Here is a 144179-nt window from a genome sequence, read left to right on the forward strand (position 1 = left end):
TTTTTGTCAATCAACTGTAAGCATTCTGGGGACCATAGATCTGAATATATTTGCAATGGACACACTGCAAAGCCTTTCATGCTTGTGCTCCGCTTAGCTCTTTCATGCAAAGCAGCCAAAGTCAAACCACAGTTGATGCTCTTTACCTCCAGTGCCTCGAACCTTCCTTTAGACAGAACAATAGTTGTTAAGAAAGTCAATAGTGGGGCTGGAGAGATGGCTCAGAGCACTGGGGTCCTTCCTAAGGTCCTGAGTTCAATTCCCAGAAACCATACGGTGAGTCACAACCATCTATAATGAGATCTGCTAGCCTCTTGCAGCATGCAGGTAGAATACTATATGCATAATAAATAACTATATATATTTAAAATATCAACAGCTGTCCAAGTGCCTAAGCAAAAGTTTAAATAGAAATTGAATTGCTTAACAGGAGAAGGAGGTACTTAAATGCCCAAATTCTAGCACACCAACAAATATTTACTGAGTGCTTACACATGCCCAGACAGGTGTGGGTTATGTGACAAACCCTTCCACCTGTGAAGTGACAGAGTGGATTGTAAAGTCATATCAGTTAATGTGATAAATGAAGAAACCCCACGTTCTGGGGGCTTAACAGACTAAAAGCTTCCATCTCACATGGACTCCAAAATGAATGTTCCTAACTCAAGAAGACAGTGAACCTTCGCCAAACACATCTGTTGTCAGTAGCAACTAACAGGAGTTTATGACAATGATTGGGTTTATTTGCACAGCTTGGTTATGCCATTGAGGATCAAAGGTCATTCTCCGTGTGCCTCCCAAACCTGTCTAATCATCCTTTTCCCCAAACATTGAAGCATTCCTATTTATTACGGAAGGATGGGTGAAGAAATGCAGCAGCCATTCTACTGAGTGTTACCCTGCTCCTAAGCTCCACTAAAGGACAGGCATCAGACTCCTCAGAGTAATGGTTGTCTTAAACAAAAGCACACAGGTGACGTCATAGAGGACCCAGACATTTGGGAATGCATAATGCCCTTGGACGGAGAATCGGAGATTGGTTCCTGAGAGAGTCAAGGGTGCAGTTCACTGAAAGAGCCACTTCCAATACAGGAAGCCTTGAACTTGTTCAGACTAATCAGGAAGAAGAGATAAGAAGACACACCTTGGGCAGATACTGTTTTGATCTCTGGCACTAAATTAGCTACAAAATCAGCCTAATTTATCTGAGGGCCTGGCAATGGACGAATTAGATACAGTTCAACAGGCCTCTCCTCTGTTGGCATTTTTTTAAAAATCTATTTTATTGGGCTCTTATTTCTACCACCCTTATCCACCCCAAACCCTTCCAACACTCCAACATCAGAAGATTAGTGGGGAGAGGAGATGTTGAGATCAGAATTCCTACTGATTAGGGGTATTGAGTTCTTTGGGGCTAGTCCAAACTTTGCCCCATCAGAATATCTCCAATTCCTTATCATCTCTTTTCTCTTGATAACCACCAAAACCAGCAGTAATAGCAACAGGAGAAACAGCTGTGCCTCCTCTTGGGGCTCTGGTCTTTTCATACCCTCTCTAGAGTCCCCATAATTTAAAAAAAAAAACAGATATTTATTTTTATTTTATATGGATTGGTGTTTGTCTGCATGAATGTTTGGGTGAAGATGTCAGACCCCCTGGAACTGGAACTACACACAGTTGTGAGCTGCCCTGTGGGTGCTGGGAATTGAACCAGGGTCCTCTGGAAGAGCAGACAGTGCTCTTAACCACTAAGCCATCTCTCCTGACCTACAGTCCCCCAGAATTAAACTACATTCATCTGGCACCATCACACCCCGGCCAGAGCACATATTAGGCAAACAGTCAGCTGCTATGAACAATCTGAAGCAGCCTCATATCCCACAGCTGGGATTAAAAGAACATGTTTACATAACATAACTGGGTTTTTATAGGACACCAAACTTCTCACCATACTCCTCAGTCTTCCCCTTGGGTGTCACAGACTCTGAGGATCCATGTGAATTTCAGGTCTGTGCAACAACTGTAGTGAGTGGAGCCTCTGGCCCTAGTACAGCAGCTGCCTTCAGTTGCCCATTGAGGGTTACTTTTCTGCCTTGGAGCACAGCCAGCCCAGGAAACCTGCTGGGGCACAGCTGGGCACTCACAGATGCAGAGAGTCTCCAGTGGACCTCTAGTTATCTTTTCACCCAGACATCTCCATCCCATGTTGGGCCATCAGATGTTAAAGACAGGGCAGGAAATGTCAGCAGATTTCTCATATTACATAGCAATGGAACTTTCCAGAAAGACAAGTTCTTTGAGATTGCCAGCTCTGAGAGACTGCTAGCACAGGCTGGTGTGGCACTTACTGTACCCTGAGTTAGACATTTGTCATTTTCTCTTCTTTTAATCCTGTCGTAGTAGTTTTGATCTGTACTTCCCCAGTTGTTGTTTGTTGAATACTTGTTATTTGCCTATTTCCCATTTGTAGACCTTCTTTGGAGAAACAGATTTCCAAGAACTTGCTTAATTTTTGAATCTGGTAGTTTCGTTGCTAAGTTTAAGAAATTGAAGATATTCTTGCATTACCAGGTAGACAATTCAAAAGTAGTTGTATTTTTGCTGTGTCACATCAGTGCCCTTTGGAATATAAAGTTTTAGAATCTGGGGGCTGTTTCTCAGCCTTGACTGTATGAAAATCACTGGTGGGGATTCAGATTCTACCTGCTCAGGACCCATCCCTGACCAATCACATTCTAATGTCTGTGGTGGAGCCCAAGATGCAGTCCAGGCTTAGGGGAAATTCTCCCTAAGCACTTGCCTAGTGACATTGGGCTCAGGCTTTTTGGGTTAGCTAGAGATATTCAAGTTTAGAGTAACGAATTGCTATGCGTTCTTAGACTAAGACAAAACCAAACTCAGGGGAATGAGTCATATTTTTGTTGATGATGAGTAACATTTAATTTTTTGTCCTTTCTAATTTTATTAATCTTATTTTGGGCATAGAGATCTGTTCCCTCTAAACTTGCACCTCTACTGTTTTGGCCATGTGCTACTTTGGTATGGTGACTGTGCTGGGTTGAATATGCAACATTCATGTCTGCCCAGCTCCTGGGAAGGTGACTTTGAAAACGGTGTGTTTACATGTGGAATGAAATTAAAGTAGAGTCATTATGATTAGGATGGGCCTTATTCCAGTAATTAGACTTCTTATAAGAGGAAAATTTGGGCATGCAGAGAAAAACTCCATTTGAGAATCGAGACAGCACCACAGAATGATGTGTCTAGAAACTCAAACCACCAAAGCCTGTCAGTGTCAAGAAACTGGGAAGGAAATGACACAGGGGTGTAGTGGATGTAAAGATGTTTTTGTTTTGATCTCTAGTGTGGGATGTAAAACAGACTTATGTAAGGGTGTGTGGTTTTTTTTTTTTTTTTTTTTTTTTTCTGCTGTAAACAGACTTGTGAGAGAACAGGTGATGTTTCTCCACTGAAAAAGGAACCGCCTCTTTCAGGGGCATGGTCTTTGCCAACTGATAAACATCCTAGTAGGGACTCTGAGAGGAGATATATATGAGCCCAAAACAAGAGGCAGGGCTTTTTGGTCTTGGCTGTTCATCACTCCACTTCGAGATGTTTCTAGAGGGAACCTCTCTAGTGAACACTTTGGGGTTCTGGGTTCTGGCTGCTGCTCCGGGTTCCAGAAATTGCAGTTGCACTCACTTTCATAGAATTGCTGGGACTGCTGTTTAACGGGTCTGCTGGAATCCTGCTGACTACGCTAGTAACTGAGTCTAAAAAGGTCTACTTCTCCTGTTCCCATTAACCTCTTTTCTCTCCTATCTAGGGTAGGTGGGTTGGAAGAGAGGTATAGGTATTTAAAAACCCCAAAACCAAGTAAGTCTGAAAAAGTTCAAAGCCTACACACGGGTGCTTTGTTGGGTATTCGGGAGGAGCTATCCCTGTGGCACCTGGAGTTTGGACCTCTTGCCTGCAGGGCTGGAAGAGAACACGTTTTGCTGTTTGAAGCCACCTGCTTGTACAGTTCATTAAGGCAAGTTTAAGAAAACAATGCTAGCCGGGCGTGGTGGCGCACGCCTTTAATCCCAGCACTCGGGAGGCAGAGGCAGGCGGATCGCTGTGAGTTCAAGACCAGCCTGGTCTACAAAGTGAGTCCAGGATGGCCAAGGCTACACAGAGAAACCCTGTCTCGAAAAACCAAAAAAAAAAAAAAAAAAAAAAGAAAACAATGCTGTAACTTAATGGATAGCTGTGGCGTTCGGGTAGCACGTGTTCTCCCTGCTTTCCTCCTCTCGCTTCCTGACTTCCTCTCTCCTCCCTTTCTCCCGCATTCTTCTCTCCCTTCCTCCTCCTTTCACCTCTTCCTCCCTTCTTTCTTCCTTCCTCCCTCCACCTTTCACTACCTCCACCGATCCTTCCCTCCTTCCCTTCCTTCCCTGGAACTCCCTATGTAGACCAAGCTGGTTCCCATGTACAGTGAACCTTCTGCCTTTGCCCCCGCCGGCCCCCCGCCCCAGTGCTGAGATTACAGGTGCACATTCGCGTTCCAGACCAAGCTGCCACGCTTCCACATCCATTGCCTTCTGTCCACTGCTCCTTCCAGGGCTTTCTCTAACAAGCCTGTGTTCCTGTGCGACTAAGGGTGACAACACTCCTGCTCAGAAGGCTAACCTGGAAGTCAATCAGCGCCTAAATGTCTAAACTTTCATGGGGGGAGTCCCACTTAGTAAAAGGAAAGCCAAGTCATTCTTGACCTAAGGTGCTGAGTGAGGAAGCAGGGTGCCGGCGCTCTATCAGCTCTCGAATGGTGGGTGCTTTAAGCCTGGAGAGTTGTGGGATAAATGCGTAATAAGAGCTTCATCACGGGTACAGTGCCACACTCGGGCCACACTTTCCAAGCTTGAAATGAATCCGGGCTGCAATCTCAATGGAAGGCCTGCTGTAAAACCACTCCTTCTAACTGCAGGACATGCTCACTTTGACCTGACCAGCTTTTCCTCACTGCTCACTTTTGGAAGCATCACAGCCAACAATATTAACCCACCACAAGTGCAAACTGACTTTACCCTTCCGTGTATTTTAAAGGACCAACCGGCAAAGGCTCCATTCTTCCACACTTTATTTCAAATCTCAGAGTCATGACAGGAGCTCCTCCTGTACATCACTTTAGATTCGCACAGGGAATCAGATGACACTGAACTTAGTGCCCATCCTTACAAATCAGAGGGTGCCACTCACTAAACTGTGAACCAGGACTGGTGTCTGCGGAGATGATTCCACTTCCGGCTGAGCCATGTTTCCTTCTCTCAAAGTCCCTCTTTTCCAAATTTGCTAGTGGCGTCAAGGGGCAGATCTGCAGGAGGCAGGCGGAAGTCCACGGGGAAGGGCATGCCTGCCGCAGGGTTACACATTTTAGTGCATGCCCATTCCTTTCTGCAGCACCACTAAGCCAACCCGACCCCAGCAGCAGCCTCATTTAGAAGAAAAAAAATCTAGAGTACTCATTTGTTTAAAAAACTGACTGTGGTAAAAGGTTATATATACAATTTATATATATACAAAATACATCGTTTCTGTAAACTGGTTTGTGTTTAGCACACTCCACATATGGAAGTAAGTTAGGTACCCAGCTGTGACATCTTAATAGCTGGCTCATAGATAAATGCATCCCAGGGGGAACAAGCTCGCCCATATGTTTTAGTGTCTAAATAGAAATTCAGTGTAAAAAAAAAGTTAAAAACAGAACTGGGGAGAATCACTCTTGAACAGCGATGCACACGTGGATTATAAGCATGAGTGTTCATTCCTGACAAAGCACTACCCCAAGACCACTGGTGCCGTGTCCTCAGTGACCGCCCGAGTCTCCACATTTGCCACCATGGTTCCTTCTGCACTTGGAAATTTCTAGAAGACTCAGAAACTATCCGAGGTCTGGGATGCCTTCCATCGCTTTGACTGTCTAGATGCTGAAATGGAAATCAAACGCAATTTTAGAAACTGGTTTTGAGTTACAAATGAAAGCAAGAATACAGAATCCTAAAAGGTTCTGTCAAGGGCTCAGGAACTACAGAAAATATAAATATATTCAAGAGGCAGGCGGAATGCCTTGTGTGTAGCAATTCATACTTTGGAATTTAGTTTCTAACATAGGTTATTTTTACTACATTAAAAAAAAAAACCCTCTAATTTTAGCTGGATGTAGTATCACCTTTATTTCAAGCATTTGGAAGGCAGAGGCAGGTGTATCTCTGTGAATTCAAGGCTAGCCTGGTCTACAGTGTAAGTTTCAGGACAGCCAGGACTACATACAGAGAAACCTTGTCTTGAAAAAACCAAAAAAAAAAAAAAAAAAAAGAAGAAAAGAAAAAAAATCCCCTAAAACCATCAAATTTTACACCTTATACATCCAGATATAATCATTGTGCATGCATGTGTATCCACATATATCTACACGCACATATTATCTAATCATGTAGTGTAACTGCATCTCATGTAATTCAAAGTATGTTATAAAACCTATATACTTATTTAGATTTTTCACTTAATATGTTAGAATTACCCGTGTTCCGATGTTTTAAAAAACTAAAAACAATAGTCCTATAAACTCATTTATATGAAAGCACCAAACTTACCTCAAGCAGTTTCAAACTCAGTTGTCAGTATCGAGATGGGCTAAAAACAAAAACACAACAGAGAACTGTAGCACTCTGGGTTGGGGCAGCCGACCCATCACCTCTGCTGGATGTGACTATAGTCCCAGATGAACACAGACAAAACCCCAGAAAGTTTACCAAGGAAGAAGAATGCCAATAAAGCAGATTCTTCTAGCATCTATCTGTACTGCATTTGAAAGGAGTGAGACACTAGGAACATGTGTGTGGTAAGGGTCACCACCAACATGCGTGTAGCACATTGGAGTAGCAGAGACCAGATGGTGGCAGGTTGGCCACCGATGGCTTTCTGAAGCTTGACGCTAGGACCAGGAGGCAGAGACCACCCAGATCATCACACAGCAGAAGGGCCTCCAGAAGGGCCTTCTGTACGACCTGCGCAGATGGAGCTGGTGCAGGCTGGGACACGGTAGCTGGACTAGCACTTCCCCCGTATCAAATGTGCTTTTCTTTGGGCAGGAGAAACATGGACAGGTGGGCCCTTCCTGCTTTTCCCAAAGCATCTGCAAGCACACTGCACAAAGGATGCCCTCTTCAGTTCAATGACAAGGCATAAGTTTGAAGACACATTTCACAGAAACAGTACAGTATATTTGTTAGCAATAGAAGGGAAAACACCAAGCAGGGTGTAGTGGCTACTGTCCATAATCCAGACCTTGGGAACCTGACATGGAACAATTGCATGCATCCCAGGCCAGTCTGGGGTACAGAATGTGAGCCTGTTAAGACAGGATACAAACTGCCGATTCCAGCTGAGCACTTCCTGTGACGGTGATTTGATGGGATTTAGAGTTGGTAAAAAAAAATAACCTATGTACACGTGCCTGATGGATTTTCTAGATCAGGTTAATTGAGGTGGGAAGACCCGCCCTAAGTGCAGATGCCACCTTGGCACAGGCTAGGGGTCCCCTGGCTAAATAAAAAAAGGAGAAAGCAGCCAAACGCTAGCATTCGTGTTGTCTGCTTCCTCACTGTGGAAGCAGATCCCACACTACTTTCCACAGTGTGGCCAGAAGTCTCATGTTCCTGCCACCACGGCTTACCACCATCACTGACCAACCATACCTTGGAATTTTGAGACCAAATAAGTCCTCCCGTCTGTAAGTTACTTTTGTCATGTAGTTTGTTAGAACAAATAAACTTCCCCAGAGGAAATGACCTCTTCTTGGTGCCGACTGCTTAGGAGGCAGAATGAACCCTATGAAGAACTCCCACACTCCCTGCACTGCACCCCTATACCCTCTTCTAAGATGGGCCGGTCACCAGCTGTGGGGCTATCTGCAGAAGGCCCTTCCACCAGAGCCCCCACAGCATAGCTTTTTGCCAAGCTACTCCACCTGAGAGGCCTGACCAGATCTCACAACTGAGGGAGGTGAGTTCCCAAGGCTGCATTTGGCTCATGAGGGTGACTTCTAACAGGCCATGCTTGCTCCAGAGCTCCCCACAGCCGAGATGAGGCTATGTCAGGCCCTCCTGGACCTCTTCTTCCTTTCACAACTACAGATTCTCATAGACACCTTGAGCCCCAAATTCCATCTCAGCATCTCTGTCAGAGACCCAACTGGCCAAGCACGCCTCTCTCCAGCACCCTCTAAGCAGCCAGTCCTGCTCAAGAGCGGGCATCCGGAGATGTCCCAACCAGGAGACGAGCACCAGAAGTCAGTTTTACACACCCAGAAAGTCCTGATGTTGGAGTGTCGTTGGTAGTAAAGAGCTCGCCTCTGACCTGGAAAATCTCAGTTGAGAAATGTGAGACCCTCTCCAAGCTTGCCATGACAGGAAGAGGGAGGCTAGCATGGAGTTCCGGGCATACCTAGCACTGCCTGCGTGCTCTGGACCAAACCTGGTAAGCTGATACTTGTCTTAAAGTAACTCACAACACAGCCGAGTTCAGCACATTATCAGAAAAAAAAAAAATGGATTTTTATCCCCTCCCTCTTCAGAACCTTACTGCTCCCCTCCCCCCATCATCACTTCTTTATGGCCTGAACATCTGTGTAACTCCAGTTTCATCAATAGACATTCCAATCGCCCGGAAGATGGTACCAGAAAGTGGGGTCTGGTGGGGAAGAGAAAGGGAGACACTTTGGGGAAGTGATTAGGATGTGAACTCCAAAGAACTCACAGACCATCACAATGTGAAGACATAGTTGAAGAGGCGCCATGTATGAGAACTCTGCTGTAACAGATACAGTATCTAGGGGGCATCTTGACCTCCCATTCCCTAGCCTACAGACCCATGGGAAGGAAATTTCTGCTCTTTATAAGCTGCACTGATCATACTGTCTTGTTATAGCAATGCAGCCATTAAAATGATACCTCTCCCAGTATATGGCAATTGAAAAAAAAGGGAGGTTCTGAAGCTTTTTAGAATGTCCCAAGTGGTAAGCTAGGGACGGGGGACCCTTTTCCCTTCTGAAAGGAGACATTTTACTAACTTCCTTGTTCTGTTCCTCTTGAAATCTGACACGGATGGGACATCTGCTGTTCCCAGGCAACACTGCTTAAGATAAGGATGCCCATGACTAGAAGGTGGAGTCCTGTGTGGAAGCATCCGGTGAGAAGCCCACAATGGGCACTTCCCTGAATGTGGGACCAGTCCTTTTAAGAGGAAATGTCCCCTGTGGAGCATGGGGCGTCTTTGACAAGCAGGTTTCCCCATGCACCCATGTTCCACTCACTGCTTTGCAACTGGGATGGGGACAGCATCCCCTGGGGAGCTGAGCATGGCTTGGAGCCAACTGTGTAGACATGGGGAGGACCACATTTCTCCGCAGAAAAGCTGCCCGTGATGGATGACATATCTGTCGGAAATTTTAGTGCAATGCAACGGAATTCACTTGGCAGGTAATACTCAGACTTATCTGGCGAATCCAGACCCACAGGAAGCCCCTTAACTCCAGGGAATATAAAAGGGCAAGGGTTTGGGAGAAAAAAGTTTGAGTTCATTTTCTGGTTGATTACAGATAATTTGCTAGAGAGAAAGAAGAAAGGAAGGGAAGAATGGAGGAAGGGAGGGAGGGAAGGAGGAGGAAAAGGAGGCAGAGGAAGGCTAAGGTGCACACATGCTTGTAACCCGTTAAGATCTAGAGTCTCTCATAGCATTTTACGATGGCATTCAATCTAGATGCTACTCAGTTCTGTTGCTGAGAAATCCACTGAAATTTTATACACATGGCATCATGGAATGCTATGCAGAGCGTGACTAGAGCTAGCTAGTGACAGCGCAGCTCGTGCAGAGAGAAGAAAGGGGCATCAAGAGCATGCAGAAGACTTGGTGTCAGGTCTAGGAGAGACAGAAAGGCTCACCACAGGCTAGGCATGCACCTCAGGCTTTGTTTTACCTTGTCATAACAGGGTTGTGAACACCATATAAATGATCTTTATGATAACCATTACTACCGTTTTCCAAACTGCAACAAAAATAAATACACCAAAAACACCAAGTTACCCCTAGGATGAGATTATTTACGTTACAGATCACAAAGACAATGCAAAGGCTACAAAACGCACGTGGCAAATTGTTAAGTCTGCAAAGAAGGTTTGAGGGAGTATTCAGTTTACATCTTCCCTCTTTCAAAACCACAGAGGGAAACCATGGCTTTATAGATCAAAGCATGTAATATATAAAACACCCATTCACTCAACAAGCTGGTTATAAGCACCTTCTTTGCACCAACCCTCTTTCTAAGAGGTGTCGTGATTCCTCTCTCCCCAGATTTATCTGTTGCTCTTATGTCACATTAATAATGTGAAAGGTCTACCATGTAATAGAAACCTCCCCCATCCCACCTGTGAAGGTAGTTTTGTAAAAAGGGCTTACTTTTTCATGGGTACAGTCTCAACACTACAAAATATAAAAAGGGGAGATAGGGTTATTTACTTTTTTCGCCACTACTAAGGCCCACGATCTACAGTCCCCTCCCAGTGTTTTCACTGCAGCAGTGAGTGCTGACAGTTCCGACTCCAGAGATAACAAGAGAAGATGACAAGTGAAAAAGAAACATGCACGTTCACCAGACATAGAACAAAAGGCAGTGGCAGAGCCAGCGAAAAGTAGTAAAGGACAGTTGTCACAAAGTGAAATGCCACATCCCCGAGACAGACGAGCTGGAACAAGAAGAAGACTGGTTAAGGAAGCTGAGACTAAAGAAGAAGAAAAAGAACCATAAGATTGGATAAAAACAAACAAAACCAAGTGCACCAGAAAGAAAACCAACAGCCACAACAACAAAATACAGTTGAAAAGGGACAATCCAGTACTTAAGCAGAGGTAAGTTTGTTCTCTCAAGAACTTGACCTTGGTGGCTCTACAAGGACGGTGTCACACAGAAATGCCCAGCCCTCCAGAAGCCCCACACTCACTCATCATATATGTCCTCTGACTCCATCCTGCGATAGTACTTGGCGAGCTTGACAGCAATGATTACAGCAGGAAGTAAGAGCGCCGTGGCTTTTCCGATGCCGAACCAGAACAAATTCTGGGGATTTTGAAACAACAACAACAAGAGGTCAGGAGAATTAAATGCATAAAGTTAGATAATAGGAAATAACATTTGCCCGTGGGGTCATTCTTTGTGCAATTTTTTAAAAGTTTTTATTTTGTTCGCAGAATGAATTGTGAACACAACAGGAAGCAGCCACCACGTAGTGTGCAGTACATTATTGCAACCCAGCGAACCTGTCTCACAGCCGAGCAGATCCTAAGATTGTGTGTATTCTGTAAAAGAGGAACAGAAGCATCTAGCGGTGGCACTAAGGTTTGGTCTAAGACTGCCAAAAAGCCCCCAATCAATCTCACACACCACACCACATGGTGTAACTTTGGTGGACAGGCTGTCTAACCAAGACAACTGTCAGCCCGAAGGCCAAGTGCCTTTCTGCATAGTTCAATGCTAAAATGGCTAGGTGGCTTTTCTGATTTTGTTCTACATCTGATTAGTTAAGGTAATGGTGCATGCCTGTAATCCCAGCACTCGGGGAGCAGAGGCAGGAGGATATCTGTGAGTTTGAGGCCAGCCTGGTCTACAAAGCGAGTCTAGGACAGTCAGGACTACACAGAGGAACCCTGTCTCAAAAACAAACAAACAAACAAAAAAGATAATAATGTCATCCTTATCCTATAACCTGGAGGATCTACTCGTCATATACCAGGGTCTTGAAAAAAATGTACAATCTCTAATCCCTGAAAACAGGCTAAATTTAACCATGTTTTCTCAAAAAGCAAAGTCTACATGCTGTTTTTTTTTTTTTTTAAAGCTTATTGCCAATATTTATAAATGAGGTCTCACACTTAATCCTGGAGTATGCCTTCTTGGAAATGGGGGGTGGGGGGGGAGCTGGGGAGAAGGGCCAATCGAAACCAAAGACGTGTGAAAAAAACCACAAGAAAACCTCATATTTATTTGGTCATTCAAATTCAAAAAAATATTTTTAAGGGTTTGAAGTGGAAGTTCCCTGCATGGGTAGATAAAGCTACTCTCAAAATCCATAAGTTACCAATTACATTTCAGTGCCAGAGCTAGTCTACCTCCCTGTGAGCTGTTAGTCAGAGAGTTCCTGAGACCTCTAAGACAATACTACTGTGTGCAAACCAGACCAATGGTAAGACTCCATGACTGAAGATACCACGTACCCTTCTTATAGGACACAGAGAAATCAGGTTGGAACCAGACTAGAAGCTTCCTCTCTGCTAACTAACTCTCATAGTGCCAGAAGATGCTGTGTAGGCTGCCACGGCTCATGTGCAGCATTATCTGAGGGCCAGGAAAGATGCACCCAATAAGTGCAGTGGAGGCAACTCTGTGGTAGGGGTAACTAACCTATTTCTAACTGGAATTAAAGTTGGCTTTGCAGGAGATTATTCCTATCTGGCACTGTAAATTTAGTCAAAGACTGTGCCTAGGAGATTGTAGGCCCTAATGAGGAAGCAACTGCTGTAGTTGCGGTGAATGAACATGGTGTGCTCATGAAATTACCTTCCAAATAATTACATTTATGCTCATTGTCACTGCTGTCAGTTTTTGTCAGAGAGGCTTCTTTATAAGGGAAGAGTGGTAACTGCAGATCGTCGTAATTGGTCAGAATCACAATGTGACTTTTGAATGTCTGATTACAAATGCTGCATCTACATTGCCCCTGGCAAGGGTCAGGAAATATCACAGAGGAAGGTATATAAAGAATGGAAGAGCTAATGTTTGTGGTGTGCTTTCATGCACGGCATGGCTGTTGCACTCTTGAACATATAGCTGCTGCGTTTCCCTGCACAGGGCATGCACAAGGTTGGGTCTATCAGCATCCTGTCATAGAGAGAGAAGGGCTCATGAAGGTTAGGCCTCCCTGGGAATTTATAGGCAGTTCATGGTTGATGGGAGAAGAAAACAAATTCTTTGGTGGTATACCACTAGGAAGGGTACCCGCACTGCTCTAACTAACCCTTAGCCCATTTTCCAGTAAACAACCCTAATGGAAACCATTAGGTCAAAAAAAAAAAAAAAAAAAACCAAACCAACCAACCAAACAAACAAACAAACAAAAACTGTCTGGGAAGCCGGGCGTGGTGGCACACGCCTTTAATCCCAGCAGAGGCAGGTGGATAGCTGTGAGTTCGAGGCCAGCCTGGTCTACAAAGTGAGTCCAGGATGGCCAAGGCTACAGAGAGAAACCCTGTCTCGAAAAACTAAAAGAAAAAAACTGGCTGGGAAAGGTGATCAGAGTGATGGTGTAGGAAACGGGAGGATAACAGTGGCATCTCTCTGTCCCCTAATATTCAGAAAAGGAATAGTTTTGTTATAAAGCTGTGAAACACTCTGAACAAGATTGAAACTATAGGGAACTACTAATAACAATATCGGGGCGGGGCATTACATTTACTTAATAGGTCTTCTCTTTTTTGTAAGATAAAGTTCTCACCAGAGGGTCAGCAACGTAGCCACACAGAATGCCGTTAACAGCAGAGTCCATTGCGGTGGCCACGGGTTTGCAGGATGTCATCTTCTCTGTGATCTGTGGGATGAGAAACACAGGCAAACGTTCACTGAGCCAGACTCACACTACTTCACGTCATAAGTCATGACCCCTGGCTGGATTCACAAGAGCATCCCCAAATCACGGAAGCCATGGAGCTGATGGCTGCTGAGCACTGAGGAATTGTACAGCTGGTGCAATTGCTTATGTTTATAGCAAGACCCTGATTCCCCTGAGTCACAGTTCTCCTTTGTTGTTAGAATACTAAGCTTCCTCCTACAGAACTGCCGGGAGAACCAGGAAACACACATGTCCAGCCTAGTGCTGCAGTGGACTGTTATCTGATGAAGGAGTGGGCAACAAATGAAAGAAGCTGTCACGGACCGTCTCAGTCAGGTATAGGTCCTTGGGAACGGGGGTTCTCGAAGTGTCATCAGGCAAAAGGTAGGTGAGTGACAAACAGAGACAAACCTAGGGGAGTGTTTTCATCTGAGTGTATTTTGCAGGCAAACGAGTCAGGGTCTTATACACATTTTGAAATGGGGATTTTTTTTGTGGTTATATTTTTTTTCCCCTACAACTCAAACTACAGGATGCAGTAATAATGTTGTCATCCATCTTGAATAATCATTCATAAGTCATAAGATTGGTATCAGTACATATGCCCTCTTTATCAAAGGTCAATGGTCTCTCATTAGGCCAAACATCTGTGAGTCAGGACAGTTTTTTTTCTTAGCTCTTTCATCACTATCTGGAGTTTTAAAAAACACTTTCTTTGTAAGTCATAATATAAACTATTCACTGGTGACTAACTCTTAGCCATGTTTTTATTAACAAGTGGAACGGAACTTGGTGGTAAACTTGACTGAATGACCCTTGACTTAAAACTACAAGAAGCCATACAGCAAAGGTGAGCAAAAGAGTGAGGGGATTGGAGGGTGGGGCATTCTCTGTCATGGGGAGACCGCCCCACAAAGGTCTTGGCTCCCCTTATTTCCAGATCCAGTATAAGAAATGTTGACAATATAGGACTCCACTTGGCTTGAGCTGTACACCCACGTCTTTTCTTTTCTTTGTAAAAACAGAGTTTTTTGGTGTAGCTGTCCTGGCTGGCCGCGGACCCACAGAGATCCACCTGCCTCTGCTTCCCTGAGTGCTGGGAGTAAAGGCGTATGCCATGGTACCCTGCTCTCACCCCTTTCCTAACCATGCATTTAGCCACCTGGGACACCCACCCCCACCACAGCATCAAGCTGAGTAGTAGCACACACACACCCTGCCCTCCCCCAAACCACAATATGTCATTCCACCATTAAAACCTCCATGTAACTCCCTATATTCATTCAAAAATGTCCTAGACCCTGGGACTCGGGGGAGTGTGGAGAAATGGAAATACACCTTGGGCTGATTTGGGGTGTACGCACAGTACAGCAAACTGTGGTCTCTGAGTGAACACTTAGGGAAAACCCTTACTTCCCTTCGTAGGCATACGTATAGTTGGGCACGTATATGATTGAAGTCAGACACCATGTGAAGGACATGTGACGTCAATGAAGTCTTACATAACCCATGCCTTCAATCAACAGAAAACCATGCCCAGCCTACCCCTTGCAACTAACCCTTCCTTCTGAGGACCCCATCCAAGGAAGCCTCAACCAGTCACCAGCTGAGCTGGAACATCCTATCCCAGACAGCCTGCTGCTTCCTTGAAGCAGCTCTCTTTTGTGCTCTCTCTCACCATACCGCTACTTTGCTGTTCGCTCCCGTGTTTCTTTGTAGAAGATGTGGTGGACCTGGAACACCAGGTCTAGACAGACATTTTCATTTCTCTCCAACCAAAATTACTGGGATTTTTAATATGCTTCAGTTTATACTATAACATGACTCTCCTGAAAGGTGGAGCCCTTTATGTTCATAAAAGAAAAAGCTACTCACTGCGTATAAGACCCACTGCAGATAATGTTCAAAGTAGCCTATTATCGTTTTCCCAAATGTCTTCGTTTCCTACAAATAAATCAAAGGTTAAGACTGTTATTAAAACTACTCGAGAAGTGGTTCTCAACCTGTAGGACATGATATCTTTGGGGTGTTCACATATCAGATATACATAAGTTACAAATCACAGCAGTAGCAAAATTTATAATTATGAAGTTGCAATGAAATACAAATTTTTTTTTCGAGACAGGGTCTCTCTGTGTAGCCCTGGCTGTCCTGGACTCACTTTGTAGACCAGGCTGGCCTCGAACTCACAGCAATCCACCTGCCTCTTGCCTCCCAAGTGCTGGGATTAAAGGCATGCACCACCACGCTCAGTCACAATGAAATAATTTTATGGTTGGGAGTTACCACACTTTGAGGAACTGTAGTAAAAGGCAGCAGCATTAGAAAGGCTGAGAACCAATGCACTAGCACATACTTAATGGATGGAGCCGCTTTATCCTGGAATACACACAGGGCACTTTATTTACATACTTGCTTATGAAAAGAAAACTTGCTGGGCAGTGGCGGCGCACATCTTTAATCCCAGTACTTGGGTGGCAGAGGCAGGTGGATCTCTGTGAGTTCAAGGCCAGCCTGGTCTACAAAGTGAGATCAGGATGGCCAAGGCTACACAAAGAAACCCTGTCTTGAAAAAAGAAAACAACAACAACAACAACAACAAAACAAAACAGAAAAGCTGAGTGGTGTGGCACACACCTTTAATCCCAGCACTTGGGAAGCAGAGGCAGGTGGATCACTGAGTTCAAGGCCAGCCTGGGCTACAAAGCAAGTCCAGGATAGCTAAGACTACACAGAGAAACCCTGTTTCGGGGGCACGGGGGAGAAAAGAAAAGAAAACTTACTCCAATCACAATGGAGGAAATGTTACTGTTGACGAAATGCTGAGCAGAATCCAAAGACCCAAGGGTTTTGTTCACTTTCTCCTGGAAAACATGATAATTGGGAGAGGAATGAGAGAGTTAATTAGGCAACCTGCAAATCAGTTAGAGTCCCCAGGGAGGCTGATTCCTGGATCCCCACTTCCATTGCTCAAAATCTGCTGGTCCTGGCTTCCTCTCTATGAAGTGGAGCGACATTGTCATACAATCTGTGTAACCTGCGTGTGCACATTAGTGTCTAGAACAATGTGCCTGCTGTGTCAGGAGCTGACATACAACACTGTATGGTTAATAACAAGACAGGGAAGAGAGATGCTTGCTGAACGTGTAAAGGTTTTTCTGATCAACGTTCCCTAAACAATACAGGACAACAGCTACTTACATCCTATTTCTACCACATTGGGTGTGAGTAACCTAGAGATGGTTTCAGAACATAAAATACACATACTGTGCAATTGATGTAAGGGACTTGAACATTCGTGGGGTGTCTTGGAAGCCACCCCCATCCCCATGCTGAGGCAGAAGGATACTTCTCCATCTCATGATAAGAACAATGGTTGTGGCCAAGTGACTTGTTTCAACTAAAGTAATGCAAGACAGGTGGCTGTATCCTGAGCAGCGGCTTAAAGACAATCCAAGCTTTTGTTCACACCCCAAGCTTATGTCCTCCTGTTATTATTTGTTAACTGAAATGAGCCCTCTCAAAGCTGCAAACAGTAAACCTGTCTGTGGGGGTCATCTTATGGTAGATTGAATGAGAATGCCCCCCCCCCCCCCATAGGCTCATATATTTAAAAAGATGTGGTCTCACGTTGATGGAACTATTTGGGAAGGATTAGGAGGTGTGGCCTTGTTGAAGGAGGTGTGTCACTGGTGGTGGGAGGTTTAAAAAGCCATGTCATTCCCAGTTAGCTTGCTTGCTATCTCTTTCTTGCTCTGTCTTTCCCTCTCAGCCCCCTCTTCTCTGCATCTTGTGGGTCAGATGTAAGCTCTCATCAACTTCTCCAGTGCCATGCCTATCCACCTGACATGCTCCCCACAAGGTGTGACAAGAGGCCACTCTTTCAGGCTGAGTCTTTTAGGAGGTAGGCGAGTAGATATGCCTGTGGCATGCACAGCAGTGATGGTGAACAGGTGCGGTTAACAGTGCCGAGACTGCCACTAATACGCAGCACAATCTTTATAAAAGTAACCATGCTTAAGGTAGCCTCCAACACAGCAAGACCAGACTCCTGAAGCTTGCATTAACAGAAGCACATGAGAAAAGGGAAGCAATGGGAATACCAAGTTTGGTATTTAAAATGGGTACTCAAAATACTCCAAGCACCTCTACTTAACTTAAAAGTATTTATGAAAATCAATGCCACTGAAATTCTAGGTGTGGTATTTGACAACAAAATCTTAAGAAAGAAAATCAAAACCCTTACCAGCAACTTATCGCTCGTGTGTGTAAGTGTTGAGACACTTCGTTTTAAAGTATTCTGGTGGAGAAAGAAAAAAAAAAAAAATCAAAATTCTTATCCAAAGCATCAAGACCACAGGCCTTATGTCAGCCCTCTCCCAAGACAGACATCAAATCTGACTATACAGTGTAACGGCTGCATTCTAGAAAGTACAGCAGACATGAGCAACAACATGGACCTTATGCACTATTCGTGTGTAAGAAAACCCATAGGAATAAAAATCAGGATCACATTCAAAGCCTTTAGGAGCTGCATATTACACACAGAGTGCAATAACTCCTTCAATATGGGTTTACTCATTGGGAACACTGTTATTTAAAACATTTAAAATGGTTTAGGCTAAGGCCACACTTCAAATACTCCAAGGGCCTATTCTATTTTTATGGCCTATAGCAGTCATAGATGGTTTTCTAATCAGTGGCAATGGCTATGCCTCAATAAAACTTTATTTTTAAAAAAAACTAGCAGTAGACTGGATTGGGTCAGGCTGTGGTTGATAAGGGCCAGTTTGCAGCCCCTGGCTTAGATGATAGATCTACAGCCAGGTTGCTCTAGCTCTGAAAAGACCAGTATTGGAAGTAAACACAACCACATGAGCACGCTTACTATGTTAACAAGCTTGTTCTAGTACGCCAAGGATGAGATTGTAACAAGCCCGTACACTGATTATAGGAACCCAATGGGAGAACTCTGTGGAGCTCTAGCCAAGCAGGAAGTAAGAAGGAGAAGACAGAGAGATAACCAGAGTAAAAACTAGATCCACAAGTGTCTAGGTTGGAGAGGATGGACTTGTGTACATCTGCAAATGTGAGCAGCTGACCTAGGGGCCCAGTTTCCACACAGTTCTCCCTTCGTCATCTGCAAACAGGCCCAGGAGCAAGAATGTCATTGATTCCTCTGGTTTCTGAGTTCTGGAGTTTAGAAGTCATCCATGTCCATGAACCAAGTGATGGTAACATAGTAGCCACCCCACAATCCCATCACTCTCCTTGCTTCTGCTATTTGAAACTCCAATGTTTGATGAGGACACCGGGAAACCATTGTGTTTTAGATGGGATACAAGAGTGGTTCGAAACCAGGTCTGTGTTGATTCCAAACTGCAAGCTCCCTCTGTTACATTAGAAGCAAGGGAACAGAAAGTTGGGGGTAGAACAGAGGAGAAAGAGAGACCAGCCATGGAGGAAGCCAACAGAGCAAGGGAAACCCAAATACTTACCCTCACTTTCATGTATTTCTAAGCAGAGTTTGGAGAAAAGAATCGGAGAACATGTCAGCATGAGCCCACAGCACAATCACACAGCCCAGGAGGCCCTACTAGCAGGAGTGCAAGCTAGAGCGAGGTGCTGGGGGCAAGGCGTGGGGGGCGGATCTCACTGCTCACACTCTCGTGGGAGGAAGAGAAGGATGCAGAGCGAAGGAAGGCATGACTTTAGGTTGTGTTTTCTAAAGCCCAGCTCCGTATCTGTCTGATGAGTGGGTGGGCCCTCCCTCAGATGAGGGTGTGGCTTTAGGCTACCTGTAAGCTAACCAGCTAACTAGGTGCTGGACTTTGCTCGGGCCTCCACAAAAGGCCACGGGATGTTGAGTGTTACCAGTGATTGCTGCAGAGGAAGGACTTGCTGCTGGTGAATGGCTTTAATGTTCTTTGCATCCGTTTTCAAGGCCTGTTTCAAATTCCCTTCAGGCTACAAAGAAAACATATAAGGATCAACACCACAAAGCAGGGTTTTTAACCATAAAGGACACTGGAAGACACTACATAACCACAGGATCCCTAGACAATCATGACATGGGCAAACACTGGGCTAGCCAGGAGCCGCAACACCTAGATAAACGGCTTCAGCAACACCTCACATTTGTAAGTATTTCCTAAAGGCAAGATTCTGTGGTTTCTTCTCTGCCGCCACATGGGACAGCCGCTCAACTCCCTGCTTTACAGTTGGGAAAAACTAAGGCTCACTAGAGGATTACTCAAGTTAATTCACATTTAAATGATGGTCAGTATATGAACTACAACAGTCCTGTAAGGCAGGTATAATTTCTGCCTCCATTTCACAGATGGGGAAAGTAAGGCACAGGTGAGTAAAACACCTTGCTCTAGCAACTAGCATTAGAAAGAGACTGAGTCAGGATTTAAACTCGGGCCTTTCTCTGGAGCCCAGCTTCCTTGTCATCACAGTCTGCTACTTGTCAGTGGGGACCAGTTGGACCATGCATGCAGAAGAGCTGATGGTGGGAAAGTCTATCAGCTGTGATGGTGCCTTTACCCAATCTTATATGCTTACTGTTAGTGATGCTAGACGCAATTCAGTTACCACTCATTGCAATGCAAGATAAGTGTGTGTGTGTGTGTGTGTGTGTGCATATGCATATCTGTATGTATAATGTGTGCATGTGTCTATATATCTGTGTGCGTGTATGTATGTATGTATGCATGCATGCTGTGTGTGTATATGTGCATATCTCTCTGTGTTTCCATATGTGCATGTCTGTGTGTGTTTGGGTATGTGTTTATCTGTGTGTATGTATGTATGTGTGTGTGTGTCTATATATATGCATGTTAAGTATGTGAATGTGTTTTTGTGTTTGAAGTGTAGATGATGATCTGTGAAAGCATATGCAAAGGTAAAGCTCTTCAGCCTTCTGGTCCACATAGGGACAGTTGCCAGTGGGGACACTAATCCATTTGTGAAGCGCTGTGAGACACAGTTAAGCCATGGTGACTGGCAAGTTTTTGTGGCTTTCCAAACAATGGTATTGACATTTGCTCTTCCAGCTATGACAGCATTTAACCAGACTACTGGAACTCACCAACTGGTTTGCTTTTGCTTCCAAAGAAGAGGCAAATGTCAGAAGATCCACTTTGGTAGGAGGTTTCTCAGCCTACCAGGGAGGAAATGAAAAAAAAAAAATCTTATAGGCATGAGGTTTTGAAACCTGAACACCATCAAAAGGTCACATTTTGCACCTGGGGCCACAGCCAACAGGAAACAAAACAAAGCTAAGTACTCTTACCTAAGTGTCAACATTTCCACTTCTATGTATATGTGTTATTTTCACTCACCCATAAATAAGAATGTTACTAATATGCACTGTAGCATTCATGGATCTTAAGAGCATGCTCAGTGGAATAATTTAGAAATGTAAGTCACAAAGTGTATGCTCCTACTTACATGGATTCTACACAATAGAGCACAGATGTGTGGCAGCCAGGAATTTGGAGTTGGGGAACAACTGCTTGTCGGAGGAATGTTTTGTGTGGGTGATGAAACTATGTGGGGACCGGAGGTGGTATCTAATATACTAAATGCCACTAAACTGCTGGCCTTAAAGATGCTGACCTTTATACTGTGTTAATCCGCTATTGAGATAAACAAAAATAAAAGAAATACACGCATGCTCTAATTTCTCCCCCAAACCATGCATCTGTATCTGGCTCATACCTCCTTCAAGTACAAGGAATAATCGATTGCATCTATCCCAGAGTGTGCAAAGTCCTCAAGGCTTTTCCTTCCTGCTTTGTCCAACAGTTCAAAGCTACCGATGTTCACATTCAGGTTTTCCAACTCATTGATTATGTTTCCAGTATGCTGTGTGAAGAAAAAAAAAAAAAGCATTCTTTTATCCTCCAAGAAGGTCACATACTCAATGACTTCAAGAGGCCTGAGACCACACTACATCAAAAGGTGCATATATTATGATTGGTATTACTTCTGTCTCTGCCTCCATAAGCACCACCCTCTGGAGGTGGAATTTAAAGTGAAGTGCATCTCCGCCCTGAAAGACCTCAGAAGGAAGGTGCTGAGTCATAAGAAGGGGGACACATGACACATGCGCTCCATCGGAAGGCCAGGCTGAGAAGACTCAGTGGATATAGACCGTAGAGAAGAAAGGACTCCTAAGCATCTTGCCACAACAAATAGAGTGGCTGAAAGGATAGAGTATGCTGGTGGACCAGCAAGGCCCTGGGAAATATCTTCTGGAAGACAAAGATCCTGGCAATGTGGTTGCTGATATGGGGCTGTCCTAGCAGCCAGCCGGTAGTTTGCCTCATCATGCAGTGCCTGGCTACCATTCTCAACTGTTACATGGTGTGGAACAGGGAAAACAGCCCATGGCATGATGGCCAAAGGAGTGCAAGAAACGCTTAGCACTTAATCACAAGATGATGTTTTATTTACGGGGATATTTAGGGGAGATGCTGGATACAAAACACACATAAACCTTTCAAACAAAGGGTCTTCACAATGTTAAGCTGTAACACCATCGTGGTCTTCTAATGGCCTTCCATGATGCCAAAGTGAGCAGGATGCGGGCCAGGATCTTCTCCCTTAGTCTTGATTGGATCCATCTACTCATTATGGAAGCTGAGAAGAGCAAATGAGGCCTCGTAGTGGGGAGGTTTGGACATCTAAACTAATTGCTCTCTAGATGTTGGGCAGAAACTATTGCTCTGTCTTTCATCCAGTGTGCTCTGGGATGGCCTTTCCTTGGCATCTCAAGACATGACAAGGCTGATGCACAGGTAAGAGGGTCATTCTCATCCTTTTGATGTATCTTTTCTGCTTCTGGACACAGATGTGCAGGGCTCACATAACCCACCAGGAGTCCCAGGGTGGCAGTCGTAAGGAATGAAGAGAGTGACAGCCATACTTTTCTATGCCTGGTTCCCAAGTCTAGGCACTGGCAGACTAGAGGAACTGGTTTTCAATGACCAACATCCTTGAGAAGTGAGTAGGCTCATTACTACAGAGCGTGTTCACTCCATGAGACTAATGGTTCCCCCTAGAAGTCTCTCACGGAAGACCTCTTTGGATGGTCTTGCATAGCCTATTAGGAAAACTGTGAAGAAGACAGAAAACTGGTTGAAGGCGAGAAAGTGTTTGGGATTGCAAACAGCTACCAGAAAGAGTAGATCCCACACAGGACCAAAGGAGAAGGCCATGGCCAACATCTTGTTTATTTGGCATCACAGAAGGTTATGAGAGGAACTAAGAGGGCTGTGATGGTTCAACAGCATTCTACTGTGAAGAGTCTATTTGGAAAGGTTTATATGAGTTTGGGACTCACTGTAAACTCTGTGGTCACTTTGGAATGGTGGGTTTTACCTTCCGTGGACTCCAGATCAGCCTTAACCAGGGAAGACGAAGTGCACCTGGGTTTAGTAAAACAAGGTCAAGTTTATGACTGGCTCTAATGACTCACCTTATTGATGTCAAAATTCTCACTGATGTTGTAGACGTTGTCAAGCTGAAAAGTAGCATACACACCTCGACCCCTTTTGCAGTCCCTGTGGGAAGAAAGAGAGAAAGCATGACCAGAGTAGCGGCATGGCAATCCTTAGCAATCAGTAACGATGAGGAGAGAGATTGCCACTCATCAGGCCAGTAGGACCATTTCTCTGGCTGGCAAAGGTGCATGATGGGAAGTGCACAGAGGGTCAGTTACCCCAGGTTTAGATGGAAGGGAACATCACACACTATTTAGAGGCTTTTGTAAAAGCTGAACTAAAAGCAGAGGGAAAAATTTTTTCTTTGAGTGACCTTTAACAATGGAGGTCCCTCGGTTCCTCAGGGCTGAGGGCAGGCCCTTTCTGTATCTTGTCAGGCGATGCAGCAGAAGTGCTGAAGCAAGACCCCCAGAAGTCACCTGGCACTTTCACGTGTGCACCCATGTGGTGATTGAACATCAAAAGACACTTATTAATCAAAGTGGAAAGATGCAAAGGAGACCATGAAAGTGACGTGGTCTTCCACCCAAGAGGGCACATTAGGGAAGAAGATGCTTCCAGGGAAAGGCTGCTGACTGCCTGAACATCTTCTCACCCAACTTGCTAGTGAGCAGAGGGCCAAAGAAAGAAAAGTTTAAAAGTGAAGGATCTGTTACACACAAGGAGAGTCTGTGTTACATCACTGCTGCAGGACTTGGAGATTTAAGGTTATAAAAGGTTAGAGAAATCTGTGTATTGTTAGTTTTTTGTTTGTTTTTGTTTTTTGAGATAGAGTTTCTCTGTGTAGCCCTGGCTGTCCTGGAACTCAGTAGACTAGGCTGGCCTCGAACTCATAGAAATTCACCAGCCTCTGCCTCCCAAGCACTGGGATTAAAAGAGTGTGCCACCACTTCCCAGCTTTCATTAGGTCTAAAGTGTGGCAGTCATTACTGCAAACACATGCATCTCATCCACTCGAAGAACTCCAAAAGGAGATGCCTATTGTGCACCATACTAAATGGTGAGGAATTAAATTGTCCAGAGCCGTGGGAACTAGATTGGATTCCAGGTGCTCTGACTGCACAGTGCACAGGCTAGCCCTAACACTATCTCACTATTATGAGGTCTGTGATATGTGTCACACTCCCAGGTCTTAAAGGGTCCTGCCAATGTATCTTATTGTCACCTTAGCCGTGGAATCTTAGGGAATATCTAGACAAAGGGACTGAGAAACCACCAGGACCAGCTCATAAAGTTCTGAAAAGATGACATTTGAGGGAGGGATTCTTTTCTATGATATTTTGTTAAGACTAGAAATCAGCTTGGTTTTGAAATCCAAACTTCTTAACATTAAGTTTTTTAAAAAAAACATGGAAGGTGAAATTTTCATTCTTAACAATGACAAAAGCACTTTCTGCAGGAGAATGTCTACAGTAAGAATTAATACCTGTAAACTTGCTCAAACGTCAGGTTGATATTTGGGTTATTGAATAACAAGCCAGAGAGATAGAACTGCCATTCTTCCCTGAGCAGGTAGGGAGTGTCCAAAACCTGCAACAAACACAAAGGTTGTTTAAAGACAGTTGTACACTGACTCACAAATAGTATGTAGCATTAGTTAGATATGTTGAGATATTTTATATTGTGATTTCTTTTTCATTTCAAACTCAAAGTCAAAAGACAACAGTACAATTAGAATAGGTAGGATGAACACTAAGTAGTATCAATCAATTAATTGAAATTGCGTTTTTAGAGAAAGTTTGATGTATTAAGAAAGACTAGACTATTTGGTTTAGAAGAATTGATAGAAAGCCAGAAAAAGCAATAGACTCAGACCCTCAGGGCAATGTGAATTAAAACTCATTTTCCAGTTGGGCATGGGGGTACAAGCCTTTAATCCTTGCATTCTGGAAACAGATGCAGGCAGACCCCTCTCTGAGTTGCAGGGCAGCCAGGGCTACCTAAATGTCTTAAAAACAAAACAAAGAAGCCAGGCGTGATGGTGGGTGCCTATAATACCAGCACTCTGGGAGGCAGAGACAGGCAGATCTCTGTGAGTTCGAAGCCAGCCTGGTCTACAAAGTCTAGGACAGCCAAGGCTACACAGAAAACCAAAAAAAGAAAGAAAGAAAGAAAGAAAGAAAGAAAGAAAGAAAGAAAGAAAGAAAGAAAGAAAGAGAAAGGAAGAAAAAGAAGAAGAAGTAGTGGAGGAGGAGGAGGAAATCAAAACAAAAAAACAAAGCAAACCAAAGAAAACAAACCTCACTTTCCGTCTCTGTACCACACATATTTAAGAGAAGTTCAGCTTAGAATCAAGTGTTGCTGATTTTGAATTTTTTTTCTGATGTTAAAATATTCACTCACATAAAGAGACATCTAAGGTATAGGACTCAAGACCAAATGTGAATGAAGTTCATCTATGCTTAATTATTTTCTTATCCACATAACTGGAAGGTAATGTTTTTCTTTCTTCTTTCTTTCTTTCTTTCTTTCTTTCTAAGGAAGCTGAATAGGGATGATGGGGTCGGTTGATGTTCTCAATTAAGTTTCCCATGACTAACAAAAGCCACAGCAAGAAACAGCTGTGCAATCGTTTATAACAGATGTCAGGTGGAAAACATATATACAATAAAAGAGGGGCGTTTAAATGTATTTCAAAAGTCGTAAGGGTGGCTCTGTGGGTAAAGTGCTTGCAGTGCAAGCCTGAGGACCTGAGTTCTGACCCTAGCAGCCGTGTGAAGGATGAGCGCTGGTGTGTAACCTCAGCCTCAGAGGGCAGAGAAGAGGCGATCCTGGAGGCCCCCTGGCCAGGCAGGACAGCCAATCGGCGAGCTCCAGATCCAGAGGGAGACCCTATCTCAAAAAGTAAAGTGGAAAAGTGGAATAGAAAAAGACATGGGACATTGACCTTTGACCTCCATACATGCGTACATAATACTACACACAAACACACACACACACACACACACACACACACAGAGATAATACTACACACACACACACACACACACAGAGAGAGAGAGAGAGAGAGAGAGAGAGAGAGAGAGAGAGAGGGCACAAACAGCACACACACACCCCACAAATCAGAATATATAGAAAAATACTAGGACACCAACCTCTATATTACTGAAAAAAGTGAACGTGTAGACCAAGTCCTAGAGTCTTTGTGAGTTGGCCTTGGGGAACGCAAACCTGAAGTTTAACTCTTCACTGTGCCTCCTCAACATCTACCAGGCTGAGCCCATTACCATGGATGTGTATGTGTTTGCACTAGCTATTCCAAGCAGAATTTTAACTTGTTGAATGAGAGCAAAGCGCCTTTAGTTTTTCAGCTGATGCAACCCACAAGATAATGGTGAGACCCAAGTACCTGCCCAGGCCTCCCCTATAAGGAGAAAACCACATTTACCTGTAATAATTTCTTGTTGGCATAAGGTTCACAGAGCAACTTTTCCACGTTTGTCCCAACAACAAAAGTAAGAACCACAAGGATCATCAGTATCCAGCAAAAAAGGAAGCTGAAGCCAACGCCTCTGGGAAAAACACAAACAACAGGAGAGATAGCTGTTAAGGGCTAAAGCACAGGTGAACACAAGCAATTTCTTCCTGAAGGAAAAAACGTTTGGCATATGAAGGATGAGTTGGGCAGTTGTCAACATGGTGGGACACAACTGTAGAGGCTGTTATGTCTCAGGACAGTGGCCTCATGAGGCTGTTGTTGGTGGAAAGAAGCCAGCGGGTGAGTGAAATACAACATGGGAGGCAATGGGATGAGAGGAAGAGGGAGGTAGCAGGGACAGTGATGCTCTGTGCAAGAAGAGAAGATGGAATGAGCCTTGGTCACGCTATCAGTGAGACACTGCAGTGTGACATGGTGGTGGAGGAGTTCCATGTTTGTGGAGCATGTGAATGGCATTAGAAGAGGCATTAGCAGTGGTAGCTTAGAAATGGTCCTTTTACTCTGGGGATGGATCAAAGAGACAAATAGCCCTGGGCTGACCTGAAGGACTTCAGCCTTGAAGACAGGTATGAAAGGATAGCCAGAGAAGCAGAAAGGAAATTATGTAGGTGTGAAGTTGTGAGCTGGGAGTGAGGGCTTTGCACAAGGAGGAGACATCTGCACGACTCCCTAGTGCTCAGCCTTGCAAACACCGCTGTCCCCACTGTCCTGGAAAGCAGGACTTGAGAAAGGTGGGATGATGGGGGAATAAAATAAGTTGGGGTGGGCCTGGGAGCTGTGGGCGGATGAGGGGCAGGAAGCAGAGCATGCTGCTGAGGAAGCTGCTGTGTGGAGAAGAGTGCTGGAGGGGCAGCACTGGTGGGCATGCCTTCTGTTCAGAGGGGGAAGGAAAGAGTAGTTGCCAGCCTCTGTTTTCCAAGTATGTGGGCACATAGACCAGTGGTGTGGACAGGTGTGAGCACATAGACCAGTGGTGTGGACACTTGTGAGCACATAGATGATGAGTGATGTGGACAGGTGTGGGCACATAGACCAATGGTGTGGACAGGTGTGAGCACATAAATGAGTGATGTGGACAGGTGTGGGCACATAGACCAGTGGTGTGGACAGGTGTGAGCACATAGATGATGAGTGATGTAAACAGGTGTGAGCACATAGACCAGTGGTGTGGACAGGTGTGAGCACATAGATGATGAGTGATGTGGACAGGTGTGGGCACATAGACCAGTGGTGCGAACAGGTGTGAGCACATAGATGATGAGTGATGTGGACAGGTGTGGGCACATAGACCAGGGGTGTGGACAGGTGTGAGCACATAGATGATGAGTGATGTAAACAGGTGTGAGCACATAGACCAGTGGTGTGGACAGGTGTGAGCACGTAGATGATGAGTGATGTGGACAGGTGTGGGCACATAGACCAGTGGTGTGGACAGGTGTGAGCACATAGATGATGAGTGATATGGACAGGTGTGGGCACATAGACCAGTGGTGTGGACAGGTGTGAGCACATAGATGATGAATGATGTGGACAGGTGTGGGCACATAGACCAGTGGTGTGGACAGGTGTGAGCACATAGATGATGAGTGATGTGGACAGGTGTGGGCACATAGACCAGTGGTGTGAACAGGTGTGAGCACATAGATGATGAGTGATATGGACAGGTGTGGGCACATAGACCAGTGGTGTGGACAGCTGTGAGCACATAGATGATGAGTGATGTAGACAGGTGTGGGCACATAGACCAGTGGTGTGGACAGGTGTGAGCACATAAATGAGTGATGTAGACAGGTGTGGGCACATAGACCAGTGGGGTAGACAGGTGTGAGCACATAGATGATGAGTGATGTAGACAGGTGTGGGCACAGAGACCAGTGGTGTGGACAGGTGTGAGCACATAAATGAGTGATGTAGACAGGTGTGGGCACATAGACCAGTGGGGTAGACAGGTGTGAGCACATAGATGATGAGTGATGTAGACAGGTGTGGGCACAGAGACCAGTGGTGTGGACAGGTGTGAGCACAGAGATGAGTGATGTGGACAGGTGTGTACATATACATCAGTGGTATGGACAGGTGTGTGGGAGTCTTGACATTAATCTACCTATATAAATGTTTAATTGGACAAAAAGGCAAAATAAATCCTTATTGGTATAATTTGTTATTTTTTTTCCTGTTGAGAGGTACTTTCATTTCGTGATCCTTCCCCTCCCTCCTTCCCTCTCTCCCTCCAACCCTTTATTTTTCGTCCAGAGCCTTGCACATGCTAGGCCACCTCTCCCTCTAAGCCTCTCCCACAGTCCTGTTGTAGAATGGTTTAAACCTATGTGTGTGAGCAAATGGGCTCCTCTTGTGTAGCACTTCAGCAAGTACCGGAAGTCCCCAGGCCATTTACATTAAGGATGTTGTTAGACATGTCTACATTAATGTTCATAGAAGTTCATGATGCTAGAGCCTGTTCGGGGGAAAGAACTTAGACACACAGAGCTCAAGGAACCTGATTATGATCATGACTCCGTGTTTAAAGATGCAGATCAATGCGTGGCGCCTGCTCTCCAACTTCCTCCTCATACCACTGACAATGAAAGCACATGCCTGATGTTTTTGTTCTCCACCTCCCAAGGGAGAGGTTTCCAATCCTCACTTCCCCTTGAGCCTGCTTACATACCCTAGCACTATTTTCTTTTTATTAGTTACATTTGTTTATTTATTCACTTTACATCCCGAACGCAGCCCCCTCCCTCCTCTCCTCCCGGTATCACCCTCCCTTCCTCTTCCCCCTCTTCCTCTCCCTTTCTCCTCAGAAAGGCAGAGACCTACCCCAACCAACCCACCCTGGCACATCCCTTCACATCAAGACTAAGTGCATCTTCTCCCACTGAGGCCAGACAAGGCAGCCCAGCTCGGGGCAAGTGGTCTACAATCAGGCAACAGAGTATACATATCAGAGATAGCCCATATTCCACTTGCTAGGGGACCAACATGAATACCAAGCTGCCCATTAGTTACATGTGTGTCAGGGGCCTAGGTGCAATCCATGTGTGCTCTTTGGTTGGTGCTTCAGTCTCTGTGCTTCACCCTCCATGGCCTAGCCCAGAAAGAGACACATGGTATGTACTCACTTGTAAGTGGATTTTAGCCATATAGTACAGAATAATCATACTTTAAGCCACAGACCCAAAGAAGCTAAGTTAACAAGGATGGCCCCTCCCACTCAGAAGGAGAAATAGAATAGACATTGAAAGTGGAAGAAGTGCAGGGAGGAGAAGGTGTGGGGAGGGGAATGAGGGTGGGGATCAGATGTGGAGATGGTGGGTGTGAGAGGTGAGGGGGCTGGGTGAGAGAAGGGAAATTGAGGGACAGGGAATCTCTGGGTCAAGCTGGAGACGGGCTACAGGGTATGATCCTGGGAGGATATAGGGGTGGCTCTAGCTGAGACTCCTAACAGCAGGGAACATGAAGCCTGAAGTGTCCACCTCATAGCCAGGCAAAGCTTCCAGTGGAGGGAGGAGCACACCAACCCACCCACAAAACCTTTGACCAAGAATTTATGTGGGAAGGGCTGTAAGCTTTGTCACAGGTGAAAGCAATCTTGGTGGGCTTTACTCTTGGACACACCATGGATACCTTGAGATAGACTGGGTGGAGCCATCCTGGGCCTGGAATTCAGGAAGCAGACCTGGGGACTCCACCTGGTCTATTGTTTTTCTAATCGACCCTCAATGGGAGAAGGAGACCGCCCTTCGCATGTGACACAGGCAGGCGGAGAGGAGAGAGCAGCAGCAGGTTCAGACAAGGCTTGAGCACACATGGATCGGAAGGAGGATCAGCGAACAGGCCGTACCAACACACAAGCCAGAGACACCTAGGGACCCATCCCGGGGAATGGGTACCGGAAGGTTCACTCTTTTTTCCCTTTTGTGTAAGCTAGTTGGGTTGTATAATAAAGTTTAATTGTTAAGAAACAGAGCTTAAAAATTTATCCTGCCTACAAGATGTGCATGGATAAAGATGGAACAGAGATTGAGGGAACGGCCAACCAATGACTAGCCCAACCTGAGACCCATCCCATAGGAGGGAGCCAAACCATGACACTGTTAATGACACTCTGCTATGCCTGCAGACAGGAGCCTAGGATAACTTCTGAGAGGCTCCACCCAGCAGCGGATCAAAACAGATGCTGAGACCCAGGGCCAAACATTAGGCAGAGCTTGAGGAGTATTATGGAAGACTAGGGAAAAGGACAGAAGGACCCAGAGGGGACAAGAACTCCACAATACGACCAACAAAGCCATTAACCTAGCACTATTTTCAATGAAAGAACTTGAAGGATTGAAGGCCACCACCTTCCTCAGTGGCACATTTATTGCCACTACAACTGTATCCTAGTTTAGGGTTCTGGTGCCATCAAGTGCACACTGCTGTTGCCTGCTAGGCTTTGTTTCAATCTCCTAGAGTAAGGATTCTCAAAGATATGAACTTACATATGGATGTCTTTAAAACAGAGATAATCACTCCCATCTGCCAGAGGCTCCCCACTGTCAGGTACCTAAAGACCTACTCATGTCCTGAATTCAGGTTTCATGTCTAAATACCAATGGTGCTGAGTTGGCAAAATCCTGCTTTAAGCCGGGTTCCTGGATTTTTGAGTTAGCTGTACTTCAGTTAGTAGAGAACAGTAGTCTGTTTCTCATGAGTGAGTGAGCAGTGAGGGAGTGAATGAATGAATGAGCGAATGAATGAATAAGCGAATGAATGACTGAATGAATGAGTGAATGGAGATAATGAAGCAACAACGGATATTACGCAGCTTGGAAATGACTTTCAGGAAAGCCACTTTAAAAAGGAGCCCACGATGTGTAAACACTGTGAACTCAGAGGCTCCAATGTGAGACAGAGAGGCTCCACGTTCCACAATACCACAGTAGCACCGACTTCCTCCTATTTTCTACCTCCATGTGACAGAATGGAGCAAACACTCACGCCATGAGGAAGATGCCTCCAGTGTTGGATATGCAGCCTCTTCTGGTTGGGGTGGCATGCTTGTCATAGCCATATACCCCACAGAACAAGCCCAGGTAAAAGAAAGTCACAATGAGGGTCAGCAGGAAGCAGACAATCAAGCCAGCCAGCCACCTGGGGGGGAGAAAAGTACAGTGTTATCAAGCCCCCTTTGGTTGTGAGTGTAGTTCCTAATGGGAGGGCCCTCTCTCCAGCCAATAGCTGTATTGGCTGAGCATGGGCTAAGGCTGGAGCAGACTTGCTCATCTAACACCAGAGGGCAAGACTTCATGGCAAGAGCCCTTTCTGCCTCTGCCTCTTAACCACAGCAGCCAGTACATTAGCCTCTTGGCATTGGAGTGCCCACTCTGCAGTAGGGGTGAGCAAGTCCATGTATCCCACAGGGCTGACACAGGCCTCATCTTGCTCAGGGCTCTGATCAGGACACACCTAAGACATTTAAATCCTGCCAGATGTCTTAGTGTTGGAAGCTGCATCAAGGGTCTGAGTAGGCGACAAATGAAAAAAAGCAATTTCCTCTCCCTTTCTCACAACTCTTTGGGGATTATAGGAGTATTCTTGGCCATCGTGTTCCTTACTGAAATGCACTAGGTGGCTGATGCATGAGGCATTTACAAATTTATGAGCATCCTACATCAAACATTTACAGAATGCAAAGCTTTAATTTTGTAATGGTCCCAGGAGACATTGAGGAACTGTGGAGCCTCAATTAGGTCTTACCTGCATTCCTGGGATGTGCAGCAACTTTCCCTGCACTCAAGGCCAAGAAAGCATCCCAACATTTAAGACACTAAAAAAATTAACAGTATCTGTTCATCTTGGGGCCTCCTGATGGAAACACCCACTAAAGCTTCTCATTCAATTAAAAGCAATGTTGGTAATTACAGGAATAGCTACCAGCAGCCATTCTGGGGGAACGTTCATCCTAAGTATCGGGAAGGCCAAATTAAATGAACACAGAGCCTGGCTTCAGAGAATTTTCTGAGTTAATGAGCCAAATGATTAGTTAAGATATTTTTCAAAAAACAAAAGCTTTGTGGTCTCCAGGCAAGAATGGAAGAAGGGAGGGAGAGTAGCTGCAAGAGGCAGACAGATAAATGGACTACACTGTCTCTATTGAGTTTGTAAGGTCTCTAAGGGACGCTCTGTCTTCCGCCTGTCCCAGTGTCTGCCCAGGTGTTCTAGCCCCACCAGGAAATGTGACAGGAGCCCCTGGAAGCTTATCCATTGCCATCAGCTATGGCACAGCCAGATGGTGTAGCCATAAGGGAGTTTTTTCCCTTTTCTGAGCCCCAAGGTCCTTGCTTACACAAACAGTCATGCGCAGAACGTGACCAGCAGATGTCAGGGGTACTCTCGGAAACATCATGCATAAGAAGCTTGGTGAACAGGCTGCACCTCTTCCTCTAAGGCTACAATCTGGGTGAGAGAGAGCATCTAAAAGCCTCTAAGGGGGCACTGCTTAGATAAGAAGGATGGAACCTTCTGGAACCTCATGGAACAGTCCTTCCTGTTCATGCTCTTTCTGGAATGTTCATACTCACCCTCTAGAGCCAACCCCACAACTTGCATTATTTATGACCTGGGTGCAGCCCCATTCCTCCAGGTCAGACACCAACCTAATGGTCTCACGACACAGCTAAGAAAGCTACCATTCCTTCAGAAAATACCAACCTCTGCATTCGTTTCACAAGTCAAAGAGGACATTTTCCTAAATATCCTTCCTGCTTATTTTTGTGCTTCCAATACACATTTGGCTTACTAACTATAAAGAAGATTCGAGAAACAATTAACATCAAAAATCCTAAACTGTTGAATATGCAGCTCAAGGATCTCCAGTCCCCCAGTGTTTGCTCTTAAGCAAGGAATGTCTTATGAATATGCATGTCACTGCTACTCCGAAGCCATACTAACCATTTCTGTATCGTTCTGATTTTATTCTGTGAGCTGCCTTAGCGAGCACTTAGGCTGTGTGTGTGTGTGTGCAGGGTACATGGCAAATAGATGAGCATGCTTGTGTAGGGCAGAAGTTGATGTCAGGCATCTTCCTCAATCACTCCCCACTTTAGTTTTTGAGTCAGGGGGGGTCTCACTGAAGCCAGAGCTCATCAATTGGCTGGCCCTAGACTGGCTGGCTTGCAGGCCCCAGGGCTCCACCAATACAACCCCCCCACTCCCCCCACCCCGCCCTGCAGTCCCCCACCCTCTTCCCTGAATTTATTTTTAACATGAGTGCTGGGGATCCAAACTCTGGTCCTCACACTTGCACCCATGCAATTCACTGCAATGCCATGTCCCCAACCCTTCTCGACTTTCATGAAGGAACACCACAGGCCACAGCCTCCTCATCCCATTTGGTTTCATAAGGTTACCCTGCAATCACACCATGTTTTTATACCCTTACAAAGCGACCTCTGTGCTCATTTGCCCACCTCCAAGGAGGCACTCACCAGTATGAGTCATATTCTTCTAGTTTGGGCAGCTCCTTGTGGAAGTAACTGTTGCTGTCATTAAGGTAACGGGAGGCCTCAGACAGCACCCCCTCAATAGGAATACTTTGGCTCACATTCTTAATGACAGAGCTGATGGAGTCTAATGTCTTTTTGACATCTGAAAAAAAAAAAAAGGTGGGAGGGGGGGGCAAATCACAGTTACTCACTTTAAACATAGAAGGAAGAGACCTTGTTTGGGGACAAAGAAAAGCCACTTAAGTTTTTCTCATGTTCTGTGTGGGTTTCTAACAAAGTAAGATTCTACAGTAAGAGCCAATAAAGCCAAGGCCATCTACAAGCAACAGACAAAAGAAACAGTGAATCTAAGTGGTACTGAAGTTCATCCAGTCTCCCTCCTAGAATACTTGGAAAAAAAAAAGGTTGGGGGTGACTAAAATGCAAGTGTGCCTACCATGTGCCAAGCACTTCTCTCAATATTAAACTTGCTTCCTCATCAATGCAATCCCTGCCTTAAATCTCACTCTCGTGTGGCCCCAAGGCTCACCTAGGTTGAGTAATTCACCCATGGTTTTCCTTAGTAAAGTACCCAGTATTGTTCTTTGTTTGGTTTAAGGAAGTCCTATTATATGATTTCTGGAATAGAGAGAATAAAAATCCCACAGAAAAAGAAATGGCCTAGAGAGACAGCCTGGCAGGGGCCGTGTATGCTGTAATCCAAGCACTTGGAAGGCAGAAGCGGGAAGCTTGCAGCGAATTTAAGAACAACCTGGTCCACATAGGGAGATCCCTTGTCAAAAAAAAAAAAAGGGGGGGGGTGAGTGGAGAGGGGAGTAGGGAGATGGAAGGAGAGTAAGAGAGAAAGGAGAGGAACAGGAGAAGGTAGTGGAGGGGGAGAGTAGACAACAAATAAAAGATGGCATCCAGGGGCAAACTGCCTTGCATTGATTCTTGAAAAAAAAAATGACCTAGTTGATGTTTACTTAAAAATTACTTGGCTTATCCAATTGGAGACATTGCAGAATCCACCTGTGGCTCCAAGGACAACACAATTCCTGTGACCAGTTTCTACTCAGATCCATAATAGCTTTCCAGAGTGGAGGAAGTTCAAGGGGAACACCACTTTTCTAGAATGTGTCAGTCTGTCCCAACAGGTCCTGGATCACAGCTACCTGCTCACACTGTGTCACCTGGACCAGCACTCCCACAAGTCTAGAGGCTAGGTCCTGACCCAGATGTGCTAAGAACAAACAGTGGTTAAGTCTACTGATCCCAGCTGGCTGAGAGACTACCGTGGTAATGGCAGGGGGAAACGGGGACTTGAAGCTCTCCAAATTGATCTCAGGGCTCTGCTGGACTTGGAGTAAGTGGCGATTATTGATGCTTGGTTCAAAATGTGACTATAAAAAAAATTGGTGGGAATCTTTCCAAACATGATTTTCACATGAATTTGAAATCTAGAAACAGACAGCGGCTGGATTCAAAATGTCTGAAGAACTGTGGCCCTCTCATTGCCTCTCCAAATGACTCTTGTGCAAAAACTTTTGAAGGTTCTTAACTGTGAGATCTCCACGGGCCACAATGATGGAAGTGAGATGAAGACCTGGCCTGCTTTGAGCAGCTCCCTGTAGGTGGGTCTTTCTCTCACCCTCACATGAGACAAGGCACAGCCTTGTCAGCTTTGGTGACTGGCAGGTGGCTGCACCTCTTTGCAGTCAAATACATTCTTTAATCCTCAGTGTGCAAGGCAACTTGTTGAGGAAGGCTCCTGCCCCGTCTCCCCCACTGTAGCTAACTTGCACATACTCGGCTGTGTTATCACAGTGTGATCTGTGTGTACGACTGGCGGAAAGGTAGTAGGCGGGCATGCCTAATGCTTCTCACTGCCCCAAGACTTGTAAGAGCATGGCACAAAGTAGGCACTTTAAAAATATTCAGGCTAGCACTGAAGGCTCAACGAAGCTAAGGGGGACTGACTTTCACACGAACTCTGGTGCCCCATATTTAACTATGTCCCCTGGATGGGGAGGCCTGGTGGCACTCAGAGGAAGGATAGCAGGTTACCAAGAAGAGACTTGATACCCTATGAGCATATACAGGGGGAGGAGATCCCCCTCAGTTACAGTCATAGGGGAGGGGAGTAAGGGGAAAATGAGAGGGAGGGAGGAATGGGAGGATACAAGGGATGGGATAACAATTGAGATGTAATATGAATAAATTAATAAATATATTAAAAAATAAAATAACATCCTGACTGGCAGATGGGCACTTGTCTTGCCCTTGGATAATGCTGACTTGTGCTTAAGCTTGACACCAGAAATGTTGGGCTTTGCTCATGCATGCATCACACTTACAACAGAGGGCTGCTCGTAGGGGTAGAAGAGGTCCAGAGAGGAGAAACAAGAAAGCAAACACAGAGGTTAGTAAGCAGGCCACTTATCAGACATCCAGCATGCAGTAAGTAGCCTTCGGGTGTTACCTAAGGAAAGGATGATCTTGCCTTTAGTATCTTTTTTATAAAGTTTTGTTTGTTTTGTTGTATGTGTATAGGTGTTCTGCCTGGATGTATGTCTGCCTCCACATGTATGCAGTGCCCAAAAGGAGCCAGAAGAAAGGCATCAGATGCCCTGGAATTGGAATTACAGACGGTTGTGAGCTTCTATGTGGGTGCTGAGAACTGAACCGTTGTCCTCTGGAAGAGCAGCCAGTGATCTGAACCGATGAACCATCTCTCCAGGTTCTAATATATAACACAATGTTTTGTTTTGTTTTTGTTTTAAAAATCATGTGGTAAATGAGTAAAAGAAGCACTGGAAAGGCGATCTTTAAAGAGAGGTTACACTCTTGCTCAGTTTCAGGCAGATGAGCCCAAGGTCACTGCTTCTTGGCATGAAAAGCTGCTCATCTCTCGTCACTCTGCACACTCATTCCCAAGCACCCCAGCCTGAACGTAGCACAGTTCGGCAGTTTCAAACTTCAAGATCCCTGCAGTCTCTAAAGCAGTCTTAGAGCTTAAAGGACCATCGCATTAGGACGGTGGACAGAAAGAAAACACTTCCCCAAAGACAAACAAATTCTTCTATACTGTTTTCCTAAAAGTAAGTAAGAGTCATTTAAAGCTCATCTAAAAAAATATAATAATCTGGGGGGGGGGGTTCCCCTCGGAGTGAAGATAATTAGAACATGACCTTCCAAATTGCAACTGGTGTTAAGTCCTAGAAGGCTTAGGATGGTGATACCCTGCCATACAGCAACAAACATTAAACATGAAGTTTGTTTTCTTTCCCTCAGCTACATCCCCACTGACGAAAGATGACATAATCAGCACATCTAACGCTCACTCCATAGGGTTTAGTGATGGACTTTTTTTTTTTTAAACTAGAAAAGAACAAGAAAATGCATAACAAGCTCTTCCTTCATAACGACCGATCATAGCAGAATGACTTTGAACTATGACTCTCACCTGAGATGACAACCTCGGTTTGGTTTCGGACCTTATCCGGTATTTCATCGAGCGACGTATACCCCTGAAAATATTGTAAAACAAACTGAAGATCAGTTGGCCTAAACTCCATTTTATATCAAGTAAAGAAGTAAAATTAAAATGTAACATTATCTTAAGGTTTAAATTATCTTAATATGACTAGCATTGGCCTAAAAATAAATCCCCTTTAGAAAAAGGTGCTGCTTCTTTGTGTTGGGCTTTGCACGCTCAAGGCAAGAGCTCTGTGTCACTGAGCTGTGTATGCTTAAGCTGGATAAATCAGAGATCATCTTAAAGACTTTTCACCCTAGAAGAAAGTCCTTTAGACCATGTGTAGAAAACTCAAAGAGCGATAAAGCCATGCTGGCACTAAGGAAATAAGAGCCACGAGTCATTGGGATAATAAAGATGTCGAGCAAACACATTCAAGGGGGAATATATACAATAAAATTAGTTTGGTGATTTGTTTTTTTTTTTAAAGTAAAAGAGAAAGTGATGTATGAAGGCTAAAAAATACTAAGTCACTAGATAAAGGAGTAGAGAGAAAAAAGTGAGTGCCACCGCTGAGGCAAGGTGTATGAAAAAGCTTAAGATTAGCAAGGAGATAAAAACAAATGGGTGCTGAAGCAGCTCCTGTGTGGGGCGGACAGCACTCTGTGCTCAGAATAAGGTGATGTCTACACTGCAGCCACAAGAAACCGAGGAGGCCGAGGTTAAGGTTGTCATGGGTGACACCTATGTTCTTACAGGGTGTTTCCTATGTTCTTACGCACTAGAGAGCCCTTATACGAAGTCAGCTACTTGAGTTGTTCCAAGGGGCATACCATTTTGACAAGGGGCATACCATTTTGACGAGGCTCTCCAGATCAGTTTTGTCAATGTCATTGACAGTGTTGAGTTCTCTATCCACAGATGGGAGCTGGAAATTTATGAAATAAGTAGTAAGAAAATTTGGCTAAACTTCATACACACACACACACACACACACACACACACACACACACACAGGCACACACACACACAGAGTCATCTTATATGCGGGTCCCAGGGTGTTGACATTGCAAGGCCTAACTTCATTTCCTTTTGAAAACAGAAAAAGGTCTGGGAAAATCACATTCTATTTGGAGTGACATGTATGAGAACTGATTTTCTAAAGTTTGTGGGTTTGCTGTAGTACAAATAAATGAGGGACAAATAAAGTATGTGTGGCCACACAATTGCTAGTGCTAAACATATTTCATGAAGTCATAGACCAACTTGTTAAAAAATCACTTTTAAAAGTAAAAGGAATTTAGACTATAGTCTAAATGAAGTGAAACATGCGTCAGGCCTTGAGTTGGCTCCTCAAGAGTAAACTAAGCAAATACGTAAACAAATAATACTAGAATTAAATAATGCAGCTGGTGCTTGCAGTGGTTAGAAGTTTGGAACCAGTCTTCCAGGTACAGAACTGTATATGGTTTCCAAGTACAATAAATAGCTCTTGGCACCTGGGACCCATGCCCCGGGCCTTTCAACATGACACACATCAAGGGACACAGCACTACTTTGAAATAGGCGCTTGGTGAATGTGGAGAGCTCAAGCGTCATCATGAGAGATCACACAAAAACCTAAATAACAGCCACTCCCCCCCAAAAATGGTGTATTCAAAAATGCCAATGTCACAACAAAAAAGACTAAGCATCAGCTGCACACAAAAGGGGAAAGAAAGACCCAATACTTCTGTCAATGAAAGACCCTGAGCTGCAAAGAGAGAAGACATTTGTAAGTGCATTTTTGTTAAAAACGTGACAACATCCGAAGAGAACGTGGAGAGTGGATGTCAGTAGGGATCCTGTGTTTTGTGTCCTGTGATGTGCACGTGAGGATAATGCATGTTTAGAAACATATTAAACTATTCAGGTATAAAAGGAACAGGTCAGCAACTTAGCACACAGCTTTTAAGAACTCTGTGCAATGAATATAAAAATATGAAGAAACATAAAATAAGTGGGGCAAAATGATGAACGCTGGTGTCCTCGTTAGGTTTAACTGTCAGCTTGACACAAGAATCAGTCATCTGAGAAGGAAACCTCAATTGGGGGTTTCCCAGATCAGAGTGACTGTAGCATGTCTGTGGGGTCACTGTAACAGATGTGGGAGAGAGGGCCCAGCCCACTGCAGGTAGCACCATTCCCCAGGCAGGTGGTCCAGGGAGAAACCTAGATAAGTGTAAACCTTTCAGCAGGCCTGCAAGTAACTTTTTTCCATGGTTTCTGCTTCGAATTCCTGCCTCGACTCTCCCTAAGGATGTAAGCCAAGGAAACCTTTTTCTCCCGAGTTGCTTTTGATCACAGTGTTGAATCCCAACAGCAGATAGCAAAGGAGAACACTTAGAAAAGGTGTCCAAGGGCAGGAAAGGAGTGATTTGTATTTACAACTGTCCCACATATGCAAAACTCACACTAAAAAGCAATAGTTCCAGGTAAGGTGGTGCATGCCTGCCTTCCCAGCATTAGGAAGGTGAAGGCAGGACGGTGAAGTGTGAGGTCTGCCTGGATTGTTTAACAAGTTCTAGGCAAGTGTGGGGCTATTGTGAGACCCTTTCTCAAAAAGGCAAACAGCAAGAACAAAGCATAAAACACCACCCTCTCAAAGGATGCATTTCAAATAGAAAAAATAGAACTGACCTCTAAAAGTCTATTAGATGACTCCAAAAAATAATTCACTAGATATCCAGACAATGATTGCACCTGTGAAGTCTTTAAAAAAGACTGGCTCATAAAATATGAAGCTGAGAAAGGGTGTGTTAAAATATTTTATGTAGAATGTAAGTGGTATATATAACTAAATTAACATATTAATTATAATTAATATATTTTAAAGAAATTTTCTACATCTCAAATGAGAGGGTAAATTTTAGAAAATAATGGTATTGTCTAATATGCTTAGTTTTGGGATGTTTTTAGTATTTTGTTTTACATATGTGTATTGTATGTCTATATCGAAGTATGTACACACGTTAGTGCAGTGCACATGGAGGCCAGGAGAGGGCATTGGAATCAAGTCCTTTGCATGAGCAGCAAGTGCTCTTAAACTGCAGAGCCTCCTCCTGCATCCCAATACTCCTAGCTGTCAAAGTGACCTGAAGATTAGTATGTATTCCTCTCTTCTTTTTCAACCTGCATTTTCTTTGATAAATCTCAGCTTCTCAAAAGCTCCTCCCCTTCATTTTTTTTTTTTTAAACTTTGGTTGCGTTCATTCTAGTACAGTGACTAGATGTCCTATCCAGCCCAAGCCACTGTGAACATCAGCCAGGTACATCCCATCTTAGGCCTTCTCAGTCTCCTTTAGTTCTCCTGACTATGGCATGCTCACATCCACTCACCTGAAGTGGATCGTGGTTGCTCTTCAGATCACTTAGCTCTGGTCTGATGCTATCGCAGATCTTGCTGGCTGGCTCTGAAGCGCAGTCTCCGCTGTTGAGGGAGCTCTCGATGTTCTCTCTCGCAGCGGTCAGGTTGGTATTGAGCTGTGCGCTTCCGTCATGCAGACTCTTGAGACTGCTGCTCATGTTCTGCAGGGCATCCTTGGTCTGTTTGATGACTGCAGGAACACAGACAGAATCAGAGCAGGCCACCAGAGTGCCTCAGAAAGCAAAAACAACCAACCTGGAGATGAGCTCAGACAGCTGCAAAGGGCAGTGGGACAGGACACACAGGAGGAATGAAAGCACCTTGTCAGCCCCTTCACCCAGCTCCTCTCGCCTCCACAGGCCCTTTTTCATTAAGCACAAGTTGAGCGCAAACTCAGGGACTTCACGGGGACACCTCAGGTGACACTATCTGGTCAACAAAGCCGTTTAATCCATGTAAGAATCAATTGCACCCATACACGAGCTGTGAGTAGTAAGAGATTTACCAGCCAGAAATGGACAGGTGGGGAGGGGAGGGGACTGGGGGAGGTCAACTAATGAGAATGGGGTACAGGGACATATACTTAGGAAAAAGCTGTAATGAAGATTAGCAAGATGGCTCATGGAGTAAAAGTGCTTGCTGCCAAGCCTGACAGGTTGAGTTCGGTCCCCAGGATTCACGTGGTAGAAGAGGACCAACTCTCACTCTGTCCTCTGAAGTCTAACATTTGTACCTCCCAACCAGCCACACACAGAATAAACACATACACACAGAAGTAAGTATATACGTGTAAAAATGAACACGTGGCATAAGGAACACCATTGTTTTTATACTAGCTGTCAAGCTTTCAACAAAAAGTTCATAAAGCAGTACATGCTGGTATGGAAATCTCAGGGGTGGGGGTGAAGCTATCCAAGCTCCATGTGATGACGTCCTGGACACAGGACACGGAGATGCAGAATTTGGAGTTGGCCTTGCTGGGTTTCAGTCTTGCTTTGGTCCACTGTTTCCTTGCTATGCCCCCACTCCATCTTTTTGGAATGAGAATAATATTCTGTGCCATTATATATTCAAAGCATGAATTTTTTTTGTTGGAGTTTTTTTTTTTCCCTTAATTGTCCCAGCGGGGACGGGGAGGGGGGCGGGAGGTCACAGTTAAGAATTGCTTTGAGTATCAGAAGACACTTGAGGCTTCCGGACAATGTTCAGACTCAAATGTAGGGGACCTTTTGAAGTTGGACTAAATGCATTTTGCAGTGTGATGTAGCCATGAGCTTGTGGAGGCCAAAGAGTGGAATGTGATGATTTGGGTGAGAAATGGTCCCCATCCATTCCAGGCCTTTGAAAACTTGGTTGGTTGCTGGTTAGTGAAGGGTGCTGTTTGGGAAAGCTTTGGGACTTTAAGGACGCAGCGCCCTGCTGTAGGAAGTACAGCACTGAGGTGGGTGCTGGGAGTCCGTGGCTCATCCCTGATTCTCTGTTTCCTCTGGGTGGTTGAGATGTGACCTCTCTGCCCTCATATGCTCCTCGCAGTTATCTCTGCAACTGAATGCCCAAATGATCTCTTCCTTAAGAGATTTGGTTGCAGTTACCCTGCCTTGCTACCATCCCCCACTCCCCCCACCAAATAATTAAGAGTTGAGCTAAAATTTAGAACCTGAAAGGTCTTTTCTGCTTTCTTCAGATGCATACAGCCTGGGGTCATGGAAGGACTCTGAGTTACAGCTCTGTACAGATTGTCGGGGCATAACATCCTTTCAAGCTTTAAAAAAATATATTGGCTTCTCCCTGGGACATGGCAGAATGCTACCCATAACCTAGAATGTACCTAGGCGATGACTAAGCAAGCCTGTGTTTCCTGGGCCGTCAGCTTACTTCATCACTTGTCTTTCTTCGTTCTTATTGCTTCTTGAACTAAAATAACTGAAATCAAAGGACAGGACAGTGAGTCAAATCTCAGGCACAGAAGCCTGTGTGTGTGGTCTCTCGTGATCCTCTTGCCTTCTGCCCTATCTGTTTCTTCCTATGTTCTTTGTCTTTTTCTTGGGTGAGTGAGTTGACTGAGTGTCTGTATGAAAAGTAACTGATCTGCTATTTCTATATAAGTGAATGAAACAGCAAGACAACACAGCAGAAGCTAGAGCAGCAGCTGAAGGCGCGGTTTTAGATTCAGCCACGTTTAAATGGAGACCCCAGCTTCCCTGTTTCCCGTGTCATTGGAAATAGATACACTGAAAGTCTTTGTGTCAGTTTCTGGTGTTAAAATGCTGGGGCTGCCAGCAAGAGGGGACACGAGGATCAGAGCAAACTGAAACAGCCTTAAAGGCGGATGAGTCTGGGCTTTATTTTTGTGAGCCCCACGGCCCAGAACACAATCTTATTTTTTTGCTATCCTTATTTGTTGAGCGGGTGGAGCCACAGCTGGAGACCAAGGAGGTGATAAAATCTCGTTTCTACACAAACAACTGGCAAGGATTTTAACCTGACGCTGTTGTTGTTTTTCTGGGCAAGGAAATCTTTTCGATTAGGTATTTGTTCTGTGGTGCACAAACAGAGATGAGAGCATCAGGGTGCAAATGAGTGGTGACAGGAAATGGGCGAATTCCCTTTAAAAAATTGGTGGCTCCATCCTTCCTTACCAAGCAGGTAAATGTGAGTGTTAACATTGTATACATGCACACACACACACACAGAAAGACACAGATGCATAGACACACACACCCCACCCCGCCCCACACACTCAGAGGCATTAATGTTCTTTTGTCATGGGGATCTTGTTGAAAGCAGCCTGGGGTCACAGTTTTACCTCAACCTACCAATAGCATCTGTGGCAAATTCTATCTCTTAAGGGCCTCAGTTTACCTAGCTATGAATTAGGGAGGTGGGTCACCCTGATACCAAGAGTTCGTTGTTTTGGGCAGTGTTCTCCCAGGTTGTTAGGTAGGCCTCAGCTCCCAAGAGATTCTAACTAGCCTGACGCGGTGCTACTGCTTAGCTTTGAGAATCTGCTCAGAACGTGGAGGAGGCTTCCAGAGCTGGGCTGTAAACCCCAGGTCTCCAATCCCACCACCTGACCCTGTAGAGACATTTTGAAATCTGCCTTAATCTTTGCTCTTGACTTTGTTCCAATCATACCTCAACAATAATTTCACCTGTCAAAGAGCATCCTGGAAGCCAACTGTCCACTGCTCCCACCTACCCTGAGGCTGTTAGGTCTGGAAAGTACACATATCGAGAAATGAGCCCAAACTGGACTATAGGAGGATTCCTGGCAGCTAGAAAAAAGTCAGCAATCCTCAGGAACTTGTGAAACAGGCTTCCACCCCCCACCCCCAAGAGAGTAGTCACTTCCCTTAGCTCTGGAGGCATATGTGACTCTGCACTGACTTATACCTGTCACCTTATCAATGGCCATGCCTGCCTTCAGGCTCCCTCAGTCCCTACTCACAAGTACTTACTTGTTCATTCCAAAGTCCCTACAAAAAATCCAGGGCCTTCTTTCCTCCTCCTCTACCCTGTAGCTCCCAGGCCTGCCCGGTTCATGGGCTTCCCTCCCCACAGCTACTCACACGCCTTATAACGCACATGATTTTTCCCACACACGCTCCCACTGCCCCCACCCCTGCTCCCCCTCGCTTCCCTTGGAAAGAGCCCTGGTCGTGCCCAGTCTGTTGGCCATGTCCAGTCTACTTTTTCTCTCTGCTCTGGACTCTTCCAGATGCCTCTGGATATTTTCTCTCTCTCTTACCTACAATAAAAATTTTCCTCTAATATGGAGTGGCCATCTTGGCAGTTTCTTTACTGTACCTCCTCACTTACAGACACTCAGTCAACTCACTCACCCAAGAAAAGGACAAAGAACATAGGAAGAAACAGACAGGGCAGAGGCAAGAGGATGACGAGAGACCACACACACAGGCTCCTGTGCCTGAGATTTGACTCACTGTCCTGTCCTTTGATTTCAGTTATTTTAGTTCAAGAAGCAATAAGAATGAAGAAAGGCAAGTGATGAAGTAAGCTGACAGCCCAGGAAACACAGGCTTGCTTAGTCATCGCCTAGGTACATTCTAGGTTATGGGTAGCATTCTGCCATGTCCCAGGGAGAACCCAATTTTTTTTTTTTTTTTTTTTAAGCTTGAAAGGATGTTATGCTGCTAAATTCTGTACAGGGCTGTAACTCAGAGTCCTTCCATGCCCCTAGGCTGTATGCATCTGAAGAAAGCAGAAAAGACCTTTCAGGTTCTAAATTTTAGCTCAACTCTTAATTCTTTATTTGTGTGTGGGGGGGTGGTGGTGGTGGGGGAGATGGCTCTATACAGCGTTTCTCTGTATAGACCTGGCTGTCCTAGAATTGTTCTGCAGACCAGGTGGGCCTGGAACTCACAGAAATCCACCTGCCTCCCACCGCCCCCCTCCCACCACACCCCCTCTTCCTCGCACCCCAACCACTGGGATTAAAGGTGTGCACCACTACGCCTGGCTTAACTCTTAATTCTTTATTTCAGCCGATTAACATTTGCCAGCCTGAAGCTCATTCCCTTTATGCGGCCCACAACACGTAATGCGCTCAGGCGATTGCTATGCTTCTCCTCTCTCCGAAGCCCATTTGCTATAAACTCCCAGGCCTTATTAGGCTCCCAGAGCTTAGCACAACTTCCGCCGTGAGGTGATGGAAGTACCATTCAGGCTTTGGAACCCAGCAGGTAGGCTGCTGAAACAAACACCAAGGCCTAATCCATCAAACTCCATAGTTCTGGGAAAGTCCCTAAATGCCTTTTGGCTTCTGTAGTTTCACTTCTAGCTAACAGTTTTTGCTAACTGAGGCATCAACCCAGGATGTGGTTTTTGCACTTAAATGCTCACCTACCCTGGGAAAGGCTCAGGACCGCACTCAGGTGCCAAACACCCAGTGTGGTTCAGCAGCTGGCTAATAAACACTTTCTATTGGCTTGAACCTGTATCAAGTGGTCTTCGCTGCAGGATATCCCACAATACGGGAATCACATGAAGCTTGTTTTCCACTGTAGCAAAAAAAAAAAATAAAATAAAAATAAAAATAAAAAGCTGGAATGGCTTATTGAGAAAATTCTAAGGCACATCTCTGGCCATGATGGAAGCTTACCAAGCTTACCAAACTGACTTATTCAAGCTAGCAAAAAAAAAAAAAAAAAAAAAAAAAGAACATTCATAATATGTACAGCACAAAGAAAAATACAAGCCACCTTGCCTTTTATCTAGAATGCACTACGTAACTCAAGCACTAAATATTGGGAGCTGGTAAGATGGCTCAGTGGGTAGGAGCTCAGACCTCCCATCCCAACAACTCGGATTGATCTCTAGAGCCCACGTGGTAAAAGGAGAGGACAAACTGCCACCCGCTGTGGTGTGGCATGTGCCGGTGTGCTCACACATACACGACAAGCAAATGTAAATCTAAAAAAAGTTTTTTTAAAACATCATTTTAAAACACTAAAAACCATTAGACCACTGTATGGTGGAATGTGTGCACACCAACCACACTGTCTTGTGATTTTCCTTTGCTTTCGTGCAGCCTTCTCTGTCTTTTAGACTGTGGGGATGGGGTGATCTTGAAAGCCTGTATAGATGTATTGGCCAGGGGTGCAGGATACCTAGAATCCATCTACAGCCATACTGGCTTGGACAAAGATTACCACATCTTCCCAAAGGACTTACTATTTGGCTTTCCTGTGAATGGTATGAAACACCCTACTTCCAAACCCTCCCCAGTGTTCTAGATACCATCCACCAAGGCAGGTCTGGGTACATGCGCTTTTGTCAGACAAGGTCTGAAAGTCAACTCCATCACTTCCCAGCCAGCTGCTGCCTATAGACGGAACAGTGCCTCAAATTAGTACAGGGAACTCTTAACCCACAATACGATCATATGGGGACCAGTAGAGTCAAATGGAGTTAGGGGGCTAGAGAAATGGCTCAGTCGTTAAGAGCACTAGCTGCCATTGCAGACGACTTGGCTTTGGTTCCTAGCACCTACAACGGAGGCTTTATTATAAATCCAGACTCAGTTCATCTAATGTCCTCTTCTAGTCTCTCCACATACCAAATAAACATATGGTGCATTTACATATATGCAGGCAAAAGCATTCATACACATAAAATTTTTAATTAAAAAAAAAAAAAAGAGAAACAAGTCTTAAGGGTAGGTCACTGGTTGGCACTGTTCAGTCTCTGGCCAGCATCTGGCTGGGAAGTGATGGAGTTGGCTTTCAGACCTTATCTGACAAGAGCAGCTGGAGCAATAGCTCCGGAGGAAAGGTGCTGGCTACACAAGCCTCACAAGCTAAGTTCCATTCCTGGGACTCTCTCAAAGGAAAAGAGAGAGAACCAACCCCACAAGGTTGATTTCTGACTGTCACACATGATGAGTGGAGCATATGTACATATCTTTGCATACATGATGACAATAAATAATTTTATAAAGAAAAGGAAGAGAAACTCGAGATGAACTTCCACCACAGGAAATGACGTTGGAACGAGACAAGCAGAAGCAAACAAAAGAGAATGGGAGAAGGGGAGGTGGTGAGAAAGGGAAGAAGAAAGAAGGTTTACATTTCTGGGTTTTCTAGCCTCGAAAGGAAATGGTTGGTTGTGGACAGAATTGGTATCTGAAGACTGCGAAAGGTTACTCCCTTTTAATTAATTAATTAACACTTTTTTTTGAGTCAGGGTTTTACATAATTCTATATATAACCCAGGCTGGCCTCAAAAAATCATGGTTCTCTTACCTTTCTAATGCCAAGATTACAGATGTGCTACCACACTCAATCAACACCTCAACAGATGTTTTTGTTCAAAGAGCTGATAGTATGTGACCTATAAGCTTTGTGGACCTGGTCTCGAAAATCAAGAACTTTGCCACTTCAGCACAAAAACCAACCATAAGCCATAGATTAGCACAGGCACAGAACTGTGTTCCAATAAAACTTTATTTACAAAAACAAGTGGCCAACTCCTATCAAATTGGGTCACTATTACCTCAAATGGCTTTTTTCCAGTACTGTAGGTTTAGCACAAACTATAAAACACACACACACACACACACACACACAAATACATGGTCAGCTTGTGTCTTTGCCAGGCCTGTTTGCAAAGCCAGAGTGTCTTTATCATTGCTACTCACTCTTGAAGAAATACAAGTCAAAGAAAGTGAGCTTGTGAAGCCAGGAATCTGGAATGGGCCACTCCTGCCACCATGCTTACCTGTCGCCATGGTCTTAATCTCCCCGAGAACAGGGACTACTTTGGGTTTTAGTTGGTCTTTTATTTTGCCTCCCAGCAAGGAACCGATACCTAGACTCAAAGGAAAGGAGTAGATGAGGGAAAGTCTTCTTCTCCTCAGCTCTCATGATTCTCCTCACACCCCAGGGGTCTACACCTGGAAACCATCTTCCTTCTCCCAGTCTTCAAGTCCCACCCTCCACTCCTGATGCTGTGGGCCCTAGTGTGAGATATCATCTTCAAGAGTCCTCAAACTCACATTCTCCAGTGAAAAATTATTTCCTGTGGACCTTCAGACTTTGCGTGAAGACCACAGCTCATCTTGAGCTGTGTTATATAACCGGTGTCTCCAGCTCTTTGTCTACCCTGGGGTTTTCCCTGCTGTGTTACCACTGACATTTGGGAGCAGATATTTCTTTATGGAGGTGAACTGTCCTGGGCATTATAGGATACCAAGCAGCATCCTTGGTGTGAACTGTCCTGTGCTCTATAGGATACCGAGCAGCATCCTTGGTGTGAACTGTCCTGTGTGCTATAGGATGATGAGCAGTATCCTTGGCCTTGGCCAACAGCTATCAGTACCACAGCCCCTCCCCAATTGTGCTAACTAAATGATGCCAAATGCCACCTTTTGTTGATAATCATTGAGCCAAGCTTCACGTAAACACTAATGAGACATGGTCCAGCAAGGAACAGGGCAATAAACAAACTAAAACTTTATTTATTCATTATTTGTTTGTTTGCTTCTGAGACAGAGTTTCTTTGCTTGGCCCTGGCTGTCGTGGAAAGATGAGGCTGGCTTCGAACTCACAAAGATCTGCCTGCCTCTGCCTCCCAAGTGCTGGGATTAAAGGTGTGCACCCCACTGCCCGGCCTTGCAAAGTAAAAATTTAAAACAGAAACCCAAGTCCCTCTGCTTGTAGAGCTGGAAATGTTGAGTAGCTTTTTTTTTCCCAAATATATTTATTTTATTTATGTGGATGAGTGTTTTGCCTGTGTCTGTGCACCATGTGTATGCTTGGTGTCCTCGAGGAAGCAAAAGGCATTGGATGTCCTGGAACTGAAGTTCTGGATGGTTGTGAGCCTCCACGCGTTTGCTGGGGAAAGAACCTAGGTCTTCTACAAGAGGAAAAAGTTCTACTAACAACTAAACCATCTCTCCAGGCCCTAAACATTGGATTTTAACCATCCAATGACAAGTGGCAAACACTGGTAGCTCTAGAGCTTTTCCTGCCTTCTTCCTACCTTTGATTACTTCCTATTTTGGTCTGTACTTCATAGGAGGTAGCTAAGACATCTTTAGAAACATAACAAACAAAAATACAAACTAATTTCCAATGCTACTTACCATCCAGGTCTGAGAATGCCTTGTTCTTGGTGTTGGTGTACTGAGCCAATATATAGTCAATTTGCTGGAAAAGAAAATTGCATGGCATCTGCCCTCTGGGGTGCAAAGTAATACAAAGGCAATAGGGAAAAAGATACAAAAACTTAACTCTATCATAGCACTTTGAAAAAATAAATAGCTAGGAGGTAGTATTTGCTCATTTTATCTGGTACTCTGATTATCACACTTCAAGGTTTTCCCGGCCTAACATGAACATATCCATTGTGCTTTTATAAACTGTGGTCATAGCTTACATCTCAGGACTCTGTGGGTTGGCTAGATGGATCATGGTGAGGACTGCAGGGATGAGCAGGGGTAGGTCCCTCTCTCTCTAGATGGTCTTGTATCTCCTTAGTGACCAGCCTGGGTGTTTTTACTAGGTACCCCAGATTCACCATCAGTGAGAGACTAATACATACTTGATGCAAGGATCCTAGAAGCTGAAGTTCCAAACTAGCCCAAGGTCATGCCCACTGTGTCCTCCTGGCCACAAACATGTCACAGAGGCAGCCCAGGCTCAAGGATACAGAGCTACCCCCTGACACAATGGACAAGAGTTTACAGGCATCTGAAGTTTTGACACACGAGTCCATGATATTGATGACTCCCGACTGGTCGTCTAAAGGAGTATTTGTCTTCATTTTCTTGGTGGCTCAGAGGGCCTGCTTCCTCCCTTCTCTGCAAGGCTGGGAGAATATTCTCTAGGGTTGCCAAGCTTCTCAGTTGAAACACAACAGACCTTAAATTTTTCTTTTCTCTGGAGGTGAGACATCTTGCTCTGTTTCGGGACAGCTGTACTCTGTCATCAGTTGCCTGTTCAATTCTTTGTTAGAGATCTTCGTCTCTGCTCAATCAAGTCAGTTTCTCCAAAGTCACAGGAACTTACCGTCCTTATAAGACGATGAAAGCCATCTAGTTTTCATGAGCCACTGTTATTACTTTGGGCATTTGGAGAGTGGAAAGGGGAGTTTTCTGTGGAATCTTCAGGATGTTACATGAAAAATGTGAGTAGGAAAAAGGTAATCCCACCTCTGCTAGGCTGTAACGCTATGCGGGGTTACGTTTGCAGCTCTCCACCTTTCCAAATGCCTTCATATGGTTCTCTTTTCACTCCAGCTCCTTGACACACTTAGTGTGTAGATTTGTTTTGTTTTTTGGTTTTGTTTTGAGGACATAATCAACTTAGAAGACCACATCCTGTTCAAAGATCCATGGGTTCCCTGGAATTCTTCCCCAATGCCGGTACCCATGAGCATCACACACTTAAGTCAGTTTCCTGCTCACTTTGCAAATCACATTCTGCACAGGTGATGCATCAACACATTCCTAGGATATGGACAAAAGAGGCCTTCCCCATCATTGACCTCAGCCATCCCATTCGCCCTCTTCCAAAATGGGGTGTGTGTGTGTGTGTGAGAGAGAGAGAGAGAGAAAGAGAAAGAGACAGAGAGAGAGACAGAGAGAGACAGAGAGAGAGAGAGACAGAGACAGAGACAGAGACAGAGGCAGAGAGACAGAGAGAGAGAGAGAGAAAGAGGGGAAGGGGAGGGAGAGGCGAGGAGAAGGAGGGGGGAGGGAGAGGGAGTCCGTCCATAGGATTCTGACACACCTACACAGATAATAATAAACAAATGTGTGTAAAGCTAAAGAATTTCATCTTAATAATAACTATGCAAAGGTAAGAGGGTAACTATATCACCAAAAAGAAAGGAAATAGCACCCAACAACTTAACAACAACTTCATCAAACATAAAACAAAACAACCCACAGTGAGACTCTTAAAATTCTTAGGTACTTTGACATGTGACTTTGCTATGCCTAAATAAATAAAGCAAAACAAGACACGTATATCTTAAAGCTATGGAAACTATGGTTTCGTGCTTTTGAGAACTCCCTGGTTGTGTTTCTTCATCTACATCATGTAAGGGCTATGCCTTTCCATGTGGATCTGTCAGACATCTTCGAAGGTTTGGCTGAGCTCCCATATATCCACACAGGGACTCAGAGCAGACACAAAGCACCATGGAAAGTGCAGGTTGCAGGTTTTACCTTTGGGGTCTCATTCAGGAATATCTGAAAGTCTCTATAATTGCTCTCTGCCAGTGTCTGGGTCTTTTTGATCCGGGTCCTTATCTGGTGGTTGGCCACAAAGCCATACATGATGCCAAGGCTGCAGGGAAAGAGAAGAAGGAAGAGTGTTGGCTAAGAGCCACTGTGCTCAGCACCACAGGAGCCACAGAACAATGTCCACCTCTGCCACCATCCACTGCAGCCTGCCCACAAAGACTACCATCAGCACACCGCCAAAGTGGTAACACAAGGCAAGACTAAGAAAAACCTATCTGTTTAGGATGAAGTACTGCATTATGACCGTCACTAATGAACAGTGTCCACAACAAATGCTGAAAGGAAAGTGACACAGGAGCAGGCAGTGCCAGGGTCGTGTGTGTATACCTTGTGTGTGTGTGTGTGTCCTCCTACCCACACAGATGATCCCACGCACCTGTGCTATCTCCAAAGAAGAAGGAAATAGCAAAGTGATAACAGGGACTTGGCCTTCCAGTGTCTTTTCATTTCATTGAGATGAAATAATTTTCTTGATTCAAATCATTAAAGCACAACAGGAAGGCTTAGTTTCATTTCCTGTTGCTGTGAGAAAACATGCCCACCATGATTTCCTTCCAACACGATAGATACTAGGTTGTGTCAAGGTGACAGTTATGAAACTAAATGTCACACACACAGGGCAGCACACCCACTGTTTGTTTATAGAAAGAATAAAATGAACCAAAATGATGGTGATAAAAACGTCATAGTTATTGTGGTGAGGGCTAAGTGATCTTTTCATGGTTGTTTTCTTCATGGAAATTCTTGAATATGTGTTTATGAAAAAGATACTCTTTTTCTCCATGAAATACACAGCATAAGAAATTTCAAAATCCTCAAGGAAAGACTAGCTTAGGTGAACATTAAACCCTCTTTCTCACTCATCTCAAAAGGCTAAATTTAATCACACTAAAAGCTTTTATGCTTACTAACCATTACCGATCTCTTGATTTATTTTTTAAAAATATTTTATTTAATTTTAATTTATGTGCGTTGGTGTGAGGGTGTCATATCTTGGAGTTACAGACAGTTGTGAGCTTGATTTAAATTGTACTAATTGGTTCATTTGTTGAGGCAGAGCCTCGGAACATTAAAATTTAGATTGTAGGACGTCCAGCCAGGCTTGGTGGTGCACATCTGTAATCATGACACTTGAAAGAGAAAAGCGAGAAGACCTCAGAGCTCCAGGCCAACCTGAACTTCACAGAGACTTTGTCTCAAGATTAAAACAAAACAAACCCCTCAAAAGGTCAGGGGGAGCTAAAACCCAAAATACTTTTAGATATGACCACTAGATGGCCCACAGACCCCAAAAAAAACGGTTACTTTTTAACTACCCAATATACAATGTGAGTATGTATAAGAACAGGTTTGCAAGTAACAGGCAAGCCTTGAAAAAACAAGATGAAGTTTCCTTCAGGTTGCCAAACAATTTCTTGGGTTTTATGCACACATATATACATACACAATAGGCACCCTGTCCCTTTACATTGAAATAACCCATTTCACAAAACCCCGAGTCCCAGGACAGATAGTCACCCTGCTTAAGAGCACTGCTGCATGGGGCTGGAGAGATAGATGGTTCAGCAGTTAGGAAAGTGTACTTAACTATTGTCCTAGAGAACCCAAGTTCAGTACCTAGAACCCGTGGGGCTACCCACAGTTTTTTGTTTTGTTTTGGGGACATAATCAACATAGAAGACCACATCTTGTTCAAAGATTCGTGGGTTCCCTGGAATTCTTCCCCAATGCTGGGACTCATGAACATCACACACTTAAGTCAGTTTCCTGCGCACTTTGCAAATCACATTCTGCACAGGTGATGCATCAACACATTCCTAGGATACGGACAAAAGAGGCCTTCCCCATCATTGACCTCAGCCATCCCATTCGCCCTCTTCCAAAATGGTGTGTGTGTGTGTGTGTGTGTGTGTGTGAGAGAGAGAGAGAGAGGGGGGGGTGGCAGGGGGAGAGGGAGAGGGGAGGAGGAGTTACCCCAACTGTAACTCCAATTCTGGGGCATCCAATGCCTCTGGCTTTAAAGGGCATCTACACTCATGTACACACACACACACACACACACACACACACACACACACACACACAAAATCACACATGCCTGCACACAGACACACATGACATACAATCACACACACACTCATTCAGACACACAGACAATTAAAAAAAAAATCCTTTAAACAAAGAAAACGTACTGCTGCCGCTATAGGAGTGCTTAGTTCCTTCATCTCTTCTTTCTTAAAACTTGTCTGCCTGGGGCAGTAATGCAGAGGTCCCTTAGGGGTCCCAAAGTTGACCCTAACATGCCTACATGGCACATGACATTGAGCAGCATTCCTTCTGTGGCTTGGTCGCTCCCCACTCCCTCCCCTGCACTAACTCCAGGAAGACCCTTTTCCTTTCTGAGCTTCAGCAGTCATCTCAGGGGTCAGTTTGGATCTGATGATATAAACCAGCTGGAATCCGGCCTAGACTGCATAAGCACCACTGGAGCTGCAAATTGAGGGGCTTGGGGTGCCCACAAATTTCCTGGGACTTGTTTGTTCTTAAGCTTGAGCTCTGTCTTAGGGCACTCTCAGAAAACAGGATGTTTTGTAGCCTTTGGGCTGCCCTTTGATCCACTTACTCTCCATCCTAAATTTACATCTGTATATGAAGCAGACATTGGGCCTCAGTAGTAATAGTCACTGGCAAGCAAGCCACCTTCATCCTAAGCTAGTGATTCAATGATCTTAGAGTTACATGCAGAAGCAAGACACATATGCACAAACACACACAACCAAAAACTGAAACATGGTAATGTGGCAGGGTCTCTCTCTCTCTCTCTCTCTCTCTCTCTCTCTCTCTCTCTCTCTCTCTCTCTCTCTCTCTCTCTCTCTCTCTCTCTCGCAGGCTCTCTCTCTCTCTCTCTCTCTCTCTCTCTCTCTCTCTCTCTCTCTCCTCTTCTCTTCTCTCTTCTTCTTCTCTCTCCTCTCTCTCTCCCTCCCTCTCTCCTCTCCCGGCCCCCCTCTCTCTCAGCTAAGCCAGGTTCAAATATCAGGGCTGTGACAAGTCAGGACCAACTCCTAAGCAGACCTGATAGCCACCCTAGGGGATCTTAGTTTTCCTTCCTGCAATCTACAAATTATCTCAATGGTTCATTCGACTGTGTGGCAGACCTGCGTGGGCACAGAATAAGTGGAAGTGGACCTGAACTCTTTGACCCTTTCCTTTCCACACACCATGAAAGGAGAACTTCTGTAGGGATCGCTGATGTTGAGTGTCGCAATGCCTACAGGGATTTGACGTTATTTATACCTAAGTTCAGTGTTCCTAAAAGGAGGCAGTGTCAACCTCCCTGTAATGTCAGCGAGTGCAGTCTGTCCCCATACAGGAGTGCTTGAAGGAGGTAGTTTTGGGGCTGGGCTGCTAGTTCCTTCTGAATTTAATCTGCTTAGTTAACTGGCTGTATGATCCGAGTGTGGATGTCAGAAACTGTCTTTGTACTTTATTATATAGAGGCTTTACTCACAAGATCATCAGTCAAATCAATGAACTACCATAGCACCTTTTGGAAAGCATTCTTTCTAAACCTTCCAATTGTCAAGAACACAGTTCTAGAAAGACCTGTTAGAGATGATCAAGGGCATGCTATCAATTACTTTTATCAAAAAAATCTGCACTAAACAGAGTTCTGCAAATGAACTCAAAATTTTTCCAAGCAAATTTTCAGTGTAAAAGTTTATGTTTAAATTTAAAAATGGCAAGTCCAGGGGATGGAGAGATGGCTCAGCAGTTAGCAAAGCTACTTTTCCAGAGGATCCAGGTTCAAATTCCAGCACCCATATAATTGCTCTGTAAGTCCAGTTCCTGGGGATCTGGAACATGCACAAGGGGCAAAGACACACATGAATATCAAACACCCAAACAAAGATAATAATAGAGACAATAATTTATATATTTATTTATTATGTATACAGTGTTCTGCCTGCATATGCACCTGCACACCAGAAGAGGATACCAAATCTCATCATTGATAGTTGTGATAATAATAGTTATTAAAATGACCCTCATGGTCAGGCAGAAAGCACAAGAGAAAACAGGATGGCTTGGTACCTGGGAGATGTTGGCTGGCTGGCAGAGCACTTTCTCTGTAGTTCTCCAAAGTGCCACCAACAAGGCAGGCAGTATTGCAGGAACTGCCCAGTATCTACAAACACTTGTAAACTGAGTTCTTACATAAAACCTCTCAATGTGTAAACACTAGCAACTGATAAAAACTTTACTATATTGACCAATGCTAGTTTCCATTTATGATCTCTACTTTAAGCCTTTCATTTAAACAAAATAGAAAACGAATGGTGCTGTTTGCCGACGACTTAGACACTCTCTGTCACTCATTGTGTCTTTAAGCCAACATTAGAGCCACATAAATTAATCTTTCTGGATTTTGACTTTTGCCAGTCAATGACTAGGATATGAGGACACTGAGAAAAAAAAAGTGACCAAAGGCAAACAGGCCACAAAACCTCAGTGGATCCTCTTCCCTGGAACCTGATATAAGTGTTTTTAAGCTATCAAATAGGTGCTTTAATGTAGTATAGTAAAATGCTTTCACATTTTAAGCAGAAGACAAGGGTTTTTATTCATAGGATAGATATACAGCATTACGAACTGTCTGTGCATTGTGGAAAATAATCTCATGGCTTAAGAGCTTTTACAGACTAAACCTTTAGAATCTGAAACAATTTTTTCCCTATCTGTTTCTAAATCCTTAATGAAGTTGAAGAAAGCCTAATAAATGCTTTTAGTGGGTAACTAATGTCTTTCTTCTTAAAAGTAACTTAGTTAATTTTTAAACAACCAGATCTCTCGTTCCCACTAACAAAGACTCAAGATTTCAGGCAGAGTATAGTTTGATCTGTGTTTTTCTGAGACTTTTCTAACCTCCAAGCCAGCGAGGGGTAAGCACATCCTGTCTTAGACCAATTTTGAGGATAACTGGCTTTAGTTCACCAGGGTACTTGTTACCAAAGTGGATTTACGAGAGATATTCAGAAACTTCCCAAAATTCAAGGCATGGATGGGTGTGGTCTTTTCCTTCTAGATTCGTCTTTATTTTTACTTATGGGCATGTTTGAGCATCTATGTATGGGCATGTGCCATTGAGTACAGTGCTCACAGAGGCCGGGAAAGGGTGGCGTTGGATCCCTGCAGCTAGAGTTACAGGGGCGTGTGAGCTGCCAAGTGTGGGTGCTGGGAACTGAACTTGGGTCCTCTGCAAAAGCAGCAAGCACTTTTAAGCACTAAGCTATCTTTCCCACCTTCTTTTCTCTTGCATGGCCCTTTGGGAGCTCTGACAAATGTAGTGATGGCAAGTGAAAGGAGATGAGAGGACAGTTGGCATCTGCTGAGGAATCAGCCGCAGAAGTGGGAATGCAGCCCATCGCAGACGGACATACTGCAGACGCACATGGCCAGGTCCCCAGGCTCTCCCATTCGCTAGCTGCCTTTTGGGAAAGCTCAGGGAAAGCATGAAATCGTGTGTTTCCCACACACTAGGGGATCTTCCTCCTCAACATGCCAAAAACAAAATGATAAAAGACTCGGGGGGAAAAAATCTTTGAAATGAAAAGGAATAAACATAGAAAGCAAAGTGGTCAAGATTCATAGTAAAACCAACTGCACTGAACTGTATGATTTAGAACCGATGCATGGCCAGTGGGAGTGGTCAGGGCTGCTGGAAGGATTCATATTAATCCTAGCGATCATATTTATCAACAGCATGTAACATCTGCTGAAGAAGAAGCTAGAAGGGTTGCTGAGAAAGGGGGGGACTGCCAGCATGGCCCCCCCTTCTGCCTGCAGCATGGCCTTCCTGCTCCCTCCTTCCTAATGTGGCTTCCATCTACCCCTCTCATTTCACCCAGTCCTTTGGTTTTGGTGACAAGATTTCCTTACATTTTTAGTCACTTTCGCTTTCATACATGTCATTTCCTCTCTAGATCTCAATCTCCTTGGCCTTTCTGATTATTTGCAAATAATACTTAGCAATTATGCAAACATGATGAAAACTGATAGGGGTTTCCAAGTGGGAGACACCAAAATAGCTATAGTAGATTGAGGCAAAGAAGTTTAAATTTCTTGTCTGAATTTAAAGAAGGAAAAAAGTCACCTCCTCTACTACCCTCATTTAGTCCTGTAATATTTTACATGTAAATTTAATTTACAACGTGAAATCAAATTGGTTCTAAATTTGTCATCTCAAAAGTAGATGAACTCTGAATTATATTGAAATCTGAAATTATGAATTGAAAATGAATGTTTTCTTTGCATTGGCAAAAACTTAAGTTAAATGTGAAAGAAACTAGAAAATGAACAGATAAAAAAAAAAAAAAAAAACAAATTTCCGAACTAATATATACTTCACAGGAGCTAGGTTTATATCTTACATTGCAGCTTTGTTGTTTATGTATTTTGGTATTTTAAGCACAGTAAATGCCTCAGTCAATTCAGAATGAGGGCACTCATAATTTATAGAAATGCAAATGGAAGTCTAACTTAAAAGAGGAATCCAATATAGAAAACACATTTCTTTAAAAAGAAATGGAAATCCCATTATACATATGCAAATATTTATTGAGGTGGATAAATAAGGAAATCTGTATAATAAAGAATCTTTTTGATATTTTAACATGTATTCTCATAAAGCAAGAATGATTAGTTTCCAAGGACGGGAAAGATGGCTCTGATTAAGAACACTGTCTGCTCTTCCACAGGATCCATTTTCAAACCCACAACCATTTGTAGCTTCAGTCTGAAAGGATCCAATGCCCTCTTCTGCACTTTGTGGGTACTGGTTCTGAGCCACATGCGGTACACAGACATACATGCAGTCAAAGTAGTCAAATACACAACACAAAGCTTTCTTAAGAAAAGACTAGCTTGCCGTAGGCTGGCTATGGAGGAAGGAAGGGCAACTTCCAGACTATGGTAACTGCCAGTTGACAGTGGCATCTCCCTGAGTCACTTCTGCTGCCCCTTTTTTGTTTTGTTTCAGGGTGTGGTGGCCCATGCCTGTAATCGCAGGACTTGGGAGTCAGAGTAGACATTTTCAGGAGTTCAGGTCCAGCCAGAACGTTTGCAGTCCTTACCATATGTAAGTTCAAGGCCAGCCTAAACCAGGTAGTGGGATCTTGTCTCAAAAAAGAAGAAGAGGCTGGGTATTGTGGTGCATGTCTTTCCTTCCAACACTCTGGGAGGCAGAGGCAGCTGGATCTTGAGTTCAAAGCCAGATTGGTCTATACAGTGAGTCAGCCAGCTCCAGACAGGAGAAAAAAGAAGAAAGACGAAGGAAGAGGAGGAGGGGAAGAAGAAGAAGAAGAAGAAGAAGAAGAAGAAGAAGAAGAAGAAGAAGAAGAAGAAGAAGAAGAAGATGAAGAAGAGATTGCCCCATCTCCCTGCAACACCCTGACAGTCCAAGTCTTCACTTGCCTCATAAGCAGACAAATCACCAGGAGGGACATGGCGAAGCATTGCCTCCTGCACACCTGGTTGTGCTTCTGTCGCTGGTGCATCTCTCCGCCACATTTGTTACCGCAACGGCACATACAGAAGAAGTAGCCCACCAGGGGCATGAGGATAATGAAGAGCAGGCCCAGGATGGCGCAGACAAGAACTCCGATTTCATAGTAGGCGATCTGTAACGCAAAGGAAAGACACAGCACGCATCACGTAAAAAAACGAGAAGGACATTCCTCAGGCTGCTCCCTGCTGTGTGTGTCTCAGTGTGCATGCGTTTACGCACTTTTCCATTTAGAGGGCTCTCTGTGCTAAAGGAAGTGGGGCACTGAGTTACTAGAACGGCTTACTTTTGACTTCAAAGGCATTTTGTTTTCCAGATGGCTTAAAAAAAAAAAAAACCCTAGCTCTGCATAGTGAGCCATACACATACAGGGTGCTTTACACCAGGGAGACAGGACAAGTAGAGACTAGGAAAATCTTGAGCCATGTTGGGTGGGATGAGTTAGAAACAAACTCTATGTTTGTTTATAAAAGAATCTAAACTTTGAATAAAGTCTAGACATTCTGAATGAAGCACAAGGCCATTTCCCTTTTCGGTAAAGATACTGGGAATAATAGTATGGCTCTTATCAAGTCATTGTGAAAACTAGAGATAGTGTCTGGTTAAAGAGGAAGTGCCTAGGTAATCATTAGCCACTAGCGAGTGGAGCCTTCTATGCCATCCTTGAGGCAGACTAGTGAGTCTGAGGCTTGACAGCCTGTGTCCACATTGGTTCTGAGTTCCCTGGAGCCAGCACAACTTCCAGATAGAATCATCAGACCTTAATATGTTTTCATTCTCCTTGCTGGCTGCTCCTGGACTACATGGAACAATGTCCTGGAGGATGAAACAAACTCTCATTCCAGTCCATGCACAAAGTCACTCGCATTTCTCTTGTTTGTTTTGCTTGCTTCCCAAGCTCCCTGTTTCCCAGGCTGGTCCCAGTAGGAAAGAAAGATCCTTCCTCTCAGATCCTTCAATCACAGATGTATGTCCCCATGCCTAGTGTATGTGGGACTGAGGACAGAACCCATGCGTTCATGAATGCGAGGCAAGTGCCCGACCAACCTAACAAGGGAAGTACATCACAGATGGACACTTGATGACTAATGAACAAGTGAAACAAGACATGAGCCTTGGTCCTGCAGGCATGCGCTGAGATCAGATCTCACACCCAACTTCCTGTGTAACCCTTCACTTTCTTCCCATGAAGGGATGATGTCTGTTTTCTTTCATTACTGAAAGCCTGGCTGTCATAAACAGAGCTCAGGGCCACCACCCCTTTAGCCAGTCCACAGTGGAATATGCCACTGGCAAAAACAGCCAAACAAAACAATGGCCTTTGTTCTTGAAATCTACAAGACTAAAAGGCATCTCCTGATACAAGGCTGTGATCACGCATCATAAGGGGCTGAGTTCTCGGCCACTGAACTCTAGTCCCAGGATGTATCAGAGTTATATCTAGACCACAGTTTAGACAGGATTCGGCAATTTGTAAATTAATTTTCATGGGTCATGACTTCTGAGCACATTGTAAACTAACTTGACACAAGATGAAGGGAAGATCAAATTCGACAGCAGAGACACAGACAAAACAAATTTAAACACTGTCACAGGCAGGGGTGACACCAGGGAGAACAGAAAATGTCAAAAGAGACAACACTACTCATTGACTAAAGACAAAGAGCAACACAGAACAAAGCAGGTGCACGGTTTACCTTCAAAGCCAAGACTATATTTTCTGGCTGTGGAAATCAAAGTAGTTGAGGAGTTTGTGTGTAGCAGAGGCAGCATCAAAATAAAACAGAAAAGTCACATGAGTCATTAACCACAGCCATATTCCACATTGGAAAAAATCAAGATGGAAGGATCAACATAAGAAAAAAAAATGTACCCTGAGTGTATACTTTAGAATTAATTAGGGTCAATGAATTAGCATTAGTTAATCAAGATTAAGTAATTTTGATTAGTTCTGAAATTCACATTCAAGTTTTTGAAAACTCCATCATCCGGGAGTCTCCAGACCTGGATCCAGTGAGGAAGTGTGCCATTTCCACCTGCCCGCAGAAGCACCCTTGCCATTTGCGCCATCAGATTAGTCAGGCATGCTAGTGTTTCAAGATACATGGAAAGCAACAGTCGCAGTATTTTGCCCAGAGGTGTGAGCCAATCTGGACAATGGTTTGGCAATAAAATGGTGCGAGAGCATTGAAGGCGATGCTCTCCAGAGTCCAAGGAGGTAGTGAGCAGAAGGCAACGGGTTTCCCTCTTCAGCTGCCCCTCGGTGGACCCAACTGCCAGATGAAAATGGCTTCCACAGCACTTTCTCTCTTTGGCTTCTGTGGCCATCATTCTCCTAGTATCACTTAAACTGAGGTCCTGGGAAGGCTGTTTCTAACTACATGGTATCAACTCATTAGCCACTGAGGGGTGGGCATTTTTTGCAAGATATTTGATCCCACTGTGATGCCTGAGATGGTGAACTCTAAACACCTGTCTTTGATCCCATTGTGATCCCTGAGATTTTGAACTGTAAAAGCCTGGTTTTTTGTTTTGTTTGGTTTGAGCCCTAACACACACCTTTAATCGGAGAACTTTCTGAACACAGGATTTAATAAAGTCAAGAGGTGGAGCAAGAAACCAGGACAGGGATGGAAGAGCAGGAGGGGCTTTGAGTTAAATGGTATTTAAGACAGTGTGTAAGATGTAGAAGGAGCGTTTAGCTTTCTGCTCTTTAGCTCCTCAGCTCCTTGGCCTTTGGCTTTTTGGGCTTTGAGCTAGCAAGCCTTTGGCCCTGTTTTTTTGTTTTTGTTTTTGTTTGTGGCGTTTTCCTCCTGAGTTGTCAGCTGAGCTAGTGACCCTTTTGGGCCTTTTCCATAGGGATGTGGGCTGAGGAAGAAGATCAGCTGGGTGCTTTCTCTGCCTCTCTGAGCTAGCAGAGTTTTCACCCCTGGCATCTGGCTCCTGAGTCTTTATTGGTAAAATAGAACAATCTGGGATTTTCTTTTATGCATATATGTATGTATATGTGTATATATATATTATTAATTTATTCATGTTACATCTCAATTGTTAGCCCATCCCTTGATTTCTTTTAAAACAACAGACATTTGCATGCAGACCCATATTGGCTACCTCACTGTTCCCTTGACACCATCCTCAGAGCAGAGTAGGAAAGAGCAAGCAGCACACACTACTTACATCACGGGAGCGGGGGGGGGGGGGGGGGCGCTAAGAACAGGACAGACACCTTCTCCTGGTTTTTATTGCCCTCCACTCAACACACAGAGATCTGTCTGTGTTTCCTGGGTCTTCCACTTACACCGAACCCAAACCAAAGAAACCTTCTTCTGTTTGGGTCACAGAAGTAAATGGGGCGGGTCAGCGGTGCCTAGTGGGCTGCCCAGAGATCAGCAAGACTCCTTGATGCGTTCTGAAAACGTCGGCCACTTGCCTTCAATTGCCTGGCCTGGGTCACTTTTCTTCCTCTTCGGGCCTACTGCTCACTCACCTACCTCTTCCACACCTGACCTCTGTGCTCGCCTGGTCCCCAGCATTCCCTTAGCCATCCCCTACCTACCCACCTCCCTGTCCTCTTCACGTCTGCCAGAGTCACTACTAGTAAGGGCTTCTGCTCAGAAGCCCTTGTTTTTCTTAGTGTTGTTGTTGTTATTGTTTTTATTTGTTTTGTTTTGTTCTTGTATGTAACTTCATACCTACTTGTTGCCTTATTGCTCTTTTCCCTGGACCATGAGCTCCTACCCCTGCTTGTCCAAGAACGACCTTCCTTCTCTGTGTCATTTCTCTCATTTCAACCAAGTGTGCCCACCTAGCAGGTCCTCAACAAACCCATCAATGACACAGATGGGAGGATGCCCTGGACCAAACTGACTTAGAAAACAACCTCCCCTGATGCTCATGCTAGCTTCTAAGAATTCTCAAGAATCCTGCTTAGGGAGTTTCCCTCTCTTAGCTAAAAAACAAAACAAAACAAAAACAAACAAAACCTTAATCTTTCTTTTCAGGTAATTTTATAATGAGCCATAACTTGTTTTTCTTTAAACACCAATTTTAAAATTTCTGCTGCCAGTCAGATGGGATCTATAAAATAAGACAATAGTCCATAAAAATCCTTCGTTGAAGAAAGTTACCAATTTACAGGTAAAATAATGATTGTTTAAAGGCCTGTGTTCAAGCCACACATGGTTTTTCTAATATTTGATATTTTTTCTTTTTTCTTTCTTGCTTTGTTTTTGTTTTTGTTTTATTTTGTTGTTTTTTGAAACAATGTAGTCTTGGCTGTCCTGGACTCAATTTGTAGACCAGGCTGGCCTAGAACTCACAACAAAATGCCTGCCTCTGTCTGCCAGAGTGCTGGAATTACAGATATGCACCACTGTTCCCAGCTCATATTTGTTATTTTAAGTAATGACAAAAGGTTACCTCCTTGGAATGAACTGAGAGGTCAGACTTCGTCTGTATGATTTTTCTGATCATATCTATAAAGAAAAAAAATGACAAAATAGCAAAATTATTTTTTCAGTAAAAATATACAACACATATACACAAGGTCTATTAAGTACTTATAAATTATTTTAGGTGGACATAGCACCCTTATAATGATAGTCGTGTTTCTTAAGGTAGGTAAGTAATTGAGCCTAACATACACTGAAATTGCTAATTTTTCTTTTGTATTTATTTATTGAAGGGGTGTGGCACAATGGCAGGATAGGTACACAGTATGGACGAGGCCTGGGGCACACAGTGGAGGCCAGTGGGAAAGGTTTACTTTTCCACCCATGCTCATTTGAGGACATTTTCAAAGGACAAGCACTGGATGAAAACTGGACAAGAACCATGGCTTCCTTTGAAGCTCCTTCAAGGCAGGATTTGAGAAGCTGAGGTTCAGACTTGCCAAAGAATCCAGTGGTTGATGGGAAAACCAGGCCAGGCCAGGGCAGGGCCAAGTCTTCCCATTGCAACACTTGCTGTCCCTCATCTGTGGGGAGTGTCATATAAGCCTTTCGGAGGCTCACAGAGGATGACCAGTAAAGCATCAGTGGCTCCTAAGACCCCTTGAATGGTCCCGACCCACTGCACACAGTGTTGCTCTAAGGACTTCTAGCACACTAGTGAAGTCTCAAAATGGATCCGAGGCTAGAGTGGTGACTGTTTCCCCCATCTTTAGGGAAGTCTCCTGAGGTGACCCTGCCCCCAGCCCCATTTCCTCATAGCCACACCAACCTGATTGGTTGCTTTTGGTGCTTGAGGCTAGCATGGGATGGTCTGATTGGTTCTTCAATCATATAAAGGCTTATATACTGTACAATAAAGTTAGATCTGCATCTTGAGTCTGGTTTCTGGGATTCCGTGTGGGCTCCACCTGCTCTGCTACCACTCATATTCCCCACTCCCACCCCCTCATCCTTACCCTCATCCCTAGACTCCAACTGTACCTCAGTGCTGTGACTGCTGCTTTGTTGCTTCTCACTGACCTGTACCAACCACTAAAAGACTACCAGGAAAACAACAATGTGCTGACATGCATGCTGAAAAACAACACGAGCTCGATAGGAGTTTCTTAAAAGACAACTTTGTCTAGTGCACAGCTAAGACCTGAACCAAGGTATAAAGGTCATGTTGCGGGAACAGGACAAGGAATTCTGACAAGCTGAGTCCTTTCTTCCCACTACCTGGGAACTCAGTCTCTCTCCCCTGCAGCCATTCAACGTCACGCAGGTTTCTGGTAGAATTTCACACACACACAAACACACACACACACACACACACACACACACACACACACACAAAGGTTCTGTTATTGATTAAAGTGTTTAAATTAATGTTGATCTATGTAGTCTAATATGTTTACAAAGTTATGGGTTCTTGATGTAGGTTAGAGGGGATGTAGCACAGAAGAGCAGAGCAGAGCATAATCAAAGACCCACACTCTATCCCTAACACCTGAAGAATTAGTCCAATGGCTAGGGAGACAGCGCAACTGGTAAAGTGCTTGCCATACAAGCAAGGATGGAGACTGAGTTTGACCCCCCAGTATCCATATGAAAGGCTAGGCATACTGTCATGTAGCTGCAATCTCGGTCATGATTCCTAGGACTCGCTGGCTTGGTAGTATAGCAGAAGTGATGAGGCCTTGTTCCCATTTGGAGACCTGGTCTCAAAAGAAGTGGACAGTGTTCCTGACAACAGTACCCAAGATTATCCACTGGCCCCCTCCATGCATGCACAGTCATGGGCATTGCACACCCATGAACACACACACAGCCTCACTCACCTCCCCTAGTCTCCACACACATGTATGCACATCAAAGGCGTCAGGAAGGGGATCTCCAGCTCTCTCATCTACTTAGTCTAATATTAGGTAAGTAACCCATTGCCACAAGCACCCTCACTGGATGAGTCTTAAGTCTCAGAGGGTAGGGTTAGGGTGTTAATATCAGACAGTAAATTGGTATCTGAGGTCTGGTGTACAGTATTGTTATTCCTCATTGTAATCCATGCCAAATAGTGTGTGGGAGACTGCTGTTTTGACTCTATAATATCCACTCAAAATAAAATCCATTAAATATAAATAAATGAAATGAAACAATGTCTGAGAGCCTCACTGCATACACAAAAATGGGTCCTCACTGGACTAAGCCAGAGGTCCCCAAGTATAGTTTGGACATGGCCAGGACTAATAGGTTGAAACAAGGTGTAATTGCCCTTTTGCTAGGTTGACATTTGTATAAAGGGGCAGAGACAATAGCAGATGATGGCTGGTGACTTAGCACAAAGCCAAGTGGTAGTAGCTAATAGTCCCAGACTATTGCCATTTAATACAAAGCACATACAACAGGAAAGCTTTCTTCATAAAGCATGGAAATTGCGTTTATTCAACCGGGATCTGTGAATCCGGATCTTTTAATGAATCTGTACAAGAAAATGGAGAGTGTGCACAACACGTTGTGGTGGTATAAGCTCTTGAGAAAAAACCGCAAACACTATGCCAGTAGTCAGCTATAAGCTAAAGTAGTCATGTTTTCATGGAAGACCATTTTGTTGTGGTGGTGATTGTTCAGAGATGGAACGACAAACCATTTTCTCTTATTTGGGTGTCTTACAAATTTTTTCCCCTAAATTTCAGGAGCATAGACTGCAGTTTCAAAACAGCCAATGACAGAGCATGCTACCAATGATAAAATGGATCTCTGAAGCCAAAATTAGAATTTTGCAAAGCTTCCATTAACATGGCTGCCTGTTATGACTGATAAATATATTAAAATGAAGTGTGTTGGGACTCAAGAGATGGCTCAATGGTTAAGAGCACTGGCTGTTCCTCCAGAGGAACTTGGTTCAATTCTCAGCACCCACAATGGTGTTTCACAGCTACCTGTAGCCTTAGTCCCAGGAGACCCAATGCCTCCATGTCATTAAGTGGAGGCATCCATGGGCACATGACTGGTGCACAGACATATTCACAGGTAAAACACCCATTCACATCAAACAAACATAATGCTTTTGTAGGTGAGATATGCCAACACCTTGGAAGGTGTTGTAAGACTTATAAAATTCAGTGAATCATTTTTCAGATGAGGACATAAGCTGTTTTGAAGCCCTCCGTAGCAAGGTGGAAGACAGACAAAGGTTTTGAAAACATCAAAGATGAAAATTTCACTCACATCCCACATTGAAAACAGCTTTAAAAGATGAGCACTTATCGAGTTTGGGTACGTCAAAGAAAAATACTCAGAATTTACTGAAATGACTATGGGACTCTTTAATTATATATCTCTTCGTGTCCAGCTGTCTACACTGTCTATAACCAAAGCCATCTACTGTGACAGACTGAAATGGGACATAGACATATGAAAGCACTGACTCCCACTAAACCAGAGGTTAAAGGGATTTGGAAAATGGGGAAGCATCATGTGATCTGTAAGTCAGCACTCTTGGGCTCTTGTGGTGGTACACAGCTCTGTGGAAGGGGCTGGAGTCCTTCCGAGTTCTTCAGAGCCACTGTCTTAAAAGCCCATGGCTCAAGGGCTCCCACATGGCTCTATGCTAAGGAACTGCAGTGTTAACTTGTGTGTTAAATCGTCACTGATCAAAGGGGAAAGCCTTATTCATGCTCTACTGTAAGTTTCCATTTTCTAAAGAGAATACAATGAGATTCAAGTACAACGTAAAAACCCACAAGCAGTAGATGTGTGAATGCGTGACATTATTTAAGACACATGGATGTATTTCTTTACAGCCACAAAAGGCTTTCTGTGGACTTAAAAAAAAAAATCAACAGTCTGTCCCTGTCCAGAGCAAATTCCAGAGAAGACGAGGAGCAGATAGGTGAGTCAAGTAGGATGCTTGAGTTGAGACACAGATGGAGGCTGTTCAAATGTTAATGCTCCAGAAGCTGAGACAGGGGGATCACAAGTTCAAAGCCTCCCTGGACTACTGAGCCAATTCAAAGCTAGCCTAGGAAACTTGAGGCAATGGCTCACAATAAAAACTATGAAGAAGCTGGGGATGCAGCTCGGTGGCAGAACATCCGCCTAGCATGCACAAAGCTGCTAAGTGCCCAATACTGCCCCAAAGGCTAAATTCCTGAGAGGGCTGCTCTTGTGCAAAAGGGGGAAGACCCAGGGTATTCTGCCCCAGACACAGGTTCAACACAGCCTAGTGCTGCACATATCACATCAGCATGTCAGCATGTTTCACCGCCACTGATAGCTTTAGCACCCGGCTTTTCCTTCCTTGGCTCTTCAGGGAGAGAGAGAGAGGCAGCACGGCTGCATCACTATGTGGCCTCTTCTTCCTAGGCCGACACCAACTCTGTACCCCAGGTCTCTCGCTATTAGGTAGCAAGCAGCTTGTGTCCATAGAATGTGAAAAGATGGATGTTTATGACTGCCGTTCCCAGGCCTGGCCTCTGTATCCAACCACAGCCTTCATCTTTGTCCGCATCCTCCATCTCTGTAAAGTGTGGTAGATTCACAGAAACTCCTGAATCATAGGGAGACAAAGTAGAATCCCCAGACCAGTTTCCCTCTACACTGGTCCTGAGCCTGTAGAAGCAAATGATTCTTACTGAGCCAGGCTTAATGGCTCATGCCTATAATCACAGCAGTTGAGAGGCTGAAGGAAAATGACTTGGGGCTATCCTGAGCAAAGCAATGGGTTGCATGCCAGCCTGGGCTAAAGGCTGAAAGCATGTCTTTAAAGGCAAAAGAGAAGGTGGTGACAAGACGGCTTAGTAGACAATGGCGCTCACCACCAAACTTGCAGACCCGAGTTTGATCTCTAAGACCCACGTGGTAGAGGGGGAAAAAAACCAAATCCTACAGCTGCCTTCTAACTTCCACATGTATGTTATGATGCACAAACATACAGGCACATGTGCACACATACACATATAATTTTAAAAAGACGAACCCCCCAAAAAAATCACTAAAATTGAGGGTTGAGGTAAATGGCATCACCGAGCTGTACTAAAGTAAGCTATCCCCTGTTAAGCCTTCCCTCTGGTATGCTTCTTGCCACAGTTTGAATGTGATTTGTCTCCTAAATCTGTGTTGAAGTTGACTCCACTATGCAATATTAGGATGAAGGACCTTTAAGAAAGGATTGGGGCTCAGCTTTTTTGTTTCATTTTGTTTTAAACTTTTTACTGGTTCTCTGTGAATTTCCCATCATGCATCCCTAAGGGGCTCAGCTTTTAAGCACACTACATGTGTCTTGCAATGGGTCACCTTGCCTCAACTCCATCCTCTGCCGGCAGGAAGGCCAGCACCAGCTGCGGTCTTTTAACCTTGGATCAGAACCAGGAATCAAACTGATTTTCTTACTGAGTCATGCCAACTGAAATACGGCGTCATGAGCTATAAGACCCCTCCTCTAGCTGTGACTTTCCTGCCAGTCCTGACCAAGCAAAAGTGAGAAAACCCTCATTTTTCCTCAGATGATGGCATATGCAGATGTGCCACGTGTAGACTTTGATGACGCCAACAGATCGGCACAAATGTAAAAAGGAAGACTTCAAGTCATCCTCATTCAGAATCTCAACTCACGGAGCCATAAACTAGAATGCATAAAAAAATCCATTGGAAATTATAAAAATCACTTTAAAGTGTAGTCATAAATTACCCCTCCCACCTGCCATGTCCAAACAGTGGAGCTTCAAAAGCATTTCCCAGTCACACTCAAGAGGCAAGGGACCAGTTCATTTGACTGACTTGAGAGGATCAGGCGTTTATTGAACTTTACACTCTTCCACAGTAACCTCCAAACATTGTGAAGAACTGCTTGGATCTATCTGGTTTTTGTCTGCGCGCGCGTGTATGTGTGGGTATGTGTGTGAACTGTGTGAAAGCAGTACCCATATTGGCCAAAAGAGGGCATTGGATCCCCTGGAACTGCAGTTAGAGAGGATTGTAAGCTGCTGTTCATATGTTGGGAATCAACTGAGGGTCCTCTGGAAGGCAGCCAGGTGCTCTCAACAGCTGGTCTCCTGACAATGTGATTTCTCTGTTCCAAGCCAAGGGCAGCAGCCGGGTCTCAGGCAGTGCAAGGGGAGGAGTGTGGACATCCAACTCTGAAGAGGGCTGAACTTGATGAGGATGTTGTCAAGGTCATTTTCCAGCAGTCCTAATGGGTTAAATATGTCTGCCATCCCTAGCAATGACATATGTGTCTGCTACTGAACTCCCACTTCCTATGGCTGGTATGGCTGAAGTGAGCTGGTCCAAATTCCTGCTACATCTCTGCTGGACTTTGCAGCTTTGTGTAACGAAAAGCCTGAGTGAGACCAATCAGATCCCAACATCAACCCAACTAAGCCTGGGATTGTTTGGTTGTTTTGTTTGTTTTGTTTTTTAATACAGAGATCTGTGCTTCTGACATTTAGAAGCCAGGTCAGGTTTATCAGACTTATCAAGTGTAGGCTCCCACTTCTAAGTTCATAATCAGTTTGGTCAGGGGGAGCCTCTTTCCCTTTCTCTAAAGTACAATGGCCTGCAACAATGTTAACCTATGGTCCTGTCACTCAGGAGGCCAAGGAAGGAACTTCAGATTAGGAGTTTGAAGCAGTTTGAAAAACGGGGGTGGGAAGAGTTAGAATGGGGGTGTGCGGACGGCAACAACTTTTGATTATTTTTCTTACTCTTGTCGGCTCATGACCATATCTAATATGTAAGTATTTCCGGGTGGTGGTGGCGCACTTGAGAGGCAGAGGCAGGCAGAATTCCATGAGTTCAAGGACAGCCTAGTCTCCGAGCCCAGTTCCAGGACAGCCAGGGTTTTTTACCAGATTAACCGAGTAACTTGCTCTCTAGACGAACAGCTCAGGGTTACTCTTGCTGCAGTAAAACGCCAAGACCCAAAGCAAGTTGTGAAGAGTAGAGTGTATTTGGCTGATACATCCTGATCACATGCATAGAGGGAAGCCGAGGCAGAAACTCAAACCAGGCAACAATCTGGGGGCCTGAACTGATGCAGAGGCTGCTGGAGGGGTGCTGCTTACTGTCCTGATCCCCATGCTCACTCAGCTAGCTTTTTGACAGAACCCAGGACCACCAGCCCAGGGTGGGCACCCAGCCCCACAAGGGGTGAAGCCCTCCCCATCAATCACTAATTAAGAGCACGCCCTACAGGTTTGTCTGCAGCCAGATCTTAGGGAAGCATACTTCTAGCTGAGGTTCCCTCCTCTCGGATAACTCTAGCTTATGTCAAGTTGACATAAAACTAACCAGTTTAATAAATAATGAAGAAAAACGGCTATGGAGGAAGTTCTGCTTGTGAAATCATCTGGGACTAATCTGGCCCTTTTAGCCTCTGCCAACTTTGTGTTCACACCCATTCGTTACTGTACCTGGACCCGCTCCGCATGCTGTCTGATCCAAGCCAGGTTGTTACTGGGCTACACTTCAGTCATCCCCACCTCCTTTAAAGGAAGCTATGAAAGCTGTACAGGCCTTCGGAAGATTTCTGGTGTCTCCCTGGAGCTGGACAGAGGGCTGGGGAGCCTCTGTAATTTATAAAGATTCTGCAGGGGAGCTGGCTCCTCCTGTTGCCTTCTGCGGCTCCAATAAGGCAGCCCATGGTGAGTCCAGGATAAGGACCACTGCAAATGCACTCATGGACTCCCACATGTGCATCCTCCTCTAAAACATCCCTGGAGAGGATAATTCCACGGCCAGCCTTTGTCTCTGCTCTTCGTGGGGAAAACTATGCCTGGGAGACCTCTGAAAGACATGTGTTTTCAGTTAAGTGTTTAATCTGCACCGGAGACCACGTGATGTTAATGACAGGGCCATGGGCCTGTGAACCAAATAAATTCATTTTGTCATATGCAACAAAGGCTTGACAGAGAGAAAGGCCTTTTTTAAGCTTTTAACTTTTCAAATAACTTCATTGGAATATTATTTCCTATCCAGCCCAACTTCAAACTGAAAACAAAAGAATATAATATAATTCCTGATGGACTACAGTTAAAAACTCTAGTCCCTGTGCATGTAAAATCGTATTTGACTGTATCTCATGCAGGAGAAGTGACCTGGAGCAATCTTCACAGTATCTCAGCATGAAGCATGCCGTTTGCTATGAAATCTAACATTGTGCCAGTGATAGCCTTCGCAGTGCTGAGTGAGAGCTACTTGTGCTCTTTAAATTAATCCATATGTAGAAGGAGAAGGGGGGGAGGGAAGGAGTGAGTGGGAAGTATTTTAACCACACATCAGTCCACTTGAAATGTCCGGAGGATAGTAAACACCTGCCCTGGTGTTCCTGATTCTCTGTCTTAAGAGATTAATTCCTTCAATTCCAACTCCCTAGGAGGTCTTAGAGGAAAAGAGGCACAGAGCAGAGTCGACTTGCTGTGCACCTACCAAATCACCAAGCTTCCTGCTCCAGGAAGCAAGAACAGGTCATAAAATGAGCCAGAACTGGCTTCTAGCCCTGCCTCCAGCACTAACAGGCCATGTGACTGGTTGGAATATATGTCAAATGGTAGACTCTCCCCTCTACAGTAACAAGAGACTCACTGCTTCCTTATGACTGTTTTCAGAAAGATCTCAAGTGACAGTGGCCCCCTCCCAGAATCCTCCCTGTAACCTTGCAGATGACGCTGAGGCTACTCGTGGCTGGTGAGGCTTAGCAAAGCCTCGTTGGGGCCCCCAAACTCAAGTTAGGGTGGTTTTAATGCCGGCACCCATTCCTTTTTCTACTGTGCACCCTGTGTGGATCCCAACTCCTGATTCTAACATCGCATGTGAAGGAGCCATTCACTTGAGTTCTGTACTTTAATTTCATCTGAGGAAAAAGGAAGTGATAATTTACCTTATAGAACTACTCTTGGCAGCACACGTGTGTAAAGCACCTGGGATAGTGTCTGACACTAGTCAGTGTTCCAGAGCTGGCAGTTGGTGATGGCTGAAGCGACTGTCCAAGGCTCCAGACGGACAGTTCTCTGAGCTCTTCAATCCAAGATAACTACTGCCAAACGTCATCTACTCACAACCAGTCAGAGCCTGAGATTGGGAGAGGACGGATTTTGGGCTTTAACTCCGGTTCTTCATTTACAGATTTCTGTACAGGGTCACTTAAAGAGCCTGTCACCTCCCCTTCTACCCTAAAAGTCCCTCACACGGTGCAATCTCATTCTCGGAAATGTTTAACTAGCCCACATGTTTTCAGTCCCTGTACTGGGAACAAAGGCCTCAGAGCTGAAGAGATGGTTAATGGACTTTCAGAGTCCCCATAATGTAACAGCAGGGATGGTGTGTAGCAGGATGCAAGCCCACACGGGTCAATATGAGCAGGTGCAGGAGAAAGACCTGTTAGAGCAGCAGGCAACATGAGAGCCGAAGGTAACGGGATGAAATGACGTCACAGCACTGACAGACTGAAAGCACCTGGAACTGCTTCAGTCCAAGTCCAACACAGGAGATGAGGAAAGGCAGGAAATCAGTGTCCCAGTTGAGAGCTAAGAATTCTAGTCCTTCCGCTTAAAGGCAGTGCAGCCTTAGTCCAGGTGGCCTTGAGCTTAGGGACTCTGGGCCCTGGTTTCCTCATCTGCACATGCCATGCTGTTATTACCAGCAGCATCCTGTTGAGAGCACTGGCAACCATCAAGGAATAATTAGCTCTGAACTTCTGAAGGGCTCTACAGACTGTACCGTGCACCTACTGTGTGCCAGGTCTGCAATGAGCACAGCTGAGCTGACTACGTCCTAAGACAGCTGAGGGACGATGTCAAGTGGGACAAGTAAGTCTTCCTCCAGACAGTGCTCTCAGAGTCAGACTCCGGACAGGCTTAGCAAAGCCACGGTGGCTGCCTAGATGAGAGCCAGGGCAGGGCAATCTTCAGAGATGAGGTGATTGTTGTTCCAGACAAGCAAATTGACTTCTGAAGCTCCACTTCATGAGCCAGCATTGAAACAACCTCCCCCGCCCTCCTCCACCTCCCACCCCTGACCCCTGTACTATTCCTCCTGGTGCTGGGAAGAGACTTAGAAACTTAGAACCAGAGAGGGAGGGGAAAGAGCCCGGTGGTCCTGTGGCAATGCCTGCGTTAGCTCCAGTGTAGGCATAAGTGCTTGTCTTGGATCAATTCCACAGGAAGTTCCTGAATGCCAGAAAAGAGAAGCCCAAATGGGTGCTGGCAGAGGATGTGCCTGGCGAACGCAAGGCCACAGGCTCCTTGTCAGGAAAAGGGGGGAAGCAGAAACAGTGAAGGGAAGGAAGGGGAGAAAGGAGGTAAAGAAAGCATGAGGGAAGGGAAGGAAAGGACAGGGAGAAAGGAGAGAAGGAGCAAGAAGGAGAGGAAAAGGAGGGAAAGAGAAGAGTAAGGGAGGAAAGGTTGAGAAGAGGAGGGAGGGAAAAGGAAGGGCAGGGCCACCACCTGCTTTCCGTGTCAACAATGAAGTGAGCCAAGTTCAGTAGGATGCTGTCAGTCTACTAGGCCTGTGTCCTGGCTATGGGATGGAAGCGTGTGAGGAAAGAAAGAAATGGTGTATGATCCCAGAGTCTGTCAGCTGCTGAGGTGGCTGAGCCTGAGAAGGCCTCCTGGGACAGCAGACACACATGGCCTTTCTCTACTGTGGCTCCACAGTTCTAGGCGCCTCCAGCCTGATTCACTTCACTCTCAGGCTCCAGAATCCCAAGGGCTGCTTAGCATACTCACATCACAGTGCAGTTCTTGGGAAACGCTGAGGTTGGAGGTTTACCCTCATTCCTATAGCACAATACTAGAACATTCAAGACACAGCAGAAAGGCGGCAAAGTGGAGAATCGCCACTTTACATCCACGACAGTGACTGTGCTGTTCAGTTTTCTGCTGCTATAAAAATTACCCAAGGGACTGCCTGAGACGGGACAAGGTTTGGTTCTGGCTCATGTGGCGGTTGCAGTCCAAAGTGAGGCTACGGCTCTGTGGCTGTGAAAAACCAGCACAGAGGCAGGGACAGTGACAGAGTAAAAACATTCACCTCACAGAACAGAGAAGAAAGGGAGGAGCCAGAGCCCCACTGACCCAGTGACCTAAAGACCCAGCATTAGCCGTGACTGGTACATCCTCCATCAATTTCCACCCTAGGACCAAGCTTTTGGTCGTGTCAACGTTCAGGGGACAGTCAAGACCCAAACAGTATCAGTGAGGGCTGACTAAAACAATGAGAAGCTACAAACCCTAAGCAGGCAATGGGCTGTTGGAGAGCAGGGTAGGATATGGAAACATTTGAGGACAAAGCTAATATATACCACCGGCCACCCTGAAATTTGCTCTGTAAGCCAGATTGGCCTCAAACTCAGATGTCCACCTGCCTCTGCTCCCAAGTGCTAGGATTAAAGGTGCGTGCCACCATACCTGACACACACACACACATATGTGTGTATATTTATGTACATAAACACACATGTATATATGTGTACATATATTTTTTAAATTTATTTAAGGTAGGGTCTCACTGTGTAACACTGGCTGACTTAGGACTCACTATAAAGACCCAGCTGGCCTCTAACTCAGAGATTCATCTGCCTCTGATGGAATTAAAGACATGGGCCATCACACTCCATCCCCCTCCCAAAAATATAAAAATTTTAGAAGGGCCAGCTAGATGGCCCAACAGTAAAGGTACTTGCCTTACCACCAAGCCTGATAACCTGAGTTCAATCCCCATGACCTACATAGTAGAAGGAAAGAATCAATCCTGACTGGCTGTCTTCAGACCTCCTGTGTGTGTGTGTGTGTGTGTGTGTGTGTGTGTGTGTGTGTGTGTGTGTGTGTGAACCATCTTAAGCAAATATCTAACTTTCTTTCACCCTTGCGCCTCCTGATGTGGTCCCATGGGGGGCATAATGCAGTAGCACCCTCTCAAATTGCTTCATTTGGATTAAAACTATAAAGGCACGATAGGGAAATCTTGAGAACTGTAAATAGGAACTGTGTGTGTGGCTGATGAAAGTGCATGTTAAATGTCACGGGAGTCATGTTTCCGCTTGTTTGCGTGGGAGAATGACTTCTGAGATGCACACTGGAGCATTAAGCTGTGCGGCGAAATCTCCCAACAAGCAGTCCAGGTAAAGTTAGTGCCCATCTGAGCTATTGTTGCAAAGCTGCTAAAGGTTTAAAATGTCAAACTACAGTACAGAGACAAAAGATAACAAGGCCTTGGGCTTCTTCCCTGCAATCACTTTGCCTGTTCTGTGATGGTTAATTGGGGTAACAAATACTGGGCTTAGAAACAACACCTGTGACATCACTGTCCTTGGAATTTTCTAGAGAGGATTATCTGTGGAGGAAGACCTACGGCGGAAGTTAGTGGCACCATTGCATGTGCTGGGACCCATGTCTGGATGAAACTGAATGAAAAGGAGAAAAGTGGGGGGGGGGAATAGGGGGATGGGGAGGGGGTTGCTAAGCTCTTTCATTCTTTGTCTATGCTTCCAGACCTGTCCGCATGTGAGTCAGCAGCCACCTGCTGCCCCTTACAGGCCCTGCCACCTTGCCTCCCTGCCACGGTGTATGGCTGAACTGTGAGCCAGGATGCACTTCTCTTCTGACATCCTTTATGTCAGAGAGTCTGTTCCAGGGAAGAGAGAAGCACCCAGTTAGCCAGTTCGGTGAGTCTCCCGGTTTATCAGGCTCACAGCGTTCTGACTCTGGTTTATCATTTCCTTCCTTGCCTGCTGGCAAAGAGGGAAGCAGTCAAGAGGTAACTGAGAAAATATGGGTGTGAAAATTAATAGCAACACAGGCGGTGGTGTGGTGCAGGCAATACAAGATGTCACATTCTTTCAAGGTTGGCTGTTGTGGTTGAAGGGAAATGAGGCGCCACTTGGCGTTTGTCTCAGGTGCTTCAGCAAAGACAAATGGGAGGCCAAAACACCGCTACAAGCCTAGAGGAAACAACTATGAAACTCCAGGGCATTTTCCACCTGGCAAGCAGTGAATGGTAAAGTATTGCATTCTTACTGCTGGTTTTGGGAAAGCTTGAAACTTAACAGAGTTGGGGCGCTGGAGAGATGGCTCTTCTAGAGGTCCTGAGTTCAATTCCCAGCAACCACATGATGCCTCAAAAAAAAAAAAATCTGTAATGGAATCTGATGCCTTCTTCTGGTGTGTGTTTAATGATAGATAACTCATATACATAAGAATAAATATTAAAAAAAAAAAAAGAAACTTAACAGAGTTAAGAAGTTAGGGCAAGTCTTAGTTGCCTCACATTTTGTCATCTAGTTCAGACTTTCATCAAAGTGGGCTGACCTTTAATAAAGTCAGCCTCTCACAAGTCCTTTGGCCTGGCCTCTCCCATCTACTTCACACAGTGCTCATAAATACACCAATTTATGTATAGCTGTGTACACAGCCTCCATTAGTTGTCACTAAGTTGTTTATCCTGTGACCAGAGCCCGCCAACTCACATCAAAGCAAGTACAGACGCTGTGGGGGGAGCAACCACAAAAGGCAAAGTGATAACTTGGTTTGTGCAAGACAGTCCTGGTTTATAGTCACAGTCCTGCCTTAATCATTGCTAACACATTTGTTCCCTCTTAAACTGTCTCACTGCATATAAGAAACTACATAGTTACTGTAACCGAGTAACTTGGAATTCAAATTTCAGCTCTGACTTTTTGGGTTGTGTATTTGGTCCAGCCTCAAAAAGTATTTAACCTCCCTTAGCCTGTCAAACGGAGATAATACACATCATTAAAAACATAAGACCTTAGCAGCAAAGTCCCTTAAAGCCCCACTGATCCAGCCACATCTGGGCCCTTAAATAGGCCGGCTCATTCCTTCTCTGAGGCTTGCCAATGTTACACTTTAGACGGTTTGCCCTCCCTACTCCTCAAAGTTAAATTTGAGGTGCTCAGCGGGCTCCTCTACCACTAAAAGCTTATAACTGGTTACTCATCTGTGTCATTCCACAGTCCCTTGTCCTATGTCCACTACTTACTCAGCATCAACACATCTTGTTTCGGCCATCGATGAAACTGTTTATTCCTTAAGGAAGAAAATGTTCTCTCTCCTTCATAAATCCCATAGCCCCAACCCAGGGCTACGCACCTGTGCCAAGTGCTCCCCAGAACTTGCCTGCCCTAAACAAGACATGTGAGCGAGAGCCAAGAAACTGGCATTGTCTAAGCGGGAGCACTTTCCTTAAGAACAACAATAACAATCTAGAAATAGAAACATGGTGCGTAAAAATCTACGTTTTCTGTCATTGTGTTTCTTTAGGCCTTTGCCCCCATGGCTTCCTTATTAAGCCACGCAGGTGGATGGGATGGATAATCAAAAAGCTTCTTACGTACTTAAAATACAACAGCAAATCATTGAACTCCAGGCATTGAGCATCCACTAAAACCTGATTTCCTTACACCTCTAAGTGTGTGTTATCAGACTGGCTTGGAAATGTGAAGCACTTTTTGTTTTAAGTTTCATATATAATGATAATATTGAATCTTCAAGTGTAGACACAGGGAGCCCTGTGGGTAAATGTCTTAAAACTTGATGAATTTAGATATTTGGGGTTTTTTTTCTACATCATATCTTGATTTGCAGTCCATGTGGGAATATGGTATGATTTGAACTTTTTTTTTTTTTTTTGACTTGAACTTTTTAAACCAACAACACAATAGTTTGAAAACCCGCACATCAGATGCACACAGTTATCTACAAGTGAACATATACCTTATATGTATATTCTATACATTCTATAGGAACATATACTTTCTATAAAATTAGAATAAATTGCTATGTCTGCTGTGCTTGAGATTAATAACACTGCAAGAAAAAATGGCAGTGAGCTTCTGTAGTCAACAAAGCATGTCAATGTAGCAGGAGTTTGCGCTGTATTCCGAGCACCAGAAATTCAACTGGGAATGACACAGGAGACAACCTGCCTCTCTGTGCTCAGAGTCCTGCAGAGCCCAACATCCCCAAACCACACGCCCACACTTCACCCTCTCCCACCCCTGCTTCTCTTTCTGCTCTCTTGCCCCATTAGCTGACACTGAAGGCATAATCTTAAAGCTGCAAGCTTCATCTCCCAAGGGCTGATGCACCCTGTAAAAGAAAGCAACTGGATGTTTTTTATCTCCCCTAAATAACAGTTTCCCTCACACCAAGTGGCCTAATTAGTGCCACTAATTAGTGTTCCCAGGGAACAGGTGAGGCACAGAGTTCTGTCCGAAGCTCTGCTGTGGAAGCATCATGAATTAAAAAAAAAAAAAAAGAAAGAAAGAAAGAAAGAAAGAAAGAAAGAAAAAGAAAATAAAACCAAGATCTCTATAGAAGTAGACAAGCCCCTTTCACAGATAAACTCCTCAAAAACGGAAACTAACAACTGGGAAAATGCCCTCCACCCCAATAGTTATCAGAAACGTGAGTTACAATCTGTGCAGTTTACGTTCAGCTCACCACACTTCAGGGGTAGCAGAAGGCATCACGGGCCTTCTGGTAGACCGCAGATCTTTCAAAACCTTTGAAAATGGCATCTCATGACTAATAACCCCATTGGGGGTAAATATCTGAAGTGCAAAGAAAAGTTAAGTGCACGCATAACCCTAGTGTAAAACTGAAATGGGGTGTGTGTGTGTGTGTGTGTGTGTGTGTGTGTGTGTGTGTGTGTGTGTATGGGGCTGGTGGAGAGGGGCACAGGTGAACATGCAGAGAGAGGAGGAAGAAGGCAAGTGGTGGGGGGTGTGCTCTGTTTTCTCCTAATTGCATCCAACAGCTAACCACTCCCAGAACAAATTAGAGCTCTGCCACCTGGACCCACTTTACCTGCCTGCCCCAGCACTGCAAGAAAATATCCACCCACTAAGGGGAATACATTTGTACAGAAGGCTGGGCTCATGCAGAGGCCCCCAATGTCAGGAAGGAGCTGGCAGTTTCTGAAAACTAAAAGGCCGGAGTGACTGCAGTCCAGCAAGGCAGGACAGGATGGCTGGAGCCAGACACAGAAGCCAGCACAGGGCTGGGGATAGGTCTCACGCAGCCAGCTAATGTTCACTGAGCATCCAGTGATATGTTTACTGAGAGCTCAATAAATTCTAGCTCTTAATAAGCACCACTCCAGGCTTTGGGGATACAGTACTATAAAGTTAAATGAATAAAATTAGCAGAGCCCTTCCAGGAAGATGCTTAGATTCTGAGACAGGAAATGGACAAATACCATACAGGCATTATCCTTTAAAAAAAAAAACCTACATACAATCTAATTATAAATTAGGCACCACAAGAGACAAGCAATAACTAATAATACAATTAGAATGGTTATATTTTACTATGATAAAACTACCAGCACCCCTACTCTTATGTTTCAGGACCATTCTTTAGGAAAAAACAAGGATTACATAAGCAGTGGTCAGCACCAGACCAATAAATGTGACAGCAGAGATGGCTAACAGGCGGGTAGCTTATACAGCACGGATATTTTGGATAATGGAATGGTTCGTGTCCTGGGTGGAATAGATCAGGAAGACACAGGACTTTATCACACTACTCCGAACAACACATAACCTAATAGTTTATGAATCATTTATATATGGCATTTCCAATTAGAAGTTTGAGATCATGGGCTACTGAAACCACAGAAAGTAAAACACCAGAGAAGGGGTACCACTATAATATTAGGGTGCATGAAATGAAGAAAGGATAAAGGAAGGAAAGTGGGGTGATGGCCTGAAGAGATGAAATCTGAACAAAGATTGGAGGGAGCTGAAAAATAAACCATCCAATAGAATGATTCAAAGGGAAATACACCTGAGGCAGGGGACTGCTCAGTGAGTCTCAGGAACAGCAGAAAGGCCAGATGGTATAACCACCAGAGTCTTTGCTACATGTGTTGAAGGCCCACCTGAGCCATGATCTAGGTGAGTGACAGTCTCAGTTGGGGGAAGATGGTTTGGCCGAGAGAAGGGAACAGATATGACACACAATTCTCACAGTTTCAACGTCCATGTGAATGAACGAGCCTGCAGCAAGACTGAGCAGCCCCATTGCTGTATTATGGACTTGGGAAGCTATCATTTCCAAAGGCAGGGGAACTTGACTTAGCTAGAATGTCATTTCTGCTCAGTTGTATCTCCATGCACAAGTTGTATTTGGGGTGGCACTTTAAAAAAAAAGTAAGACAGTGTCAGTAAGCCTGGAACATCACCCCCAACATGTCTTGCTCAATTACCCTCCAGACGCTTATGTCCAAATCTCATTAGGCTGAGGTTCTGGGTCAGCCAATTCCTAAGAGGATATTAAAGCATGCACAGCCTCCTCTTACCCCCTCATGCAGACCCTACAAAGAGAGCCCTTGACTCAACTAATAGATCTGTCATTGTTTATCAGAGCAACGTCAAATTGAGATACTGTAAAGCCATGGACCAGGAACTTAGAGGTTCCTGCTAGAGAAAGATCAAATATAAGTAGACTATCACATCATCTTTGGGGGTCCCAGAGTCAACTAAGAAAGAAATAAAGGAAGGGCAGAGAGCCAGGTCAGGCACCTGAGCAGACCTGGGAGTCCCACGCAGGAAGACACATCCCCACCCAAGCGAACTCATCCCCATAAGTCAGTGGAAAAGACACATATGAAAAAGGCACTAGAAGAAAAGCTGGTGGCCAAAGGGGACACTGCTCTCCAATTTTCCAGAAACAGGCACATGGATTTAATTACTCGGGGTAATTGGTTAAGAAAAACTAAAGTCTGAAAAGAAGCCATCTTTGTTTTCTTCTGAAGTACACACAGCACTATCTCACCAATGTCTGAAGGAGACGGGTTTCACATAAAATTCCAGAGGACAGCAGGGAGAGACAGTGCAGAAAGGGGTATGAGTCCACACACAGCTCATGGCTAGGGACGAAGCCTTTGTGCACCTCAGGTCATGCTGTTGAAGACATCGGCATTTTAAAATGAGTAGGCCATATAAACTTTATCACAACTTTTTAATAGGGTGAAAGTTACTCCAATGGCACTAGTCATAGTAGGCAAAAGGGATGATCAAAACTGAAATAATAAACTGCTAGGAAAAAAATAAGAATACCACCCCACATTTCAGTATCTATAGGATGAAGCCTAAATGTTCTCAGGGGGGGAAAAATCAACTTAACTGTATTTATTAAGAAGTAAGAATCAATGACCACTTCCCCTTGATGGGGAGACATGGTAGCACTTTCATGAGAAAGAATAGGAAGGCTACCAAGATGAGACTTGATAGGCTGTGGCCATATGGTGGGGGAGGAGGTCCCCTTCTGTCAGAGACCTAAGGGATGGGAACAGGATGAAATGGGGGGCGGGCAGGGAGGAATGGGAAGAGACAAGCAAGGGAATAAAAATTTAAATGAAATCTGAATAAATTAATAATAAAAAAAAAGAAGAGTCAAATTGAAATAGATACAGCTCAAGAGTTACAAAAAGAAATGAAACTTCTAAAATTAGAAAGTATTAACTAAAACTAGACTCAATCAGGCTAGTTGGGGTGGTGTGGGATTGGAATTAGAAAACAGAGGCAGGAGGATCAAAAGGTCAAGGCCAACCTGAGCAGCAGCATAGTTGTGTTGATTTGGATGAGAATGGCCCCCAAAGGCTCATAAAGTTTGAATACTTGAACCCAGTGGGTGGAGGTGTGGCCTTGCTAGAGGAGGAGGCGTGTCCCTGGGGATTGACTTTTCCATTTCAAAAGATTTGTGCCATACCCAGCCATCTGTCTTTGCCTCTTGCTTGGAATTAAGATGTGGGTCCTCAGCTATTCCTGCTGCCACCATCGTGGACTCTGACCCACGGAACTGCAGCCCAATTCTACACTTTCTCTCATAGGCTGCCTTCATCAGTGGTGTTTTGTTACAAGCAGTAGAAACATGACTAAGACAGAAGACAATTTAAAACCAGCCTGGGCCACAAAGGGAGACAATGTCTCAAAAAAAAAAAAAAAAAAAAAAAAAAAGCCTGAATAAAAGGTGTTAACTTTTCATTTAAAAGTTATCTGTGTCACTGGGGTTGTTAGGGTCAGAGCTGAGGCCCTGGCAGCCCCAACAAGCTCAGCATAGCCACTCATCCTCAGCACTCCAACTAAACAGACAAATAATAGCAAAAAGGCAGAGAAAGATTTATTCAGTGTGACCATATGGGAAAGAAGGGAAAGAAAGAGGTTCAGTGACCGCCCCACCCCCCACCCCAAAGTACAGCTTTGGGTCGTGACATGAGATTTGGTTTTAAACAGAGGGCAGGACATATGCATAACTGATCAGTCCTGGTCAAGGTGTGGTTCTGCCCAACATTGACCCTTCTCTGTCTGCCCCGGGCTCTACTGCAAGGTACCATACAAGTTACCAGGAAGTGTGCATCTTTTCCTAGGAGACAAATTCCTCCTCTGAAGACGCCAGGCTTCAGCCTTTTCCTTCTCCCAGCTTGAGACTCCTGGGGAAATTCCAGTTTCTTTGGGTCCATTGTTTCAATGGTTTGATGGCCAAGGAGAGAGGCACAAGGTTTTTCTAGTATCTTCCTGCCCACAGGATGGTTACACTCCAGGAACCAGCAAAGGCCAGCTATAAAGGCCAGCTGATCCTGCTGAACAGCAAAGACACCGCAACCTACATAGAGCAGTTTCCCTGTCTGTCTCCAGGTTTGAAAGGACAGACGCCATGTGCTGTGGAGATAGATGGCTTAGCAGAAGGGTGGAGACCCGAGTTCAGACCCCCTGCATGCAGGTAAGAGCCAGACACTGCAGGCATCCCTGACTCCAACACCAGAGAGGCAGAGACAGGTTCTCCTGAGGGCTCACCGGCCAGGCAGTCTAGCCCAAATAGCAAGCTCTAGGTTCAGTTTGAGAGTCTGTTTCAGAAAATTAGGTGAAATACAGAGGAGGACTCCCAATATGGACCTCTGGCCTCCACACGTATACTCACAAGATATGAACACACACACACACACACACACACACACACACACACACACACACCCTTCCTGCCACCAGCCTGCTCTGCACTATGCTGCAGAGTCCTCAATGACTCTAATTTGTAAATGGGGTTATCTTCTGGGGGTTAGAACTTCTATATATGAATTGTGGTCCAGTAGGTTGTTCAGCCTATGACCACCGAGTTTGCTGACAAGCTGTTTTCTGCCTTTTTATTTATAATAAAAGTACAGTTGTTATGTGTTATGACTAAATACCACAGTGGAAGGGCACTGGCCTAACATGTATGAGGAAAGCCCTAGGTTCTATTACACACACACACACACACACACACACACACACACACACAAATCAAATATAAAGCCTTAATATAGGCCAGTAATTTGGATGTCTGAGGAAAAAAATGAACTACAAGTATGGAACTCTAAACTGAAGTGTTTTCGCTTTTGTTATACTTCAAAGAAATCAAAACAAAGAAGCCTAAAATTATAAAGGATGCACTGTGAGCCTGATTTATATCAGAAACGCTAATTTTGGAACTTCAATTAACTCATAATAAAAGCACAATTTAAGTCTTGGCCATACATCAAAAGATTGGCCAATGAGTGTTTTACATTCCTTGATTAAAAGGAGCTTTTTTTTTTTTTTTTAACTGTAGGAAACACTATAATAAGAACTCGCATGGAGAGATGCCTCCGATGGGTGAAAATTTCAAGTCACAAATTTCCCCGAGTATCACACCCTTCCTCAAAAGTTGAAACGTATTACGAGAACAAGTGCAATTAACAAGCTTGGGCTCACCATAGAAGGAGCGTCTGAAAAAGACACGAGCAAACATTAGTTGACTTTTGCCTTGAATCTATGTAAACATCTATAATTTGTTTTGCCTCAAATGTGAGCCGTGCTCTGACCTCTGTAGATACAGTCGAGCCGCCTTATCCACAGACTCTGCATTGCTGTATTTAATCAGCTGTGGATCAAATGATAACAGAATAGAATTCATTTCAAAATAAAAGGAGGGGCAAAGGCTTGAAAGGGCAGCCCAAGGAGTGTGTTGTTGGAAAGGGGCGAGTCTCCTTGGTTTCTTTTTCATGTGTATTGAGGCATATGTGTGTGTGTGTGCAACACGTGCACATGTGGAAGCCAGCGGCCATTTTCTGCTATCTTTTCTGGCTTGCTTTGCTCTTCATTCTTTTGAGACTGGGTCTCTCTCAGTGAATCTGAGGCTCATTGATTTGGCGGGTTTCCCCCACATCTCCAGTGCTCGGGTTACAAACAAGTGCCTAGTTTTCAGCTGAGTTCTGAGGATCTGAACTCAAGTCCTCCTGCTTGCACAGCAGGCATGTCACCTAATGAGCCATCCTCTGAGTCCTCAGTGATTTTTAAAAAGACTCAGAAGAATGGGGTGGGGTGGGGTGGTAACCAGCTTGTGAGCCTTTTGGAAAGCAGGTAACTAACTCAGCCCGTGCGCTCGGCCAGACAGCACCAGGCTCACACCAGGAAAGAAGGCTTTGCAGAGCTGGAATGTGAGTGCCGGGAATCAGACAAACCAGGTTACAATCTGGTTCACTTTCTAAGAATAGAACTGGAGCTTAGCATCTCTTAGCTGCACAGGGTTATGTAGAGAACAGAGGAAGAATGGAAACAGTGTAGCAAATGGGGACCCTTAAAGTGACATATCTTTGTCCCAACCCTAAAGCCTGCAAGTGTGATTTGTGGAACTTTGAGTTAAGCATCCCGAGATGAATGCATCCTAGGATAGCAGGGGGGGTGCCCTATAGAGAGGAGAGTGACCCCACACAGGCCAAGGGACACTTAGCACCATTAGACTGGAGGAAGCAGGAGCATTCTCCCTTCTGGCCTTAGGAGGGACCGAAGCACCGAAGCTGTGCTTATGCCTTGATTTTAGACTTTTGGCTTCTGGTTGTGATAGACTTTTTCTAGCGATGGTGTTAAGTGTCCCAGAATGTGACCATTTGTTACTGTCACCCTGCAAAGCTCATATTGGAGGATCACATAACTGCTTCTCTTGTTTCTGGGATTCCCCTAAACTTGTGATTAGCCAATACAAATTATAAACATTCTTACGCTTTTTGATAAACAAATAAATACCAATGAGTGTTACTCTCACATGTTGCTCTAAATGTTTATAATTATTTACTTAATACTTACATACTGTGACCCTCCTCCTACCCCCCAGGTAGATCCTGTGGTCGACTGTCATCTTCCAGACTAAATAACTTAGTCACCATCACAGAGCTAGTAACGCTAGGAGGCTGATCCAGCACACAGGTCTTTACCATCACTCAGAGCATCACCAGAGCACTTTGCCATCACTAGACCCCTGGACACAGAGTGGAGTTCTGACCTCTCTGTGCATGTTCATCCTGCTGGGCAGCCCTGACCTGGTACTGCCCTATGCACACCACACTTTCCTCCAGGGGCTCTAGGCCATTTCCCTGCCAGGCTGGCTTCATCCTGCAGCTGCTGAGGGGCCTCCCATGTTTACACACACACACACTAATCTGCTTCCTACAGGGGCTAGAGGAAAGTCCTGAGGCATTCCAGGACAGGGCCCCACAAAGCAGGAAGCGCCGCTTCTAGAGTCTTTTGAAGGGCTTTTCCTGCTGTTTGCTACTTGCAAGGACAGGGTCACCTATCAACCAGAGAGGCCCTGTGCACAAGGAAACAAGCAATCGGTGGCAGTTTGAAGGCACAGACACAGTAGAACTGACGGCCTTGTCATACCCTGACACACCCATTGCCCATCCAAGACAGACACGCACATATGCACACACACTAGGGACCATGCAAGTACAGCTTGAGTGAAACATCGTTATCAACAGAGGCATCGGTCAGAGGTCAATGAAGACTGGCAAGGTAGCCTTGCAGGCAAAAGCACTTGCCGCCAGACCTGACAAGCTGTGTTCGATTCCCCAGAACCCATGTGGTGGAACCAGAAGAGCAACACCTGCAAGCTGTCCTCTGATCTCCATACGTGAGTTCTGGAAGGAACGCATGTGTAGGCAACACACACACACACACACACACACACACACACACACGTAAATGTAAAAAAGAAAATCTCTCTCAGTGTGGTCTTTGGGCTGTCAGTACAAGGGACGTTGCTTTTTGACTCTCACTCTCCTCGTGAGCCTCAAAGGCTGCAGCAAGCTACTTGGCTAGCTGCAGGCCCTGGGCAATAATTGATCGGTGCTCTGTCCTCAACTTCCGCTTCTGTAGAATGAGACGCTACGAGGACCCGAGTTCAGACTAGCCAACCTGTCTAATCCTGTAAGGTTGCTGGAAAGAAAGGAGGAAGAGGAGGTACAGGCCGCCCAGCATAGGCACTGACACCAAGAGGAAGGAACAAGGCACATCAGTTGTTTTGCCGCGGTGACCTTACTTTTGTCGACGCCCAGTGCCAGCTTGAGTCACATGATCTGTAGAGGACAATGACTACTTTGTGTGAATTAGGTGAGAACACACAGGTTCTGTTATCTAGTGGTACCTAGATGCTAGTACAGGCACACCTGTTGGGCTATTCACCTGGCCAGCAACTTTCCTGCAGCCACCTCTCTCTGCTTCTGCAGTTGTGGTGGCACCAATGGTTCACAGCAGCCAGGCCCACTTAGTGCCACCCTGGCCATGGTTATTGAGAGGATCTGACCTTGATTGGCTTCCTTGGGGGTTTAGAATTAAAGGGATGGAAGAAAAAGAGCTGCCGGCCTCTCTCCAGGAAGCTAATCTGAAACCTGTGACATGGGCAAATAAATTCTATACAACGAAGACCATAGGAGTTGAGTGTGGCAGCAAAAAAGCCGGTCTGGAAGGAGGCAGGAGATGCTAAGGTCTCCAGTTCTGATGGGAGGAAGAGGGAATCTCACTGGACAGCAAGGCCATTGCAAGCCTCACTGAGCGCAGTGCCACAACCCTCCATCCTGCTGTCCAACTCTCTCGGTCACCTCACCCAACTCCATAGGAACCCAACCTCATTCACCCTCATGCCCCAGGTCTACTTCCTAGCCAATGCCATGCCCAAATGCAACAAATCCCAGGGGCAAATCAGGTTAGTCTGGAAATAGGTCAACCATTCTAAAATCTAATTAAGGAATATGCTAAAGCAGGGTGAACACTTATTACAATATTTTATAAAGCTAAAAGCAGACATGTCTTTTGTTTGTTTGTTTGCTTTTTGTTTTGTTTATGGCTTTGCTTTGTTTACATCCCCAGAATGGCTCTGAGTCTTACCTTAGAGCAAATTAATTGTTGCCACATAAAATTGGAAGAGGCGATTTAACACTCACAGTACACAGTCTGCAATGTCCACTTTTTACATGCAAAGGCTATCACTTTTCATATCGACTCGTGGTTATTTTCATGCTTTTGTTTTTTAAAATTCTAGCTGTTGTTCTTTTCGTCTTTTTGGTTGTTGTTTTTTGTTGTAAAACCTAACCCATGGTTACTTTAAGAGCACTACATTAAAGTAAAAGGAAAAAGAAATTACCCACAGGAAGCCAAAGATTACCAGAAAAATAACTAGTCCCAGAGACAAAGGTCTCTCAGTTTGCCTCTTTTTTAGCAACTTGAACACGTGCTCTTTCTGACTTAGTTTCTGAACCTGTAAAGAGACATAATTATAACTGACACTCCACCTCCGCCATCACCTACCTCCAACCAAAAGTCATGAGGGATTTCAGCGAGTTAGCAGGTAGCAAAGCAAGCCTTAGGGATTGATTACTGGCCAGGACAGTAAAGAACAAAGAAGCGGAGGAAACCCAAGAGCCTGATAGATGGCGACATCCTTTCGAGGAGGGAAGACTATCCAGGGTCACAGTAAGTCCTGGATCCTGGCGCCCACTCTGCTACTGGGAGGTCTGCCAACCAGACACAGCCAGGACACCTTGGGAAGTCACAGAACTGCTTCCAACAGGGCAGTTCTGTGTAGAGTGTTCCCAAGGGAGTAGCAGCAAGGGCATTTTAATGATGCCCTTAATGTTCCCATGTCCTCTCCCTGCATCAACTTAAACACATTTGGCCAACTTTTCATCTCAGATAATAAAGCTAAAAGCCAACTGCAATTATTGACTCTTCCTGGTGCCAGTCGGGCACGGTTTTAAACATAGGCTTTACACATAACATCTCATGTAAGCCCCACAAATAAAAGCTACAGAGCAGGCTGTGATTGCAGCCAGATTCCATCTACAAGAAGAAGTAAAGATCTGAAAGTGAAAAATGTGACCTTGATCATCTCTGCAAGACATTATAAAAGCTATGACATAAACATAGGCCTTTGGACACCAAATTGCATGCCTCTCCCCCATTACTTTCCACTTCGTTATCTGTTCGTAGTTATCCCTCTAGACCGCTGTAGGAGCATCCACCTCCATGTGATCTCCCCTCCCAGTACTGACCAGACTCTTCCTCAAATCCAATTCTACTTAGACCCCGGCTCACAACACCCAACGGGGTCACCAGACAAAGCTGGGAAGTTCAACAAATGCTTCTCCAATGAATGATGTCTGTTCTTCCTTCTTTCCAGCATTGGCTCATATTGACCTTGGCCAAACTACTCCATAAATGCCCGGCCGTACCCACTGTGGGGAATCTCAAATGAATAGTCCCCCATAAACTCATATATTTGAATGCTTAATCATCAGAGAGTGGCGCTGCATGAGAAGGTTTAGGAGGTGTGGCTTGGTGGGGATAAGTGGGGCCTTGTTGGAGGAAGTGTGTCACTGGGGGGATGGGCTTTGAGGTTTCAAAAGCCCACGCCAGGCCCAATGGCTCTCTCTTCCTGCTGCCTATGATCCCAGATATAGAACTCACAGCTACTCCTCCAGCACCATCTCTGACTTTGTGCCCCTGTGCTTCTTGCCGTGGTCATAGTGGACTAAAGCTCTGGAACTGTAAGCCAGCCCCAGTGAAATGCTTTCTTTTATAATAGTTGCCTTGGTTATGGTGTGTCTTCACAGCAACAGAACACTGACTGAGACACCCACTGTCTTTGCTCCTCCCCGATTCATAAGCTGAGCTCCGATACGTTGGTGTTCGGAGATAGGGACTTTGAGGGATCACTAGGCTCAGATGGAGCATATATGTAGACCCCTCATAATGAGCTTTGTGCCTGGTTGAGAGAGAGAGAGAGAGAGATCACTGCATGTCTGATTGTCTCTATCTCTGAGCATGCACCATGGAAAGAACATGCAAGCACCCAGCAAAGAAATAGCTGCTTACAACCAGGCTGGAGGGCCTATCTGAGACCCCATATTTCAGACTTCCCAGCCCTCAGCACAGTGACTCCCAAGGTGACACACAGCTCTCCCTTCTCAATGAGCCCTAAGCTAGCATGCAGGCTCACATTCTCATTGACTCCAAGCCAGAAAGATGTTTGTGAGATAGCCACCTCAGGTTCAAGGACACAGTGTAGCATGGCTCAGGTACCCATATTCTTGATCTATTCATCCTATTCTCTTTTATCCAAGAAATAAAACTGTGTCTCACATCCCAGCTGAACAAGGACATGCCATCCCAGCCCTCTTCAGGATACAACACAAGCTTCACGCAAGAATGTCAAATGGCAAACTCAGAAAACTATTTTGGTTGGATATGAGACACATAGCAAGCAAAGAGCAAACAGGCTCCAATGGCCTTCCTCTACCATTCCTCTGTCTACAGTAAACTCTATTCAAAGACTCTATACGCTTTCAGACAGATAATACTACCTGTCTTAGGGTTTCTATTGCTGCAATGAAGCACCAAGTTGTGAAGGAAAGGGTTTATTTGGCTTCTACTTCCACTTCATAGTCCCTCACTGTGGGAAGTCAGGGGAGGAACTCAAACAGGGCAGGAACTTGGAGGCAGGAGCTGATGCTGAGGCCATAGATGGGTGCTGCTTACTGGCTTGCTCCTCACGGCCTGCGCAGCCTGCCTTTTTATAAAGCCCAGGACCAGCAGCCCAGGGATGGCACCACAATGGCCTGGGCCCTCCCCAGTCAATCACTAATTTTAAAAATGCCTTATAACCAGATCTTACTAAGGCTGTAATTTTCTCAACTGAGGCTCCCTTTTTTCAGATAACTCCAGCTGTGTCAATGTTGACATTAAAACTAGCCAGCATACCATCTAGCAACATATTATACTTGTCTCAAATTTTTCTATTTAGGCTAATAATCTAAGGCACCCCATGATTTGGTGCCTAATGTATGGGCCCCAGGTGAAAGCCATGACTACTTCATTCATGTCCTAGGCGATATAGAGCACTTAGGGACACTCACAGACCATTATGAAACCTCATAATTGGCTGGAACAATACAAAAGAAACCAGGATGAGAGAAGAAAATCAAAACCCTTGAATGTCAACTGTCAAATTCAACATTAGGTTCTGAAGACACGCTAATAATTTTCCCCTTCAAAGAGAAAACTATTATGCTTTGCTCTGTGGCTACAACTCGGGGAGCACGTCTCACTTCACTAGGACAAGCCCAAGCTACAAGGTAGGCTAACTCTCTCAGAATGTTCACGTTTACACCCTCCAGACAGCTCTTTTCTAAGCTAACCGTGTTGCCCATGGAGCTCAAACTCTTCAAATACATCCTCAGCTAGCCTGGCTTTGCATATACATTGCTTTATAAAGTACAAAGAGCCTTCCTATGAAATCCAGAGGGAGCAACATAGCACAGTGTGTGGAAAGAGATGATAGAGTTAGCTATTTGTAGGCTGTGCCTTAGACTACGCAAGGGTAGCTTCAACTCTTCTGAATTCACTGTAAGTTCATACAAAACAACTGCATTCAAAATAACCAGATTATAAGCTTTGTACACACTTTTTGTTGAAGATAATTAGGGGCTGGGAAGATGATGGCTCTGTTGGAAAGTATCTGCCACACGAGCATAAGGAGACTGGACTGCCAGCAGCCATGTACAAGACAAGTGTGATAGCATGCATGTATACAATTGGTGGAAAACAATAAAAGAAAATACCCAACATGCACACATGCACCTCCACCCATTTGCAAATGTGCATATTTGTGCATTATAACCATACACACAGATAAAAAAATCTTTTAAATGACTAGGAACAGTAAGAGTTGCCTGTTTCTACATAGTAGTTATCTGTTTCTACAGTAGCACTCATAGTAAGTCTATTAAAAAAAAAAAAAAAAAAGAACAGCTATTCCAAATAGATAATATGTAACCAACACTAACAACTAACCCCTCCTGTTTGCTCCTTTCATCACTTGAAATTCCAGCTTTCTTCTTGTATGCAGTGACAGATACAGTGTTAATTCACATCATATTCAGTGACACTAGAGTCCCAGATTGACTTATATCTTAGAATTGAAATTTAAACAGAAACCTAACAAGAGCCCTTCAGACTGCTTCAAGGTCATCTAACAGACAACAAAAATGTCTATAAACATGCATTTTACTAGAACTATAAATGTGCCTATTCTCGCTTCATTTTTACTGCTGTGATAAAGTATTCTAGGGGCAGGGCGGCGGGGTGGGGGGGAGGGCAGGGGGGAGGCAAGATGGGGCGAGAAGGGTTCATTTGGCTTGAAATCCCAGGTAATGGTCCAGCATTTGAGGGTAGTCAAGGTGGAATCTCAAGCGGCCAGTCACATGACATCACCAGCAAGAACAGGAAATCTATGCACCCAAAGCGCCTGCTGGCTTACTACTGCCTCTGCTCCCTTGACTGGCTTTCTTTGCTAGCCTACAAATAAGGGCCCCTGTCCACCTTCAGGGTGGGGCTTCCATTTCATCTCAATGAAGGCAGTCAAGACAGTTTTCCCCACAGACACGGCCTTGCCCGCAGGCCAAGCTGATCTAGGCAATCCCTCATTCTTGGTTGTGGCAAATTGGCATTTAAAACTTAACAAGCCAGGGCTGAAGAGATGGTTCAGTGGTCAAAAACAACAGCTGCTCTTGCAGATAACCCAGCACACACATGTTGGCTTACAACTATCTGTAACTCCAGTTCCAGAAGATTTGGTACCCTCCCATAGACATACACACAGGCCAAACATCAATGCACATCAAATAAAAATAAAATATTTTAAAATAATTAACCAACAAAACCCCATAATTGTAAACAAGGATGAGGCTCAGTAGATGCTCTCTGTCCTCTCACCCCCCCTCCCTCTCTCTCTTTCACACACATACACACACACACACACACACACACACACACACACACACACACACACACACATCCCTTAAAACATTAGCCAAGACCATCTAAGTCTCTCCTCATTTTATCGTCTTCTACTTCTACTTTCATCTTTTGGACCTGCCACAAATTATATGACCAATGACAGTTTAGGAGCAGTGTAAATTAAGTTCATAAAAATCCAGGGCACACTGCTGATTCTCCACATGGGCCACTGTCCTCTTCACTGGACTGTCCCTGTGATCACACACACCAGGGTACTTCCAGATTAAAGAATTACATAAAGTCAAAGAAACATCAGGGATGTCTATAGAGAACAGTAGCCCTGACCACAAAGTACCCTCTACCCATCCTTTCCTCATCCTAAACTTAGTACTGAGACAGTTAATGATGGAGGCAGGTCTGGATATGTCTGTCCTTGTTAAACTTGCTTTTGGTGGTGAGCAGAAAAGAAATTCTTAAGTGACACGACCAACACAGCTCCTGGGTAGTTATCGACCCCTCATTCCACGACAATGAACTTAAAGTTTTGCCCTAGCTTTCACTGTCCTTTGTGTGTATGCCTTGGAACACTGCATTGCCCCAGGCAGAACAAACAAGATAAACTGGTAAAGCAACCAAGCTAAAAGATTTGATTTTGTTTCTCACCCAGCTTAACCAGACACACATCTTCCTAAACTCTATATAAATATTTCCTGTTCCTGTAGAGTCAATGCTTTCGAGCCTCATACTATACAGAGCTGAATGTCTTCTGTGGGGATGCTGATGTGGTCATTAAGTTGCCAAGAGCAGCAATTCAATCCTTTCCATGGTCACCACTCACCTAGCGGGAAGTCATTTGGCTGGACCACGTTGAGGAAGATGTTCACCATTTGGTAGAGAGGCCCAACAATCCCAGCATCGAAGGTATCTTGGGTCTCATATTCTGCGATAGGCAATTCATAGTTCAAAGCCCCAGGAGGTTTTGTTGGCACAGGCTGATCTCCTGAAGCAGTATTTCCACACAGCACCAGTAGCAACAGGGCATTGAATACAACAGCCATAGCCACCCTGATCCCCCAAGCATGAGGCAGCTTCTTGACACTCAAGAGAAATGGGCTTTTCTTTTCTGGACCAGTGGGATCTTCTGCCTCCTGGCTGATGACGAGGGCAGCAGAAGAATGGTCTCCAGGGAGGTCATTCACTCAAAGTACCATCCCTGGTAGGGCAAGAAAGAGCACTGATTACTCAGAGACACCCTTGCCTGCCCCAGGAGCCCACCCCAGAAAAGGTGGTAGGGCCTAGAGTTAAATACTTAGGCCTAATTGGGTTGAGTGGAAACCAAGCACACAGCCTGCTCCAGAGCTGCAGGTAGGGACTAGCAGAAAGCTCCTTCCTGGCGGATGGAATGATTCAGAACACAGCAGTTTCCAGGGTCCAGAAACACCAGGCAGGGTTCAGGAAGCTGTTTATCCTAGGAAATGGACACTCACCGAGCACTTGCTGTAGCCCAGGTGCCATCCTACTTACTTTAAAAGAATAATCTCACTTTACAGATGAGGGACGGTATGCAGAAGGAATTTTAGCAGCCTGCACTAGTTACCAGGCAGTCACTGTAGGGCCAGAGGCAGGTGAATCTAAGTTCAAGGCCAGCCTGGTCTACAAAGTGAATTCCAGGACAGCCAGGGCTACACAGAGAAACCCTGTCTTAAAACAAAACAAAAAAAAAAAAAAAAAAAAAAAAAAAGAAAGAAAGAAAGAAAGAAAAAAGAAATAAAGAACCTCAAAGAGCCAACTTCCTAGACCATTTTTTGAATAGTAAATAAATCAGCCAACAACCTAGAATCCACACCAACATTGCGGCCTTGACTCTGAAAACACGACACACAGCTTTGCACTATACATGCCGTCATGCCATGAAACACGAGTGGGCACTGCCAAACTTGCCTCTGTTCAGATTTCAGACTGCTGCACTTTATAGAGTGCACCCAGTGTTCTCACTGACATACAAAGAGTTCTGCTCACAGAAACATGATGGATTAATTACAGAGCACAAGAAATCTGTTCCTAGTCATCATTCCGTGGCATGTTTCAAATTAGTGTATCTTTGGGTTGTACTGTGTTAAACAAACAAGCACACTCACCTTGCTGGCATGCACGATTGCTTTAAGTAAGTGGTAAATTATAGAGATGCTTTAAAATTATTGTCTATCATCAGTAAATGTTGGATTTGTATATCTGTATTTCCAGATTTTTGTTAAAAAGTTCTCTGGGGAAAGGAGTTGAAGTGTCTTGGTCTAGAACACAGGCTTTCTTTTTTTGTGTGCTAGACAGATGCTAACTTTCAGGATAAATACAAAGTTGCCCTAAAATTCACACTGGGAAGGACGGGACATGGGGACAATCAAGAACTGGGTATGTCCTAAGTCATGCTGAGAGAAGCTCAGGAAGGTGGCAGGGAAAAAAATGAAGGACAGGACTCACCTTCAGATTTAAAACAAGTGCACATTAACGTCAGACAGGAGGTAGGATTCCTTGGGCAGTCTGGACTAGGAAGTGACTTCCTGTCTAGTCTCTTCAGATATGGCTTCCTTCCGCAGCTCCCACCTTGCTCCAATTACTTCTGTACAGAGTTACAAAAGAATGACTCTGAAGTCTGCCTCCAGCAACCCAAGGCTGCCTGGTCTCCAGGTGGCTCCTGGGAGCAAGCTCCCTTACAGCCATCATGTGCCCTGTGACCCAGATGGTGGCTCCCAAGGTCTTCCTCTGTTCTCCCTTCAATTACACAGTCACAACACACACACACACACACACACACACACACACACACCCCTCAGCCAGTTCTTTGCTAAAGAGCCTCAGGGCTAGACAGATTAAAGGCTCAGGTAGTGAGAAAAGGCACTTCTTGGTAATGTGACCAAACCACAGGCATAGATAGGATCTCCTCTAGAGCTATGAATAAACAGGCTTTCAGTATCCTATCTGCAAATAGGGATAATTTGACTTCCTCCTTTCCCATTTGGATCCTCCTTGATCTTCTTTTGTTGTCTTATTGCTCTGGCTAGAACTTCAAGAACTATACTGAAGAGATATGGTGAAAGTGTACAGCCTTGTCTGGTCCCTGATTTTAGAGGAATTTCCTTGAGTTTCTCTACTGCTGGCGAGGATGTGGAGAAAGGGGAACACTCATTCATTGCTGGTGGGAGTGCAAGCTTGTACAACCACTTTGGAAATCAATCTGGCACTTTCTCAGAAAACTGGGAATAGGGCTACCTCAAGACCCAGCTATTCCACTCCTTGGAATATACCCAAAAGATGCTCCACCACACAAGGCCATTTGCTCAACCATGTTCACAGCAGCCTTATTCATAATAGCCAGAACCTGGAAACAACCTAGATGTCCCCCAGCCGAAGAATGGATAAAGAAACTGTGGTACATTTACACTATGGAATACTACTCAGCTATTAAAAACAAGGAAATCCTGAGATTTGCAGGCAAATGGATGGCACTGGAAATGATCATCCTGAGTGAGTTAACCCACATCCAGAAAGATACATATGGCATATACTCTTATAATTGGACACTAGCACAATAGAGATGTCCCCAGAAACTTTTCACTTAGCCAGAGATTGGAATAGAGGCTGAGACTTCTTATTGGGACTCTAGGCGAGGGAAGTAAGGAAGAATAGAGAAATAGAAGGATCCAGAGGGTCCTAGAAACCTACAAGAAGACCATTAAGGCTGGCGCATCTGGACCCAGTAGGGTCAGCTCAAATTACTGTACCAACCAAGGACAATGCATGCAGTAAACCTAGAACCCCTATCCAGATCTAGCCAAATGGACAGCACATTCTCCACAGTTGTGTAGAGAGGAGGGACTGACTTGGACATGAACTCTGGTGCCCCTATTTGACCACTTCCCCTTGGTAGGTAGACCTGGTGAGGAAGAGTAAGCAGGCTACCAGGAAGAGACCTGATAGGCTGTGATCTTATAGATATAAGGGAGGGGAATAGGATGGAGGAAGGAGAGAGGGGGAATGGGAAGATACAAGTGAGGGGACAACAATTGAGATGTAATATGAATAAATTACTTAAATAAAAAAATTTTAAAAAATAAAATAAAACAAGCTTCCAGGCGCCCTCTGTGGAACCAAACAGAGGAAACCCCAAAGGAAAGAGACACCTTTGCTCACAGGGCAGAGATGGAGGCAGTCAAGTGGGAGCCAATGTACACATTTCTTTACATTCCCCTGCAGAAAGGGCAGGTCCCTCTCCAATACTAAAATTTAAGAAAATATCAAAGTTCTCAAGAGTTAGGAAGCAGGCAGTTAATGAAACAAATTAAAAAGAAAGATTTTTTTTTTCTCCTCAGCTTTAGTAGATAGGAAAACCCCAGGCAGAGGCCGATCTCTAAGGCCAGCCTGGTCTGCAAATAGAGGATATCCAGGGTTACACAGAGAAACCGTGTCTCAAAAAGCAATAATAACAACAACAACAACAAAATGTGGGGGGAGCTTTTAGGACCCATTCATGTGCCAAGAGCTGCTACTAAGAGCAGCTCAAAGAGCACAAAATGACCTACATCTCCTTAAAACATTCTTGTGGTCTGAAGAGATGGCTCAGCAGTTAGGAGCACCTGTTGACTTGTTGGTATTGCAGAAGGCCTGGGTTCAGTTCCCAGCACCCACATGGTGGCTCACAGCCACGCCAAATTCCACTTCCATGTGATGCTGTGTCTTTAGGCCTCCACAGGCACCAGGCACAAACATGGTGTATACACATAAAATAAATACTTTTTAATTAAGAAAAATGGGTGTTGATTTAAAATACCAATGGCCAAACCTAACTACTTGGAGGGGGTTTATTAAAATTCAGTTTAAGCTTATTTATTTATTGTGGGGCAGGGTGATATGAACCGTGGAACCTAAGTTAGAGAACAACTTTCGGGAGTTTCTGGGGTTGGTTCTCTCCTCCTACTGTGGGTTCTGGGATTGAGATCATAGCTTTGACAAATATTTGCTTTCCTCCACATTGAACCACCTTGCCGACCCTAATAGCATCTTAACCAGCATCCCTGAAGGTAGCAAAAGGTTGGAACACTATTCTTAGTGTTTGAGACAGGGTCTCTCTGTGTAGCCTTGGTTGTCTCAGACTCACTCTATAGACCAGGCTGGCCTCGAACTCACAGTGATCTGCCTGCCTCTGCCTCCCAAATGCTGGGATTAAAGACGTGTGCCACCACATGAAATGCTATTCTTAGAACACCTTGCTACCCTATTCCTGCCACTTTTCAAGAATAATACAGGCCTCTGGATACACCCTTTTCCCGTTGCTTTGGCGTGATCTGTGTCCCCAGATGCAGTGGGAATTTCACGGGATATTGACTCCTCCGGGTATCCCCAGGGCCTGGTACACAGGAGATACCCACTACAGGATTGCTGAAATAAGACATGGCGAAGGCTAGCACAAGGTCGTCATCTTTACCTCTTCCAATGCTGAGTCAAGCATCTTCCTGTTGGCAGTCTTACACCACTGGGAAGGACAGATCCTAGCCTACCTCTAGGACTGCTTGTGGCTACTTCCTCCAAATCAGGCAGCAAGCTATCTCTTCACTTTCACCCAAGATGGGACTAATGAACCGCCATTCAGAGTGGGAACAGGCACCAGGCACAACCACGGTGTATATACGTATATACAAGCGCTGGAATCTGCTTTCTCCAGGTCAGTCCCCTTAAACCGCTAATAGTTGGCAAAGTCTGCCTGGTCGTTTTCTTGGATAATGGGGCACATTGTTGGTTTCCACCCTAAATGCACTATATTCAAAGGGGGAAAGGAGCCCACTAAAGTTAAAAAAATACCTTACATGATTCTGTGACTGAAGTCTGGACAGCTACATTTCCTCAACCACTGCTTTTAAAAGAAAACAGGGTGACCCACTAGCTTCATTTTCATTTGATGAGAAGTGCTCACTTTTTTCTTTTTTCTTTTTCTTTTCTTTTCTTTTTTTTCTTTTTCTTTTCTTTTCTTTTTTTTTTTTTTTTAAATGAGGGGCCCTGTGGTAGATGTAAGCTTCTGTCTTCTGGGCTGCTGCTTTGGGGGGAAGGGACATTTGACTTCAGAGCCCACCTTTATGAGTCCTGTGGGGAGCAGCCCTTCCTCTCATTGTGAGGCCAGCAGGGGTGCCCCAAATAGATCCTGGGAGTGGGCCAGTCTAAGCTGGTCAGGTCCCTTCTCTTGGGCCTGAGCCTGGAACATATACAAAGCTGAGTGGTTTCCAATTCATTCTAGAAACAAAGATGGCAGTACAACAGCCATACCGAAGATCTGCCATGCCCACTACAGTTATATATCAATGAAGGGGCCTGTCAACTGTCTTGTGTTGCTAAGACTGGCTATCCAACTCTCCTGCCACTTCCTCTAAGTCACTGTCCCCCCTCCCCCCAACATCTGCTTGTTACATTCATGCTGGCTTAGTATCATTTGTAACAACATTTCCTGGTCATTAAAAACCAGGAGGTGGTCCTTGACCCCTGGAAAGACCTAGTTCTCTTAATTTGTAAACAAAATCAACCATACGTTAAATGTTTTTATTCTTTAAGATTTATTTTATAAGTATTTTGCCTTCATGCATATTTACGTGCACCACATGCCTCCTGTTGCCATGGATTCCCAGCCAACTGAAGGCTAGGAGTTAACCCTGAGTCCTCTAGGGCAGCAACTAGTGCTCCTAACCACTGGAGCAATTCTCTAGCTCATGGTGTTGTTATTTTCAACCCATCCTTTGATCTGCTTGTTTACTTCATTGAACTAGAACAGAGAGAAACAGTTCAACATAGAAATCATAAGGAAGTCCATAAAAATTTATGGAACAGTTAAAAGAAGAAAAAATAAAATAATAAAATAAAATAAAAGGCTCTGCTTAACTAGCAAAAATCCCAAGTTTTCAAACAGGGTCAGGACTCTGGTTCCACTTACTAATCAGTCCTATGTCAATGACAGTTTGCATTCCATCTCACCTATGAAGTGGGCTTTTGCATGAGCTTGAAGGGTTAACATGCTAACAGGTAAAGAATTTGACACAACGTGCGCTTTCCATAAGGTTCTAATGCTCCAGGTTACCCACCATGAACCCCCTAGGCTTATGCAGACAGATACCAGCTTTGCGGTGATTCAAAGAGGTAAATTCACAAATGAATTTTAAAAAAAAATCACCCAAGTCGAATCGTATGAATTTGCCAATATTCAATTATCAATCAAAAAAAGTTTCTACATGGTTCAATGCAACTCATTGTTCAAGTTGTTTGGGTCTCCAGTGAGTCGGGCGGAGGGGCCTGCAAGGACCTCAATCTTTCATTCGCTTAACAAAGGCTAGCAACCACCCACAAGAAGCAGAGCAAACCATTTTCACAGCCGCTCCGGAGATGAGAAAGTCCACAAGAGAACAAGAGAACAACAGAGCGGGACTTTCTGAGCAAGCAGGAGCTGCAGAAAGCGCGGGCACCTTTCCTCCGCTGCTTTTACCTCCAAACTGCCGCCAGACCGAGTGCCCTCCCGCCCACGTCCTCTCCTTTTCAGGGGCCTCTCCTGGGCAGCCGGGACACAAAAGAACCGGCTGGGAGGCGGAGCGAAGCTAGGAGCCTCCAGGAGTCTCCAGTCGCTGGGGGAGGGAGTCGTCCCTGAGACCCGCCGTCCGGAGCGCCAGCGCGGCATTTCCCCTCCGAGTCCCCGGTGGGGCACCGGTTGAGGGTTGGAACTGCGCTCCCCCCACAGTCCCTCTTCGACCCGCTCTCGGAAACTCAGCCCGAGCCACAATCTTCCAGTAGCCAGGAAGCTCTGATCGGTTCACATTCCCCTTTGTTGTCCCTGGTCCCCGCATTCTGTCAAGGTATGTTAAGAGCGTCCCTGGTCTCCATCTCTAGGAAAGTCTAGGCGCCGAGCGTCACGGACTTCCAGCCCGGGTGCGTGCGCTCCGCAACGGCCGCTGGGAAGCGGTTTGCTCTTGCAGCCGCCTCTCCCTCCCGCTCGGGGCAGTAACACTGTGCACTTTAGGCAACAGACAGTAGCTGGGGGGGGGGGGGGTTCCCGCGTCCCCTGGGCCTGTCCTGGGGCTCTTCCTTACCACAGAAGAGTTCTCAAGACCAGGGCTAAATCTTTCGAAGCCCTGCCTGAAAGCGAGCCGGTAGCCTGGGAGTCCGCCTCCTCCTGCCCTCGTAGCCGGAACCAAGCGACCTCCACCCCTCCACCGGATGGAAGGAGCAGCAAAGCGGAGCCGGCCACCCACCAACGCGGGAGAAAGTTTGCACGCTCCACCTGGTCTTCCCAGACCTAAGGATCGCCCGGTGCCGGGACCCAGACCACAATGCAACCCCATAAGCTCCGGGATGGCAAACTAGGTTCCCGCCACCTGCTGCGGAGGTAGGGGGAGGAGTTGGTCGACCTCCTCCACTCCCCATCCCTGCCCTGGGTGTTCTAGAAGAGAGTGCGCTCAGCCCCGCGCCGGGTCCGGAGGTACTCACCGCTCTTTTCCAGCTCCCGCCACGGTCTCAGAGCCTCCTAGCCCCTCGACTCCAGGCTGGACTCCCTCCCCCTTATTCATGAATTATTTAAAGTCCGCCCCAGGGTTCTATAGGGGTGGTTGAATGAGATCCCGCCCCTCTGCCTGCCCCAGGTTGGCTAAGGGTGCTAGAGGCAGGGCCAGGGGATCCTAGTACTCTGAGAACCTGCTGGCGTCCTCCAGGGTACCCAGGCAAAGATCTGCGGATGGGGCTAAGGGAATTCACTGATCTTTGAGAAACAAACTTACGGGTGGCTGAACTTGAGGCCTGGTGCCAGGGTCTCCACAAGGCTCAGTAATTTAAAGATTACCAAGCCTAGGACTCTGAGCGCTCTCTGATTGGACCTTCTGAGTGGCTTGGCCACAATGCCCTAGGGACACTCGGGACATAGCATTTATTTCCCTCTGAAATCCCTGCTCAGCCCCAGATCACCCTTCTCTTATCACCTAATCCTAAATCGCTCCTTAGAAGACAGCTAGCTGTTGCCTCCACACACTCTTCCTGGCTCTTTAGACTCGGGTACTGGCGCCTAGTGCATTTTTAAAGAAAAGACAAATCCACAGTCCTGGATTCAACCAAAGAGGCTTGGGAAATAGACTTGGGGAAGAGAGTAGCATCGTTGGGCCATTTCTACCACCGAAAGATTCTCAGTGATTGTGGATGGGGTGGTTAGGTGGATGGACAGGCAGAAGAAAGAAAGGGAAGATGAGAGAAAAATGGGTATGTGGACAAATGATCTTTTAAAAGAGATTTGTGTGTATGAATGCTTGGTCTGCTTGCATGAATGTGTACCACCGTGACCATGGAAGTCAAAAGAAGGTGCTGGCACCACTGTAACTGGAGTGACAAGTGTGGGTGCAAAGAATTGAACTCAGGCCCTTTGCAAAAACAACCAAGGCTCTTAACTACTCACTCCAACAATCCTCTCAACTCAAAATCTAGCATAAACTGAAGGTAGGAAAGGGGGAGGCAAAAACTTCTTAAAGTTGAAATTGACCTTGAGAGTGCATATTGTCTAGAAATGGGAGTTCAGAAAGTCCCCTGGAAAATCACACACACACACACACACACACACACACACACACACACACACACACACACCTGAGGCAGGCAAGATGTCTAAGATGCCCAATGGGTTACCCCTTTGTAGTCTCTTGTACTCCCAGGCCCCCAGCTCTCCTGCTCAGAGGCAAAGATACCACTGAGGCTGGTGTTAGGGTAAGACTTGAGTTCTCTGAGAGCAACTGGCTGGCCGGGACCTGCCTGTTTTACCACCATAGGCACAGCTGGCCTTATCTCTCTGAAGCTTAGCTTCTGTGTCTGCATCAAACATCACGAGGCTCATTTTCATTCCTTGAAACATCCATGAAGGGTAGGCAGGGCTATGATGAGGCTCTAGGCCATGTGCTCTGAATGGATTTTTATGTAACTTTAGCTGCAAGAGCCTTCTGATATCTTATTAATGATTAACTATAATGATACAGGTTTAATAACTTACCGGAGGTCACATAGTTAGTGAAGCCCCAAATCTGAACCCCGTTCTGGCCTCCAGAACCCAGAAAATAGGTGAAAATGTCTCTGACCAGAGCCACATTGAATTGAAATGGTTGTTCATTGCTGTGTGACTTTTCCAGAGGAAGTGTGAGCAAATGGCTGTTCGCCACAAACAGGGCAATTTATTGACAATAAACCAAAGATGTGTTTCTTGCTAAATCTAGCTTGGTGAACTAAATAGATTTTGGAGGGATTATTTATAAGAATATGAGTGAGGGGCTTCTTACAGGAGTATGGATAACTCAATGGTAGCTACTTCGATGGTAATACCCATCCTATAACTGCTCATGAAAGAACTACATTGTAGCTGGGTAGCAGTGAGTTCCTTTAATCCCAGTTGTGGGAGGCAGAGGTGGAGATCTCTGAGTTTGAGGCCAACCTGGTCTACAGAATGCGTTTCAGGACAGGACTACACAGAAAAACCCTGTCTGGAACAAACAAATAAACAGAGCTACATTGCTGGAGCTCCAGTGCAGCTCCATGCACAGCTTGCAAACAGCGTCACTGAAGACTGGGGCAACTGTGTAATGCTGCCCTGGGGCCTTGTGAGTCTTACAAGTTTCTGAGCTCGGCTGAGCTTCCTGTTTCTTGGTTTTCTGAATCTTGCCAACCTCCTTCCTCCCTTCAGGAAGGGCTGGTTCAAGTCAGAGGAAATGGCTACATAATCATCTTCTTTCACATCTCTAAGGACACAGTGCTTCAACAGTTCCTTGCATTTTCATATTCTACCCTAACCCCTCTTCTGCCTGAACCACTTTATATGTTCAGCATGAACATATGAATAAATACAAAACACAAGGGTAAGATGTATCCTAGGTAGCCTTAAGCAGAAGAGATAGCTCAGCAGTTACAGCCTCCTACTGCTCCTGCAGAGAACACAATATAATTCCCAGCACCATGTGGACGGCTCACAATTACCTATAAGCCTGGCTCTGGGTCTCCACTGGCAACTGCACTCAGGTGCACATACAGACTGATATACATAATTTAAAATAGTTTTAAAATGTAATAAGGGTCATATGGCTTCATAAATGAAGCACTGGGTAAGGGGGTTATAATAGCTCAGTAGAAGAGCATGTGCTTAGCATGTCCAAGACTCAGGTGCTAGTGCCTCACAAAGAGAGAAGCCGAAGGCATGCAGACATGGTAGTATATGCCTAAAAATCCAGCACTGGGCAGACTGGGTATATTCAAGGACACCATGGGCTATAAAAGCAAGAAAGTATTATTTAGCAGTTGCCAGAATACATAAAAAATTAATATTCAATTGTCCTCTCCTCGAAGATACTCCTCATGGTTTTAGATATTTCTCTTCCAGTCACTAAAACTAGAGCAAAATGTGGTTGTGAATAATTATTCTAGTTAACACGACAATTTCTATTATGAATGAGAGTGTTCTGAAAGGAACAACAAACATCACTTTTCACACTCCCTGGCCAGTGCTGCTTTAGGGGTCTGTGAAGAGCTCAGCCTTTCCCCTCTGGTACCCTGGAGCTTGCTTTCTTACACTTATTTGGGATTTAAGAGGGAACCCAACTCTGAAATGCCTGCATCAACTATTTTGAGCCCACCCTGGGAATAAAGGATTATTGGGTCATCTGGATTTGGAAGCAGTCACGGGACAGGACCATAGAAGGCATGTTCCTCCAATGAAACAAAGCTGGAGCACATAGACAGGACTGTGACAGCGTGGAACTGCTGGAGACATTTGTGATTGATTGTAGCAAATCAAACCTTCTTAATCACTAAAATAATGATCTTTTGCATGATTCAAAAACATGGCAGCATATCTGTAAGATACAACAATTTGCGTCTCAACACTGCTCTTAAGATTAAAATTTGTGTAACACAGAGCCAGGGAGAGAGAAAAAAGAAAGTGAAAAGAGAGGGAGAAAGAGAGAGACCTGGGCAGTGAACAGCTTCAAACAAGCCAACATTTTCCTGTAAATATTTTACTGCATGATTTCCTGTTCCTCTTGCTTTTCTATGCCTTTACTTCTGGGCTGGGCTGCCAAAAATAACATTACTGGTTTAATAACCAAAAAACAATCAAACACTCCTCCTATACTTCAGGTGTGATCTGTGTCTGATCCACCAGAGGTAGAAAGCTTCTACGGGATGAAAAGAAAACAGAAGGAAAGCCAGACCAAGCAAGGGAAACAGCAGGATCTGGACTTAAAGCTGGGGAGAAGTTGGAAAACTCAGGCAGTGGTTTAACAAGGGGAATGGGTGTGGAGGACTGCTGTGTTTTGTGCTTAGGAGTCTACCTTCCAGTCAGTACTGCTTCAGATAAATCCCTGGTCCTTAGAGACAGTTATCACCTTAGACACTAGCAATATGCACTAAAACAAATGGGGCATTTAACTTTAACTGTCAATCGATTTACCTTTAATAGCCAGTGAAGACAGTGAGAGCATCAGGAAGGCAGAGTTAGGTGGTGTGAGGGCATCCCACCACGATACCTGACTATGCAAGGAAAAAGAGGCTCCAGCTAAGTGAGCAATGGCTACAGGAGGTAGGCCGGAGTCCATCACTCTCAATGTTGTCATAATCCACTCAAGGTTCAGCCAGGAGCTCAACAACCTAAAGCAGAAGGCCCACCTCTGCTGAGCAATGCGTTTCCCCATCTTGTGAAGACTTCCCAATTTGCTGAAAACTGACAAGCCTTTCATCTATTAAAAAAAATATTCAGGGGCTGGAGAGATGGCTCAGAGGATAAGAGCACTGGCTGAGTTCAATTCCCAGCAACTAAGGTAGCTCACAACCATCTATACTGAAATCTGGTACCCTCTTCTGGAGTGCAGGCATACGTGCAGGTGAAACACTGTGTACATAATAAATAAATAAATAAATAAGATCTCTCTCTCTCTCTCTCTCTCTCTCTCTCTCTCTCTCTCTCTCTCTCTATATATATATATATATATATATATATATATATATATATATATATATATATATTCACTTCAGATTCCCAGTTGCCTATATAAACGCCATTCTTCAAATGACTCTTTGAACTAGTCCAGTTCCAGCCTCTTCGTGTGTGCTTCATCAATCCATGAGGTGAGCAAGTGTTTTCACACCCACTCACCATGTATTTGCACAGGAGTCATATGTTTTATTTTATTTTGTTGTTGTTGTTTTTTGAGACAGGGTTTCTCTGTGTAGCCTTGACTGTCCTGGACTAGCTTTGTAGACCAGGCTGGCCTCGAACTCACAGTGACCAGCCTGCCTCTGCCTCCCAAGGGAGTCATGTTTTTTTTTTTTTTTTTTTTTTTCATTCCTTAAAATTTAGAATTTAAAAGCCCTAATGGGGTTTGTTTTCTCTGAGGAACCAAGTAGCAAAATTTTAAATGTTATACAATTGAGTTTTTTAAAAGCTAGACCATGCTCAGAAAAATTGAACCCCATGATCACTGCTAAACAAACCTTAGAGCTTCTAACACAGACCTGGCATTATAGCCGCTGTCTTTTTGCTGGGGCAGAACTGCCGAACACACACACCAGAGGTACAGGTCATGCTTCCTCCTAAAGCTCTCTCACAACAACCCCAGTAAGGCAATCTTTCACTCAGAGTTCTCAGCAGCTGCTGGAGACAAAGGGAAATGCAGAAGAGCTAGGAGCCAATGAGCTTCGTTTGACTAATGAGAACACAGAACGACTTTTTGTTTTTAACAAGCATGAGATATGCTTTCTGGCTTTTTTAGTTTGGTTTGGTTTGGAGTTTTTGTTTCTTTGTTTGCTTGCTTTTCATTGTTTGCAGAGCTACTGATTGAATCCAGGACCTCATCCTGTTATGCCACACCCCCAACACAAGCATGAGTTGTGTGTTGGTTGGGTTTTTGTCAACTTGACGCAAGCTAGAGTCATCTGAGGAGAAGAATGCACCCGTCACATTGGCCTGAGGCAAGCCTGGGATGCATTTTCCTTGACTGATGCTGGATGTGTACAAGCCTAGTGCACTGTGGGTGGAGTCATCCTTAGGCAGGTGGTCCTGAGAGGGGCATAAGAAAGCAAACTGAACAAGTCACAGCAAGCAAGCTAAAAAGCAGCACCCCTCCATCGCTTCCTCTTCAGTTCCTGCCTCAAGAGTTCTGCCTTGAATCCTTGCTTAGACTTTACTCCGTGATGAGCTGTTACCTGGAAGTGTAAGGTGAAACAAATCTTTCCTCCCTAAGTTGCTTTCGGTCACTTATTTATCACAGCAACAAAAAGCAAACTAAGTTCTTAAAGCAAACTGGCCCTTAACGACCAGTATTCATTCTCAGCATTTGAATAGACTGGCCTTAACCAGGTACACCAGAGAGCAGCAAAACCAGCTTGCTGGATGGAGGTATTTGTAGAAGTCATGGTTAGAATTGATGGCCTAACTAACCCTTTACAAGGACAGGGATGAAACAGAGCAATTTTTAGAATTGTTTATATTATAGATGAGGAAAAATACAGGTAAGATGAGACAAACATTTTAGATTCAAAGGGCTTCGTTTTGTTTTTTAACCCCAACACACTTAGTATTGGAGGTTGGAAAACTCATTACAGGAGAGAGCTGTTCTCTGCATGCAGGGATGTTTAATCATATCCCAAATGTCAACTCCATCAGTTATACGCAGTAGCCTCTCCCAAGTTGTGACAACCCCAATGTTTGAACCTTAGAGTTTGGTTTCTTTTCAAGTCCTGGGCCTGGAAAGATGGCTCTCCCAGAGGACTTGGATTTATTTCCCATCACTCATGGTGAGCAGCTCACAACTCCTCTAGTGCCAGCTCCAGGGGATTACCAGAGATGCCTCTGGCCTCTGCAGATACCCACACTCACGTACACACACCACTCTCAGGCAGACAAGCATACTTGTACTTTTTAAAAACAAAAATAGATCATAAGCAAAATTAGTATTGAGCTTGGGCTAAATCTTACCAGATATATACTATAAAGGTATTATATAGCAATAAAGGTACGTATATTATAAAGATAGCAATTTTGCAAATGCCAAAGATTATAATCATACTCTGAAAGATCTTTACCATATACTCAAACTGCATGACCCAGTTCTGTTTCCTGTCTAGGCCTGTTGTCAGGAGATGCGGGGAGGTCATAGCCAGCTAGCCTGGTCCATGCAGTGGTGAACAACAAGATAGAAAGAGAGAATAAACACCTGAGGTGGTCTTTCGACCCCACACAAGGGCATGTCCTCCCTCACCCCAGACACATGCTATAAAATAAAAATTTTTAAAGAGTGAGCAAAGAGGACCTTTGAAATACTCAACAGAATTCTTCCTGGACAGAATGAACTATTCTTTAGCACATTGTAGGGCTTCAGTAGATTCCAGAGGGGGGCGGGGAATGCCAACAGTGAAATGTTATGCTCTGAAGAAGACAAGTAACTGGGGCAACAGCGAAAGCATTTTGAAAGACGATGGAATATAGGGCAGGGCAGCCTGAGGCACCTGTTGCTGTCATTTATTAACCTACTGGCATTTGCCAGGCACTGAGCTGCCTATTTTCTCTTGGTTAAAGCTGAACAAATTAGAGGAGGGGTTGTTTTATTCTTGGAGAAGGAAATTGAGGCTTACAGACTCAGGTTTACTTAATAAAACCAACAGCCACCATTAGTGGAAGCCACCATTATTTTAAGCACCATACACACAATATAGATATAGATATAGATAATTTAAGTAAGTGTAATCCAAAAAAACTATACAGAAAATGGGTTGAGGAGTCATTTGATGTCATGGTCGTGCTAAGTGGTGTAGGTACTACAGCCAATAGCCTTCATGGAACTTTCAGTTTAGGATCCGTATTCATTTCTTGTGATTTTATGACAGTATTGTGACCGAAACACCTTAATTGTGGAATGAAACACTAATTGTAGAAAGAGTGACATAAAGTCGCTGTCTTACAGCCTTAAGGCCCATAGCAAGGCATCTCTTAGCTCCAGCTATTCTTTGGTTTGCAGGTAAAATGACCCCATGTGTTTTTCCCTCTGTGCACGTCTGCCTCTGTATATTTTCTCCTTTTTTGAAAGGGCTGCCCTCACTACATGATCTCTCCTAACTTGACCATCTGAAAAGACCCTATTTTAAAACTAAGATCCTGCTCATAGGCCTAAGGACATTGACATCACTTAAGGGCACACAACTCAACCAGAGCCATGTCATTTCACAGTTGGAACAACTAATGCTCCTAAGAAGTTGTCTTGCCTGACGATGACTAACTAACAAGTGGCTGAGAAGGATTTCAAATCTGACTGACCCTATGGGTCACCCCCTTAAAGCATGGTGTGCAACCAGTTGCCAAGGAGAAAAGTTTTAGGGAAAATGCTCCAGAAATTATCACCTAGTATTTAAGAACACATCAGTTCATCCACCCAACATCTACTGATGATATACAATGAGCCTGTGCTGGCCTGATGCAAGCTCTAGAGGCCCATTCACAAACAAAACGTTACTCTCTGCTTCCTTGGAGCCATTGTTCCAGACAAGAAAATACATGATAAATACCCAAACCATCAGCAATTGGTGAGATCTCTAAAAACAGATCTGGAAGAATAAAGAAAAAGTCTTGAGCATGGTGCCTGGGATGGGTCTCAGTGAGCAAGAAGTGAGGTATAAAGTAGGTGATGGAGATGGAGGAGACCACAAGGCAGAGGCCATGAGCATGAGCATGAGCTGGCTGGCCTGGCTTGAGTGTGCCTATGAGATCCAATGATATCCAGAAAACTGGCAGGCTTGCCCCACATCAATGTCAACTAACAGCTAATTCACTTCCAAATGCGATCTCTTACCTCCAGATTGGATGCTCTTAGCACAAAAACAGAGACAGAAGAGCTGAGGTCTAGGTCTAGAAGAAAAGCTTTGGCTTTTAAGAATCACTCAGACTGCACCAGGCTGGTCTTGCCTTGGGCAGTTTGAGACCCAGAGGTGATGTCACCCCGGATTGATAAGAAACTCATTGCTTGGGCCTGTTGGCTCACACATTGTAGTTGATCAATTAAGTTCTATTAAATGGCAGATAAAAACAAACTAATAACTTAAAAGAGGAATGTGGACTGAGACATAGTTCAGTTGTACAGCTCTTATCTAGTATGAACCAGCCCAAGGTTTGATCATTTCCCCCTTTATTCTCTGGATCTGTCTGAAGGCAGCCAAGTGAATGCAATGAGGCTGGAGAGCCTAGGTCTTGGAAAACTGACTGGGGTTAGAGGGTTCTAGAGACTAACCGACACAGGAGAGCAGAGTCTCGATCTGCATTAGAAAAACGTTGATGGGCGTCTCATTCTGCACACTGGTTTAATTCTCAAGATACACAGCCAGAAAAAAGTCATCCCTTGATGAACCTGAAGAGGTGGGAAAGGGACACGGGCTGCCTGTAGAGAAGCCCCCTACTTAGGAGGGATATCTCTGCAGGGATGATGCTGCACCCCGAGGCACAGTTGTCAGAGTCAGGTCAGTGAACCACGGGGCTGAGTAATGGGTTCTGGGGCGCTTTGTATGGTTCTGAAACACCCAATTATCGAAAGGCAAAATGGGAAGTGGCTGGAGTGGTCACTGAGGAATGGAGGTGCCTGCTTCCCAAGGAATTGCTTGTGGGGTATGATAGCAGTGGACAAGAAGCAACCAACCTAGAGTTACAGACCAGAAGGAGCAAGCAAGGAGATGTCTGTCCTGGAGCTGCTTTCAACTGCTTGTGTCACTACTCTTCCTCCTCCATTCCCCCTCTTCCTCTTCTTCTTTTCCCTCCTTTTGAGACAAGGTCTCCCTGTGTAGTGCTGGCTGGCAGACAACTTGCGATGATGGCCTCAAACTCACAGAACTCTGCCCAGATCTGCTTCCCAAATGATGGGATTAAAGGTGTGTGCTGCCATGCCCGCCACTTGCCAAGGAAAACGTCAAGTGCTCTCGGAGCTTAGTAAATAAACTCACCTGTCCGTGAGGGGGACGGTAGTAACGAGTAATGGACCAGCCTGGGGTGCACTCTGACTATGATACACCCAACTTCCTGTGGCCCAGTGAGCTTCCCACCCATGATGACAGCAGTAACTTGTTAGTGACGTCCACTAGGAGTGGCCTCTCCCCCTCACCACTGCAAACCTGGGTGTGTTTATGACTGTGTGACACAGAATGACTCTTCCTCAGACCCTGACTGCTCCCTCCTCCCATACTGTGTACCTGTGACTGGTTGGGGGAACCTGGACGAAATGATGCCAGAAAGATGATAAAGCTCCATGGGGTCAGCAAAGCTCTGACCCCAGACCAAGGAGCCATCTCTCTTATAGCAACCTGCCTGGCCATGTGACGGGAGGCCACCTCCTCTCCACAGCTACCGTCACGGTAGAAAACAGTCTTTCTAGCCTTCCAGTGTGCAGATGGGACCAAGCGCATCCCTAAAACTGAAACTAATTTACTGCAATTGGCTCTGAATCCAAAGATTCGGCCAACCACAGGTGGAAAATATTCATGCAAAAACATAGTGTTGCTGATGTGTGCTGTATAGTTTTCCTGTGATGGCCAAGTCTGTTCTAAACTAGCTTCCTTGCCATTGTGCCCTAAACAATACAGAAGGATGGCTATTTACATAGTATTTACATTTTATTTGGTATTTTATTTGGCTAGAGATGATTATGATACAGGAGGGAGTATGAAGATTGTATTCAATTGCTGCAGCATTCTACATAAGGGTCTGGAGGCACTGAAGATCTTGATGCTTAAGGGGGCTCCTGCTATCACTCCTCAACGGATCCCAAGGGGGAATGGCATTTTCCTTCTGCCACATTCCAAAACCAAAACCAAAGTCTCTCTAGAGAATTTGTTCTAGAATATTCTTCCCACAGTTCTTTTGCTGGAGTAGTCTGTCTTAATGAATGCCCTTAACCCTATGCCAAACAGAAGAGTTCAACCTTTTCTGTGTTCGTTATCATTTTTAGTGATTGCCCCCTTGACCCTTTCCCCACCTGGAAGAAATTCCTTGTGATGCAGCAGCTATACCAAGTCCAGGCTGGATGGCAATGGAGCCAAGTCATGGGTTTCCCATTCACCTCCTTTTGGGATCTTGCCAATGGTCACTTCCACCCAGGACTTTGACCCTTAATGTATGACCTAACCTGGTCAAAGAAATAGCCATAGTGATCCAGGTGTGAATAGTACCAGTTGCCTGTGGCCATGTCCCAGTCAGGCTACACCCACATTTGTTTCAGATCTTCCCCTCCAGCCCCCAGCCTAGGCCTGGGGCTATCTTAGTACCCTTCTGGCATATTCTAAGATTAACCAGAAATGACTTTCTTTGAGTTCTGATTGACAACCGCACACCCTTGCCAACACCTTCACTTCGCTTTCTAATCCTTCCCTATCTCACCAGTCTTAGTGTGTGGCAGAGTTAATTCAGTCACTCAGCATGTGCTTTGCCTGGTGCTCCCCTTCTGTGTCCAGTGTGAGGGTCTGGGGGGAGAGGGGAGGGCTTGAAGCAAGGTTCATACAGGTTCAAAGTCAGGTCCTTCTGTACCCAGCACTTTGAAGCAGAGTTTTGCTGTAGTTTTTTTTTTTTTTTTTTTTTAAACACTGCATTGAGTACTATTGGCCTTAATTAGTGAGCTGTTTGGTCATCTCATTAAACAGTGCACTTATACTTACAGACCCAGTGCAATAGTAGCCGAAAGAAGCATTTGTTCGTATGCACACAATCACCCGCTCAAGAAATTCTTTAGAGTTGTGCTCTGTGCTCAACTCTACTTTGCTATGAAGACACAGATCTGAGTAAAAGTGGTATCACTTTATAACACCCTCTTGCCAAAATGGAGCCACAAGATACCACAAAACATGGATCTTCAGATACCAACCAATGCCTGACAGCAGGAGCTTTGTCAAACCAATACTGCACAGAAGTCACCTCAACCTTTCATACAATTTCCTCTATAAAGAGGTCCACCCAGCAATTGCCTGCTCAACTCAGTAATCTTCATCTTACCTTTAAACACCTTTGTCTCACTTGGCCACCTTGGGCACACACCCATAATGCACTATGACACATATGGTCCATTGGAATGTCCCGAGGTTTCTGATGGGACTATTTTTTTAATCATTAGAGAGCCTCTCATTTGGTGGTCTAGGTTGATACATCCGGTCTAGCCTAGACATATGGCACTGTGTGGTAGGAGAAACAGCTAACTGCTGGTGTGGCTTTCAGAGGCACCACAGTGGGTGAGTGCAAGGTGACAGGAGTAGCTGGCTCTGCCACCCCACCTGTGGAGCAGAACAGGTTTCCTGAGCACTGTACTTAGTGGCTCAGGCCAACAATCTCAACTACTAACAAGGCTGAGGCATAAAAGGATCACAAGTTCAAGGCCTGATCAGGGTACAGGATGAGTTCAAGGCCAGCTTGAACAACTCAGTAGAAATTCTGTCTCAAAACAAGATGCAAAATGAGAAGACTGGGGGCAAGCAGATACAAGAGCACTTTTGCCTTCTGTATATAAGGCCTGTGATGGTTTAAATGAATATAGTCCCCATAGGCTCATAGGGGGTAGCATCATTTGAAAAGATTAGGATTTGTGGCCTTGTTGGAGGAAATAAGTCACTAGAGGGTAGGCCTTCTCTCTCTGTCTCTCTCTCTCTCTCTCTCTCTGTCTCTCTCTCTCTCTCTCTCTCTCTCTCTCTCTCTCTCTCTCTCTCTCTCTCTCTCTCTCTCTCTCTCTCTCTCTCTCTCTCTCTCTCTCTCTCCTTGCTGCAGAAATATGGGCTCTCTCTCTAACAGCATCTCTGTCTATGTACCGGCATGCTTCCCACCATGATGGCAATGAGCTAACCCTCTCCTTAACTGTAGGCTAGCCCCAAGTAAATGTCTTCCTTTATAAGAGTTGCAATGGTCATGGTGTCTCTTCACAGAAATAGAAACCCCAACTAAGACAAAGCTTTTGTTTCAGTTCATGCCATGGGGGTAGGAGGGGTGGGGGGGGAGGGGAGGGATTTGGGGAGGCTAGGGAAGGGGGGAGTGGGGAGAGAAAGGAGTCATGTGGCTGTTTGGTTAGAGACAGAGGATGACTGTACAGCCATGCACTGAGACACAATGCAGCAGAATAAAATAAGTTGTGAGGGTAACCCAGAGCTGTAGGGTGGAAGACTCTATCTCTAGGGAGGTTTATCTTCCAAGCCAAAAGAATCAGGACCCATCCAAGGTAACGAGGGAACTGTGGCAGTACTGGTTTGACCTCAGTGTTATGGTGATCCTTTCAGAAGGAGGCCAAGGAGGAAGAAAGCGATGTGAGGAATGAGAGACCAGGAGGGAGTCCCTGGAGCTGTTTCACAAAAGCTGATGCATCCTAAGAGGAGCCTGCAATGATGCTGAACAAACCTCTCCTGTAATTCTCCCCTCTTGACCACCAGCAAGGAAAAAGAAGTACCACACATGGCCAACGTCTCTACTCTTAACAGCGTCACCCTACAAGTTAGTGTGGTTAACCTTAGATTACCTGTCCCTCATAGGATGGGTTAATCTTGATTGTCAACTCCGTTAGATTTAGAATCACCATGGAAATGAACCTGGATGTCTGTAAGGAAGTTCTTCAAGTAAGTTAGCTGAAATAGGAAGAGCCACCATTCCGTGTCCTAAGATCCTGGACGAAATAAAGAGGAGGAAGCTAGCTGAACACCAGCACTTATCACTCCTTTCTTCCTGGCTTCCGGTGGACTTAATGTGGTCAGCTGCCCCACACTCCTGCTACCCTACTCTCTCCAGCAGGATAGGCTGTACCATCAAATTGTGTACCAAACTCTGGAAGGACGCTGCTATTATCATCGCAGTCTACCACGTCAAGATAGCTCTCCCAGCTCAGTGCAATACGAGGATTTCCTTTCTAAGCAGGGATTCCTCTTCTCTGCCCAACTATTTGGAGAGCTTCTCTAAGCACAGATGCCTGACCTTATTTGGAAGATGACTCTGCACAGAGCTTCCTGTAAGCAGACAAGTCCCGCTCTTTCCTTCCCACCGGTGTGATGATCAGGTACTGCATTATGACCAATCAGCCCTTCCTGCCCATAACTTTAAGAACTTTTATATACCTCATCCTTGAAACAGCAAAACAATCTGCCTGTCTGAAGCTGACTCCCAGAAGTTCTCTCTGTCGTACTTGTGGCTGTCCAAACCCGGCTCATCACTTCTGCTCCTTTCTTCCTTGTGGGCTAGTGGCCAATGGCCCTCGAGGGAAGAGAGAACCACACAAAGCCAATGCCTCCTCCTTTCCTACCTTTCTTTTCTTTTATCAGGTATTTGCTACAGCAATGAAAAATGTAACTAAAACTTCCCAAAAGGTTCATGAGTTGGAGACTTAATCTCCTGCTGGTGACAATAGTTTGGAGTCTAGTTGGAGGGAGTAGATTTGGCCTTGGCCTTTCCTGCACACTCTGCTCCCTGTCCACATGAGGTAAAGAGCATCCTCCACCATGATGTTCCGCCAAGGGACCAAGCCACCATTGGCTAAACCTCTGACACTATAAGGAAAGCAAATCTTCCCTGCCTTGGGATGTTTCTGTCAGGAATTTGGTCACAGTGATTCAAAGGAAACTAACACAATAAAACCTCACTTAGCCCAGTGTCATAGCTGCACAGAGTCCACACCCTTCCCCCTTTCCATCTAGGTAGGAGAGTAGCCTTCTTTTCCGGAACTTGTGAGGCATGTCTGAAAGTCAGGAACCACCATGGAGTTCACTTCTAGTCCACTCCTGCATAACACACGCTCAAGCCCTATGTGTTCTTAAGCTCCTGTTCAGTATCTCGATCCCCAAGCAACCTGAGGAGCGTTTCTGCTCTCCCTGCTGCAAGAGCCCAGCCTGAGACACTCAGCACCATGCCAACAGCCGTTGCAGATTCTTCCAGAGTCCCAGGCTCCAGGGGCTACAGAGATCTGGGGAGAAGAATGTCTTCCCCAGAACTGGATGATAATTCAGAAGTCAAGACCTCTACACACTGTCCCGAACATTCTTAAGAAGCTTGGGAACTGTTCTGTTGATGGTGAGATCTTATTCCTCTGATTAGAAGGTCTCCATCACCCAGGCCTCCTGTAGGCATGGGCAGGAGAAAAGCCTTGGGCCTCTCTGTCGTCTCAGTCCCCTCTCTGCTTTTCCTCTCTCCACATATCATCCCAGGAACTGCTATTCACTTAGTGTTCAGTATGTTTGCTTTTTTTCATGGAAGGGCTTGAGTTCACTGTGTAACTTGACGCCCTGTTGAGCATTAATTAACTAATCCTGGATACAATCCCGTTGTCCATTTCTTCTTCAGAGACCCGCTCCGCTTTCAGTTGCACACCCTGCTAAGTTGGAAAGAGCTGAAGCTCTCCTTGGCTGAGAGCTGCTTCTGCCCCCACTTGGGAGCATCCTGTGCCTGAGGGAAGCTTTCAAATAGCTCAAGGCAAGGTGAGGTATGTGCTCAGGCCAGGGTGGCCTCAGAGGGAGGCCTCCTATTTTAATTTTAAGCTATCTTCCTTGTCTCTGTTGCACAGTGCCACCATGACGCTTGCTTCACAAGGAGCAAGGGTCTCCATCTGGATTTGTCCAGGAGGGTATTCCACAAGCTGAGAATCCCACATGGTGTAGACTACTCAAGCCGCATGAGTGAATGCTTACCTTTGGAGGTAGGCAGGAGGCCATACCTGTTTCCACTCTGGAACTGAGCCTTCGGAAGCACATGGCTGGACTGAGGAAATAAAGGAAGGGATGAGGAAGCAACACAGTGACTGTGATCTTAGAGAAAAACAGCACACAGCAAGTGGGAACAGGTGTTTCTTGACCTTCCTTCTTTCCTTCCTTCCATCCTTTCTCCCTCCCTCCCTCCCTCCCTCCCTCCCTCCCTCCCTCCCTTCCTTCCTTCCTCCCTCCCTCCCTTCTTTCCTTCCTTCCTTCCTTTCTTTCCCTTCCCATCTTTCTTTTACAAAATCATCTATACAGCACACATGTCAGACATCCCTCCCAAAGTTCAGGCCACATGGGATTTAGACAAAAGGAAGGAAGCCTTGAAGATGGTACTGGGAACCATAGAGGTAAGATAAGAGAATAAATTATGAGGTGTGGGTGGGATTTACTTTTGTAAAACCTGGACTAATGCTGGATGATAAATAAGGCAGGGGCTGGAGATTTTGTTCCCAACACTGCCCTGATCAGATGCAGATGCTCAGAGAGCTGCCTACGACCTTCAGACCTCAGCTTCCAGATCAGAGGGTGAAATCCAGGATTTTTTTTTTCTCAAAGTTTGTGATTTGTATTTTCTCCCCAAAGGTGAGCAGAATACTGGATCAAGTCTGTGACGCATGGGGAAACTCAATATTTCAATTTAGAAATGACCATTAAGTTACACAATAGTCACTGGCAGGCTGTTGGGCAGCTTGATTAGTCAATTTCGTCCTGAGCCTTAAATAAAAACCAAGAAACCTCATGCAGTGACCGAATGTTAATAAGGGGATATCATTTATGCGCAAGCTTGTATTATACCTTCCACCAGCCTGGTCCTTCAGGAGACATGCCACTCTAGCTTTGTGTAGGTCACAAAGCTTTGTGTTAGCCGTAGCCTTGGTTCAAGGGTGCTGTAAAGCAAAACAAACTACACCCTAGAGACATCGCTATGAAGGTCCCTGAAGCCTTCTTCATATGGCAAGTATGTATTCTGTGGAATGGCTGCAGACAAAGACAAGGAGGAGGTGTGAGAGGGAGAGCATAATTTGAGAGCTACACTGAGCTGGTGTCAAAGCTAATATGTGCAGCATATTGTGTGTGCTTGTGTGCATCATCTCATGGCACAGGTTTCAGTGTTACCAGCAAAGGAAACATGGGAGCACCCACAGAGATTGCACTGTGTGTCTGACTGCTGTGTCGCTGACGTGGCCGCTGCTCTCTGAAGCTACACATTGTGGAGTCTCTGTCCCCTGTGGATGCTCCAGTGCCCTCCAGCTTTCCCACCTCTGCCTCCTCCTCCTTTTCCTCTACCCAACATGAGTGTTGAGAATGTCTGAGACTAAAGGCATCAGTTGTATCTTGCTCATAATCCCAGCATTTAAAAGAAGCTTTTCCAGTCATGCCCAACACATGTCTTCTGGGTAACTGTGACCATGGTCCAACACAAAACCATAAACTTGATTGAAATATGAGATTTTGGGAGGGGGTGGGGTTTTGGTGGTTTTGTAACTCAGTTGTGCAATTAAGTAGACTTTCATAGAAAACATTGTAGCATAGTGTCAAACAGGCAAACAGGGTTATTTAACCTCTTTGCATTTCAGTTCCCCGCTGTATGTTAGAGTTAGCCCTTATCATGGTATAAGATTGTGAGGGTTAATTGAGTTTATACACACTGAGAACGCTGTGTACCTCACCTGACACATATGATTGCCATCCTTCCTAATGATACTACTGTTGTTTGGAGACTGCTGTACCTAAAACTGTAGCCACTGGAGGAACACTATTGGCAGGTGATGAATCTTTAAGAAGGGGGTCTACAGAGAGGTTCTTGGATCACTGGTGATCCACCCTTGGAAAGGATTAAGGTAATTCTGTCTTCTTCTTTGGTAGATCTTAGAGCAGACTAGTTGTAAAGAGAGCATACCTGGCCCCTCCCTTTCTCTGTCTGCTTCCTGTGTTGAACGTCCTCCTGCTGTGATGTACCCATCCATGCCTCCACCAGAGAGCCAACCAATATGACTACCTGAGCCGAACCATGTGTGGATAAAGACTGCTGTGTTGTTTGCCATGGATCTGCTCTAACTCTTGGGCTGCCCCTTACATTGTTCAATGCAGGATAAGGTAAAGCTACAGAAATTCTGAGAATGTCCCACCAGTGGCTCTTAAACTCTCTAACACCTAGCACAGAGAGCAAGGTAGAACTTCTCCCATGGACGCACTCACAGCAAACCTGGGTCATCTCCCCTTTAGGGCCCACCTCCCCTCACTGTAGCACTCGGAACACATATTCTACTTGTCTCTCCCTTCAAAATATCCTAGTGTGATGATGTCATGTATCATGGGGGGGGGGATTGCGGCTGAGAACACTACCTGGCAGTGAGCTGTTTGCACAACCTTACTGTTCAGATTTTCTCCCAATCTCTTCTTTCCACAGCTGCCCTTGCACTTGGTCCTAGATCAAGGTGGGAGTAGCAGCATGGATCCTAGACTACTGGAGTAGATTATTGGAAGATGGGCACCCCAGGTTCCTCAGGTCTGGAGTCTCTCCTTCAAAGTCACCTCATACTTCCAGGGGGTGAGTCACTGGGAATTTGAGCATGCTCCAGTAAGTACATGGACACCACAAAATGGACTTGCTTTTTTTTTTTTGAGGGGAGGTGGGTTGCAGAAGAGTAGGACAGACATGAAAAGACTGAGAGATTAGTGTGATTGAGGTGCATGATGTGAGATTCCCAGATAATTAAAAATAAATAAAAGAAAAAGAAATTTCTAATCTTCCATTCTTCTACCTGGGATTAGGTGATAAAGGATCCACTGACCAATACTAGGTCATCAGACTCCCATTTCAGAAGGACTTCTGCCCTGTACCCTGGAGGAAGGAGTGTTGAGGAGCACCTAGAAGCACTTGTGTAGGCAGGCTGACCTTGTCCCCGCTTGCTCTACAGTTAGCATTTGTTATCTTTTTGGTCCAGTCACATTTCTGCACAGTTAACCAAGCATCCTCAAAGAAACCCCTAGGGTGCACAGCATAGAGTAGTCCCAGGAAGGTCCCAGGAAGATCCAGGCCGGGAGAGCATAGAATGCTAAGCATCCCCTCAGATCTCACTCTGGACATCTCACCTGTAGTCCTCATCATAGTTATTATAATAAGTAGTAAATTTTTTTTCTGAGTTCTATCACACTCTTCGTGAGCAAGCTAATACAATCTAAAGAGGAGAGGGGCATCTCTAATGTATAGTTCATCATCAGAAATACAGATCAAGTAAAACTGGGGCATGTGTGTCATTTAGAGGAGGCAGTCTTGGGAACAGGGTCCTGAGTCTGCAAGATCTGAGGTCATTGTCAGACAGACAATGGCAAAGCTGAACTGGCTTAGAGAAGGCCAGCTGAGTCTGCTGGAGAACTGTTTGTCAACAGAAATGCCCACTCCCCAGGACTTGTGTGGTCACAAGAGTGGTGAGCACCATGGGCACAGAGCTTGGGGAGTTTGCTTTTGCCCTGTAGCCATGGTGAGGGACTCACTGAGAGTATGACTTGCCAGCTGCCATACATGGAGCCCTGGAGATTAAATGGAAGCTGTCCTCAGATTTCCAGCCCTATTTCCAGGCAGTCAGATGCAGCTGTGTCAGACAAGGGTGGTAAACTCCTAACACAATTTTTATTTAAGAGAAAAAACAAATGTTCTGATGTTTTCCCCCAACCCGGAATTGAGAAATGGCAGGCATCCATAAAGCCCCGGGCTTGGCTAGCATTCAAGCAGAGAAATATAATAAGGAGGTAGCTAAGGCTGCAGAGTGTCTACCAACATCCATTATCCCTGCTTTCTTTTGTCATAGAGACTTTGGACAGAGCAGACTTCCTTGAGTAAAGAGTACATGTTTCTAGCTCTCTTTGTAGCTAAGAGTGCCTGTAACTAAATTATGGCCAAATGAAATCTCTGAGGGAATATCCTCAGAGGAATAGAGTCTCCCCACTCCCTTGCCTTCCCCCACCCCACCCCACCACCCATCTCTTCTTCCTATGTGCTGATCTCAATTTGGATCGGTGGCTGCAGTTCCAACAGCCATTGTGGCTCATCAGTTGATGTTGGAATTAGAAGTCTCACACACGCCAGCATACAAAAATTGAAAGGTGCCTAACATGGGAGAGAGTCACATTAGCCCTTCACTGGTTTCTTCTCCTCCTCCAACCCCCTTTTTTCCTTTTAATAGCTAAGAAGTCAAATGGCCAGTTTTCCTAGGGATTTAAGCCACTGGCAAGGGGAGGTTGTTGTTGTTGTTGTTGTTGGTTTTGTTGTTTTTTTTTTTTTTGCTAGTGACCAAACTTCCTCATAAGTAATGAAGTCCTAACCTGTCTCATTGAATGGGAGCTGGGGGCTTCTGTGGTGTACCTTTGCCTTTCTGTTTGTGGAATGTATTTGGACTCATTTGGCCTCCCATACCACAAACTCTTCACTCAGGACTCACATCAGCTTCATGGTTGATGGAAACCCAAGTTTCTGGAGAGGCAGAGAATAGAGTCTCAAACCAGGGCTGAGCAGGCCATCCCATCCTTTCATGCATCTGACTGACTGACTCTGTGCCAGGTACTGTTTAGCGTCTCTCCTGACCCTCACTGAACACACAACGAGGAGGGCAGCACCTTCTTCCAGATGAGAAAACTGGGGAACATAAGGAAATGGAGGCGTGGTGGTGAGTCTGTCTTTGTTGAGACAGTGTTCCGTATTTAGAATTATATTTGTAATTATCCAGGGTAGGTCTTATTTGAATTCTGGCATCAATACTTCAACGATGCAGATGATCTATAGGTCTGAAAGATGCCCCTTTCCCAGGGTGGAGTGAGAAGAGCTGGGCCTGGTTAGGGAGATAGTTGTTATCAGAGGCCACTCTTGGGGTAGATTGCCACACATGTTGGGTGGATAAAGCATCCTGTGCTTCTGAGCATGGGCCCCACAGGTTTTTGTGTGGAACTCCCACTGCCCATATCCACCCTCACATATAGGATGCAAAACACAAGTCGGGGGGAACAGAGCATGGTGCCCACTTCCAACTGTAGCTGTGTGTCTTTGGGTAGACTGGCTAACATCTCTGGGCCCCAGACTCTCCTTTCTCTGAAATGAATCTCTGAAAGTTTTCCTAGTCTTTTCTTTTTTCCATAAACTTAATTCAGAGTTGGTCAAAGCTTGTCAAGACAATGGTATTCAGAGTGCCCATGACAGAGCACTTTCTGCAGAAAATCAAGAACCTTCCATGAATCTTTCTCTGCTGACTAGTTTTTAATGAACTTGACACAAACTAAAGATGCCTGGGAAGGAAGAACCTCAGTTGAGGATTTATTTTCATCAAACTCACCATAGGCAAGTCTTTGGGACGTCTTGATCAATGACAGACACAGGAAGGCCCATGTCACTGTGGATGGCATCACCCCTGAGCATTATGGGTAATATAAGAAATTAAGCTAAGCAAGTCAGGAAGCAACATTCCTCCATGGTCTCTCCTTTAGTTCCTGCCTCAGCTTCCTGCCTTGACCTCCTGCCTGGCTTCCCCAGGTGATGGGGTGTAACCCGTAAGCTGAAGTGAACACTTTCCTTCCCCAGTTACTATCGGTCATGGTGTTTATTACAACAATAGAAAGCAAACTAGGACAGAAACTGGTACCAGAGAAAAGAGCTATTGTTTAACAAACCTGACCATGTTTTGTGGGCAGACTGTGGAAACATTTGGAACGTTGGGATAGAAAAGCCATTGATACTCAGAGCTTAATGTATTTCTCTGTGTGAACTTGGAAGACAATGTTGAAAAAAATGCAGAGGGAGGAGGGCTGGCTTGTGAAACTTCAGAAGGAAGTTTGAGAGTCCCTCAAAGACTAGATCCGGGCTGAATTAATAATCTATGTTTTCTGGCCAGTTGGAGTTGAAGAATGAACTGGGATTAACAAGAGACCAATACCACTGAAGTAATACCTTTGCATTACTGGGATAATCCATGCTGTGTCAGACAAGGGTGCTAAACTCCTAACACAATTTTTATTTAAGAAAAAAAATGTTCTGACATTTTCCTCCAACCCAGAATTGAAAATGATGTGCATCAACAAAGCCCTGGGCTTGGCTAGCATTCAAGCAGAGAAATATAATAAGGAAGTATCTAAGACTGCAGAGCATCTACCAACATCCATTCTCCCTGCTTGGAAGGTGTGGTTGAGAATTCTGCTATGGTTAATAAGAGTCAACTATTGTTTAGATGAAATTTTTCTGGGGAGTATTTCCCCAGGGTCAGGACACTGAGCTGTGGTCTGGAAGGTCAAGGCTACATGTCAGGCTAGAAGCTGAACTTGGTAATGTGTGAGAGTCTCCTACATGTTACTGGTTTTGGTGGCATGAGAGCTACAGGATTGAAGGGGCTATGGAGAGCAGTTGAGGATTTGCACTGTGTGGCAGGATCAGAGTCCCTGTAGAGACACTAGAGGGGCCATTGGTAAAGATGCAGCCTCAGTTGCAGTGGAGACCCAAGCATACTGAAGACACCAAGGACCATGGGACAGCCACCAAGGGCAGTGGCAGATGTGGAGTGCAGGCAGCCTGAGTCTACTACACATACTATACACTGGGCTTGGAAGAGTTTTAGAGGTGAACTGTTCAAGTCTTTGGATCCCAGAAAATAGTAAATCCCAGGTACCAAACACTGAGCTTTTTATTTTGTTGGACTTTGTCTTTGGTTTTATCTGAATTATACCACTGTTCTTCTCTCTTGGAATACAAAGTATTTAACTTATTTTGAATGTTATAGAAGCTCTCAGTTAAGATTCTGGATGTTAAAGGCTTCTTGGATTTTTAACATGTTAATTTTTTTAATTGGAACTTTCAAAGTTGGAATATGTTTATATTGGGACAGTAACATGAAATATTAGGGATACACAAGAAAGAAAAAGTTATGGTTTAGCAGTAATATACTTGTTTGTCAAGTTCATAGGGGGTGAGTTGTGTTTGTTAGTTTTTATAACTTTTGCATGGAAATAGTCACCATAATCTGTCTTTGCTCCTCCATTGCTTCTTCTTTCTTGGGAGCATCCTTTTCAAGAAGTCTATAGGAACAGGTGTCCGAGTTTATTTGTGTATAAAGTGACAACATGACCACTCAATGGTAGGGTTAAAGAAAATGTTTTTACTGTAGTCATGACAGAGAGAGAACTGCCGGAGACAACGGCAAGAGTCCAGAGCAGAGAGAGACAGCAGTGGACGGAACACGGCCAGCAGACTGGATGTGACTAGGGCTATTTCCAAGATAGGGGAGAACAGCAGGGGCGAAAGGATAGAGAAAGCATAATAGAGAAGCAAGGGTGCAGCATGGAGAGGGCTGGGGGGAGCACAGGGACACTAGCAGGGTTATAAGGACAGGGAGTAGCTGGCAGGAAGGAAGCTGAGGGAAGGAGGGAGTTTAGGGTAGGGAAGGAGGTGAAAAGAGTTAGGATGTCAGTATGGGCTTTGAAATATGTAACAGATACTTGTCTTACTAGGAGAGCCTGGAGGCCAGCGTGCACTTTGGGATACTAATAGACACCACAGATAGACATGGGTCCCTTATGTCAGGGGTTTGGCAAAGGGGAACCAGCTTCAAACATTCCTGAGAAATGCTGGCTTTTATCTAACCATCAGAAATCCTCTAATAGTCCAGGTTGAGCCTATTTCTGGATATTTTGGCTGCCTTTTGGAGTTTGGAAAATTGGAGTCTCTTTGGGACCAAACAATTTGGTGACAAGAAGTCTCCCAAGGTCCCTTATTAACTGAGCAAATAGTCAGATCTCAAGTCTGATCTGAAGGTACGGTCCTACAGGTTGGAGTAAGGGTTTTGGTTTTGTTTCTGAAATGGGGGTGGGGTGGGGTGGGGAGTCTCAAGTACCCCAGGCTCACCTCAAACTAACTAAGTAGGCAAGGGTAAAGTCAAACTGCTAATCCTTATGTCTCTCCTTCCTGAGGCCTGGGATCACAGGCTTGCATCACCACACCCAGCTTTTGCAGTTTTCAGTATGGAAACCAAGGCTTTCTGTATCTTAATGAGCATTCTACCTGAGCCAACGGCCCCAGACCAGTGTTCTTTAGAAATGTCTTAGTCAATGCGAATGTTCAGGAGTACTCACGAGACATGGAGCGCTGGAGCTTTTTAATTTATGTCTGAGGAAACTGAGTCCCAGAAAGACTGTGTGTCTCATTTATCAACTATGAAAAGCTGGGGCTAAACTGTGGCTTGCTGGGACATAAAGAAGCCACAATCAGGTGTGCTTGGTGACTTACACCTGGAATCTCAGACATGAGAGGTTGTGGAAGGGTGATTTCCATGAGTTCAAGATTAGCAGGTGCCATGGATGGGAAGCTACCTGAGAAGCTTCAGGCCACCTGTGCTACAGAATAAGACCCTATCTCAAAAGTGGGGGAAGGACAAATAGAAAGTTAGAGTGAGCCATTTGACCCCTGATTTTCTCTGTGACATCAGGCAAGCGTTTCCTCACAAAGAGTTTAGCACCAAGTGTTCAAAGACTCAGGACAGTAGATTCATAACCCTGGGCACCTGGCCTAAGTCCCGACTGCTGGAACAAAGGGAACCAAATTTACTCTTGGCAACTGGGGGCACAAAAGGAGATGCCAGCATATGGAAGGGACTGTAAGAAATTAACCCAATTGGAAGTGAGAGGCTGCAGGAGCACTGAGGTCCCTGGATCACTATTCTGCAAGCTGCAGGCAGCATCCCTGAGACAAGATGGCTAAGGATGCAGAAACTAATAAGGATTCAGCCAGGTGATGAGGCAGAGGAGAGCGTTAGGGCATCAGGGCAAGTGTGCAAAGCCAGAGAGGTATTAGAAATGGCCTCCAGAGAGGCTGTGGGAAGTAACAGGTAATGTGAGCACTGGGAGAATGTGGAACAGAATATGCAGGCTCTCACAGGCGCTCAGGCTCCGTCCTGACTGTAAAGGGAGGGTATCGAAGAGCTGGTCAGCCATGGTGATGTCTGACATGCACTTGGAAATTTTCATCTAGAAATGTGGATTCTCAGACACTCCCTCCTCCCTGTTTTCCTGTCTGTGGTCTGAGACTTTACTGAAAGAGCCATCATAATGCTCTTGAAACAAAAGCCGAATCCTGACACTATTTTGCCTTACAGCCCTCAGGGTGTTCATCTCCTCGATTACTGGGCATAAAGTCCAAAGTATACAGTGTGCCTACTGTCCCCACCTCCTACACCTTTCCCTCCAGCTAGACACAAGCCACCCTCCCTCCCCACAGTCCCTAACCACTCAGTACCCTTCCTCTCTGCCTCAGCATCTGCACAGTGTCCCCACACCCACACAGTAGCCTCATTAGGACCTTTGCTTACTTGTTCTTCACTCCTTGTCCCTCTGGGCAACTGTGTTTTCCTTTTTAACACAGGTCATCACACACACAGACACACACACACACACACACACACACACAGAGACACATACACACACACATACACACACACAGACATATACACACAGACACACAGACACAGACACACACACACAGACACACACACACAGACACACATACACAGACACACACACACACACATTTTTCTGTTTCTTTCTCATGGTCACTTGTTAGAAGCAAGCTCCAGGGCAGTGGGGAGCTGTGGCCCATTTTCTGCTGCTGCCCCAGTATCTGATATGGAACCTAAGATAGTATTTGCTGCACTTGGCACTGAATAATTCCTCAGATGTTGGTTGAAAAGCTGGGAAAAAAAAAAAAAAAAAGGAATTGCTGCACTGTAGCATGGGCTTGGCAGAGTGCTACATTTCTGCCCTATGCTCCTTTTAGACTCCCAATTAGAAATCTTGCCAGTGAACAATTCTCTTCTGGTCCCACGCATCCTCTGAATCCCTCTGTGTGGCCTGTCTGTACCCAGCTCTTCCTCTGCTAACTTAGGCAGAGACATTGCCAGTTGTTGGCTGTGTTCCCAGGGGAGAACAGATGTCACCACACCTTATGGTTGAGGTGGTTTGGATGTTGGCACCTCTTGGGTATGTCATCATCCTGGTTATTCTGAACTCTGTGTGGACAGATCCCCCAGATATGGTGAAAACACCAGGAGGCATTAGACCCTGTGCCAGGACAGGTTGGGAATCAGAATCACTTTCCAGGGATAGAAAAAGCCAATGTTCCCTTGATCGTGATTGCTTGGGCCTCTGTCTCCCAAGTGCTGGGATTAAAGACATGTGCCACCACACCCAGAAACAAGATTATTCTTAATCTTGTGAAAAATGACACATTATTTATGCAGGATGGAAACTAAGACAGTGAATTACTTATGCTTCGGCAGGTTAAATCTGGCTTTCCCAAGCCATGCCTATTTATTATAGCTATTTTATCTTGGAAAATTCCATTAATATATAGGGATTAAATTAATATTTTAAAACAATTTTATTTATTTATTTATTTCTATGTATATGAGTGCTCTATCTGCATGTACACCTGCATACCAAAGAGAGCATCAGATCACTTTATAAGTAGTTGTGAGCCACCATGTGGTTGATGGGAATTGAACTCACGACTTTTAGAAGAGCAGACAGTGCTCTTAACCATCTCTCCAGCCATCTCTCCAGGCTGAGGTCAAATTAATTTAGAGAAATATAGTTCAATATGTCACTAAATGTATGCCCATCTTCAAACCTTGGTTCTGCCTTTTCCATGCTGTGTGACCCTGGGAAATGCATGTAACTTCTCTGAATCAAGGGGGTGGTGACATATCTGAAAAGACTGCCTGGAGGGTTGTTGGAACTAAAACATATATCATCATCATCATCGTCATCATCGTCATCATCGTCATCATCATCTCTCTGTGTTGCACATCACACATGTATAAAGTCATTTTCATTTTCCCACTTGGTTCTCAGAGAATGTCAGTTTTGTTCAGTTGAGCCAATATTGGCTATGTGTTATGTACACAGTCCCAGAGACAGTAATGTTCCCTCATCCCTTAAGACTCTCTCCATCTTCTGGGAGAGAAGTAGAGCCTTGCTATGTCCTTCAAGGAAGGTGAACACATCTTTACCTGAGTATGAAGGAATTGAGCTGGGATCCAAATGCTAGCTTCACTTAGTATGCTTTTACAGAAAAAGTCAATGAGCCTCCAGGGAGCCTTTGAAGGACCAAGAAGCTCTAGATTTAATGGAGGTTTTTAGAAAGCCAGCAACGAGGAAAGAACATTATTAGGGGCAACAGCGAGGGCAAAATCAAGAAAGAATAGATATACTGTAACAACAGAATACAGTGGGTGCCTGTAAACACAGGAACCACATCTCTGGACCCAGCCAAGTGTAGATTGAAAATATCTAAAAACAGTGTGGCTGTGGGGCCAGAGAAGTGGCTCCATAGTTATAAACTCTTGCTGTTCTTTCAGAAGACACGTTCAGTTCTCAGAATCCATGCCTGGCAGCTCACAATTGCTTGTAACTCCAGCTGCAGGACATCTGACACAGTCTCTGGCCTCCAAGGGCACTGGCATACACTCAGCCTTTTCTTCTTCCCAAATAAAACAGTCTAACTATACGGTATTTACTCCATACTATACATTAGGGAGAGAGAGTTTAAACCACACATGAGGACTTAGGAAAGTACTATGCGAAATTTGTTTGTTTATTATTTATTTAATTTCTTGAGCATCCATGGATTTGAGTGTCCAAGATGGTTATGGGACCAATTTCTATGTATATCCAGAGTCAAGGGATGACTGTACCTAGGAGGGCTTAATCTTCTTAGAGAGATGGCTAAGTAAGAGAGACAGAGGTACAGAGACAGACAGATAGACAGACAGACAGACACACACACACACACACACACACACACACACAGAGCGAGAGTGAGAGCGAGGGGGCAGGGAGGGGGAAAGAGAGAGAGGAGCTAGTCTTTAAAAGATGAAGCAGAACACAATACAATGGCTTTCCAATATCTCCTCCATCCAACCTTCCACAAAGGGAGTCTTCTATGTCCAGAAGGAGTGAAGTAGACACACTTGCCTCCAATCATTGATTCATGACTATTTCTCAACTACCTACTGTGTGCTAGTTTCATAAAAATCAACAGTGAGCAAGACACCGTTTCTGCTTTATAGGAGCCGATACTCCAGCGGGGCTCATGAGAGTGAGGACAGAAACAAATGAACAGAATAAAGATGGAGCTTTAGGGCATCAGTCTTCCTTATCACAGGCGCCATGACAAGGGATTGAACTCTATGTCCTACTCACACATTGATGTCCTCAGCTACAGGACTTCAGAATGTAACATAGTTTAGAGACAAGGTCTTTAAAGAGTCAGTTGTCAAACAAAAATGAGGTCACGTGAGTGGCTCGTAACAGGACTGCCACCCCTCCTCCCCAGTATAAGAAGGGGACATTCAGACACATGGACTGGCATGTTCAGAAGGAAATTTATCTCAAGAGACACAGAGAGAAGATGGTTGCCTAAGAAGTAGGGACACATCCCTCCCTCACAGTCCTCAGAAGGAACCCACCTGCCCACACCTGCCACTTTTGGCCTCTAGAACTGAGACACTGCATTTCTCTTGCACAGGCCATTCAGTTAATGGCCGTGTCATAGCAGGCCTAACAACTCCATATCCCATGAGGGAAGAAATTGACTCTTGGAAAGGAAGTCTGTCACCCCACATGGCCCTTCCACGTGGGAACACAGGCTCCAAGCTTGTGTAGACTTCTCTCAGCATGGGACATCAGAGCCCTGTAGTAGCCCTAACCCGGAACAAGCTGTGATGTAATCAGAGAAGCCTCTGTAATTACCACAATTCACCATCCAAGTGTCACATATGGTAACACTGCCAATTTCCTCCCATGGTGCCCACAGGACAAAGCATCTGCTTCTCAAGGGGCCAGCAGATCTGATTCCCAGCAGCTACTTCCTTATTTATGCTGCAAAGCCCTGTGTGTGACTTGGCCTCTGCAAGCTCAGAGAGTCCATTAGACAGGAGAAGGAAATGCTGAAGTTCAAATGCACTAATATACAAATGCAGGTTCCGAGGGGGCCTCCCTGCTTTCCAGCAGTATCTGGCTTCCGCCACACCTTAACAGGCAGATATTAGTCTTATGTTCCCTATTTCACAGCCACAAGAAGCAAAGTTCAAGGAAGCAAAAAACAAAAGTTGGTGTTGCAGAGAGAAGCAACTCTCACCCCAAAGGAATAAAAAAAGATGGTTCATGTTGGAGCCAAATATGAGGGACTGTAGCCTAGGAACATAGACTTAGGTCTCCCCACACACCATGTTCCAATGAAGTAGCTATCTCATAAACTTATAGTAATAGAACAATGACATTGTTTTATTTATAGGATGAAACCCTTTTCAAATGCATTGCTGGTTACAGCTTGAAGGCAGGTTACAGCAAAACAGGAAAAACTGCCATAGGCCTTCCATACTATCTGACAGCATTCTTAGCACTTACTAGGGAGACTAGGAATCTGTTCAATACTTTCCAAAGGATTTACTCAACAATCACAAAGAGTCACAAATAACGGAGGACACTAAAAGGTGTTAAGAGGTTGGAAAATGTCTCAAGATAATTTAGTCCTTGCAGACACTGTTTCTTTACAGAAGTTCTCTGTTATTCACATTGCTCATGGCCGTCCAGCCTGTGGAGCAGCAGAGCTGGGAGTCAAGCATGGTCCTTTGTTATTTCCCTAGGGCTGCCAGACTCACCTACTCAGAAAGGGTCCGGTCTGCTTGCTGGGCGAGGTGGTGCATGCCTTTAATCCCAGCACTCAGGAAACAGAGACAGGTGGATCTCTGTGAGTTTGAGGCCAGCCTGGTCTAGAAATTGAGTCCAGGTCAGCCAGGTCTACACAGAAATCCTGTATAATAATAATAATAATAATAATGATAATAATAATAATAATAATAATAATAATAATAATAATAACGAGGAAGAAGAGGAAGGAAGGAAGGAAAGAAGAAGAAGAAGAAGGAAGAAGAAGAAGAAGAAGAAGAAGAAGAAGAAGAAGAAGAAAGAAAAAAAAAAGAAAGGCCCAGGTCCCAGTGAGAGATCAAAAGCAGGTATGAGGTTCCTGAGGAATAACACCCAAGGTTTACCTCTGACTTTCACATGCAATACATGGACATGCTTCTACATACAAACAACATACACACACACTCATCTGAAGCCATTCCTATGTACTCTCATGATGAAGAAAATGAAGCCTTTTCATCCTGTCTGGACTCCCCTAGGACCTTATCTCTTTAACCAATTTGGGTTTGCAAAAGTTCATTCATAGGCAGGTGAGATGGCTTCTGCTGCCTAGCTCTGCCAAGTCCTGCCAAGACAACCTGAGTTTGACCACTGCCTCTAACCCTCAGGATCTATGTGGTGGAGAGAATCGGCCTTCTCTGATTATATGCACACCATGCATGTACACACACACACACACACACACACACACACACACACACACACACACACACACACTGCAATTTTATTTTAAGGGCAGTGCAATAAGAATGTCTGGGGACTCCTACTCCAAAGGCCCTGGGGGTGGGGGTCGGGGTGAGGGTGTCTGGGTCCACAAGGTGTCAGAGATAACCTCTATGCATATACACACACTGTCCAAGCAAGCTTTAGTGAAATGGGGTTTTCTCAAAAGGCAACAGAGCACAGAGAAAGTTCCAGGTCATCCCTCCCATGAGCTCAGCTCTCTGGATTCACGCTGGGGTATAGGGGTGTAGCACACTCAAAGGACAAAGGGGCTTAAAAGGGAAATGTTTTCCCTTTCACATTCTGTTGGAAGAGGGTCTTGTGCAATGAGTTTTCAGATGTTGATTTCAGGGCCTTGAGATCTGGTTACCGCCCTGCCATTGTTATGTATGTTGAACCATTTCACGTATCCACGTGTAGAAGGAATGCTCCTTGATTGGCTAAAAAAGTTGCTGACAACCTGGGCTCGGCAGAAGAAAGATAGGCAGAGCTAACTTTTCCGGTATTGGGTTCTCAGGAGGACCACAAGGAAAGGTGGAAGAGGAGGATGGACACGGAGAGGAGACAGGAGGCCCCATGGGGTAGCCAGGAGAAGCACATGACCAAGAGCAGCTTGCTCTGCAGACTTGCCTGATGGAGCAGACACAGCTCCACATATACCCCAGTGGAATATATGCAAGTGTTTGGGGTTTTGGACGGGAAGCAGACAAGATAGCTTATAGGGTTGATACCTGCCCAGTTCTAGTGTTTTAAAGCTTATTATAAGTCTAACAGGATTCCGTGTCTTTTATTTGGAAAATAGACAGCTTATGAATAACTGTTGCCTTAATAATTTTCCATCTTAATTAAGATACACAGAATAGTTAATTCTTTGTACAACATTCAACCACAGGTAAGGAAGAATCAGCAAGTTCAGATGCGTTATCCATTTTATTCACCGTGGTGACCCTAAGAGACTGTTCCCAGACTGAAGATGGGACCTTTGCATTCCAGAGCTCCCAGTTAAGTGGGACAAGCAGGGTTGCCACGACAGAAGCCTTGATGACATATTTCTTCAACTGGGAGCTGAGGTGACACACAGGAAGGCGGTTGTTTCTGAGGTCAGGTGGAACCTGGGAACAAGGTCTCTTTCTGAAACTCCCCCAAAGAAGACAGGGAGGTCTTCCTAGCAGACCAGGCTGTGGAGCAGGGATCAGCCATGGGCATGGCACCTGCAGCTGGTTTTGTGTGTTTGAATTGAGGTTAAATGCCTATCACAAAAAAAAAACAACAACAATTTAAGGACTAGCATGTGTAGCCTAGTGGTAGATAGTTTGGTACTATCTACAAGGCTCTGGGTTTGATCTTTAGCACTAAAAAGAAAAAAAAACTTAAAAAAAAAACTAAGTGTTTAAAAGTGAATTATTCAGGTCCAGGTGATGGTGGCTTATGCCTTGAATCCCAGCACTCAGGAAGCAGAGGCAGGAGGATCTCGGAGTTTGAGGTCAGCCTGGTCTACAGGGCAAGTTCCACGGCAATCAGGGGTACACAAAGAAACCCTGTCTCAGAAAAACCAAAAACAGAAGATAGAAAAAGAAAAACAGACAAACAAACAGAACAACTGAATTATTCAGTGGCAATCGGCATATTGTAAATGTTGGTAACCACCAACTCCATCTTCATCTGACATCTCTTGGTCACTCTTTCTTTTCTTTCTTTCTTTTTTTCGAGACAGGGTTTCTCTGTGAGGCCTTGGCTTTCCTGGACTCACTTTGTAGACAAGGCTGGCCTCGAACTCACAGTGATCTGCCTGCCTCTGCCTCCCGAGTGCTAGGGTTAAAGGCATGCACCACTATGCCCGGCTTCTTGGTTACTCTTAAGGAAGCAGTTGCTCCACAGAACCCCTCTCCCACCCACGCAGCCTCTGGCCACTGCCAACCTGCTTCCTGTCTCAAGGTTTCTGGATACTGGTCATTCCGACAAATGGAGTTACATGACACCCACTACTAACTGCCTGCAGAGTGCCAGGCCGAGAAAGACTGAATGGTGACTTTCCTGAGGGGTTGTTGTTGCTTATATTTTAATCTTCATTGGCACGATTTTGCCTATGTTACTAAAAGTTACACATTTCATGATTGAAAAACAAAACCTGGAAATAGAGGGGAAAACTTGATGAAGAAAAATTTTAAATTATTATTATTTTTAATTAAGTGTGCCATTCTTCTATATGACTGCACTAACACTTCAGAGACAAGCCTACCATGTCCCCCTAGGAGAGTACAGTGGCTGGACCCTCTAGGCTGCTGGGTATCCTAGACTGATGTCTCAACCTCTCCGTATTGTGTCTTCATTTATAAAAAGTTGGTAAGAGCACCCTTTGTTTATTTGGAGTACAACTGAATGCAAATGGTGTGAGCTACTGAATATGCTGCCTCGACACTCTTTGATTATGATTTTTGCTCCCAACTCCATGAAGTCAAGATCATTGTATCTGCAGAAGAAATTGAGGGTCAGGGGGTGGGTGGGGGGGGGGGTCAAGTACATGCCAAAAGGCACAGGGAAGAAACAATCCTTCTTGAATACTTCCATGTCTAGATCATTTACACCACCCTGTTCTACAGCGAGGGAAACTGAGGCACTGGAAGGTCAAGAGTGCCCGGGATCCCATGCTTCCTGACTAACTAGGTAGTAATCCAAAGAGGCTGTGTGTGTGTGTGTGTGTGTGTGTGTGTGTGTGTGTGTGTGTAGTGTGTGTATGTGTGTGTGTTGTGTGTATGTGTGTCTGTGTGTATGTGTGTGTGTGTGTGTGTGTGTGTGTGTGTGTGTGTATGTGTTCCATCTGATTCTCTTGCCTCTCCCTGAGAAGTCAGCCCTTCATCTTGGATTTAGCACCAGTGGGCAGGGCAGCTTACCTCTGAGTGGGTCCAGGCATCTGGCACGCCTTCCTAGTTGCCCCCAGATTGCTATTAGCTCTGACTGCCTCCTGTCCCTGATTGAAGAAGCTCCTGCGGTTCTTATGAAAAGAACACTGTGCTGTGGAAACAGCCTCCTTGGCCTCTGGATTCTGCCCAAGTCACTCAGGCACTGCTGGGACACCATGCAGGGCCCCCAGGGCAATGCTACAATAGTCCTTGGCCTGTTAGCCATTCTGTCATTGAAGTCGCAAGAACAGGGCTAAGGACCCTGTAATGGGAGAGAGAAACATCCAGGTCAGGGCAAGCAATGAAGACATCTTCTTGGCCTGCATCATTGGAGGTGGGACATGCTCACTGGTGGGTGGGTAGTTAAAATGCTGTTACCAAAACGATTCAACAGACCTGCTGAGCTTTCTCTCAGATCCACCAGAGAGCTGTGAGGCTGCAGGCTTTTCCCAGGATGCTAATTAAAATCATGACTCACCCAAACCAGCATCAAAAATAATTCAACTTGGAGGAGTAAGGGAACCCAGTGACTCCGATGCTCAAAACAGAGGTTTTGCCATCCTGACTTTCTAGAGAGTGCTGCCACGCAAGGATACTCCCAGGAGGCAGCTGTATTCTCAACCTCCAGGAGCCCTGGGACCAGAGGCCCACATAGCTGCCAGGTTGCCCCGTGGCTGGTCTCACAGGTCTTCAGTCTGCAAACAGAACCCTTCTCTTCTGGTCTTGGGGGTGGGAGGGGCTTGGCCTGGACTTAGAGAGACACTGTGCCTTTTGAGTTTCCAGGGAAACCCATGACACCAGGTCCTGTTGTCAGTACCTATTCTTTCTTTTTTTCAAAGATTTATTTATTATTTATACAGTATTTTGCCCACACGGGTGCCTGCCCACCACAAGAAGGCACCAGATCTCATTACAGGTGGTTGTAAGCCACCATGTGGATGCTGGGAATTAAACTCAGGACCTTCAGAAGAGCAGATGGTGCTCTTAAACCTCTGAGCCATCTTTCCAGCCCATCAGTACCTATTCTTGACAGGCTCCTAGGAGCCTGGCTGGCATCATTGGAGGACTGCAGGCTTTCTCATTCCCTTTCCATACAACCCAGTGAGTTAGCATGACCCAAAAGATTGTGAGTCTTGAGAGGTTAACAGAGAGAGATGCCGAAAACTTTTTAGGTCTAATCTGGCTTTCTCCACCATCACCATCCTCCCTGCTACAGAGGTCATTACTGAGTCAATGCCTCTACTACCCTGAACACTTAATGCCCAACTCAGCCCCTCCTCCTTCTACATGCTTCCAGGGATGTGCTCCCAGGAGCCTCATTTGTAGGGACTCTCTGTGATTCTCAGCAATTGCACATGGTGTAGGTTAACTGCTACCCACAGAGGTTCCCAAGCTGGGAAGATGCCTTGGTTGTGACAAAGTGACACGAGTGGAATACATGTGCAGGCTGCTGTCTGTAGCATTGTGCCAGCCCTTGTCCCTTGGTGACAAAGCCATGACCAGGCCTGGGGACTCACTCTGACATATGCTCCAGGAAGCAGGTTGTTCAGTGGCAACAGAAGACAAGAATGAGTGTTTATTGAGAGCCCGTGCTTTCCCCACCATCAGCATCCTCACTCCTGTGCCTGTGATACATGGCACGCAATGAAGCATCGGTTCCTGAGATGAAAGAAGAAGCCCTTTGAAGGTTTCTGAGAAAGAATTTCCACCCTGAGAGAAAGGGCATTCAAGGAAAAGCTGCCTGTCCTCTCCGTGGTTATGATTCCACGAAGCTAAAGAGATCTCAGGCCATCATCTTACACCCATGGATCAAACCTGAGGGGAAGAGTCAGTAAAGGCAGGGCTGCCTGCCCTTGGATAGCATTCAAAATGGCAGCAGAAACTAAAGCACCTGCTCAGTCTGCTCTTGCATTGTTCCAGACCCCAGATAAGGAGTCCTTTTTTCCTTGATCGTGAAATGCTAGAGCGTACAGGCACCATTTATAACTCAGCAGCAGCATCGGGTTCCGTGAGACTAAGTGAGCGAGCCCAAGGCTTTGCATTTTAAACAGTCTCTGGAATGGTGCTTGGGTTGATGCTGGTGCTGGCGCTGGCCTGTGCCACACTTCCAGGAGCCATGGCCCAGACTAATTTTAAGAGCATGCTAGTATATGTGAATGAAAGTAGTCTATGCAGGAAGTGCTTTTAGGCACATGGTATTAACAAGGCAATTATTTTACTTTGAATTTGATAGCTGCCATAAATGTTAGTTCAATTGATAGGGCCGAGAGCCAGCTTATTTTTCAGAAAAGAAAAAAGCCTTCGAAAATTTTATTTTTAACTTACCTTTGAAGGTGATAAAAACCTAACTCCAAAGGCGCTAAAACGCAAGAAGAAAGCAAGGCCTGAGTTTATATAGGGGCAATAGGAGATCACTTCAGGTACAGCTCAATCCAGTGCCTCATCTACGTGGCCTGGTCTTCCCCAGCACTGAGTAGCTTTCCTTGAGTGGTGGAGAATCTGATGACTGACACTCCGAGACTCCTACTCCACAACACCAAATTAGGACTCCAGAGGAAGGTGTCTCACCTACTTAGTGTCTGGACATAAAACACCTTGACCCACCTGCAGAGGGTGAGAGTGGAGACAGCTACCAGGTGTAGGAAAACTGCCTGTGCCTGAGATAAGGAAGCTTACTTCAGGGTGGAGGAGGTGGGGGAGGAACCGAATACATTTAAATAAGGATATCTTTGTCTACTTAAGCCGGGCATGGTGGTGCATGCCTTTAATCCCAGCACTCAGGAGGCAGAGCCAGGTAGATGGCTGTGAGTTGGAGGCTAGCTAGGTCTACGAAGCAAGTCTAGGACAGCCAAAGCCACACAGAGAAACCTTGTCTTGAAAAACCAATACATATATATACACATACACACACATATATAATTTTCTATATAATGTATATATATATATATATATATATATATATATATATATATATATATATGTAGATTTTTCTATAATCAGAATTCTCGTTGGAATACCTGAGTGAGAAGATGCATTCCCCATGATTCCAGAGCCAATTCAGTCCTACTTGTAAATGTATGAGCACACACATGTGCACAGGTGTGTGCATGTGAACGCGAATGCCATTGGAGGCTAGAAGAAGGCATCAGATACCCTGCAGCTAGAGTTATGAGACATTGTAAGCCACTGGGTATGAGCCCTGGGAACTGAACTCAGGCTATCTTCTAGAACAATACATATTCTGCACCACCAGCCATTGTTCTAGCTCCTCCAGGTTCCCTTAAAAGAATTTTTTTTTTTTAATTTTGGTTATTTATTATGTATACAGTGTTCTGCCTGCATCTGTGCCTGCTCGCCAGAAGAGGGCACCAAATCTCATATAGATGGTTATGTGGTCACTGGGCATTGAACTCAGGACCTCTGGAAGAGCAAGCAATGCTCTTAACCTCTGAGCCATCTCTCCAGCCCACCACCTCCCTCCCCAGGTCCTCTTGAAGCCTCCTGAGGTTGGCAGAGCAGACACCATGACACTCTGCTTTCCTACTGAGTCATCTAAGCCTCAGAGAGTTCTAGAAACTTCCCCTCCAGGACACACAAGTTTTTCTCACACTGGCATGCCCTGTCCTGGTATCTGTCGTGATGTCCTCTCTTGCAGCACTCAGCTGCTATGGGCTTCATTGCTTCACCGAGCCAGGAGTTGGACCAGGAAGAGTGAGTGGATGGGAAGGTCAGGAGACTGAGGTCAGCCAAACGTCATCTCAAATATTTGGGGACCTGAATGCTTGAAAAAAGCCACATAAGCTCGCTAGAACTAATGAGTTGGCTCTCTGTCAGCACCCCCAGGAGATTACAAAGGCAGTTTCTGTAAATAAGCAGGGCTTACTGGAGATTTTCACAGCTGTCCCCAAATAGCTGGCTCTCTGTGTGATGGAGAGACCCGCCAGTCTTACTAGGAGATATGCTAATACCAGGGAACACCCCTGACTCCATACAGTGGAAATGAGCCTTCAGCACAGACAGGTGACATTCCTAGGCAGCTGTCCTCCACTCTGACCTAGAAATCAAAGTCGTTGTGTGTGCATAGGACTCTTATCCTGGCCAGAGGACAACTCACCCACAGTCCTACTGCCAGCTGGTCCCATCTGTTGCCACAAGCTCAAGGAGAGAAATGATTGCTAAGGTAACCATGAGGCCCCCCCCGGCGGGGGGGGGGCAGGGAGCAGACATGGACACACAGCAGCTGCTGTTACTGGGCACTCAGCCTGAGCTCTGCTCTAAAGGGACCACCCCAGGACCCCTTTGCCAGCCAAATCTCAGATTGGGGCATGTAGAGCTTCTTGGCTAGATCTACCTTCTGGGTCTTTGCAGTGTTTATGGAGGCCCATGGGGGTCATCTTTCTCAGCTGGGGAGCTGCATAATGAATGTTTTAAAAACCCACATCAGCCTGCTAAAATAAACTCGAAGCTAGCCTTCAACAGCATCTAAAAACTATTTAGATCCCAAATACTTCACAGGAAGTGATCCTAAGGCCACCGGTAGTACTTTCTCCCTCTAAGGCACACTCTGTGTGTGTGTGTGTGTCTGTGTGTGTGTGTGTGTGTGTGTGTGTGTGTGTGTGTGTGTGTGTCTGTGTGTGTGTGTGTGTGTGTGTGTGTGTGTGTTGAGACAGGGTTTCTCTGTGTAGCCTGGGCTGCCCTAGATTAGCTTTGTAGACCAGGCTGGCTTTGAACTCACAGCGATCGGCCCACCTCTGCCTCCCGAGTGCTGGGATTACACTCTTGATGTAGTGGGCTCTCCAGAATCTCATAGAAAGTGGCACCACTGCCCAGGGAATGGTGCAGAGGGACGATATTTGTGCAGGAAGCACTCACTGAAGGTCAATTGTCTCTGTTTCTTAGGAGCTGCTATAACAAATTACCACAAGCTTGGTGCTTTAAAAACAATAGAAAGTCTGTTCCCTTAACCCTCTGGAGCCCAGAACTCTGTGGAAGTACACAGCATGTTTATAGGGCTGGATTCCCTCTGGAGGGCCTAAGGGAGATATTCTCTTACATCTTCCACCTCTGGTGGCTCCAAGCAGTCATTGTCTGTCTCTGCGTCACTGCATAGTCTGCCTCCTCATGTTCGGATGGGCTTCTTCTCTGTATCTCCCCCCTTTGTTTCCTTGTTAGGATGTCCATCATTGGACTCCAGGCCTGACTTAGCCCAGGGTGATCTTAATTCAAATTTCTTAATTTGAGTTAGGATTGTCCATCACGTACAAGGACGTGGATTTGGTTCCTCAGGGCTTCAAGAAATACATAGTTATGTTTGCAATGATCCTTCCCCAAATAAATTGTATGCACAGTTTCTGATGGACATATTTGAGTAAAGGTGGGAGTACATTCCACTTTCCACAGGCCCAGCTCTGTTTTAAAGCCTGGCTAGAGCAGGAAACAGGGTAGAGAGGCCTCCAAATTCATGACATTTCTGCTCCAGTAGAAGGGAAGCAAACTGCCACAGTGTAAGCCTAGCATGCTTTCAGATAGTGAAAGCTGCTGTGTTATTAAGGACAAGGAGACCATCCGGGTAAGGATGGGTTCCTCATTGGATCAAATGATTGGAAAAGCTCTCTTCCAATCCAATAGCGGGGAACCAGTTGCCTTACATCACTCACGAGTAAATGCCCATCTATCCAGGTAAAGGGATTGGAGACCAAAAAGATAAAAACTTGTTGACCTGTCTTTTATGGGGTATGCATTAGAGGAGAGGAGCATTCCTCAAAGGGCTGTGGCAGCCCATGATTCTTGGGGGGACTGTGATAGGAGTCAGTGGTAGAGCTGCTGTCTAAGGAACCCTGACTCTCTCTGGTTCGCCCACTCAGCACTTGCTGTGAATGTGGCATTTTATGTCTCAACCAGGTTGTGGAGGGAGATTGTTCATGGGGTGTGCGATTTCCTGAGGCTCCCAAACTGAAGACAGTGGTTCTCTCACCCATTTTAAAATAACATGTTAGATATGGCTCCCAGAAATGTCTGTGCAGAGATCTCTGTTCTCTCTAAACTACTCCAGAGGCATTCAAAAGACTGATGGAGAAGACTGTCTCTCAGTACAGTGTCTCCTCTTTTGAAGGGAACAGAGGAGAGCAAGGTCTTTATCCTAAATGAGGAGGAGAAAAAAGCAAGAGAAGGAAGTGTGAGGAAGGTGCAGGGCAGGCCAGGTTGGTGTCTGACTGGACACTGATTATTTCATGAGCATTCAGGGTGCAGGCCCATTGTCACCTTGATAGCTGGCCAGAGAAAGCATAGTGGCCCTGCTGCAACATTGCTAGGCTGTGGGGTGGTACAAGTGCCTTTCCCAGTACTGTCCAAGGTATGCAAGGAGAAGTGGGGCCACTAAGGAGCAGCCTGCTTTCGCAGACACTGTCAGGGCCAAGAGTGTGTAGGTTTTCTATGGAGCCAAGGAAGTGACAAGAGAGGACGCAGATGATGGAGACCTACATTAAAAACCCTTGGTAAGAGGACTACTTCAGGTGAGGAGACATCCAGGGTGAGATCCTAGAGCAGAAATGAAAGGATGAGAAGACTCTATGATTGGCCAGCAGTGCAGATAGGAGCAAGAGTAAAAAAATAGGGGCAACGCCCACAGCCAGACATAGTGGAGCTTTGGGAATCCTACAGAAGATGGGGAGGAAAGGATCATATGAGCCAAAGGGGTCAAGGACACCACAAAACTCAGCCCACAGAATGACCTAACCAGCGCTCATAGGGGGCTTTCAGAGACAATCAGGGAGCCTGTATAGGTCCGACCTAGGTCCTCTGTGGATATGTTATAGTTATGTAGCTTGGTATTTTTGTGGGACTCCTAAGAGTTGGAGCAGGGACAGTCTCTGACTCTTTTGCCTGCCTTTGAGACCCTTTCCCTCCTACTGGGTCTAGCCTTAATATGAAGGTTTGTGCCTAGTCTTATGGCAACTTGTTATTCTATGTTTGGTCAATATCCCTGAGAGGCTCACCCTTATTTGAGGGGAAAGAGAGAAGGAGAGGGTCTGTGGAAGAAGGGATGTGGGGTGAGGAAGGGAGGACAGGAGGAGGGGAAACTTCAGTTGAGATATAATATGTATAAGAGAAAAAATAAATAGAAAAAAAGAAGCAGGAGCAATGAAAAACTAATACAAGGGTCTCGCGGGAAAGAAAACACAAAGCACTGCTATGGATTGAATTGTATCCCTGAAATCTATGTCAAACTCCTAACCTCTCAGTTCAGATGGTTATCAGCTGACTGGAAGGTGAAATTGTGGTTGATGCAATTAGTTAAATGGGCAGGGTGGGCTTTCCCCAGAGGTGTCCTTACAAGAGGAAAATGTGAACACTTCCATAAGCGATGGTACTGTGTGGACACAGAGGCAGACTGAAAGCCTGAAGCCACAGCCAAAGCAAGCTTGGTCTCCCAGAGCAGCCCAAGGAGAGGAAGGTTCTGGATACTTCCTAGGAGGATATTCCTGGCAACACTTTGACTTTGGACCACAGGCTTCCAAAACTGCTCAAGAATTAGACTTACATTGCTGTGAGCTACCCAGTCTTGGCACTTTGCCAGGCCTAGCCACTAGCATGAGAATCAACCTCCAGGCATCTGCCATACAACAGGACCCCAGGGCCAGGTGCTACAACGGAAGTCATATAAGATCCTTCATCTTTCACATCTTCCTTCCTGGCTCAATTTGTTCCGTATGCTAGAAGAGCCAGACACAGCACGTTTGATTGTTAGTGTTTCAATGTCAACTTGACAACAATTATCACCTGGAACAAGGGCCCTTGAGAATGTCTTTGAGGGAGTATCTTGATCACATTAATTGTCTAAGAAGAACTGCCCACTGTGGGTGGCAACATGACCTAGCAAGGGGATTCTGAAATGTGTAAGACTCTTGTGGAGACAGTGAGCTGAGACAAGCTGTCCTTTCTTGGCTACAGGTGCTCTATGGCCTGTTGTCTCAAGCACCTGATACAGGACTTCCCTGCACCTGGGAACTCTGAGCTAAAACAGCCCTTTGTCCTCTGATCGCTTTTTATCGGAGCATTTCAGTACAAAGGGAACTAAGACAGCAAAGGCATTGAGGGATGAGATGGTTGAGGGACACACGTGGTCCTATCCTGGCTTCTGTCTAGCCTGAGGAAAGAGAAACTTCTTTGAAATGGACACGATGGCTGAGGGCGCAGTTCAATTGGTACAGTGATTGCCTAGCATGTGTAAGGTCTAGGTTTGACCCCTTAGTAGCACATAAACCAGGCGTGGTGGTGCACACCTGTAATCCTAGGGAGATGGAGGAGAAGGGTTAAAAGGATTAGAGAAGTTCAAAGGCTCCTGAGATAATTTTACCATCTTGACAAATGACCCAAACAAGTTGTTTTCCACACCTAGAGTGAGATCATTGTCTTAAATAGAAAAAAAAAGAAAACATAAACAAGAAACATTCAAGTGGAAACGGTTGATGGGCACTGGTCCAATTTCTTCTTGAACTCCCATGCTCCCGGAACCTGTCTCTTCAGAAACAGGAGGCAGGAGGTCTGCTGAGATTTTCATCACATTGAGGGCTTTTTCCTCAGTAAAAAGAAGGCTCTGTTCAGCTTCACTGAGAGGGTGAACACTGTCCTTTAGGGACAGATGCTTAATCTAAAGGCCAGGTCAACGAGGGAAGTGATCCAGACCTCAAGGAATTTCAAAATGCTCAGTGGGCAACAGCTTTCCCCAGAGGCTGGCCAGCAAATGGAACATAATGGCCAGAGCACCGATCCACAGCCGAGGAAATGCTTTCAAGGAGGCAGTCCTTTGGGACCAGCCCATATACTACATATGCTGGTGTCCACAGAACAGGACTCCCTTCCTGGTGGAGGGTGGGGTGCTTGAGACCTGCAATCTGTGGGCGACTGTCTCAGTGGGGCACCGAAGGAGAGGTACTCTGCCATCAGACTTAAGAGAAGAAACAGGCTCCTCTCCCCTCTCTGAACATCAAGGCAAACGGAGGCTTAGTAAAGATATCTGAGTACCTACCAGATGGTTTCATCTGGAACCTGTTGATAGAAGAGCCTTAGGCAGGACCTCTAGGGATAATAAACAGCTATCTGAATTTTGTACTTTGTCAGGTACAGTGAACCCAGAGGTAAATGACAAGGTGGAAGGACTTTGTGTGCCCACAGATCCCTAAAAGCAGGTCATCCTGTATACAGCAATAGGTTGCTTGTGGGAAGCACTAGGGTCCTCAGGAGGCAGAGGGGGTGAGAGGAATGTATTTGCAAAAGGTATGGTTCCCAAGGGAAGAAACACATAGGGTAGGGTCAGCAGGCACAGGACTGGCTGGTTTGGATGATTTCAGTGGACTCTGGAATATTGAGGAAGTCAAGAATGATCTAGTAGGTAGCTTTGAGAAGAGTAGGGAAGACCAATGAGGCAGCCTTGGGGAGAAGAAAGCTCAAGAATGGCTCTGGTTCCATATGAAAAGCATGCTGGCTAACATAGCTAGAAAAGTTATTTTATTTCACTTTAAGGTTTATTTATTATTTATACAGTATACTGCCTGCATGTGTGCCTGTCCACCACAGATGGTCGTGAGCCACCATGGGGCTGCTGGGAATTGAACTCAAGACCTCTGGAAGAGCAGATGGCGCTCTTAACCTGTGAGCCATCTCTCCAGCCCTAGAAAAATTATCTTAATCAAGTGCATGTGTGTAGTGCCTGGGTATGTGTATGTGTGTGTACCTGTGTACACAGTACAACCTCCAGGGTGATTCTCTCCTATCTTGTTTGCCATTGTGTATGCCAAGCTGGCCGGCCAATGAGCTCCCAGGAATGCCCCTATCTTAGTCTCCTATTTTGATGTAGGGTCTCTATCTAGGGTGTGGAGGGTTGCTCTGGTGCTTTGTATTATCATGCTAATCATTACCGCCCCCAAGATCTGGTTGCTGCCCAAATGAGCAGACTCACATACCCCCAAGATAACATTTGTAACCTTGCCTAAAAACGTATTCCTTTTTGATAAATAGAAAGCCTACACACCTGGGCAGGCAAATGGGATAGGTGTGGCTAAAGTTTGCAGGGCTTTGAGGACAGAGAGGATCTTGGGTAAGGGAGACCATGAGGGAGGAAGAGAAGGAGGAAGAAAGAGACAGGATCTAAGGGGAAGGAAATGGACTAGCG

The 144179-nt window shown here is 45.1% G+C and overlaps 1 protein-coding gene across 1 annotated transcript; it reads right to left on the reverse strand.

The window, feature by feature from the left end:
* Positions 1–5691: 5691 nt before the first annotated feature.
* Positions 5692–94106, reverse strand: Prom1 (prominin 1). The gene is made up of 27 exons (XM_051164890.1): positions 93712–94106; positions 63756–63811; positions 61031–61057; positions 59243–59448; positions 51695–51815; positions 49607–49670; positions 48241–48330; positions 40974–41191; positions 38449–38523; positions 37584–37647; positions 34121–34280; positions 31632–31784; positions 26598–26721; positions 24636–24739; positions 23185–23269; positions 21423–21569; positions 20791–20862; positions 19572–19664; positions 17944–17997; positions 16481–16561; positions 15573–15641; positions 13584–13676; positions 11037–11152; positions 10495–10518; positions 10016–10084; positions 6633–6672; positions 5692–5966 (listed from the first exon to the last, which is right to left on the reverse strand). Exons 1-26 carry the CDS (start codon positions 93929–93931, stop codon positions 6657–6659), a joined length of 2601 nt encoding a protein of 866 aa, XP_051020847.1. The 5' UTR covers positions 93932–94106; the 3' UTR covers positions 5692–5966; positions 6633–6656.
* Between the last annotated feature and the right edge of the window lie 50073 nt (positions 94107–144179).

This window comes from Acomys russatus, chromosome 22, assembly GCF_903995435.1.
Source record: "Acomys russatus chromosome 22, mAcoRus1.1, whole genome shotgun sequence".
NCBI classification, from domain to species: Eukaryota; Metazoa; Chordata; class Mammalia; order Rodentia; family Muridae; genus Acomys; species Acomys russatus.

Bases quoted from the DNA above. Each gene is read 5' to 3' on its own strand.
- Prom1 (XM_051164890.1), bottom strand. From the start codon at position 93,931: ATGGCTGTTGTATTCAATGCCCTGTTGCTACTGGTGCTGTGTGGAAAT. The intron at 59,449-61,030 runs GTAAACCGTGCA...TTTGCGTTACAG, and splicing joins ATATAGTCTTGGCTTTGAAG to ATCGCCTACTATGAAATCGG. The intron at 11,153-13,583 runs GTGAGAACTTTA...CAAAATCCCCAG, and splicing joins GCTACGTTGCTGACCCTCTG to AATTTGTTCTGGTTCGGCAT.